The sequence below is a fragment of the Rosa chinensis genome, chromosome 2 (assembly GCF_002994745.2).
Source record: "Rosa chinensis cultivar Old Blush chromosome 2, RchiOBHm-V2, whole genome shotgun sequence".
NCBI lineage: Eukaryota > Viridiplantae > Streptophyta > Magnoliopsida > Rosales > Rosaceae > Rosa > Rosa chinensis.
Window position 1 is genome coordinate 4,439,503 of NC_037089.1, and position 144,179 is coordinate 4,583,681.

Genomic DNA, 144,179 nt, shown 5'->3' on the forward strand with positions numbered 1-144,179 from the left:
GAAGGACAAATCGGATACCAAAACTGGATCCCCGAGACCCCACAATCCCGTCCAGCAACACCTGCCACTCGTCGATGAGGCTGGAACCTATGATCGACGCTGGGGTGCCGCCGGACAGCTAGCAACTGCTTCTGTGCTTTCTCCAAAACCTAGTTTCTTCCTTCTATTCTCAGAGCTCTGCTTATTTCTCAAACTCGGTGAACTTTTTTTTTTCTTTTCTTTGTATCCGCTTGTCTTTTAGCTCTGTGCACAAAATGGTTTTGTTAAGTGTAGTCTAAAGGTGTAATGCCCCGTACCTATTAATTACTTTTTACCGTGGTTGACCGAGGAGTGACTTTTTCTTTAGTCCGGTAAATTAGGAAATTTATTTGAGATTGTCGTAGAATACGCAAAATCGAGTTCGTGGACACGTAGTTTGTTTAAATTGGATTTATATCGGAAAAGTTATGACCAAAAATAGAAATTTCTATTTTTGGCATGACTTTTGTTTGTGAGTTTCTTTTAGTAGAAAGCAAGAAATAAAACAGATGGAAGAGAGAGAAAGGGAAAGAATCAGAAAAAAAATTAAAAGGAAAGAGAGAGAGCACGGGTAGAACCCGAGTCACCCCCTCCCATTTTCTTTTTTCTTCTTCCGTCGCTGCTCTTCCCTTCTCCGGCGAATTCGTCGCCGTCCGGCCACCCCAAGACGCATCGTTGGGCACGGCGTGATCCTCTCTTCCTTCTCCTTCTAGCTATGTAAGTTTTTCACCATGGGTATCATTAGTTTTTGAGTTTTGAAGAGAATTTGCAGAAAAGGGGAAAACCGGAGTTTAGCTCCCATCTCGGTTTTCCGGCGATTTCCGGTCGAATTTCTTTGGGTTTTGGTTGTTGGTGAGTTGCTGAATGAGTTCCTAACCTTGTTGCAGCTTGTTTTGGGCTGTGGAGGAAGAATTGAAGGTGTTTGGGGACGTGAACAGTAGCGTGAACAGTTCCATCCGAGTTCTTGAGTTTGGGTTTGGAATTTCCAGCTTTTTCTGCTTGTTTTGGATGTGATTGCAGGTATAGAATTGTTGGGGGTGTTGTGGAGATAATTTTGAGCTAAATAGGTTGACTGGAATTGGATTCCACCTTTGATGTTTTGTGTTAAACTTGAGGATTGTTTGGTTTGAGTTTTTTTTTGGAATTTTGGTGTAGTTATTGTTATTTTGGATAGTATGGATTATAAATTTTATGGGTGAATCTCTTGATAATTTACTATCAATGTTATTGTGAAATTGTTCTATTTTGTGGAGGAGTTTGGAATGGAGATTGTGTTTTGGAAAAGAAAATTTAGAGAGGAGTTAAATTTTAGAGATGGAATTGTGAGTGGAAATGGGGAAAATTAAGATTGAATGTGGAAATGTTTGGAAAGGATTTTTATGGTAATTGGTGGTATTTTTGTGATGAAGGAAGTGAGATTAAATTGATTTAGTTATCGAACGGTCCTTGTGAAGGTTTAGATTAAGTGAAGTCATTGAATGGTTAAGGAATCGATTGAGTGGTTATGAGTTAGAGGGCATTGAGATTGTAAGGAATTATAGAATTTAATTCCGAATAGAAGTGTGGAATTTTATAATAATTTGTGATTAATAGACGCTTATTCCGAGGGGAATGGGTTGTTTTGAGAGTATTTCATTGTATGGTCAATTATATCCTATTCTATTGTGACAGGACGTACTGAGCCCTCGAGCGAGGAGGACACAGACAGGCAGCAGGGTTAGCTGCGGGATTACTTGTGAGTGGACCTTTATTTTTATTTAAATAATTCATGCAGCATGGTATTAAATTTTGAAATGTGATTTTATGGAAAGAAAAGGATTAAAAAGGAAACAGTTGACAAGGAGGCCAGTTCGGCGCATGCGTATCTTACCTAGTTGGCAGTCCCTTCTAGGTAATAGTCTGGTCGGCAGTCCCGTCCAGACTACAGCTCGGTTGGCAGTCCCATCCGATGCGTCATCTGGTTGGCAGTCCCTTCCAGATGACTTGATGTAGTTAGTCGGCAGTCCCGTCTACTACCTGTGGCTAGTTGGCAGTCCCAACTAATCACCGCCTCCTACTCCGGTTGGCAGTCCCTTCCGATGCGTCATCAGGTGGCAGTCCCTCCCCGATGGCATGAGATGCCTAGGAAGCAGTCCTTCCTAGTCATCAAATGAGTTTCATGGAAAAGGATTTGAGTTGGAACTTCATAGGATTTGGCTGCATGATGGTTTTGTTAAAAAGAGAAATGGGGAAGCATACCATAAATTGTTTTGACTCTCAATTCAGTTTTGTCCACTCACTCTAATGGATTTTATATGTTTTCCCCTGGGCCCTTCGTTTTCAAATGCCCAGATTTCAGATTTGCAGAGATTGCGTCCAGGCTCAAGAACTTGGGAATCAGCGCTTCCGTTTTTGTCCGTAGGTTATTACTTAACCTACCTTGTATGATATCGGCTTAGTTTAGTGTTGCTCTGATAAACCTTTTCTTTGAAGTTTGATGGATGTTGTTGTATGGGTTGTTGTTGCTTACGGAGGATTATGTTGGAATTTGAGCTTTTCGGATGTAATATATGTGCATGGATTGTTAATTTGATATAGTAGGTTGAGTAGAAGTTGTAGTTAAAATTATGTCCAGGTTTGTGAAATTTTGGGTAGCCCATTTTTAGGGGAGGTTCTGCCGAATTTTTCGGTAGGATTTCGCTTAAAGTGGGCCCCGCAGGCTCGTATCCAGGTAATAGGGGTGATTCCTGGGTCGGGTCCTGTCAGTTGGTATCAGAGCACTAGGTTATTAGATTCTGTGGCCGATATCTTCTTATAGTTGTCTTACATGCTTGATAGTATTCAGTACCTCCCGAGTGATGGCCCGACTGCAGCGGTTCCCCATCATATACTCTTCGGTGCTGACGTACCAATCAAGTATGTAAGATAGTTGTTGTTGGTATAAATATCTTGGTGTAACTCAGTTATGGGAATTTCAGGTGGAATGAGACCCGGACGCAGATCTCGTGCTGGCAGGAACCATTCACCCGCTAGTGAGGGTGATGATGAGCATGTTCCTCGTGGGTTGTTACGGACCGTGGAGCGGTTGTTTGAGCGTTTTGCAGCGGCACTCCCCAATCCTAGGACTGACTATACTGTGGAGCGTGCCAGACGCCATGGGGCGTATACTTTCTCTAGTGCTCCTACGGAGTCCGTAGCAGGAGACTGGATTACCCGCATGGAGAGAGTATTTGAGTCCTTGGGCTGTCCAGCTGCTAGGAGGGTTCCTTTGGCTATTGACCTCCTAGACGGGGATGCATGGCTTTGGTGGCAGGGTACCAGGAATATGGGTTATGACCCAACTACCATGACTTGGGAAGAGTTCAAAACGGAGTTCTCAAATCGGTACTATAATCAGGCATCCCAGCACCGTCTCCGATTTGAGTTCATGCAGTTGAAGCAGACTGAGGAGATGACTGTGTTACAGTATGAGGAGCGTTTCATTGCTTTGTCTCGGTTTGCCCCTGAGTTGGTGGCGACAGAAAAGTTGAAGGTTGATCAGTTTATCAATGGCCTTCTACCTGTATATCGGGATTGGTTGGCGCCTCATGATTATCCGACTTTTAAGTTAGCTGTGGAGGCTGCTATGAGGTGTGAGGCTAGATATCTGGACGGTTCCCGACCTTTGGAGATTGGCGGTCCCAGTCAGGGGCCATCTAAGAGAATTGCCTCTAGTTCGGGTTCTGCATCGTCATCAGGCAGTAGACCGAGCAGTTCAGATTCTAGCTCTCGTCAGCGTTTCAGGGGACGCTTCAGGAGGCCTGGGCAGACCGGTAGGAGACAGTCCAGGGGTGGCACTGCTAGTTCCAGTGGAGGCTTTGGTAGACAGGCGATTCCGAGAGACTATCCCCAGTGTGCTACTTGTGGTAGACACCATGCAGGCCCGTGTCAGGCAGGTGTGGGGACTTGTTACCAGTGTGGCCAGTGGGGTCACTACAGGAGGGAATGCCCTCAGTTGACCCAGGGAGTCTTCACTACTACTAGTCAGAGTATGGGTCAGACCTCTGTGGGTGCTACTAGTTCAGGCTCTCATGGCAGTTTATCAGGCAGGAGCAGCACTCAGTCGGGTCGTGGACAGAGAGGGCGTCCAGTGACCCAGGCCCGTCTTCATGCTATGACCCAGCAGGAGGGTCGCACTGCACCGAACGTCATTATGGGTATGTTAGTTGTTTTTGGTCAACCAGCTTTCATTTTAATTGATCCTGGAGCCTCTCACTCCTTTATGTCTAAGAGGTTTTCTTTCTTTGCTAATGTGCCCCCATCTCTCCTACTCGGAGAGTGGCATGTTGTTCTACCATCGGGGGAAAGACATAGAATTGAGTGGGTACCTCGTTTTTGTGGTGTGTTTGTAGAAGGAGTTTGTTTAGAGGCGGACTTGATTCCATTTGAGTTAGTGGAGTTTGATGTAATCCTCGGGATGGATTTCCTACGGATGCATCATGCCTTGGTGGATTGCTTTTGTAGTACTGTATTATTTCGGAGTCCGGGTAAGCCAGTTGTCACCTTTTATGGTGAACGGGAGGTTCTCCCATCTTGCATAATCTCAGCTTTAACTGCTAAGAAGATGTTGAGTAAGGGTTGCCAAGCTTATTTGGCACATGTGGTGAATTCAAATGCCGAAGTTATGGATCTTAGCCAAATTCCTGTTGTTGGTGACTATCCAGATGTATTTCCAGAAGAATTGCCTGGATTGCCCCCGGTGCGAGAGATAGACTTTACCATTGATTTACTTCCAGGTACAACACCCATCTCTCAAGCACCTTATAGAATGGCACCGGCGGAATTGAAAGAGTTGTATGTACAGTTGCAGGAGTTAACGGATAAGGGATTTATACGACCTAGTGTATCTCCCTGGGGTGCACCTGTGTTGTTTGTGAAGAAGAAAGACGGTACTTTGAGGCTTTGTATTGATTACCGGAAACTAAACAGGGTGACTATAAGGGATAAATATCCCTTGCCCCGCATTGATGATTTGTTTGACCAGTTGAGGGGTGCTAAAGTTTTCTCAAAGATTGATTTGAGGTCTGGTTATCATCAGTTACGGATTAAAGAGGAGGATGTAGCCAAAACTGCTTTTCGATCACGTTATGGTCATTATGAGTTCCTTGTTATGCCTTTTGGGTTGACTAATGCACCCGCTGCTTTCATGGATCTCATGAACAGGGTGTTTCGCCCGTATCTTGACCGCTTTGTGATTGTGTTCATTGACGACATATTGGTTTATTCTAAGAGTGAGGAGTTACATGTTAAGCACTTGAATATTGTGTTGGAGACTCTACGGCTACACCAATTGTATGCTAAATTCAGTAAGTGTGAGTTTTGGCTTGACCAAGTGACATTCTTGGGTCACGTCATTACAGCTGGTGGTGTTAGTGTGGATCCCCAAAAAGTAGAAGCCGTGTTGAATTGGGAAAGACCTACCAATGTGACGGAAATTCGTAGTTTCTTGGGTCTTGCTGGTTACTATCGACGTTTTGTGCAAAATTTTTCTAGAATTGCCGCTCCTCTTACTAAGTTAACGAGAAAGGGTGTCAGATTTGTTTGGTCTGAAAATTGTGAGCGGAGCTTCCAAGAACTTAAGAGTCGGCTGACTAGTGCTCCAATTCTATCCTTGCCTGATGATAGTGGGGAGTATGTAATTTACAGCGATGCCTCTAGACAAGGCTTGGGTTGTGTTTTAATGCAGCATGGTAATGTGATTGCTTATGCTTCTAGACAGTTGAAGCCACATGAGTTGAATTATCCCACACATGACTTAGAATTGGCAGCTATTGTACTTGCTCTTAAGCTATGGAGGCATTATCTGTATGGAGCCAGATGTCAGATTTTCACTGACCATAAGAGCCTCAAGTATGTGTTTACACAACCGAATCTAAATTTAAGACAACGAAGATGGATGGAATTGATTGAAGATTATGATTGTACCATTGAGTATCACCCCGGTAAAGCGAATGTGGTGGCGGATGCACTTAGTAGGAATCCATCCGTGACCTTGTCATATTTAAGGGCCACTCGAGTACCCCTATTGTCAGAGTTGAGGTCTACGGGGGTTGAGTTATCGGTTGATGAGGTTGGTACTCTGGTGGCTAGTTTTCATGTCAGACCAGCATTTATTGATAAAATACGGGAAGCCCAGCCTCTTGATCCAAGAATTGAAGGGATTAAAGAAGGTGTTCGTGGTGGTTGGCAACTTGAGTTTTCTATTCGAAGAGATGGGACATTGATGTTTGGGAAGAGACTTTGTGTTCCTAACGTTGAAGCACTTAAACGAGAAATACTTGATGAAGCTCATAACTCCGCGTATGCCCTGCATCCTGGTGGTACAAAAATGTATCGGACTCTCAAGGAGTACTATTGGTGGCCAAACATGAAAAGAGAAATTGCAGCTTTTGTGAGCAAATGCCTTGTGTGCCAGCAAGTGAAAGCGGAAAGGCAAAAACCGTCGGGGTTGTTGCAACCTTTGCCAATCCCAGAATGGAAATGGGAACATCTCACCATGGATTTTATTTACAAGTTACCTCGTACGCAGGATGGTAATGATGGTATTTGGGTGATTGTAGATCGACTCACCAAATCAGCTCATTTTCTGGCGGTTAAGGAAACCTTTAGTTTGGATAAACTGGCAAAGTTGTATGTGGACGAAATTGTAAAGCTTCATGGTGTCCCTGAGTCCATTGTTTCTGATCGTGATGCTCGATTCACATCAAAGTTTTGGAGGAAAGTTCACAAATTTATGGGAACAAAATTACAATTTAGCACTGCTTTCCATCCTCAAACTGATGGACAATCTGAGCGGACTATACAAACTTTGGAAGACATGTTGAGGGCTTGTTCTCTACAATTTAAAGGAAGTTGGGATAAGCACTTGGCTTTGATGGAGTTTGCATATAACAACAGTTACCATTCGAGTACTGGTATGGCTCCCTACGAAGCTTTGTATGGGAAACAGTGTAGGACCCCCTTGTGTTGGGATGAAGTGGGAGAAAGACAACTTATTGGTCCAGAGATCGTTGAAATCACAACAAATAAAGTCAAAGTGATCAGAGAGAAACTCAAGACGGCTCAAAGCAGACAGAAGAGCTACGCAGATAAACACAGGAAGCATCTTGAATTTCAAGTTGGTGATTGGGTATTTCTGAAGTTATCTCCTTGGAAGGGTGTGGTAAGGTTTGGTAAACGAGGAAAACTAAGTCCAAGGTATATTGGTCCCTATGAGATTGTGGAACGAATTGGTCTGGTTGCTTACCGCTTGGCTTTACCTCCACAACTATCTCAAGTACATGATGTATTCCACGTCTCCATGCTTCGCAAGTACATCACTGATCCTTCACATGTGTTACCAGCTCAACCCATTACACTTACAGAAGATCTAACATATGAAGAAGAACCAGTACAGATCCTTGATCGTCGTGAGCAAGTACTCCGAAGTAAGATTATACCTTTGGTTAAGGTATTATGGAGGAATCACCTGTTTGAAGAAGCTACTTGGGAACCAGAGGATCAAATGAGGCAACAGTATCCACATCTTTTTTCTTGACAGGTATAATTTCGAGGACGAAATTTTATAAGGAGGGGAGATTGTAATGCCCCGTACCTATTAATTACTTTTTACCGTGGTTGACCGAGGAGTGACTTTTTCTTTAGTCCGGTAAATTAGGAAATTTATTTGAGATTGTCGTAGAATACGCAAAATCGAGTTCGTGGACACGTAGTTTGTTTAAATTGGATTTATATCGGAAAAGTTATGACCAAAAATAGAAATTTCTATTTTTGGCATGACTTTTGTTTGTGAGTTTCTTTTAGTAGAAAGCAAGAAATAAAACAGATGGAAGAGAGAGAAAGGGAAAGAATCAGAAAAAAAATTAAAAGGAAAGAGAGAGAGCACGGGTAGAACCCGAGTCACCCCCTCCCATTTTCTTTTTTCTTCTTCCGTCGCTGCTCTTCCCTTCTCCGGCGAATTCGTCGCCGTCCGGCCACCCCAAGACGCATCGTTGGGCACGGCGTGATCCTCTCTTCCTTCTCCTTCTAGCTATGTAAGTTTTTCACCATGGGTATCATTAGTTTTTGAGTTTTGAAGAGAATTTGCAGAAAAGGGGAAAACCGGAGTTTAGCTCCCATCTCGGTTTTCCGGCGATTTCCGGTCGAATTTCTTTGGGTTTTGGTTGTTGGTGAGTTGCTGAATGAGTTCCTAACCTTGTTGCAGCTTGTTTTGGGCTGTGGAGGAAGAATTGAAGGTGTTTGGGGACGTGAACAGTAGCGTGAACAGTTCCATCCGAGTTCTTGAGTTTGGGTTTGGAATTTCCAGCTTTTTCTGCTTGTTTTGGATGTGATTGCAGGTATAGAATTGTTGGGGGTGTTGTGGAGATAATTTTGAGCTAAATAGGTTGACTGGAATTGGATTCCACCTTTGATGTTTTGTGTTAAACTTGAGGATTGTTTGGTTTGAGTTTTTTTTGGAATTTTGGTGTAGTTATTGTTATTTTGGATAGTATGGATTATAAATTTTATGGGTGAATCTCTTGATAATTTACTATCAATGTTATTGTGAAATTGTTCTATTTTGTGGAGGAGTTTGGAATGGAGATTGTGTTTTGGAAAAGAAAATTTAGAGAGGAGTTAAATTTTAGAGATGGAATTGTGAGTGGAAATGGGGAAAATTAAGATTGAATGTGGAAATGTTTGGAAAGGATTTTTATGGTAATTGGTGGTATTTTTGTGATGAAGGAAGTGAGATTAAATTGATTTAGTTATCGAACGGTCCTTGTGAAGGTTTAGATTAAGTGAAGTCATTGAATGGTTAAGGAATCGATTGAGTGGTTATGAGTTAGAGGGCATTGAGATTGTAAGGAATTATAGAATTTAATTCCGAATAGAAGTGTGGAATTTTATAATAATTTGTGATTAATAGACGCTTATTCCGAGGGGAATGGGTTGTTTTGAGAGTATTTCATTGTATGGTCAATTATATCCTATTCTATTGTGACAGGACGTACTGAGCCCTCGAGCGAGGAGGACACAGACAGGCAGCAGGGTTAGCTGCGGGATTACTTGTGAGTGGACCTTTATTTTTATTTAAATAATTCATGCAGCATGGTATTAAATTTTGAAATGTGATTTTATGGAAAGAAAAGGATTAAAAAGGAAACAGTTGACAAGGAGGCCAGTTCGGCGCATGCGTATCTTACCTAGTTGGCAGTCCCTTCTAGGTAATAGTCTGGTCGGCAGTCCCGTCCAGACTACAGCTCGGTTGGCAGTCCCATCCGATGCGTCATCTGGTTGGCAGTCCCTTCCAGATGACTTGATGTAGTTAGTCGGCAGTCCCGTCTACTACCTGTGGCTAGTTGGCAGTCCCAACTAATCACCGCCTCCTACTCCGGTTGGCAGTCCCTTCCGATGCGTCATCAGGTGGCAGTCCCTCCCCGATGGCATGAGATGCCTAGGAAGCAGTCCTTCCTAGTCATCAAATGAGTTTCATGGAAAAGGATTTGAGTTGGAACTTCATAGGATTTGGCTGCATGATGGTTTTGTTAAAAAGAGAAATGGGGAAGCATACCATAAATTGTTTTGACTCTCAATTCAGTTTTGTCCACTCACTCTAATGGATTTTATATGTTTTCCCCTGGGCCCTTCGTTTTCAAATGCCCAGATTTCAGATTTGCAGAGATTGCGTCCAGGCTCAAGAACTTGGGAATCAGCGCTTCCGTTTTTGTCCGTAGGTTATTACTTAACCTACCTTGTATGATATCGGCTTAGTTTAGTGTTGCTCTGATAAACCTTTTCTTTGAAGTTTGATGGATGTTGTTGTATGGGTTGTTGTTGCTTACGGAGGATTATGTTGGAATTTGAGCTTTTCGGATGTAATATATGTGCATGGATTGTTAATTTGATATAGTAGGTTGAGTAGAAGTTGTAGTTAAAATTATGTCCAGGTTTGTGAAATTTTGGGTAGCCCATTTTTAGGGGAGGTTCTGCCGAATTTTTCGGTAGGATTTCGCTTAAAGTGGGCCCCGCAGGCTCGTATCCAGGTAATAGGGGTGATTCCTGGGTCGGGTCCTGTCAAAAGGTGTACTCTACCTTCACAATGACATCCCACTCTCAACCAATTTTGTGATGTCACTCATTTTCGAATCGGTGATTATTCGACAATAGTCCACCGAGTCATTATAATCATTTATGAGAATTCAATAACCTCTAGTTTAATGTTGCATTGTTTTTTATTTTCTTAAACTCAAATTAATATTTAGTAGTTGTTCACTAAACTATTGCATGATTTTTTGACGAATTTTTTAAAATATTCCAGTACTATTTCAATGAGGAAAATACAAGTAAATTCAAATCTTTTCTCCCCTCTTTGCATTGCCGATCTCCCTCTCATTCTTCCTCTTTGATGGACGATGATTTCTAAAAAGATTTAACACCTAACAAGGCTTGAGCACAAAGCTTGGTGAAAATTTTGAGAAAGATCACGAGAATCAGATACTAAACTAAAATGATCTGACAATCCAAGGCTCTAAGCAGCTTTGAAGACAGGCTAGACTATCAGGAATCGTCGAAAAAATAATCGTAGAAAAGTAGGTGAAATTTCTCATTAAAAAAAATAATAATAAAAAATAAACCGGTGTTTCGACGCCTATAAATTCTATTCGCAACGAAACGACAGCGTTTCCCCCCAACGTGACTACAAATTTCACATTCCACCAGAGGCTGGAATATTTGCACTCAGAGACTGATCTTCTTCTTCTTCTTCCTCGTCCGGAATAGGATTTAGGGTTTTCTTCAATTTTGATACTCCAAAACGCCGTCGTTTTGGAACCACCGAGCAATGGGGACCGAACTGGTGGTCGCGACGGACCGAGTCCAGAAGTTCTTCGACGACCTAGAGGCCCAAAAGGCCATCCTCTCCACCTCCACCAAGCTCTACGCGACCCTCTCCGATCACTTCAACGCCCTCCACAAATCGCTCGCCGAGAAATCCCAATCCCTCGACGCCAAAATCGAATCCCTAGAATCGCGTTCCCGCCAAACCCTAGAGTCCCTCGACCTCCGGGAGATCTCGCTCCCGGAGCGCAAGGCCTCCGCCGCGGCCCGCGTTTCGGAGCAGAAAGGCGCCGCCTTGGCCGAGTTCGAGCGAAACGTTTCGGGGAGTTTGGACATCGCCGAAACGCTGAAGTCGTTGTGTAGAAAAATGGACTCGGAGGGGTTGCTGAAGTTCATAGTTTCGAAGCGGAAGGAGTCGGTGTCGCTGAGGGCGGAGATTGTTCAGGCCATGGCGGAGGCAGTGGACGCGCCGAGGCTGGTGTTGGATGCGTTGGAGGGGTTTCTGGAGACCAAGGCCAAGAAAGTTGGGGTCACTGATAAGCGGTGGGCCTGTGGGCTTTTGGTTCAGGCTTTGTTTCCGGATGTGAGGTCGAATTCGGGCCCGAAAGGGCCGGCATTTGCCCGGAGTGTGGTGGAGAGAGCGGCGGGGGTTGCGGACACGTGGAAGGGGCAGATGGATGAGCTGAACAGGAGCGGTGGAGGGACGTTGGGGGCGGCGGAGGCGGTGATGTTTGTGCAGATGGTGATTGGGTTTCAGTTGAGAGAGAAGTACAATGAGGAGTTTTATAAGAAGTTGGTGATGGAACATGCTGCTAGGAGAGATATGGCAAGGCTTGCAGGGGCTTTACAATTCGGAGATATCGGAGGTATGTGACAAATTTTAGCAACATGTTCTTTCCGATTATTGCTGCTTAAATGTGTGCATGTTAGAATATAATGTAAGCTGTTTGTGTGCAAGAAGCTATGCTGTCATTGGTGAGAAGCTTGTTTCTTGAACTTGGTCTCTGTTTGGGTAATATTCTGCATACAAAATTGAACTTAGTTAGGTGAACCTTAACTTAGTTGTTTTGGCATGAGTTTGATTTGAATGGTTCCCAAAGTGGTTCAAGATCAGTGCATACTCAGATTGTTTTCGAATCTTGCCAAGCGCAGGGAAGGTGGAGGTTGGTTTAAATTTATAATGTGAACTATTATTAAGGTAGTTGGATAGATGTCAGCTTACTGTTGTAGGATTTAAATGAAGTCTAAGGTGCTGAGTGTTGCTAATGTGAAGTCGTGATGTAGATTATCAACTTTTTGAAGTATGCTAATTTCTTTGAAGCTTATTAATGAACTTTAGCATTTGTTTATAGTGGTGAACTTTACCTCTTATAGGCATTTTTTTGCTTAATACTTAAGAGCTGAAGCCTGGATGTTTTCTTGATGGAGCATGGTGGCTTGACACAATCCAAATTCTGATCTTGAAGTTTTTGAATCTGGAAGAGACTTAAAAGTGTAGTAACATTTAACATAAAGTAAAAAATCTATCATTTAATCTTTGATCAACTCGTGTAATCCTTGTATTGAGGGATTTTGGCGGGGCATAAACTTTGTTAATTAGGTTGAGTAGGTTAAGTTTCACAATCATATTTGCTAACCTTATCTTTGTTTGCATACTTTTTCTTAAGTTAGTAATGTACACCTTAGTATTGTGTCTCTCCCTCTGTTCCTGAAAAATAGAAATAGATCATAAACTTATCTTATCCAAATGCCAGGGAAGGTGTGTGTGTGTGTCCTTCCTTCTACTCTTAGAAGGAAGATGTTTGTGCCAGTTACATCTTGGTCAGTCACCAATTTTTATGAATGGGACAAGCATAGCTTGATGATTCACTGTTTACATCTTTCCATCTTATTGTGTTCAAAGCCATTGTTTGCTTGCCCAGATTTTCACATAGATAGTCATCTAAGTTGTGTATGTTTTGATTGAAATACTTTGTGACTTCTACAGATGTTATTGATGAGTTAGTGAAGAATGGCAAGGAGATAGAGGCAATATATTTTGCTTTTGAGTCTGGTTTGACAGAGAGGTTTCCTCCGATTTCCCTTCTCAAGTCCTATTTGAAGAACTCCAAGAAGAATGCTTCAACCATAATGAAGAATGGAAACAATAGTGTGGCTGCATCTGTATGTGTAACTCCATCCTATATCTCTGTGACCAAATTAGATGAATTTACTTTTCAATTTGATGTTTTTTTTAAGACTCTTTTTGAGATTTCCTAATTGAGGTCCATCTTACAGGAGGAGTCGAGCACTTTGGAGTTGAATTCCATCAAAGCAATGATCAAATGTGTAGAGGACCACAAGCTTGAATCAGAGTTTTCACTCGAACCCCTAAGGAAGCGAGCCACTGCTCTAGAGAAAGCCAAAGCAGATAGAAAGAAGAATTCAGCAGCAGCTTCCGGTAAGTCTAATAACAAGCGTTCCTATGGCGGCGGCGGTGGCGGCGGCCGTGGCGGCGGCCGTGGAGGGGTTGGATCGTCTTCTTTCCGGCCAGCCAAAGCAGCCAAATATTCCAATGCATACCCGTCATCCTTTAACCGGAGGATCCCAAATCCTCCTCCACAGCACAGCCCTGTAACAAGATATCCTGGGCCGTACAATTACCCAAGCCCAACCCCAACCGTGTATGACGGCCCAACATCAGTCTCTTACGGAACCTCATATGGAGTAGCCCGTCCTCAAAGCCCTGTTGCTCTTCCACAACAACATATCTACTCCCTCTCTGGGGACAACAGCATGGCTGCTAGTTCTGTATTCCGAAGTGGTGGTTCATATGGCGGCCAGACCAGCTATGGAGGGCCATACGATTATGCAAATGGGACGCCGCCATCTTACCAACCTCTTCCTTATGCAAAATAATTTTGGAGACATAGCTATGTGGTTCCTGATCTTCAGTTGGTGACTTGGGTCCCTTATCAGATAATGCTTTTTTGTCCGTGTGCTTCTTAGATAGTCCATGTCACTGCTTCTCTCACTTTGATTTTAACCTTCCAAATCAAAGGTTAGAAAAGTAAGAACAATCACTCCCCCGGTTATTATATTCATTTAATATGGAGCACAAAACTTTTGGCCGTAGGTGAATGGCCCTTCCACTATGAGTTTCAGTCATCTACGACTGGAAATTGCCCGTGTGTGCCCGGTGGTTGGGTGTGAAACCCAGTTTTCTTAGGTTCAACGCCGTCTCGTGTATTAGGTTCATTCCGGTACCAAAATCTTTCCAACGAAGAATGGGTAAAGCAAAAGCAAATACTACACGTATGGAACTAATGTTCCAGAATTTTCAACCGTGTGCCATTTCAAACTCAATCCTGGGTGTAAGGATATTCTACATGAACATTCGTCCACCATCGCCCTTGATCTTTTTGTCTCCTTGACTTCATTGACATTAATCTCTTTTGCTTCGTTCTGAGTGCGATGGCTCCATTGGTTTTGTTTTCAAATGAAATAAATTACTCCTTGGACCAACCAGCTCTATATGTGAGATATATAAAAGAAGAAAACATGGTTTTCTTTTTGTTCTACAGGCCAAACTGGACCATTTCCTTTGTTGATATGTAGTATGCAACGAGTCATGATCCAATTGTGTTTATATGCGATTCTTATGTTTTCTATTGACTTGTTCTTGTTGAAACTTGAAAGCACCACCAAATAGAAAACAACGCTGTCAAATGAAGAATAGAGCACCCTAATTGTCTAATGCTGTACAAAGGAAGTGACAATTTGACAATGAACTCTTTTTTGTTTTGGTGCAAATTTAGAAGATTTCTAGGTTTCCATAGGACCCAAAATCAACTCGGAGATCACATGCAAAAGAGGTGAAAGCGGTTGTTGCTTCAACTTGTGTAGTGCTTTTAACACGGGGGGTCTCTTTGCGTGATAACAAAATTGGAAGGAAGACAATGGTTATTGGTCTATATTCTGTGAAAAAAGAGAAAATATACCTACTTTTTCTGAATTTGGAAAGAAAATTCGTTTACAATTCTTATATCAAATTTTTGTATTTTCCATCTCTTAGAACTTTCACATTTTTATTTTATTATTTCGTGCAAGTCATCTCTACCTACTTTTTCTAAATTTGGAAAGAAACAATTCATTTACAATTCTTATATCAAATTTTCGTATTTTACATCTCTTAGAACTTCCACATTTTTATTTTATTATTTCGTGTAAGTCATCTCTACCAACTTTTTATTGATTTCGCCTATAATTATTCATTGAATAATTGTATGATTTTCGGTTAATGTCATTTGGATAACAACACTTTCACAGTGGAGTTTGGACAATGCAAACTAATACTTGAAAAATGCCGATTATTTTCACATTTTTCCGTAATGACTAATGGAACCAAAATTGAGCACAGTCCATAAATCTTATTTCCTCCTTTGAAAAACCAGTCGAACATAGTCGAGCGATCCCATTTGAAAACCACCAACTTATTTGGTTGTTGTCAATGTGGCACACACACTGACACACAGCCCACCCCGCAACCCTAAATCTCCCGGAGGAAGGCCATCGCCGCAGCAGCTGTGGATGGTGGTGTTGGAGGTGTGAAAGTAGCAAATTTCTATTTAGGAATTGAAGAGGAGTAGGTGGATTTTATAGTTACTCTTATAATATATACTACATAGTTGAGACCCAAAAAGATAAAAACCAATAGTACCATATTCTATTTTACTCACATGACCTAAAGGAAATCATGGACCATCGATCCTGAGATGGCTCACTGATGGCATACGTTATGATATGTCTCACATGAGCCCACGTCCTAACCCTTACATTTGCCTTTTGCCTCCTCTTATTATATAAATACTGCAAATCTGCTTTATTCTAAACGAAACAAATCAACAAACAAGCGCGAGTGAGAGAGAAGAAAGAAACACAGAGAAACAGAGAAGATGGCTGGTGATAGTAATGGCAGCTCTGCAGCCTCCGAGTCCTTCGTGAAGATGCCAACCATAAAGTTCACCAAGCTCTTCATCAATGGAGAATTCGTCGACTCCATCTCAGGTACTCAACTCCTCACGAACATCTCAAACACATACCTTTGCTACCATTTCGTCGTCTTTTAATATCGTTCGGACTTTGTCGTACGTTGTTTCGGGCAACGTTACCCAACACATTTATGATGGATATTCGTTTTTCTTTGTAAGGTAAAACATTCGAGACCATAGATCCAAGAACCGGGGAGGTGATAACCAGAGTTGCAGAGGGAGATAAGGAAGACGTGGACCTGGCGGTGAAAGCTGCACGCGCCGCCTTCGACCATGGCCCTTGGCCTCGTTTGCCCGGCGCTGTACGTAATCCGGCAACTCTTTTCTTCGCTTTTACCGCCTCCATAGCTAAGCTAATTCGTTCTAGTCCTTCTGTCCCATCCCCATTTTTCTTATCTTTGTTCGATCGGCATTTTTTTTTGTTTTCTTCCAGATAGCATTGTTTGAAAATTATTGTTAATAAATTCCATGAGGACAAAACCAATATTTTTCAAATAGAATTATTGAGGCCTGCTCCAGCTTCTTCTTCTCGGCCTTAATAATTGCTTCCGTCTGAGGAGATTGTCTTCTGGTCCCTGAGATTTCCTTTAGTCAACTAATTAAGATTACAGAGATATTATCAGAGATAGTGGCAAGATAAGATACATATCATATTTTTAAGAACACTAATAAGACTCAAATCACTAGATTATTAGAGAGAGATAACGTGATTGGCATTGAGATTACGCAACATAAAATATGAGGGGATCATGTGATTAGCATTATGATTAGTATAAGAGAGTATGTAGATGTAGTTAACACACTCGATGTCAATCTATACTTATTTAATACATCTTATAAGGGTGTATAATAATATAAATTTCGAGTCTCGATTTACTATATTAAGGGTGTAATAACAACTTCGTATATGTGTAACTATAGTGAGCATACATTGATCGCGTGACCAAGATGCACGAGTTGAATTGTCAATGTGTGACCATGATACACGAGTTGAATTGTCAAAATATCAACATTTTCTTAATGCAGCAATCTTGTATTTAAGCCATTTTTTTAGTCTGAATCTCTAGTTAAATATTCAAAATTAATAGTAAGTCCGGGAATGTAAGCTGCAAATTTTTCAAAAATAAAGTCAAGTTCATATTTCCCCTTCATAATGTGGAAACTCCCAAGAAACTTGTCAATTTTATTTGTTGGCAAGAAAACCTTTCAATTATTTATATTCTTTTACTGACCTACGTACTCGTCTCTGTTTCTTTTCTTAGGGACAATTTATTTGTATTTTTTCATAATTGTACTACTGACAAGTCCATTGACTTGGCTTCTCAAGTCCTTTTTTTGGACCACACGTTAATAAAGTAAAGAAAATAGAGAATGAAAAATAAAGCTACTTAACTTATGAGTGAAGAGAATATGGCTATGAACTATATATGCAGCAAAATTATTATGTACTTAACTTAGCTTTGATGTTTAGAATTAGTTCTAATTAATTTACTTTAGTGTGAATAAGTAAGTAAGAGTCTGATATTGATGTAATGCCTTGACTATTGTTCAGGAGAGAGGAGCGATTATGTTGAAGTTTGCAGACTTGATTGATGAACATACAGAAGAACTGGCCAAGTTGGATACAGTTGATGCTGGGAAGTTGTTCGGTTTTGGCAAAGCTGTAGACATACCTCAGGTAGCACACATGGTACGTTACTATGCCGGTGCAGCTGATAAAATTCATGGGGAGGTGCTGAAAATGTCGCGTGAGCTCCAAGGTTATACGTTGCTCGAACCCATTGGTGTTGTCGGACACATTATTCCCTGGAATTTCCCCAGCAGCCTGCTGTTTGCTAAGGTTGCCCCTACCTTAGCTGCTGGTTGCACTATGGTCGTCAAACCTGCTGAGCAAACACCTCTTTCGGCGCTCTATTATGCCCATCTGGCTAAGTTGGTAAGCTTGGAAAAACCTTCTCATAGTATATTTGCACTGTCAGCCACGTGACTTGTTATGCTGCCTAAAAAGTTTCACATGTTATGTTATCAAATCGTCAATTTAGATCATTGATTTATTGGTTATGTCAAATTAGTGAAATTATGCATGTGTTTGGTTGATCCAGATTCATTGTCTAACAACCTAACACGTGGAAAATTTAAGAAGGGAAATGAACTTGAATGTATATGCATGTATAAACATTTTGCCCGTGGGCTTAGTTTTAGTGGTGACTTTGGCTTGTGACTTTAAATGAAGGCTGGTGTTCCTGATGGAGTACTCAATGTCATAACTGGATTTGGAAAGACTGCTGGTGCTGCCGTCACCCATCATATGGACATTGACAAAGTAAAATTTTAGCTCCTTTCCTTCAACCTTCATGTCGTTTATGTGATTACCTTTACAAACTTCCGTTATATATAGTTTAATGGCTTACAGTGATATTGATACTTTTGTTAACTTCTTGATATTACAGGTCAGTTTTACTGGTTCCACGGACGTAGGTCGTGAGGTGATGCAGGCTGCAGCAAAGAGCAATTTAAAAGCAGTTTCACTTGAACTAGGGGGCAAGTCACCCCTTTTAATTTTTGATGATGCTGATGTCGACAAGGCTGCTGACCTTGCTCTCTTGGGAATCCTCTACAACAAGGTCAGGTTTATAACTTTGTTTCATCATTTTTCATAACCAGAATTTCATTTATAACTTGGCTGGAATAGTAGCAGTACTCACTCTTTTGTTATTTATATTTCCAGGGAGAAATTTGTGTGGCCAGTTCTCGAGTCTTTGTTCAAGAAGGAATTTATGATGAACTTGTGAAGAAGTTGCAGTTGAAGGCGAAGGATTGGGTTGTTGGGGATCCTTTTGATCCTAATGTTCGTCAAGGACCCCAGGTAACCCAGGCGAAAAACTGAAGATAGTATATGATCTTAATTAGTGTCTTCTAGTATTATAATCATCAATAACTGCAGTTTTATGATTGATGTATATGCAGGACTAAGCTTGTGAATTCCTAAAGTTATACAAAACATTACCTATGTAAGAGTTCACATTCATGTCATTAACTTAAAATTTCAGGTTGATAAAAAACAGTTTGAGAAAATCTTGACCTACATTGAGCATGGGAAAAGAGAAGGAGCAACTTTGCTAACAGGAGGAAAACCTGTGGGGAAGAAGGGCTATTACATCGAGCCAACAGTATTCACTGATGTCAAGGTACACTTTCGAGTTCAATATAAATTCTGATATACTGAAATATCGATTCTGCTTCTGTCTTGTTCATCTCATTATTGTTATAACAACTTGCACAGGATGACATGCTTATAGCCAAGGATGAAATATTCGGACCTGTAATGTCACTGATGAAGTTCAAGTAAGCACAAACCTAATTCCTGTTGTTCCATTTAGCCTTTCTGATAAGCTAAAAATGGACACAAGTTTTGCTTATAACTCTGAGCAATTTTGCAGGACCATTGAGGAGGGAATAGCAAGAGCCAACAACACCAAGTATGGCCTAGCTGCAGGCATTGTAACCAAGAACATCGATGTGGCTAACACCGTCTCAAGATCAATCCGCGCAGGCATTATATGGATCAACTGCTACTTTGCCTTCGACCGCGATTGCCCTTATGGAGGATACAAGATGAGTGGCTTTGGAAGAGACTTTGGTATGCAGGGCCTCCACAAGTACCTGCATACTAAATCTGTGGTCACTCCCATTTATAACTCTCCCTGGCTCTGAATCCAATACCAAAAGAATGTTAGCAGCTTGCAATTGCAGTGCAGAATAAATTATTGAGTTGAAGTTCCTTATTTATGTGGGAAATGTCAAAAAGATTGTATATCAGCTACTTGCATGTGTTTCCTCTGTTGTTGTTGCAATATACAAGTCTCTGTTTGATTGAAAATCTGCAAATGATCATTGTTAGATATGGGGCCTTCTTAACATAATCTTTCAGCAATATCTATCCGTAGGTGTCTGCAAGAAGAGCAATTCAGTTGGGACATTAATTTATAGGCTTCTTGCAGTGTCATTTCATCAAACATGTAATGGACAAAAACACATGTTGCTGGATGAAATCAGAATCAAACAATTACCAACAAAAAAAACCGGAAAACTTCATGCCAGCAATAATAGGAATGTCCATCAACTTCATAAAATTCATTTGAAATTTGTCTTTACATCCAAATAAATTGTTAAAAATAAAGACAAAACTTATTCTAAACTGAAAAATTACGTTACATATTAGATGCAATCTGTACAAACAATTAAATGACTCATTTGCCACAAATGAATGAATGATTACTTTCAATTTCTAACTTTTGACAGTGTATAGCATAGAAATGATATACTTTGTCATCATATTCTATTGGATAACCTCTAAATTTAATTTCAAATTTTTTTTTTACTTTTTAATTTTTTTAAAATTTTTTTTTTTTTTTATATAGAAAAGTGCTAGCGATCAATCCCAAATTATCCAATATTTGTCACATCGTTGCTTTTAATTCATGGAGTTCAAAATTCAAACATGTTTAGAATAATACAAGTGACAGTGATTAAAACTATTATTTAGGAAAAAGAATAGGAAAACAAGTTGAGTTAATTAGCCTAAAAGAATTCAAATGTTCATCTGGGTACGTAATCACACTGGGTTGCACGAAGTCTACCACTTTGATCGATCTTAACATCTCTTTCTTTATGACCTCAATACCGGTTCACATGCATACACGACCATCTCGGACTTAAATTTTGGAAACTCAATTATTTTAATTGTTTCTTAAACGAATAAGTGTATGACTTGCCGAAAATTAATTGAAAATGAGTTAATTAAATTTCTATATTTTTCGTACGAGTGTTTTTCCACCAGAAGTTACCTATTTCATTCAATATTAGACAATTACGTTTAGCTTTTGCCTTTTGCCTCGTCTATATAAACAGCGTCATGCTATACGAAACCAAGCAAGAACAAGTCTCTAGACAAAGAAACAGAGATAATGGGTGGCCAAAGTAATGGAAGCTCTGCATGCTCCGAAGAGTCATTTGTGAAGATGCCAACGATAAAGTTCACCAAGCTCTTCATCAATGGAGAATTCGTCGATTCCGTTTCAGGTACGTACGTTCTTACTCGATCATTAACATGTCTCACAAATCACAAGCTACTGCTAGCTACTTTGTTGGTGATGTTTAGTTTCTATATTGTTCAAAGATCCAAACTTTCTCAAACACATATTGTATCTCCCATTTCTCGATTTATGCGTGTCATTCTTTCATGTGTCAACTAAGGTTTCCGAAAGGACAACACACACTTCACCTGCACATTCTCATTTTTATTGATGTTTTGCTTTTGCAAGGAAAAACATTTGAGACGATAGACCCAAGAACAGGGGAGTTGATAACCAGAGTGGCAGAAGGAGATAAGGAAGACGTGGATTTGGCCGTGAAAGCTGCACGCGCGGCCTTTGACCACGGCCCCTGGCCTCGCTTGCCCGGCGCTGTACGTAATATCTTACTCCACTCTGTTCTTCGCTTTTACTGCCACCTATAGCTAGCTAGCTAAGCTAATTCGGTTCAGTCCTTAATTTGTCACGGTCCGATGACTCCGATCCTCATTTTCCGTATCTATGTTTGATCAGTCATTTTTGTGTTCTACCATGTTTTCTTGAATCTTGACTATCCTGTTTGCATGTATTAGTTTTATTTCGAAGACAAAACGAATCACTCTATAAAGAGATTACTGAGCTAGGTGTTCTAGCTTCTTCGTCTTCATCTTCATCTTCATCTATCTTATTAATTTCGTCTCTTGGAGGAGATTGTCTTCTGGTCCCAATTATTTCGATTAGTCAACTAATAATATGACAGTGATATGATCATAGGTAGTCGGCTATTTAAGTTGGCAAACCGCCAACCGATCACTAGCTTTTGTTAATTCAAAAAACGTACGAGTCTTGTGGCGGCCAGTTTTAGAGGGAGACCATGTGGCTAGCATTATGATCCGTAAACTGTAAACATGGTATATATTAAGCACATAGCAGCCTCGATTAGTTATGATGTAAGCTACAGCTGAAGTTGACTATCAAGTTTGCTTCCATTTTTTTCTTCTACGTATCTACAGTGTTCCAATAATAAACGACGTCCCAAACAAAAAAGTAATAGATGAGCTCATAGTGGGAAAATTTCAAAGTAAGACTTTCTATTTTTAATTAGTTGCGTGAGTCATACGTAATATGTACAACTACATACGTTCATTAGTTTAGAAAAGAAAAACGTTCATTTTCAAGCCATCTTATATTCGTATATTTACAGACCAATTAAAACCTTATCTCGTTTGTTTTATAATTTGGTACAGATCATTGTTCTTTTCATTTTACCATTTGACGACTCCTTGATAATTTCTCTAGTCCTTTTCGGGATCACAACTAAATTAGTGAATGAAAATCATGGCTATAGTGACCAAGTACCATATCGAAAAATGGAAAATTCTACGGTACCTATATGTATGTAATAAACTCATTTACAAAATTGACAATAAATTTGTTGTCATTGTGGTAAATAGAGTTATTTTTTGGGTAATTTTAATTCTATTAGAGGTAATACTCTACTTACAACATTTTTACAAGTTTATGAACAAATTATTGTTGAAGTGGTAACTTGATTCAATTATCTGTAAATGTGTAAAACAAATGTGGTAAGTTTGTTATCAATGTAGTAAATTTACTTCAACTAAATTGCAATCTTGGTTCAATTAGATGAAAAATGAGTGTATGATAAACGTCCAAGTACCATAGACAACCCCATCGAAAAATTGTCATCTAATTAAGTTTAGCCTTTACATTTAGTAAAACTTTGAATTAATTACTTTACTTTAGTGTGAATAATTAAGAGTCTGAAATTGATGTAATATATGCCTTGAATACTGTTCAGGAGAGGGGAGCAATTATGTTGAAGTTTGCAGACTTGATTGATGAACACACAGAAGAACTGGCCAAGTTGGATACAGTTGATGCCGGGAAGTTGTTCAGTTTTGGCAAAGCCGTAGACATACCTCAGGTAGCACAAACTCTACGTTACTATGCTGGTGCAGCTGATAAAATTCATGGAGAGGTGCTCAAAATGTCGCGCGAGCTTCAAGCTTATACATTACTCGAACCCATTGGTGTTGTCGGACACATCATTCCATGGAATTTTCCCAGTACCCTGTTATTCGCTAAGGTTGCTCCTTCCTTGGCAGCTGGTTGCACAATGGTTGTCAAGCCTGCCGAGCAATCACCTCTTTCAGCTCTTTATTATGCACATCTCGCAAAGTTGGTAAGCTTGGAAAAATATTCTCATAGTATTTTTACACAGTTGTCGGACATGTTATGTTGCCTAGAAATTAAGTTGGTATGTTATGTTATCTAGCCTATGGACATGTTGTGTTGTCGTGCTGACAATTTTGATTATTGATTATGTAAAATCTTCGTTTGAATGTAAAGGTAATCAAAATTGTATTGCTAGTGGTGGACTTTGGCTAATTGTGAGTTATTTATGAAGGCTGGTGTTCCTGATGGAGTACTCAATGTCATCACTGGATATGGAGAGACAGCTGGTGCTGCCATCACCCATCATATGGACGTTGACAAAGTACATTCTAGCTAGCTCTTTTCCTTGGAATATTTGGTCATTAATTAAACTTTCAGGATAGTTTATATAGCTTACTGTAATACATACTGATACTTGCTTAATTTCGTAATATTTTAGGTCAGTTTTACTGGTTCCTCAGAGGTCGGCCGTGAAGTAATGCAGGCAGCAGCAAAGAGCAATTTAAAAGCAGTTTCACTTGAACTTGGGGGCAAGTCACCCCTATTGATTTTTGATGATGCTGATGTAGACATGGCTGCTGACCTTGCTCTCTTGGGGATTCTCTTCAACAAAGTCAGATTTTAGGATTCTAGTTTTCATAATTTTTAAACTCAGGATTTTCATTGATAGCTCTATATGTAGCAGGGCTAACTTTAGGTCATCACGTTTTTAGGGAGAAATTTGCGTGGCAAGTTCTCGTGTTTTTGTTCAAGAAGGGGTTTATGATCAACTTGTCAAGAAGTTGACAGAGAAGGCAAAAGATTGGGTTGTTGGAGATCCTTTTGATCCTAATGTTCGTCAAGGACCCCAGGTAACACAGGCGCAATTGAAACTAGTAAATGATGATGATCATACTGCCTTGTATGTATATATACACACACACACAAACACACCGCAAAATTAAAAAAATTGCGAACGTCCATCCTAGGCATCGTTGGCAGCGCTGCGGTTGTCGGTGCAGAACCAGGCTTCGATGTCGAGCCTCTACTTGCTGCTGGACTCGTCGATGAAGAGTTTGAAGTCGACCTTGATCAGGCTTGAGGTTTCAGGTGAGGTCGCTGCCCATAACCTTCGACCTCAATAAATTGAGCCTTCGCTTTGATGGTGACGCCGTTCGGGATGCCCATGGTCTCCGTCCAGCAACAGCAGCGCCACCATTGACCCCTGAGGATGGACATCAGCACTTTTACATTTGTGCGGACGTCTGCTTCTGATCCGACCTATATATATATATAGTCATCGACAAGCCAGATTTTGATTTATCTACTCTATGTAGAGTCATAGCGAATTCCTAGAGTTATACAGATGATATAATATAATCTATAATTTCGGATCCATTACATTCAATTACAATTACAATTACAGGTAGATAAAACGCAGTATGAGAAAATCTTGACCTACATTGAACATGGCAAAAGAGAAGGAGCAACTTTGTTAACAGGGGGCAAGCCTGTGGGGAAGAAGGGTTATTACATTGAGCCAACAGTATTCACTGATGTCAAGGTATACTTTCATGTTTCGTCTTCAGATAAAAAAATGTGATATGGTTAATGTCAATTTTATTGAATCTTCCATGTTCATCTCATTAATGTTATAAGAACTTCCTCAGGATGACATGCTTATAGCCACGGATGAAATATTCGGACCTGTCATGTCGCTAATGAAGTTCAAGTAAGCAAAACCCTGATTCCTCTTCTTCCATTTAGCTCTTCTGATAAGCACAAAATAGATATAAGTTTGCTTACAACTACGAGCAATTTTGCAGGACAATTGAGGAGGGAATAGAGAGAGCAAACAAAACTAAATATGGCCTAGCAGCCGGCATTGTAACCAAGAACATCGATGTGGCCAACACTGTCTCAAGATCTATCCGCGCGGGCACTATATGGATTAACTGCTACTTTGCCTTCGACAACGATGTCCCTTTTGGAGGATACAAGATGAGTGGCTTTGGAAGAGACTTTGGTATGCAGGGCCTCCACAAGTATCTGCATACTAAATCTGTGGTCACTCCCATTTATAACTCTCCCTGGCTCTGAATCCAATACCAAAAGAATGTTAGCAGCTTGCAATTGCAGTGCAGAATAAATTATTGAGTTGAAGTTCTTTATTTATGTGGGAAATGTCAAAAACATTGTATATGTATATCATCTGTTTGCATGTGTTTCCTCTGTTGTTGTTGCAATTAATATACAAGTCTCTGTTTGATTGAAAATCTGCAAATGATCATTGTTAGATATGGGGCCTTCTTGACATATTCCTTCAGCAATATCTATCCTTAGGTGTCTGCAAGAAGAGCAATTCAGTTGGGAGATTAATTTATAGCCTTCTTGGAGTGTCATTTCATCAAACATGTAAAGGACAAAAACACATGTTGCTGGATGAAATCCTATACCAAAAGAATGTTAGCAACTTGCAGTTCCAGTGTACGATAAATTATTTAGATGAAGTCGTATTATTTTTGTGGGAAATGTCAAGAAAGATTGTATGTGTGTATAGTGTATACTATGTATTTGATTTTCCACTGTTTTAATTGGGAGCTTGGAAATGATCATTTGGGCCTTCTTAACATATTGCTGTAAGTAGTATTTATCGAGTTATAAGAAAACTGTTGGAGTCACTATAAAGATTTAAATTAAAATTTTCTATTTTTTTATCATTGTTTTTCTTGTGATCTAGTTTTGAATGATCACCTTTATTACACAATCATGAGTATATATACACAAGAACCAAAGGCATGCTAGTTAGATTTTATATTGACAGAAGATAAGACACTTACCTGATATGGAGTACAAATCAAACGTCATTGCATGTCTAGAGAATGCAGGGACCTCGTCTTAGAGCAAGTTCACCCGTTGGTCACCAGGGCAGGAAACTATTCACTGCCGCTGGATCTTTGCTTCCACCCGTTGGGTCAGGGTCACCAGTCAGTTACTGTTCATCAAATATATATATATATATATATATATATATTTTTTTTTTTTTTTTTTTGAAAAATGAGAAATGTATGATGTAAATAAATAGTATTGATGAACAATTTGGCTATGCAACCAAATAAAATTTTATGGGTAGAAAAATTATATGTCCACCGACTTTTTTTTTATTTTTATAAATCACCGTAGCAAATGATGTAAATATCTCCTTAATTATATACCATAGGATCCCTCCTATAATTAGAACCAACGATCCAGATCTGTGGACCATTGCATTTAAATTGCAAAGCACCCAACAGCTAATTGCCACGTCACATCTCCACTTGCCACTAGCCGACAGCTTCTGGGCTTCCACGCGTGAGCAGCCTCCTATCCGCTACACGACAAGAAACTGCGGCTCACCTCCATTGCCAGGCGCGTCTATCCTCAGTCACCACGGTGGAGGCCTGGGTCATCAACTCAGTCACCATGCTGCCCAAGCTCTTGACTTGGGACACCCACTGCTCTCTTGCCCCAGCCCCGGTGGAAGGAACAACAGTGGAATTTTGGTGACTTGGGTCACAGTTTGACGTGGTGGCCGGGCACCAGGGCCTCCGCTGAACTTGCTCTAAATATAGAGGTTGATATTAGGATTCTTCCCATAAGTTCTCATACGTACTAAAGCAATTACTCCTCTATTTTATGTATAAATATACATTACTCTATTTTCAAGTATGTTAAGTTTCCTTAAATCCTATGTGAAGCCCTGCTATGCTTTAAGCATAAATTTAATAATAGAACTGAAAATTCATAAAAGATTCTGAACTACCTAGAAGCCGGAAGCATATGTATGGCAGAAACTTGTCTTCGATAGAAGAATTTATTCGAAATAATTCTTACCCCAAATAGGGCTTTTGAGCAAGGTCACAATATGATTTAATTCATAAGCATATGCAAAGATCAAATTCTCATCTCCCCCTTTAAGAACCAAAGAAAAGAGGACAAAAGACAAAATCTCTTTCCCTCTTTAGAAACTTTTAATTTTTTTTTTCTCCCTTTCAAAAACCAAAGAAAAGAGGCATTTATTTATATTTTTTCCTTTTTAAGAACCAAAGAAAAGAGAACAAAATCTTCTTCCCCGGCCCATCCACTCTTTAGAAAAGAGCGTAAACCTGACAGATAACTGATGTGAAGTCTTCCCCCCTTTCAAGAAATAAAGAAAACTGGACAATTTTTATTTTTTTAATTTTTTTAAGAAAACGAGATGACACAATACTACATACTTATCTCACCTATATATGAATTGGTGAGCCTTAATTTTATGGAAGATAATTTTTCGGTTCATAAGCTGAAGGGCGTAGAGTTCAAGAATGAAGAAACTATCTTCTCCCCTTCAAAATATCATCAAATAGCTCAAGTCCGATCTTGCTAAGAAAAGACATTAGCGGAAGCAAAGATGTATATACGTAACCATCATATTGAAACAGTTTGATCCCATCACAAACCAATTTGATCAATAGGTTCCCAAGATCAAAAACCTAATCACGAACTTTAAAACTCATAACAGTGAATAAGAATTAACCGTTGTGTGAGCAATAATTAAATTTAGGTTTAATAGTTTTAGTTAAACAAATAAGTATAGGGCTTAGACCCGGAATGTTTGCGAATCGGGTCAGAAACTAGGGCTGGGCATAAACCGAGCCGAAGGTGCAAAACAGGGCCGGCCCTGAGGGCTGCTGCCTGAGGCAGACGCCTCAAGCCACCGGCTCCCAGGGGCCTCCGGAGTTTATGTATATATGTTATAGATAATATATATATTATTGTTTGCTTAAATAAACCAGAAGTTGTGCGTTGCTCCAGCGTAGGCCTGGCAACGTGCGGGTATAGTGCGGGTACGGTGCGGATTCTTAATGGGCCGGGTTTTTAACGGGCTGACCCGGTAAGAACCCGTTAGCTTAACGGGTTTCGCGGGCCAAACCCGGCGGGTTTGCGGGTTTTCCGTTGGAACCCGTTAAAACCCGCAAACATTTTTTTTAATTTTTTTTTAACTTTTTATCAAAGCAATTAAAACTAATTAAGACTTATATATATATATATATGTTGTAAATATTATTATTTATATGGTTGTCCACGTAAATACTCATTAGTTATGTACTTTGATGCAAACTCTACCTCTATATAAAGGAGGCTAATGAGACTGAATGAGAACACTTCTACTTCCTCCCAACTATTCTTTCTCTATTTTCTCCCTACTTTATAACACGTTATCAGCACGCTCTGCTATTATTTTTTGAAAACTCTATGATGATCTACGAGTTTATGGTGCAACGTTGTTGCTATTAACTATAACTTATGATCTATGAGTTTATTCATGATCTATGTCATTTATGCATATCAGTTTATTTCTTAAGGTGCCATCGATTCCTGCTTTATTTCATAGATCTCATTGTATAATCTCCCCGTCTCATAGATCTCATTGTATAGTAAGAAAGCCGATTGACATGGCTATACCATGAAATGCAACCAGAAGTGGATCATGGCAAGAGAAAAATCAGGAGTCAATGTAAATATTGTCCTAACATCCACATATGTGAGGAAATTGTAAATTGGGTGTGTGTCGCCTATGGTACACTATATGGTGGATGATTATCAAGCCACTTTCGAAAGGGCACTGGTCAAATTAAATTGCATTGACTAGTAAGAACATTGAGATTCATCTCACATGCCTGATGTCTTTTGCTTACAATAAGCAAAGTTGCAAGCACTATTGTGTTATTCCTCAGATTTATTGTAACCTCTAAGTCCCCATTGAAACTAAATGTTTCTTAATCCGATTATCTAGGAACCTGATGTTCCTTAAGAGGTTGTTATAAATTGAAAAAAAATTGAAACTTGAAGTTTCTTGGATCTCCAATATTATATGAGGGCTTGAAGTCCCTCCTCTTTATGACTACACAAATATATACGTGACAGTGAACTTGAGGTTCTCCACGTAATAAAGTTACTCTTTTATTATGGATTGTAGTCTTTAACTCGAAATTTTCGAGTATATCATTTTGGCCAGTAGTTCAAAATAAAGTTGGTCCATTCCAATTATCAGTATTTCACAATTAATGTTTACTGAAGCTAAGGTAACAACCATATCATGAGTTGTAGATCTTGATCTATGGCTTTAAATGAGCTACTATCATGTTACCGAATTTGAAATATTGTTGCATTATTTGCTTACTATGTGGTTGGAGAAGACTTTATGCCATCGGATATATACTGTATCGAATTTTCTGCAGTAAATTAAGGCATATGATGTCATGAACTTGAAGTTCCTTGAACCAAATATACTATTTTGGCATGACCAGTTACTTCATCTTTTGTCTACCATGTTGCATGGAATCACTTACAAGTTTGATGATTGCTAATCTTACTCACAAACAAATTGTTTATTTACATATTTGCGAGTTGTCACTTTAATGAGACAATCCTCCTGCAATGAGGGGGAGAAATATTGTTCCTGAAGAACGATATGAATTGGTGTGAGATATTTATTCACCGTCTCATTTTGACTTTGAGAAATATCAAAACTAGTGAATTGATAAAAGAAAGTGACAAAATTATATGCTAAATGCAAAGGCATCTGCTTGGGTTAAAGTCCTTGAGACCAACCATATTAATACAAACAATGTAGACTCCATTTGATTTGTAGGATGCAAATGTATCTAATTGACATGGTTCTCCTGAAGAGAATGTCATTAAACAATATCACAGCTCCTAATATGGCTACACATACAGAGGGTGTAAGTACGCCATTCGGAAATGATGTCTTAGTGATACAACAATAAATCAATATGGTTGATGCTAATGGACAAAACATTTTTGACCTAAAACTTGGTTTGGGTTCGCCACCAGCCAATGAACACCTTCACTCCAAAGAAAGTGATAGATTTTTGAATGCATCTTTTGAGCATGGTCATAATAAGACAGTCTTCCCGCCGTTAGAGGGAGGAAAGACTACTGTCATTTAAATAACGGCGTGAATTTGTGTGGATTGTATCCACCAGGTCTAAAGTTTTAAATTCCCAAAACAGGGAAGATTATACAAGCCCTATAATGCTCTATATGAGATTATAAGTAAAAAGATCCACATTCGCTACATAATTCATCTATGAGAGATGATTGTCCTAGAAGCGACAATGTATGCCCCAGAAGCGACAATGTATGCCCCAGAAGTGGCATGGGTACCCAATATCAATAAGCTTATTATAGCTAATGCATGCATATAAGAATGTGTGAGATCTATGATTGTTGATCATCGATGATAATTTACATTTGGTAGCTACCAAAAATCTTTAAGGGCTGTATGGACGCTATACCACGTTTCACCATAAATGTCGACAAAGTATATTATTGGTCAAATTGGAAAGAGGCAATTCCAATGAAATTCAATATTTGAAACGTGATGAAATACTTGGACCTCTAACCCTACAAGTTACAAAAGGGTATTTATCAAAAGTGAAGATAAATGACTATGACACAATGTCTATTTATAGAGACATGAGATTATGAATATCTTCCCTTATATGAATGACAATTTTCTATAAGTACAGTGTTACATATAGCTGTTATATTGACGAGAGATTTATAGCACTTTGTCATCGTATATTGTGAAGACACATTGCTAAAAGCAAAATCTCAAAAGCAAAGTGTCATAATAAGTGTATTTCTTATCAAATCCTCAAGGGATTCAAATACATGAATGATTCAAATGCAAGTCCATGAAAGGTTGAAAGAGCCTGAAGCTCACTCATGGAATCAAAGAGTCTAAAGCTAGCTCATATGTACTCATTTCGTTCTAGTCAACGAGATCTAAATTGCCTTAATGAGTACTATGACGGGACTACTATCAAATTCGAATTATGATTATAATGTTGCAACATATTCTAACTTTCGCAAAGTTATGAATTATTTAGAGCTGTTGAAGAGCTTATATGAGACATATCAATACACAAAGTTATTGATGTGTATGGCTAGGCATGCCATAATGATTTTCAATGTTTTAAGCTATACAAAGTTAAATGTGTCAATTTCTTTATATTGTTTAGCTATTACTTAGTGAATGAATTTGAGCATATGAGATTGTTTCTAACCTTATTATATGAGGTAAGCCTTATTGAAAATCGTCTAGCTTTGTTGGTATTGCTTAAACTTTGCAGGTATGAAAATTTGTTATGAGCCCCTATATGCAAAGCACACATGGTCTCACTTCAGTGATAGACACATCAAACCACTATACATGGTACATGTAGCTTATCGCATACATAATTAAGGCTTGCAGCAATCAGGGGAAGATTCCCATCAGGGGGAGCATCCAGAAGCATGCTACCTAGGACATATGCGCGTTGTGCTCTTTTTGTCCTTCGACCAGGGTTATTTTTTGTCCCACTGGGTTTTTGTTACCTGGCAAGATTTTTAACGAGGCAACAATAAGCGCGTCCAATATCATCATTCATTAGTGGACATCCAAGGGGGAGTGTTGTAAATTATTATTTATATGGTTGTCCACATAAATACTCATTAGTTATGTACTTTGATGCAAACTCTACCTCTATATAAAGGAGGCTAATGAGACTGAATGAGAACACTTCTACTTCCTCCCAACTATTCTTTCTCTATTTTCTCCCTACTTTATAACAATATATATATATATATAACCCCTCATTTGCCATTTTCTCTATATGAACTTTTTTGGTTTTCTATTTTGAAATTTTTTATTTTCTATCTTTTAAGATTTTTTTTCCTTTCCTTTTTTGACAAAAAATAATTCACAAATCACAATTATACGATGATCCAACGGTTGGACCCTCACAGATCACCAAGAGGATCATCTTTACCGATTTATACGATGATCCAAAGGTCGGATCCTCACGGATCGCCCTTAGTTCATCCTCTCAAAATTATACGAAGATCCAACGGTCGAATCACCTAGAGGATCATCTTTACCAATTTATACGATGATCCAACGGTTAGATCCTCACGGATCGCCCTTAGTTTCATCCTCTCAAAATTATATGACGATCCAACGGTCAGATCCTCACGGATAACCTAGATGATCATCTTTACTGATTTATACGATGATCCAATGGTCAGATCCTCACGAATCGCCCTTAGGTTCATCCTCTCAAAATTATACGACGATCCAACGGTCAGATCCTCACGGATCACCTAGATGATCATCTTTATCGATTTATATGATGATCCAACGGTCAGATCCTCACGGATCGCCCTTAGATTCATCCTCTCAAAATTGTACGAAGATCCAACGATTGGATCGTCCCGGATCGCCCTTAGAATCATCCTCACAAAATTATATAACGATCCAACGATCAGATCCTCATGGATCGCCTTTTGAATCATCTTTGCACAATTATACGAAGATCGAACGGTTGGATCGTCCCAGATCGCCTTTAGAATCAACCTCACAAAATTATATGACGATCCAAAGGTCGAATCCACACGGATCTCCTTTTGAATCGTCTTTTCACAATTATACGAAGATCCAACTGTCGGATTCTCATGGGGAATAAGAAAAATTATAAAAATGCCTTGGTTGAAAAAAAAAAAAAAAAAGGGGAACCGTATGTGTAATGGGAAATGGGTTTTTGGGAAGGATTTTTAGTTAACGGGTTCCAATGAGTTTAGCCCGCAAAACCAGTTAATTTGCGGGTTTTTTGAGTGCGGGCTTTTTTTAGCCCTGATTAATAAACGGGAGGGTTTGTGCGGGTTTTTAGCGTGCGGGTTACGGGTTTAAATGCCAGGCCTACTCCAGCGGAAGGGAAGACAGGTTGCACCTTTCTTCACCAAGGTTCGAATCACGCTTGACTCACTTCTTTAAATTTTTTCAATCAATAAGCCATTAAGGGACTTAAGTGGGGCCCAATTGCTTCCCTTTCAGTTTTTTAACCTTTTTTCTTTTTTAAATCACATAAGACAATTTTTCTTGGACCCATGGCCGAGCCCCCCCTTTGTTTTTTTTTTTTTTTCTTTTTCCATATAAACTTTTCCTTTCCTTTTTTCATATGAATAACTATTCATTTTCTTTCTCCATATGGAAAACTAATCCAAATTAAACCCTATATATTGATTGTGTATGCATAGAAAATTTCTCACATCAAACAAGATCAATTCTTTATTTTTAAAAATGCGAGAAGAGCAAGGTTTCAGTGATGCTTTGTAAATTTAAAGGCGTGATGGCCTAACCTCCCACTGGGTTCCAGCCATCAAAAAAAAAGTTTATGTTTAACTAGTTTTGTAATTCAGAATTTTATGTAAGGAATAAATATTCATATACTTTTGTATTGTTATTAATTTCATATTTACTTTTATTCAAAAACATGATTTTATACTGTTATTTGGCACAAAAAAAAAAATATATATACACATATATATATGTCACACCCCTGATTTTACACACATGAAAATCGATATATATATAATCCCATAATTATACATGCGTAAACGTTCAGTCATCAATACAAAATACCTGAAATCTTTTTCCCTTTAACTTACACAGATATTGATGCCCTGAACCCTCAAAGTTAATATACACTCGCTCCATAAAGTTATATATTACACAAGCTTACGAATTAAATTGCCAACAACAAAATAAAATGTAAAAGCTGCTCAGAGTAACTATACAACGGAAGTCCTTATCAAAGGTAAAGTCACAAAGATGGCTTCCTACCATAAAGCTGCTAACTCGTTGCCTCAACCTCGATTATCCTAACCTGCAGGATTAACCCCTACACCGTTGGAATGGTGCACCGGGTTGCCACACAACAAACCCGGTAAGCTTTTGCAAGCCTGTATGAGTAACTCAAAACACACATGCACAACTCACGCCAGAAACGAGGAAAACCTTTCAACTCGCGAATAAAGAAAACATACCATGCTTCCAAAAACAATACTCTTTTCCCAAAAGGAACAACGAAAGTCACACCGTGACCAAATCATATAAATCGTTAACCTAACAATTCAAATATGATAAATCGATCCAACCTGGATAAAACAATAATTAGGTCCAACCTGGACAAAACAGCAAATAGGTCCAACCTGGACAAAGCATCAATACAAATAAATCATACCTATTGTTAACCTAACAAGTAGAATATGATAAATCGATCCAACCTGGATAAAACAATAATTAGGTCCAACCTGGACAAAATATGTACCCAGGAGTCTTAAGTAACCTACTTAGATCCCTGATGTACGATGGCAGACAGACTAGAGCTCTAACTGAATCGTAACCTGTCACCCGGCCAAGGTTCAATCTTACGATATAATATTGCCATGAGGATGCAACCTGCAACCCCGGATCCTTAGGCCAACCTGACCCTCAGATCAAAACGTTAAATCAACCCAAAAGGAGAAATCACAACCTGTGACTCTCAAATCCTCAGACCACCAGTCGTCAGATCAAAACGTTAAATCGAATTAAAAGGAGAAATCACAACCTGTGACTCTCAAATCCTCAGACCACCGGTCGTCAGATCAAAACGTTAAAAATCGAATCAAAAGGAGAAATCACAACCTGTGACTCTCAAATCCTCAAACACTTTTCAAAACAATAGAAATACCATTTCCCACCAATTGTTTTCCAAAAGCCACAACCCAAAACAATAAAAAGCATCATTTCATGCATATTGTTTCACAAATCCACAAACCACCAAAACATATATATTTTATTAAACATATATCTACTAATACATGAATACGTATGTATGTATATACATCCCATAATATATATATACACACATAGTCATCTACTCAGAAATGCCACTAATACCATCTATAGTTTGCAGTTAACTAATTAACTCTCAAAACGATAAGGGTATTCCCGTTCGTGAATGAACTTCGTGAGATTACTCACCTCAGAATCCCGCTGCGTCTTCAATACAGAACCGAACTAACACTATCACCAACAACTCGTCCAATTCACCTTTAGAAGCACCTAATCACCAATGATCTCAAATTAGTAACGATTCACAAATGATTTAAGTCCGAAACCCTTGTTTTGAACTAAAATCCCCAAAGTGGTGCCAATCGAGGCGAAACCACATCCGGGACCTCCCAAAGTCTCCGGAATATGTCCACGATCGATGTGACCAAACCACAAGTCGATCGGACGCTCAAATCCTCACGGATAGCATAAATCGATCGGTATGAAACTGCAAAAATCATAACAATTCCAAACGAACTCCAAAACTTGCATATTACATATCGAAACGTTCGTATCAACGAGTAGAACATATATAATAACAAAAACAGTTCCTTAAGTGGCCGGAACGCCACCACAGACGGTGGCGCACCGCCGCCGGCCAAAACTCAATATTTCACAAAACTCCCAACATCAAAGTTCTTCATCTAAGCATGCTTGTGAACTTTCATAACTGGCTCGAAGTCAGAAAACAAGCTTAAGGGATCGAAAACTACCTCACAAGCCGTGAACAGTAACCCCAACTGAGTTGAACCGATTTCCACGTAAACCGATCAAAACAACCACCATAGATCGATCAGGAAGCCTATTCTGAACTCAACCAAGGAAGCACGAAGCCACGAAGTCGCCGGAGTTGTGTTTTCCGGCCAGGTCTGAAAACACCAACCTGCACCACCTTCTACCGCCACTACCACCGAGAATCGGCACTAGAGGACACCACAGGGAGGAGCGCACGGAGGAGTAGAGCTGATCTGGAAAGTCTCGTCGCCGGAGATGGTCGGAGCTCGCCGGAAAAGCCGGGTCGGATCACCGGGTTCGGGTCGGGTCAGTCGGATTATTTCGATACTGAAGGTAGCAGCCGAGAGAGAAGAGAGAGGAAATGAAATGGTTTTCCGGAAAAGGAAACTTATGAAAATAGTAAGTTTCTCCTTCGGGAAACTTCTATTTATACCAAAATGGAAATTCCTTCCAATGGCCATAACTTTCTCATACGAACTCCGATTCTCACGTTCCACATGTCCACGAACTCGTATCGATGCGCTCTACAACTTTCATGAAGGAAGTTTTCAGAGAATCCCAACGAATAAAAATTCAACCTTTGGCAACCCCCTAAAACCATATTCTTCAATTAATTATTCGCCCGAAACACTTCCGCTCCATCCACGAGCCACGAAACCGTCCAATAGTTATAAAATTAATTCCGGAAAATCCTCGGAAAATAAATACGAATTTCTGGGGCATCACATTATAGGAGGCCACATTTTAATTCTTTGCCTTAGGCCGTTAGAATCTCAGGACCGGCCCTGGTGCAAAACTGGCTTAACCGGCCCGAAAAACCGGCTCGGGGACCTAACAGGACGACCTAAGGCATAAATAGTCATTTTTCCGAACCGGACCAGATTTGTCCTATTCGGGATCGAGTTTAGTCGCTGAACCAACCAGAATAAAACCGAACTAGCTGAATAATTAAATATTTAATTTTTATTTAAATTTATATTACTTTTATCTAAATTAATAATATTTTTAATGGTTGTCGAATTTTCATTGGTTGATATCAGGTTACAGATAGAACCTGATGCACCTGATTCGTCTCAATAGAAGAAAACCCTAAGACTTTGAGGCCATCATCTCTCAAATTCTCATCTCTCTCTCTCAAACTCTCTCATCTCTCTCGTCTCTCATCAGACTCTCATCTCTCTCATTAGACTCTCTCACATCTCTCAACGACCCTCTCGTCTCGACCCTTTCGACCCTCTCATCTCATCTCTCTAATATTGAGGACAACGGTGACGACGAACGCCGACGATCAACGACTACCGATCAACCGAAACCGAACCAGGCCAACTTGAAATTCGGGTCACCCGAATTTTTCAGCAGGGCCTATTAACATTCAGTTTTAAGCCTACCAAATAATGCGGGTCAGATGCGGTTTTGGCCCATAACCGACCTGCGCCCACCTTATCAGAAACTACAGGCTTGCTAGTTCAATTTTGTTTCTTTTCTTCTTTTGTTTAGGTTATGAAAACGTTTTCAATTTGTACAAAAATTCTAGCATGCATAATTTTCCAAAGTGATTTATACACTTGTGAAAGTGGCTTTGATACTACATGTGATCTAATTCTGAATTATCACCTTTATCGTACAATCACAAGTATATAAACACAAGAACCAAAGGCATGCTAGTTAAATTTTATATTAACAGAAAGTAAGATACCTTCTTGAAATGGAGTACAAATTGAACGTCATTAGTGCAAGTCTTAGTTTTTTGCATGTCTCTAAGTTCAAGTAATCTCTCAAATGAGCGAGTGACTGTAGAATTCATTGTCTAGAGAATACAAGGACCTCGACTTACATAGAGATTGATATTAAGATTCTCTCCATAAAAGTAATCTTAATCCTAAAGCAATTACTCCCCTATATTATGTATCAATAATACAATATACATTACTTGATATTCAAGTATGTCTGTATATTAAGTTGAAGTTCCCACCAAAAGTATTCTACCTGAAATTACTAATATTCTATTAATAAGGAATGAGAACCCAGTCAGCTGTCAGCACATCTAATACTCTTGCCGCCTCTATATAGTATACACAAGCAAACACATGCTTCCCCTGTCGCTCTCTCTCTCTCTCTCAAGATTATTTTGTTGTCAACAATCGAATGAGAAGGTTGTAGAACAATCGGGAAAAAAAGAAAAAAAAAAAGGAGGGCATTCGAAGGTTGTAGAACAATAGGGGAAAAAAAAAGGAGGGCAAAAACGTATGAGAAGCTCGTAGAACGACAGCAGAAAAATGGAGAGTAAAACCGTCACTCCACTGTCCTATGAACAGTGATGAACAGGGATGAATAGGGCGACCACATTTAGTATACGTAGAATTTCTTATGTAGACACTCAAAGCTTTATCATATACGAAATAAGCACAAAGCAAGAACAACAAAGAAACAGGGAGAAACAGAGACAGAGATGGGTGACGATAGTAATGGAAGCTCCGCCGGCTCTGAGGAGTCCTTTGTGAAGTTGCCAACTATAAAGTTCACCAAGCTCTTCATCAATGGAGAATTCGTCGATTCCATTTCAGGTACTTAATTCCTCATGAACTTCTCTCAAACACGTGTTAGCCATCATTTATTTTAGGTTCATACTAATCTTCTCTATTTCGTTCCGATTTCGTCACACGTTCCGAAGAGGCAGCATTAGCTAACAAGAATTTGTGATCGTTTGTTTAAGGTAAAACATTTGAGACGATAGATCCAAGAACAGGGGAGGTGACAACCAGAGTTGCAGAGGGAGATAAGGAAGACGTGGATTTGGCCGTGAAAGCTGCACGAGCCGCCTTTGACGGTGGCCCCTGGCCTCGCTTGCCCGGCGTTGTACGTATTACTTTACTCTTATTTAATTTGTCATTTTGCTCCTTTTCTTCTGTGGCTCCCACTGTTGTTTTATCTAATTGCTACCATGTATGCATGCTTGACCTTTCTGATAGCAATAATAGAGGATTAGTGTTAAATATAATATGATTTATAAACAACATGATTACATGATCAATCTTTTAAATAAAAATATTGAGGTTGCTTATCTTATCTGTGTCACTAAGAGGATGATCTGGTCTCTAATATATTCCTAAACAATGCCAATTATTAGTTCAGAGTGATAGAAAAGAAAGCATTATGATTAGTAAAACATGATATTGCAGAAGGTTCAAGTTTAAGAAGATCAAAGTGAAGTCTTTTTCTGGACTAAAACAGTAGTACAGTAGAAGCAAGCATGACTAAGAGGAATGGAAAGGATGGCCATGTTTACAAAATTGTTTTGATTGTTTACTTTTGAATCTTCCAAATGCAAGTCATGTATTGTTGCTGCTTAAACGTCACTAACGATTGTGGGTCTGTAATTGATGCAATGCCTTCAACAATGTTCAGGAGAGGAGAAAGATAATGATGAAGTTTGCGGACTTGATCGATGAACACACAGAAGAACTAGCCAAGTTGGATACAGTTGATGCTGGGAAGTTATTCAGTTTTGGCAAAGCCAGGGACATACCTCAGGTATCACAAACTATACGTTACTATGCGGGTGCAGCTGATAAAATTCATGGAGAGGTGCTCAAAATGTCGCGCGAGCTTCAAGCTTATACTTTACTCGAACCAATTGGTGTTGTGGGACACATCATTCCATGGAATTTTCCGAGCGGCATGTTCTCTGTTAAAGTTGCTCCTTCCTTAGCTGCTGGTTGCACCATGGTCATCAAACCTGCTGAGCAGACACCTCTTTCAGCTCTCTATTACGCTCATCTGGCCAAGTTGGTAAGCTTGCAAAAACGTTCTCACAGTATTAATCCGGCATAGTTGCTTGACATGCTATGTGGCGAGACTGTGACAGGTTATGTGGTCTATCCAATTGACATGTTATGTAGTCAAATGATCAATTAGTGACATGCTGCTATGTCACAAGTTTATGTGAAATCTCTCTTCTATATGCGGTCACCTCCTGACAACATGTATTTAAGAAGTTATTCGACTTGTATGTATATGTATGCTTGTATTGCCAATGTAGCTTAGTTCTAGTGACGTTGTTTATGAAGGCTGGCGTTCCTGATGGAGTGATTAATGTCATAACTGGATATGGAGAGACTGCTGGTGCGGCTATCACTCATCATATGGACATTGACAAAGTAAATTCTAGCTTTTCCTTCCAATTTGTCATTACTAAGGGCTCGCTGTAATACTTACTGATACAATTGGTTTGATTTCTTGATATTTCAGGTCAGTTTTACTGGTTCCACAGACGTAGGCCGCAAAGTGATGCAAGCTGCAGCAAAGAGCAACTTAAAAGCAGTTTCCCTTGAACTAGGGGGCAAGTCACCCCTTTTAATTTTTGATGATGCTGACCTAGATAAGGCTGCTGACCTTGCTCTCTTAGGAATCCTCTCCAACAAGGTCAGGTTCATAAATTTTCTTTCATCCATTTTCAAACCTGAAGTTCATTTATAACTTGAGAGGAATTTGAAACAGTGACCGCTGACTTCGTGTCATTCATGTTTTCAGGGAGAAACTTGTGCGGCAAGTTCTCGTGTTTTTGTTCAAGAAGGGATCTATGATGAACTTGTGAAGAAATTAGAAGTAAAGGCAAAATCTTGGGCTGTTGGGGATCCTTTTGATCCTAATGTTCGTCAAGGACCCCAGGTAACACAAGCGAATACTGAAAATAGTAAATGATCTTTGTTCATTCACTCTTTTCGACCAATATTTATAGCTATCAACAAGGCTGATCGAATTCCTTATAAAATGTGGTACCTAGATTCTAACGTTTGGTGAGTCGTGACAATAATCGCAGGTTGATAAGCAGCAGTTTGAGAAAGTCTTAACCTACATTGAGCATGGAAAAAGAGAAGGAGCCACTTTGTTAACAGGGGGCAAGCCTTTGGGGAACAAGGGATATTACATCGAGCCAACAGTGTTCACTGATGTCAAGGTACACTTTCAGCTAATTCAGATCGATATAGCGAACGTTATGCAGTTTCTTCTCTGTTCATCTGATTATTATTCCAACAACTTGCTCAGGATGACATGCTCATAGCCAAGGATGAGATATTTGGACCTGTAATGTCATTGATGAAGTTCAAGTAAGTAACCCTCTTCCATTTAGCTCTTCACATCAGCTCGAAAAGGGACATAACTGTGAGCCCTTTGTTACAGGACCTTAGAGGAGGCAATACAGAGAGCCAATAACACCAAATATGGCCTAGCAGCAGGCATTGTAACCAAGAACATCGACGTTGCTAACACCGTCTCAAGATCAATCCGCGCTGGTAGTATATGGATCAACTGCTACTTCGGCATCGACAACGATTGCCCTTTTGGAGGATACAAGATGAGTGGTTTTGGAAAAGACTGGGGTATGCAGGGCATCCACAAGTATATGCATACTAAATCTGTGGTCACTCCCATCTATAACTCTCCATGGCTCTAAATCACCATTACCCAAGCATTGTGTACATTAAGTTTTTAAGTTGCAGTTCTTCACTTTTTGGGAATTGTCAGAGTTTGTATCATCATGTATGAGCCTTTTTCTGGTGTTGTTGCAAAATAAAATAAAGTCTCCGTTTCACATACGGGTCTTTTTTAGACTTCATAGGCATTTCATAAGAATGTAATAGGCAAAAATGGTGTTCATAAGAAAATTTGAGCAAAATTGATCAGATGCAAAACAGAAACAAAAATCAGAAATTCATTTCAACAACATCAAATTTCATTTATTTCATGTAACCCATCAGAAATTAGCCTTTACATCCTTCCTTCTTACTTTTTTTACAGCCTAAACAGACAGACGATTCACAAAATCAACATTAGGCTCATCACAGAAACCAAATTGAGCATAAACAATCAACAATAGCAACAATGCATGTGATGATGAACTGATGAAGTTCAAGTGTCCATTTTCCATTTAGCAATTTAGCGTGCAATAAGCTCGAAAATGGACAAAATTGTGAGCCTTCATTTGCAGGACCATTGAGGAGGCAATACAGAGAGCCAACTGCACCAAGTTTATGGATCAATGGCTACTTCGCCATCGACAACGATTGCCCTTTTGAAGGTTACAAGATAAGTGGCTTTGGAAAAGACGGGAGTATGCAGGGCATCCACAAGTACATGCATACCAAATCTGTGGCCACTCCCATCTATAACTCTCCATTGCTCTAAATCACCATAACCCAATCACTGTGCTGCTGTGCACATTATAATAATTTACAGTTCTTCACTTTGTGGGAATTATAAAAGATTGTAATATCATCTATGTGGCTTTTTTCCTGGCGTTGATGCTAAAATAGAATAAAGTCTCTGTTTTCAGTTATGGGTCTTTTTTAGACTTTCATCAAACATGTAATAGGCAAAAATGGTGTTCATAAGAAAATTTGGGCAAAATTGATCAGAAACAAAACAGTAACAAAAACCAGAAATTCAATTCAACAACAACATCAAAGTTCATTGATTTCATGTAACCCATCAGAAATTAGCCTATACATCCTTCCTTCTTACTTTTTTTACAGCCTAAACGTCATTCTCAGATTATGTTCATCACAGAAACCCTAACCCCAAACACAGATCTTATTTGCCGACTTTGCCCCTGAGCTTGACCTCCAGAGCCCTCTCCATCTTCGCCAGGACCGCCTGGTTCGGCACGGCCTTCCCGTTCTCGTACTCCTGAACCACCTTAGGAAGCTCGTTGATCCGCTTGGCTAGGTCGGCCTGGCTCATCTTCTTCTCCAGCCGCGCCTTCTGAATCGCATGCCTCACATCCGCCGAGACCCGGTCCAGCGCCGCCGGCTCGGCCGCCTCGTCCAGCTTCTTCACGCTCACGGCCGGAGCCGCCTTCTTGTTATGGCCGGCGTCGGACTTCTTGATCGTCTGGACCGGCGCGCCGGTCCGGAGGGCCTGGTTCACCACCTTGGGCTTGCGGAGGTCTTGCGGCTTTGGCTTGGCCTTGTGGATCACCACCGGCTCCCAGTCCTGAGTCAGAGCTCCGGCGAATCGGTTCGGCATGATAGGAAAACTTTGATCGGAAAACTTGAAAAAGACTAAAAGAGAGGAAGGCTTTGGATTCTGTGGATTTAGGAGAGGTGGTTGTTGCCGAGAGAAATTAATGGTGGCAATGAAGGGTACAACAAACGCTTTATATAGGGAAGAGGGTGAGAGAGCATCTCGAAAGTTCTCAAACGTTCTTTTCTAGATGTAGCTGACAGCGTGGCTGTGTAAAAATATCTATGGGCTCCGTATGCAACGTGGCGGGGCATCAGGTTCTGGAAGCTTATGCGACGTCGTTTGGTGTAGTGGAAAGGTAAAGGTGATTGCTTGGGCCAAATCAAATCACAGCGGCAGAATAACAGCGTGGCAGCCACGAGGGTTACCCAGAGGGCAAGAAGGTAGATTCGGTGGTGGGGGTTCGAGCTCTAAATATTCACAAGTCCCTCGTTTGTGGGATTCCACGTGATGTTCACGGTCCTGAGAATCTAGGTTCTAGTTCATTACGAGACCCAAAAGTTAAATACATGCAAGCTTTTAAGGTGGAAAACGTTGGGTCTGCGACTCTTACGTGATAGGGATATTTTCCATTTGCCCGAGTACTAGCGAAAGTTGTCCAATTACACAACTCTTTGCTGTGAAAAGACATTGATGTCCTTTTCTTTTTTAGGAGTTCCTTGCTTGTCCCATGCTGAATGTTATTTTGACTTTTTCTTGCCTCTTGCCTCTTGGATCACTGCTTCGTTTCTTCTTGCCAGTTGCTGAGAATACTATGTTGAGCTGTTCATCTTGATCTTCTTGGTTGAGAAATGAACTTCTTGAAAAGTGTGAAATAGATCTCCATGCTTGAGTCTTATCTTCTATGTTGATGTAGTGAGATGATCGTCAAGCCTCCATCATGTTTTCAATGTTATGGAGTTCTTCATCATCGAGATTATTCCAGTAATCAGCATCACTTTCTCTCACTTGTCGTCTCTCATGCTCTTCTTTATACAATAAATCATATACTTCTTTAGTGGTTGTGCTCATATCAACAGTGTATAGCTCTCCTGGTCGTGGTACACCATGCAGGTGTTATCTGGTGTAGAGATTTAAAGCATTGGCTTGGTAGATTAATTGCAGATGAGTATCATCAAAGAAATCATCTACTACAAGCTGGGCTGCACGAAATTTATGAATATCTTCCAGTGTTGGTGCCACACCAATTGTTGATAATGGAGGTGGTTCTATATAATTACGAAGTGATATGATGATTAGGTGTCTGGCTTTATCATGATATAGACTGGTTCTACGAGGATATGAAGGAATGCTGATTATTTCTAATCGGATAGTACTATAACCTAATCCTATACTTCCCCATTGCTTAAGATAATGAGTTATAGCATACTTAAGGTGATAGGAGAATGACTCTATATGATGTTCATTTTGGACATAAAGACTTTTTAACACTCCATGTTCCATTAGAAAACCTGGAGTAACTCTAACTCTACGATTATCATGCTCAATGTACATTTCACCAAAGTCTCTCATATTAATAGTAGCTAATAGAATATGAAATCGTGCTTTTTCTTCAGGGTGAGAAAATGTATCATGACAAATGACTCCTATACCAGGTTGAGGATGAGATATAAGATTAAAGAGAAAATTCTGGATAGCTACTTGAAGGGAAAGATGCTTATCATGCTGTAACTTGAAGATTTTATCTTTACAATCATGAGGTAAATACGAAAACCTTTCTTTTGCTAGGGCTTGTAAAAAGTAGGGATTTTTTGTTTCTTTTTCTAACAGAGATGCAGGCCAACTACTTTCATGCTGAATAAACTCAACTATTTTTTGATAATTTATATTTAGTGTACGAAAATGAGTAACTACTGTATCATGCTCGTTTTGCAAATTATGATACAATGTATTCAGATTATCATGCTGTGCTTTAAGGTAATTATATTGTGGCTGGAGTCTAGCATGCTGTGCTCTTAACTTAGGATATTCTTCTTGATATCTAGCGAGATCACAGTTATTGGCCGAAAACTCTTGCTCAAGTGCTCTAATTAACTTTTCTTGACCCCTTCTCATCTCTATGGTATTTATTCTAATATTCCAAAAATTATCTAATAAAACTTGTTGTCTAGGCGATAATGATGCTGTACTTTTATATCTAAAGAGTGGATTTCTAATTTCTTGCACAGTGTAGCCATTAAAGTTATAACTAATATTTGCTGATCTTGCTGTCATGCTTAGTGGATTACCACTTTGAGGTGGTACACCACTTTATGCTCTTTGAGTACTAGAAGATGAAGGCCTGAAAAAGTCCATACCTGTCAAAGAAGAAGCCGAGATAAGATATCTACAAGTGTATTATCAGCTCCTTTTATATGCTCAAATTGTGGCCTAAATCCATTTCCTGTAATACAATCTATAAAATTGACCCATCTTCTGGCTGCTTGTTTATTAGTAGTGATTTTATTATAATGAGAAACAATATTTTGACAATAAGTTCTAATTGTAAATATTTCATTATGTAAGAATAAAGAAAATGCTTCTAAAGAATTAATTATGCCTAATATTTCTAAATCTGTGGCTGGTAATCGAGATTGTATATCACTAAATTTACCTGATGCATATCTACAAATTTGCTCATCAGACTTTGGTAATTCTTTAAACTTTTTCTGATATAAAATTCATGCCCAACCTAATGCTGATGCATATGTTTCTACTATTTTGTAACTACTGTCTAATGGTAGTGCTAAAGGTTTAAGTTGTGTAATTTCTTGTTTAATTTGCTGAACTAACTTAATATCTTCTGTATTAAAGTATTTCTGACCTGTTTTGCTAGTCTTACTATGTAAAACTGCTATTTTTCTTCCTAAATCTGGGATGAAACTTCTAGCATAATTTAATAATCCTAAAAATGCTTGTAACTGCTTTTTATCCTCTAATCGATCTGGAAATTCTATAACCTTCTTAGTTATATGTTCCTGCAATTGAATAGTTCCTGACTTAATATATATTCCTAAAAACTCTATATCTTGTTTTTCTAAGTCTATTTTATTTTTACTAATAATGATACCATTATCTATAAACTCTTGCAAGATTATTTCTAAGTGTTTTCTATGTTCATTTCTATTTTTGCTTTGTATAAGTATATCATCTACATATACACTACAAAAACTATCATACTTCTTCAAAAGTTGATCCATTTTTCTTTGAAAAATAGAAGGTGCATTTTTCAATCCAAATGGCATGACTAACCATTCAAAGTGTCCTTCTGGACAAGTGAAGGCTGTCCATTCTATTGATTCTTCAGCTAATCTAATTTGCCAAAAACCTGATTTACAATCAAATTTACTAAAGTATTTACTCTCTTGAATCTTATTTATTAACTCATCTTTATTAGGTAATTTATAACTATCTTCATACGTATTGTCATTTAGTCTCCTATAATTATAAACTATTCTAGCTTTACCTCTTTTTAGTTCAGAATGCTTTCGAACTACAAAGGCTGCTGACCTATGTCTAGATTTAGAAGGTCTAATTACTTTAAGGTTTAATAACTCTTTTATTTGCTGCTCAAATTCTTGTTTATCCAATAAATTACAAGGCATATCTGCTGTTTTAATAGTTAAATCTGGGTTAATTATATCTAATTTTGCTAAAATCTTATTTTTATTCCAATGTAGTTGGGGATCTTCTCCTATGATTCGAGTTTGTTCTGCTAATTGTAATAATTCTTCTAATGTTTTAGGTCTACCTATTTGTTTTAGTTCTACTAGAGCTATTTCTCCTATGTTTGGATACTCAAGTTCAAAGATTGATTCATCATATTCTATACTATTCTGCTCATCGACATTGTTATCTAGATTTTCTTCTTCTCTAAAGTTATTTTCTCTTGACTCTTCTATGCTAATGCTATTATAAGCTTCTATCAAATTACTTTGATTAGTTGTAGTTATACCTTTCTTAAAGAAAGTTATATCCGGAGGTATATACAAAATTCCTTGTAAGCTTTTAAGAAAGTTTAATCCTAAGATAAATTGATAAGATCCTACGGGTGATATAAATGTTAAAGGTAAAGTAAATAATTGTCTTTCTATCTTTATAGGTATATTAGTCATACAATGTGTTAAGTATACAGTTCTAGTATCGAATTGTGATACTCTAACTGGTTTAACTAGTTTTTGCCTAAATTGTGTTGGGACTAACTCTTCCTTTATGACACTCTTAGTGCTACCTGTATCTATCATACCTACTGTTTGAATCTTATGTTCTTTAGATAATTCTAACTCACAATTAATAGTTATTAAAGAACTAGTTTTCTGATTTTCTCCAATGTTTTGCATATTAATTTCTTCATCCTCTATTGAATTTAGCTCTAATGTTTCATTAGTATAACAAGGTTTACAAAATATTATCTTGCTTGTATAATATTTCTCAGCTACTACTTTCTTACATTTACTACATTCTTGAGGCCAACCTAAATTAACATATTGAAATTCTTCTTGTTCTTCCTCAAACATACATATATTTTCATCTAGTTCACTATCTGAATTACTAGAGTAATCTGACTCTAATTCTGATTCGGATAACATATCTATGCTATTTATGCTATAAATGCTTTCACTATCACTTAAGTTGTCTAAGCTATATATTGACTCTAAGTCTTCATCTTCTTCTAATTTAAATTGCTCAATTAATTGTACTTTTTCTCTAGGTTGTTTTCCTAACTTAGGACATTTAGGTCTAATGTGTCCTACTTCACCACAAAAATAACATTTACAAGTACTTTTATCTTTTGGTGCTTTGTATTTTCTAATCCAAGGTTTATTGGTTGTTTTCCTAAAGTGCTTAGGAATGTATTTTCTCTTCCTAAAGGTTCTTGAAGGTTGTATGTCAAAGGTCTTATGTTGCTTATATGATCTATACTTCTTCCTATAGCTCTTTCTATATGGTCTAATTTTCTTATTATACTTATCTTTCCTATGACAACCATATTGCTTAGGTGAATCTATGTTCTTACAACTCATGTAAAATTGTTTTCTAATTTGTCTCTTTGCTTTTAGTTGTGTACATTCTTCTCTTAATATATCATATACATGTTGTGTTCTAGGTCCTATTGCTATATCATCTTTTCTAGGGTGTTTTTGCCATTCTCTCCATATTTTTTCTCCTATTGGTCCTTTAATTTTAGTCATATATGTATTTAATAAATTTATGTCATTAATCCTACCTGTTCTTCCTAAATATTTAAAGAAATCTGTAGTATATTCTCCTATGTATTGCAAATCACAAATTTGTAATTGCTCTAAATTTCTTATTGCTCTAATTTGTTCTTGTTCGTTTCTACCATCTAACCTATTATGATCTAAAAACTCATACTTAATAAGTTTAACAAAAGTATCTATATTAAAAGTTTCTTTTGCTGCTTGATGTTGTTGTGGATTTTTTACTTTCCATGCTTGAAAGAAATCAAATACCATTCCATCTAAAGTATGTTCAAAATAATCTAACATATCAGTTGTATTACTAAATTCTAACATGATTGCCGCATGTACACATTCTTTCTCCCATCTTTCTATTGTTTTTTCCCAATCTTGTGGGTCTACATGATCTATGTTTAATATATTTCCTGCTAAGTTTACATGTTCTATTCCTGAATAAGGTATTCTATTTCTTCTAGGTCTAGTTTCTTCATAATCATAAGTTCTACTATTTTCTGCATAATGTTCTCTAGTTGGTCTTATATTTTGTTGATCGGTTCTACCTACTCTTGGTTCAGTATGGATTCCTGAAGTTCCTGTTGAACTAGTTTCTTCTACAGGCATACATTCTACTTCTATTAACATATTGTTATATTCTTTTTCTCCTAAAATATGTTCTAATCCTATTTTTAATATTAATTGCTTCAGTTCCTCATCATTTAGTCTATGTAATCCTAATTCATAAGTTTTATATTTTTCTAAGTATTGTTCTTCACTCAAATTATCTATGTCTTCTATTAATTTATCTACTATGTTATCAAAATTATGTTCAATCATATTGATTTCTAAATTATCAAAAGCCATATTAATTTCTGCTTCACTTTCTAAGTCGTCTACATTTTCTATTTGTCTATAATTGCTAAACCTTACTGATGCTTCTCCTAAGTGATTTTCAAAAATTTGTGCTTTATCAGGTTGTTTATTTTTTGATCCATGTAAATTAGGTAATAACCATTGAGTTCCTTCTAAAAAACTATTATCTACTGGTTTTGCTTCAATCATATTAACATGTTTACTTCCAAAAGTTTGTACTAAGTTTTGGAATTCAACATTAAACTTATAGTTAAATTTGTCTGACACTTTTCCTACATACATTAAACTAACACTTAAGTTTTTAAAATCGCCTTTTATATTATAATTTTTTGTTCTAATGCTTACCTTAATATATTTACTAAATTCTTTAATATTCATTACATAATTTGGAATGCAACCTATAATTGCTAAGTTTGTGCTAAGGTCTACTTCAGCTGTTGCTATGGCTGCTTGTTGGTGATTATCCCATCTATCATCATATATGTATACTAATGCTTTAGTTCCTACTTGTGCTCTAGTTAATCCTGCTATTCCGATTAATATAGTTCCTATATGAATTTGTGAATAGTTTGATTTTCTAAGTTGTTCTATTGCCGAATTACTAAGTAAATTTAGTATAACTTCTTTATCTATGCAACTTATTTCATATTGACTTATGCTACTTACTATGCTATTTCTATTTTCAAATCTTCCTAATTGATATAAATTATGTCTATTTCTTTGTGATCTTAAAAATCCATTTCTAAGAAAGTCTTGTGCCTCCTCTTCACTAGGATATATATCTTCCGTTCTTACTATTTCTTTTCCTTTTCTTCTAAAGAGTTCCATTTGCTATTATCAAAAGGGTCTATTTTTCTTTTTCTTATATTGCTTGTGCCTAATGTTAAATTTTCTAATTTAGTAACTAATGATGGTAGTAATGATGCTGATGTGCTATTTAAAAGTTGATTAATTTCTGCTATTTGTTCTTCTATGTGATCTATTTTTTCTGCTAAATTTATTATCAATTGGATAATAATATTATTTTGCCTTATGGGAATATTATTACTAGGAACACTTGTTGTAAAGTCTGAAAATCCTATTGGTTCTTCTTCTAACTCACTAACTTTTTTTAATGCTTTGATGTAATTATTATTATTTCTAGAATCATTCATTAAATTAATAATCTATCTATTTTACTATGCAATTTTTCTATTTGCTCTGTTAATTCTTTTTGTACTAATTTAATTTTCTGTACTTCTATTTTCAGCTGTTCTACAATTTCTAAGGACTGCAATTCTACTTGCTTCGGCTTATTGTCAATGATGTCTACAAGCTCTTTTATTTCTTTTCTACTAGGAAACCTTTGTATATTTCTATTATTATCTTCTAGTTGTGATTGTATAAAACTTAAATTTTGTCTAATTATTTGTAGGGAATTTTTCTGAAAATAATCTAATACTTGCTGTAATTTCTGATTATACTGACTATGTTCTAATTTTATACTTTCTGCTTGGCTAATTATAAGGTCTATGACACTATTAATTAGTGGATGTTCTTCACTATGCAAAATATGCTTATTATTCTTATGTGGAAAATAACAAACTAAAGTATTCTGATCTAGAGTGATCTTACGTTTTTGATGCTCTGTAATCTCTAAATTAAGATAATCTATCATAAAACAACAACAGATTTAAATATATGTAACAAACAGTTTAGATTTCAAGATAACGGAATCGTCTATTGGCCTCCAATAGTCGTCTATTGCCCCCCAATACAGGGTCGGATTGTACTGACTCTTAATTACAGGTTCAAATTTTTCTTGTTTTCTTACTAGGTGTGTTTATGACTTCTGTCCTCAAGGTACTTTACTGATATAACTATACTATTATAATGCTAAACTAGGCTCTGATACAAGATTTAAGGAGGTCTGTCCTAACTACACATATGCCAAAACATCTATTAAAGATTGAGTCTTGAACATGGACAAGAGCTTAAAACTGCATACAAAGCCAACCTATTGGGCCAAACAAGAGCAGAAACAGAGGTTCTTAGACTCAGAGGTTCCCTGACTAATTTTATTAGTTATCTTGGCATGCAAGTTAATTAAAACAGGAATCCTTAAAGATAATATGATCGTCCGTTTAGCAATATAATAGCATAATTATCTCAGTGTTTCCCTATTTTGGACTAGAAGTCTACTAAGAAAACCGGAAAATAAAAAGTAAGATGAACCTACTTGAACGTGCTAGTACAAACTGTACAGTCTTCTATGGAGTTGTAACAGAAAACACTGGTTGAATGCTAGTTTGCTTCACACGAACATGAATAAAGTGTCACCACAGCTACTGCTAATCATGAACAGCTACTGCTCCATATTACAGCTACAAATTATTGTTGTGGGTTATGTATGGATGATTGTGGTGTTAATAAGTAGAAAGTATATGAACAGATGATATTATGAACAAAGGGCTTTATTGATACTGAAAGTGTTTACAAAGGAAAGCAATGGGTACTGAGATTTTTTCTTCTCTAACGTACTCCATCTGCTATCTATTTTACATCTTATACTAGTCTTCAGCTAGCTTTGTACAAACTCCACCGTAAGGTGGTGATTCCAGAGAACAAGTGGAAGAAGCATGCAAGTATGGACGACTTGTCATGCATAACTAGACAAAGAAACATGCAAAAAAGAACAAAATTTTTCTACAACTCTTTACACAAGGAGCTACCCAACAACTGTACATGCAGAAGTCTACAAAAACAAAAGTTGCAACAGACTTTGAGAATATAAAACAAAGACACTCATGTGATGGGTATAGACAAGAAAGGTTACAGCTATGATGTCCATTTCCGGCATTTTGAAAATAGTTTGGGTGAGTGGGAATGACCCCCCTTGGTAAATGGGTGAACGGGCATTTCCCCTACGTGATAATTGACGCTGGATTCAGATGTTAATTCAGTTCTTACGGGCCACAGATGGTTCATAACGTTCCCGGATCGGTGGGCTATCTCTCTCATCACGAGACCCGACCGTCTAATACATGTAAGCTTTCAAGGTTGGAAAACCTTGGACCATTCCGCATTGCTCTCACATGGTAATTAGTTCTGGACTCAGATGTTAGTTGAGTTGTTACGGGCCTATGAATGGTTCATAATGTTTCCAGACCGGTGGGCCGTCTCTGTCCATCCAAATGCCATTGTTTAACCAAAAAAAAAGAAAAGTCTCTATCTATTGACTGTATGCAACGTGCAGTGGCGGATCTAGGATACAAAAGTCGTCTAGGCTAATTAGAAGTACACTATTGCAGACTTAAAAAATAAAAGTGCAGAGTAAAGGAAACTTGACATCAACAGCATGACTTGAAAGTTGGAACCATCCTAAGCTAAGCTAGACACGTACGTTAATAGTAGTACTCTACAGAATAATACTCTGCAAACTTGTTTTACTCTCATTTTAGCCACTAGAGGTTTATATTTCCTATATAGACGAGGGCAAAGTGTCATATTTGAACAAACAAACAGCGGGTATCGGAAAAGAGAAGGAGAAATCAATCATAGACAGATTGATAGGATATGGATCTTAACGGTGCTGTTAATCCTCATAATCAACCAGAGTAAGTAGCTCGGTGTTTTTGTCTTTGCCGTTTATCTTCTTTCTCGCTAGTTTCTGCTTGTTTAGCAGAAGGTCAAGGCAGTCATTGGGGAGTCCATCGATCAAAGATGACCAGATCATCGAGCTCGTCTCCAACTGGTGCCGCACTGCCGTCAAGGAGATGAGGACACGAGGGCTTGAGTTAGTTGAGTAGCTGCATATAATTTTTTTTTTTTAGGGGCTAGTATGGATTGAAGGGAAGTATACATATACTTGAGAGTTTTTGGACCAAAATTCTGTCTAGGCTGCAGCCCAGACAACCTTCCATGTGGTTCCGCCACTGGCAACGTGGCGATGCATCACTGGCCTAACGGTCTGAAAGCCTTATGCGGCGTCGTTTGTGCTAGTGGAAAGGTAAAGGTCTTTACTTAGGTCAAATCAAAATCACCGCCGGGAAAATATTCCCAAAAGGCGGCAATATTTTGGCGCCAAATTCATCATCTGCTTTAATAAAACTAAGCCGATTCGGCGGCTTTCGTCTTATGCATTTCTCTCCGAATCGGAAAAATGCAGCGCCAGAAATCGATCCTCTCCTTCTTCCGGAAACCCGCGCCTGACAAAAGCACCTCCACCGCCGGAGACGACGGCCTTGGAGTTAATCAGTTCGCGGCGAAGGAGCAGGAGCAGGAGCAGAAGCCCGTCGGATCCAATCAGCCTCCGGATCTCGAAGTTCGAGGAACCGACACTCCGCCTGAGAAGGTGCCACGTCAGATTCAGCCGGCGAATTCTGCGAGCCTGAAAGACTCTTCGCCTTTCTCTAGTATTATGCATAAGTTTATGAAGGTCGATGACACAAATAAGGCTTCTCAGAGCCACCGGTACTATTCATCATCTTCTCCAGTTAGATTAACAGTGATTTTTACTTATTTATCTGGTGAATCGTATATAAATACTTAGGGTTTGACGAATTGTTCAAGCTCATTACTGACACTGAAGCCTTGGGTATAGTAGTTGATAGCTGCATTTGGCTCTCTGATGTTAGATTTAGCTTTCTTTTGGATTTCTGCGAACAAATTTTCAATTCTGTTTTGTGATTTTTTGTGTAGGAATGAACCAAATGGTGGTTCCTCTAATGATTGTACGGTATCTGGTAAACTCAATGATACCAATTCCAGTAAGAAAATTAATCGAGGTGCTGTGATGCATATCGAAAGTGATGAGGACATTGCTGGACCAGAAACACCGGGGACACAACGTCTAGTTCCACGTATGAAGCGAATTCAAGAGGAGATTCCTAAGTCTGGGGATAAATTTGGGAGTTCTTTGCCAGATTCTAGCAAAAGATTGAAAGTTCTTGGGGAGCCAACAGTCTTAGACAAGAGCCATGGGGAAGCATCTGATATGGCTAGCAAGTTTGAGTGGCTTGACCCATCCCGAATCAGAGATGCAAATCGCAGAAGGCCTGGTGATCCTCTCTATGACAAAACATCACTTTTTATACCGCCTGATGCTCTGAAGAAAATGTCGGCATCACAAAGACAATACTGGGATGTCAAGTGTCAGTATATGGATGTTGTGATTTTCTTTAAAGTGGTAAGTTAGAACTGGTTGAACATTTATTCTTGAAGTGCATTATGTTTCTACTGGGAACCTCTGTAGCTTGATGAAATGCTGTGGCACCACATATTTAGTTTGACAATTGACAAAAGCAATCCATTTGTAGAATGAACAAATAAAGATTTTTTTTTTCTCCCAAAAGACTAAGTAGATAACATTTTGCTGGCTAGAGGTTCATACTTTGTTCTTTGTCATGGGTTTTGGGATGATTTATTTTCTGCTCGAGATCTTTTAAAGAGAATATGGTGTAGAACAAAGTTGGTTTCTATTTGCAGAATTTATAGGCTCAATCTTGCTGTTTGCGCTATATCACTGTGACCTAATATGACGACGTGTGATCAAACACAGGGAAAGTTTTATGAGCTTTATGAACTAGATGCTGAAATTGGCCACAAGGAGCTTGATTGGAAAATGACCTTGAGTGGTGTTGGGAAATGTCGTCAGGTGACTTGAATCACTGATTGTTTTTATTTGTATACTTGTTCTGTCAACAAAGTATATGTTTATCTGTTGATCAGAATAATTTGCATATATTGATTTTCTCTGTGGTCAGGTTGGCATCTCTGAAAGTGGGATTGACGATGCTGTTCAAAAGTTGGTTGTCCGTGGGTATGTGATTGACTGGCCTTATTAACTTGATCATCATCTGCATCCTTTGTCGCAGGATGAGTTTCACTTCCTAGATTAATATATTAATACATCATAACTGACTTGTTCTTTGTTACATCTGCTGTCAAGGTATAAAGTTGGACGGATAGAGCAGCTGGAAACTTCTGATCAAGTAAAAGCCAGAGGTGCCAAAGCTGTAAGTTGACAATGCCAACTTATATAAATTATTTTATTTTTTTGGTTCTGTAAAAAGTAGAGTAATCTTATTAAATCTTCTTTCATTTATACACTTCAATGATTATTTAGGAATCTACGCGTCGCATGGTCTGAATTTTAAACCTCCGTTTACAGGTAATTCCAAGAAAATTGGTTCAGGTAGTCACACCATCAACCACAACTGATGGAAATATTGGGCCTGATGCTGTTCATCTTCTTGCAATAAAAGAGGTTTGTGTCTTTATGATGTACTGAATTTTTCAACTTGCTCAAGTGTAGTTGCAAACTGAGATTTTTGCCACTTGCTATTTCATTTACTGTTCTTTTATGTCCTGATTGTGTTATTAGTAAGCTCAGTCTCATGTCATTGATACTACAGTTGAAATATGTTTACCTTGTATGTGTCCTTGTCCTAAAGCCACCAAACACAATAGTTATGCAACTCAGAGATGTTAAGAGAAAGCACCATAGCAGGCTCTTATTCTGTTAAAAACATGTCTTTCTTTACTGTTTCTCAATAGTTATATTATTCATCTTCAGAGTATCTTCATATGCTTTCTCTCATTAGTTTGTCATGCTTGAAGGATTTGCATTTCTTCTGTACATACCTATCTTCTGGCTACCAGAAACATGTTCTCAGAATTACTGTATTTATAATTCCCTTCATTTTTTATATTTAGGGGAACTCTGGGGTCGACAATGGTTCAGTTGTATACGGGTTTGCTTTTGTTGATTGTTCTGCTTTAAAGTTCTGGATTGGTGCTATCAGTGATGATGCTTCGTGTGCTGCTTTGGGGGCTTTATTGATGCAAGTATGCTCTTTCTTCTTCTTCTTCGTCTTACCTTGTGATTCTTGAATGAGTATTTTTGAAGGCTTGAGAACTTGTATTCTAATTGTCTTGATGTGATGTTAGGTGTCACCCAAAGAAGTTGTATATGAAAACAGAGGTACACCATTTTTTTTTTTGCATGTCCTCTTGTTTTGCCGAAAATAGAAGTTTCATGAAATATTTCATATCTTGAAACTTTAATATGCAAATCCTTGCAGGGCTCTCAAAAGAAGCTCAAAAAGCACTGAAAAAGTACTCAACAGGTTTGAATATATCTTTTCTTTCCTAATTGAAAATTCAGAGAGAGAGAGAGGTGACTCTGACTGTTTTTGTTTCTCTTGCAGGTTCTGCACTGCAATTGACTCCAGTGCAGCCAGTCAATGATTTTATGGATGCTTCTGAAGTTAGTAAATTGATTCAATTGAAAGGATACTTCAAAGGGTCTTCGAATTCATGGAATCATGGACCTGATGGTGTGGTACACCATGATATAACTTTACCTGCTCTGGGTACACTTATTGACCACCTATCCAGGTTGATGGTAAGCTCACTTGCATGTCTTTCATAAAATGAATACTAATCGAGAGCATCTATGTATGGCCACATGTTTATAATTGACACATTCCATTTCCCATACAGTTAGATGACGTTTTACGCAATGGAGATATATTACCTTACCAAGTTTATAAGGGTTGCCTCAAAATGGATGGACAGACGCTGATAAATCTTGAGATTTTCAGTAATACTGCTGATGGTGGTCCATCAGGCAAGTGTTCCCTTTTTTTGGCTTTGACCAGAATGTTCAAGTTTTTCAGGTTTATTGAACTAATTTCTGTCTTGGTTTCAGGTACGCTGTATGCATATCTCGATAACTGTGTGACTGCATCTGGTAAGCGGCTTTTGAGGAAGTGGATCTGCCATCCCTTGAAGTCTGTTGAAGCTATTAATAACAGGCTTAATGTGGTTGAAGATCTACTGGCACATCCAGAAATGGTGCCACTTATTGCTCAGTATCTCCGCAAGCTGCCAGACTTAGAGAGGTTGTTTGGACGGGTTAGAGCAACTGTTCAGTCGTCAGCTTCCCTCCTATTGCCATTATTTGGCAAGAAATTACTAAAACAGAGAGTAAGTCTTCTCTACTTTAATATGGATTTTTTTACTGAAACTTGATGGAACCTGGCAAATGTTTATCATTCGTTCAGAATTCTCTTGATTGCATTGCTGAGTTAAATCTCTTTGCTTTCATTTTTCTATGCATACAAGGGAAAGTGTTTAGGGTCTAGGCTCATAGAAGATATGTTACAACAATAGGAGAATATATTAACACCCCTAGTTGACATGAATTAGCAGCAATATCTAAGAGTATTGATGTGAAACAATTATAATACTTTTAGTGTGATACAGGTGAAAGTGTTCGGGACTCTTGTGAAAGGCCTCAGATTTGGACTGGATTTGTTAACGGTATTACAAAATGCAGGGCATATAATTGAGCTGTTATTAAAACTATTTAAAGTTCCACGTCTAAGTGGCAGTGATGGGCTTGATCAATATCTTAAGCAATTTGAAGCAGCTGTAGATAGTGACTTCCCAAATTACCAGGTATGTATTCTTTTCCTTTCAGTACTCGTATGTTCAAAAGAAGTTTCCATTTCTCTTCTTTGGTGTTATAGTTGATTGCAGAATCCCCTTTTAGTAACTTGAACACATTGCTATGGCTTGTCATGTTTTGTACTGTATTTTCTGTCTCAAGATCTCATTTTCTCACCTGATATTCCTATCCTTGGATTTTAAAAGAGCTTAAGAGTAGAGACTTCAGACTTTTCTTTATGATATTTTCTTGCAAAAAACCATGGGTATGAGCCGTAGGAATGACGAATGAAGCTCGACTGTTTGTTTGCACAGGACCCTTTCTAGCTCTAGCTCACCCATACTTTAGACAAGATAGTTGATTCAGTATTTTCATCCGAATTTGCACTGCATGTTACACAAAATTATGATTTATTTTCAAGAGTTGACCTAAATGCAGACAACTGACATTGAATTTGGTGCCAGAATCATGATGCAACCGATTCAGATGCTGAAATACTCTCGATTCTAGTCGAGCTATTCATGGAGAAAGCAACTGAGTGGACTGATGTCATACATGCCATCAACTGTATTGATGTGCTAAGATCTTTTGTAGTTACCGCAAGCTTCCCAAGTGGAGCTATGTCCAGACCTGTTCTTTTGCCTCAATCTCAAAATACAACCTTGAATGGAGAAAATGGAAGTCCTACACTTAATATTAAAGGACTATGGCATCCATTTGCTCTTGGTGAAAATGGTGGACAGCCTGTGCCAAATGACGTAGTTCTAGGTGAAAATACTGATGGCTATCATCCACGCACTTTACTATTAACTGGACCAAATATGGGTGGGAAATCAACTCTTCTTCGTTCCACATGTCTGGCTGTTATACTTGCCCAGGTACTTCTTTTCGTGAGTAATTTCCTTTTTAGAACCCAGACACCGAGTTGGTGAAGAGTTTAGTTTGAAGCATTAGATGCTTTGACATCTTGTCATTTAATTCGTTGATGGCTTGCAGCTGGGCTGTTACGTGCCTTGTGAGATATGTGTTCTCTCACTTGTGGACATCATCTTTACACGGCTTGGTGCCACTGATCGTATCATGACTGGCGAGAGTAAGTCCTAGCAAACTAATATTCTCATGTCCTTTATTTTCTGTTCTTTCTGATCTCAGTCACCTGAAACCCAAAAAAAAAAAAAAAAAAAAAAGGAGAGAGAGATGATGGGTTCTCTTACGTCTTTTTGTCAGTGCAACTGTTGACAAGCTCTAATTTGAACTGAAACCAAAGCAAGTAGGAACAGAGTATGCATTGTTGAATTTGGGAACAAGCGTGGTGAGGGTTGATGATGCACACTAATGGCAGTTCTGGGAATCTTGATAACTGAGGCTTGTAGTTAGGTTTCAGGACCTGGTGGTGGTGCTAGGCTTCCTACTCTTCCCAAATTAAATTCTTTTGGCGGTCTTTTTCACTAATTTTCTTCAAAAAATTGCTGGGTAGCTTATAGTGCATCCATCGCTACTTCATAGACTGATTTTGCTTTGGTGCTCTACACTGCATAGGAGTTGCTGAGCCCCGAGTGTGTTTAGTAACTCACAGTAGTAAATTAACATTCAAATGCAGGATTTGGTGGTTATATCTGTTTGAGTTTTTCTGCTTAGCATTATAGATAAACTTGTAATATTTTCAGTCACAAGATTTGATCATTAGTGTTAATTTTTTTTTTCAGGTACCTTCTTAGTGGAATGCACGGAAACGGCATCAGTTCTTCAACATGCCACTCCAGATTCTTTGGTTATTCTTGATGAATTGGGTCGTGGAACGAGCACGTTTGATGGTTATGCCATTGCATATGCTGTGAGACCTCCTACTACTCATCATACATTCAATATCAAATTTGCAATTTTATATCATGTTCATCCTTCGTTCAGTTATACATCTTTTACCGTTTCTAAATTTTCTGCTTGGGAAGGACGTCATTCATACATAAAATACTTGCATTCACGCGCCTCCAATGTACCCCATGCATAGATTCAAACTGAGGAATTTGTAGAATCTAAGAAAGTACAGTTAGGAATATTAGTTCATTTTGTAATCAATTGTAGCAGCGGCTGAAAAATAAGTATGCTACAGATACCACCATCCACACATGAGGAAAGCAACTTCTGAGGCTACGAAGTAACTAGATAGACTTAAAAATCCTGGAGTTCCTTCCATTTTTCTGTAGGATTTGTGGACTACTGATAACCTTGCGCTGGTTATGCATCAATTTCTACTGGTCTGTTTGGAGAACAGATTTATCCATTATTCATATTAATATGCTAATGTTATATTATTGTCCATGTTTAATAGATTCATCTATTTATACTTGTTCAGGTATTTCGTCATCTTGTCGAAAAGATCAACTGCAGACTGTTATTCGCCACACACTATCACCCGCTTACGAGAGAATTTGCTTCTCATCCACATGTTTCATTGCAACACATGGCATGTGCTTTTAGGTCGAAATCTAAATCCCCTTCAAAAAGTGACCAAGAGCTGGTATTTCTCTATCGCCTTACCTCAGGGGCATGCCCAGAGAGTTATGGATTGCAAGTAGCAATGATGGCTGGGATCCCTGAGAATGTGGTTGAAGCTGCTTCTAAGGCTGGTCAAGTAATGAAGAAATCTGTTGGAGAAAGCTTCAGGTCCAGTGAACAGAGATCGGAATTCTCAACTCTCCATGAGGAGTGGCTGAAGACACTGTTAACAGTTTCACAAACCGGTAATTATAACGACGAAGATTCATTGGACGTATTGTTTTGCTTGCAGCAGGAACTAAAGTGCTCATATAGATTGGCCAACTGACAAAAGGAGCGAGACTCGATCACTCGATAGATAGCTGTGTAAGAATCTCTTGTTTTGATGACTTGGCATGTAAGTTAGAGTAGTAAAGCGGGTTGTGAACTTGTGACTCAATGTACCATATGTAGAGAAACGCTTTAGATCCTGTTCTTCATCTTCGGTTCATGATTTTGTGTGAGATATGTTGCGATTTCGCAGGGTATGACTTGAATTGGTGCTAAATTGCACTAAATGAGGAGAAAATAGAGGTAGAACCAATCAAACCTCTATTCTTAACCGTACAAATTAACCAGTAATATCTAATCAGAAATGTTTGCTAGACCAGAACTATAACCGTTTTTTGAACTTTTAACGGTTTTCTTTATTCTTCTTCCTATGGAGAATCATGACAAAAAACAAGCGATCAAGCTCAAAAGGAAAGAACTGGGACTCTCTTGCATGCTCAATACCGAAGTCGGCACTGTTCTTGCCGTGATCCGCCGCCCCAGTGAAACCGTCTTCGGCGCCGCCCCGGACGACAGCATTGACCCTTCTCTTCTCCAATCCCTCAAGTCACTTCGAGCCTTGATCTTCAACCCCCAACAAGAATGGCGCACCATAGACCCTTCCATTTACCTCTCCCCATTCCTCGACGTCATCCAAAGCGACTTCGTCCAGGCCTCCGCCACCAGAGTCGCCCTCTCCGCCACCTTGAAGATTCTCAAGCTCGGAGTCTTCGACGAGAAGACCCCCGGAGCCAAGGACGCCATCAACACCGTCGTCAATGCCATCACCACGTGTAGGCTTGAGAAGACTGATCCGGTGTCGGAGGGCGCCGTGATGATGAACATTCTGCAGCTTCTGACCGGAGTTATGAACCACAGGGCTTCAATGTTGTTGTCAGACCAAGCTGTGTGCACCATTGTCAACACTTGCTTTCAAGTGGTTCAACAATCCACGAACCGAGGCGACTTGCTTCAGAGAAATGCTAGGTACACCATGCATGAGTTGATCCACATCATTTTTTCGCGGTTGCCTGAGGTTGAGATGAGTCACGAAGATGAGGAGACTGACAATGAAGACGTTGATGATGGTGGTTTGGATTTCGGATATGGAATGAGGTGTGCGGTTGATATATTTCATTTCTTGTGTTCTTTGCTCAATGTGGTTGAGGTTGTGGAGACAGAGGGGTCTACAGTTCAAACTGCTGATGAAGATGTGCAGCTTTTTGCTTTGGTTTTGATCAACACCGCGATCGAGTTGAGTGGAGATGGAATTGGGACGCATTCCAAGCTTTTGAGGATGATGAAAGATGATCTGTTTCACCATTTGGTACACTATGGAACTTGTTCAAGCCCGGTTGTGTTCTCCATGATTTGCAGTACGGTTTTGAACATGTATCACTTTCTTCGCAGGTTAATTTTTTAGGTGTTGACATGCAGATGCTTAAGTTTAATTTTGTTATCACACTATAACTTGAATCATGATAACCTTTTGCTTTATTCTTTACAGGTACATTCGACTCCAATTAGAATCCTTCTTTGCATTTGTGCTGTTTAGAGTCGCAGGAGCTCCAGGAGCAACAACCCAACTTCAAGAAGTTGCACTGGAAGGAATTATAAACTTCTGCAGGCAACCGACATTTATAGTCGAAGTTTATGTGAACTATGACTGTGATCCCTTTTGCCATAATGTATTCGAGGAGATTGGGAAGTTGCTTTGCAAGCAGTCATTTCCGGTGGGTGGCCCTTTGTCAAGTTTACAGATACAAGCGTTTGAAGGGTTAGTAGTCATGATCCACAACATTGCTGATAGTATTGATAAAGAAAATGATACAAGCCCTTCAGGGCCATATCCCGTTGAAATTACTGAATATACGCCATTTTGGGAAGATGAGGCCAAAGAGGATTCGGAAATTTGGGTGGGGTTTGTAAGACTCCGAAAAGCACAGAAGAAGAAAATATTGATTGCTGGACACCATTATAATCGAGATGAAAAGAAGGGAATGGAATACTTAAAACTTACCAAATTAGTCTCTGATCCTCCGGATCCAAAGGCTCTGGCTTTCTTCTTCCGGTACACTCCTGGTCTAGACAAGATGCTGATAGGGGATTATCTTGGTGATCCTGACGAGTTTCATATTGAAGTTCTAAGAGAATATACCGAAACCTTTGGATTTGCAGGCATGAATCTTGACAGTGGTTTACGGACTTTTCTTGAGACTTTCCGTTTACCAGGAGAGTCCCAGAAGATTGAGCGGATTCTCGAAGTATTTTCAGAGAATTTTTATGAACAACAACCTACAGATATTTTTGCAAACAAGGATACGGTGCTCATTCTTTGCTACTCTCTCATTATGCTCAATACTGATCAACACAATCCACAAGTGAAGAAGAAAATGACAGAAGACGAGTTCATCAGGAACAATAGAGCAATCAATGGAGGAAAGGATCTTCCTAGAGAGTATCTATCTGAGCTTTTCCATTCCATCTCACACAATGCATTCACCACGTTTGGTTTGCAAGTAGAAATGAACCCAAGCAAATGGATTGAGTTGATGAACAGAACAAAAACTGTGCAACCTTACTTTCTATGTGAATTTGATCGCCGTCTAGGAAGAGATATGTTTGCTTGCATTGCTGGTCCATCAGTGGCGGCTCTTTCTGCAGTATTTGAGCATGCTGAAGAAGAGGAATTGCTCCATGAATGCATTGAAGGGATGTTCTCGGTGGCCAGGGTAGCTCAGTATGGACTAGAAGACACTCTTGATGAACTTCTTGCCACACTCTCCAAATTCACTACATTGTTGAATCCTTATGCCTCTGCAGAAGAAACCCTGTTTGCTTTTAGCAAAGATTTGAAGCCAAGAATGGCTACACTTGCTGTTTTCACCATTGCAAACAATTTTGGAGAGTCAATTAGAGGGGCTGGAGGAACATTGTTGAATGCTTGTTGAAACTTAAGAGGCTAAAGCTGCTTCCACAGTCTGCCATTGAATTTGATGCTGCTTCCACCTCATCGGAGAACTTAAAATCTGAATCCGGTATAATCTTCCCAGCTCATGATCCCAGGTTTGGAGGCCGCCCTGCTGGCATGATTAATCGGTTCTCACATTTTATGTCACTAGAGAGTGCAGAAGATGCTGTATCCCTTGGCATTAGTGAATTTGAACAAAATCTCAAGGTTATCAAACAATGCCGAATTGGGAATATCTTCAGCAATACTTCAAACTTTCCTGAAGTTGCTTTGCTCAATCTTGGGCGTTCTTTGATATATGCAGCTGCTGGGAAAGGGCAAAAGTTTAGTACAGCAATTGAAGAAGAAGAAACTGTTGGTTTCTCCTGGGATTTAATAGTTGCAATCACTTTGGCCAACAATCATAGGTTCCAGACATTTTGGCCTCATTTTCATGATTATCTGATTGTAGTTGCTCAGTTTCCCATGTTCTCCCCTATTCCATTTGCTGAAAAGGCCATTGTAGGGCTCTTCAAGATATGTCTCACGATCCTTGAGACTCACCGAGCTGACAAAATCCCCGAGGAACTCATTTTCAAGTCAATAAATCTAATGTGGAAGCTGGAAAAAGAGATTCTAGACACTTGCTGTCACTTCATAACTCAATCACTAAACAGGATTCTGATTGAGTACCCTGCCAATTTGCAGACCCAACTCGGTTGGAAGTCAGTTCTCCACTTATTATCAGTCTCTGGGAGACACCCCGAATGCTATGAACTAGGAGTTGAGACACTTATCTCGTTGATGTCTGATGGAACTCATGTTTCGCGGACAAATTATGCTTACTGCATTGATTGTGCCTTTGGTTTTATTGCCCTTAAGAACAGTCCATTGGAAAAGAACATAAAGATACTGGACCTGTTAGCAGAGTCTGTAAACTTCTTGATCCAGTGGTATAGAAACCACTACTCAGATCCTGGGAACAGCTACAGCAACTCCTCTTTAGAGGATGCAAAAGGTTTTGGCTCTTCCTGCAGCTTTGCCATGAATTTGTTTGTCAAACTAGGAGAGGCATTTAGAAAGTCCAGCTTAGCTCGGCGAGAAGAGATGAGAAACCATGCAATTCTATGTCTTCAAAAGAGTTTCAAACTTGCTGAGGAATTGGACTTCACTCCAATCAATTGCATCAACTGTTTCAACCTTGTTGTTTTCGCAATGGTTGATGATCTACATGAAAAAATGTTGGAGTACTCGCGTAGGGAAAACGCGGAGAAGGAGATGAGAGGCATGGAAGGGACCTTAAAGGTTGCATTGAAGCTCTTGACAGAAGTGTACCTGCAATTCTTGAAACAGATATCACAGAGTCCCGGGTTTCGAACATTTTGGTTAGGAGTGTTGAGAAGAATGGACACTTGTATGAAGGCTGATTTAGGTGGATATGGTGAATCAACAACACTGCAAGAACTAGTCCCGGATTTGTTGAGACAGATGATTACAGTGATGAAGGAAAAAGAGATGCTAGTGCAAAAGGAAGATGATGACCTTTGGGAGATAACACATATTCAGATACAGTGGATAGCTCCTGCAATCAAGGAGGAGCTTTTTCCAGAAGAAAACTTATGAAGCCTTCCTTCATGAGTAGCACATCTATAGCTCTAGAAATGAAACTAGGAGATAACCTTGATCTTGTTGCTTTTTCATTTTCTTGTGTTTTCTACACATACAATTTTGGTTTGCCATTAGAATATCTTGTATCTTATTCTGTAAGGTAAAGCATGACTATGAATTGCAGAGAAACAATTCATTAATTGGATTTTCGTGGTATGCTGTTCGATTTCTTGCTCCTAGCTCAATAATCAATATGGAACAGGCTACTGGCTACATATCAGACTCCAGAAAAAAGGACTTTTGCCGACTATATATTCACTACCAATAGAAAACAACTTTTACTGAAAACAATTTCAACGGTATAGATCTTCCGAATTTTTGTTTTAACTACATCGAAAAACAACCTTTGCCGATGACTTGCTCAACGGTCTTTCTTAAGCCGACAAATGCCGACAAAATATAGGCTCTGTTCTAGTCAAATTTCAGATTGAAAGGACTGAGGGGCTGTTAGGAATCGCTCTGAAGCCTATTAACAACATTAATAATTTTGCATATAATAGGGGAAAAAAAATTAAAGATGAATATGTTGCATGTTAATCACCAGCTTCCATCCTTATCGAATTACATGTATCAGAGCAGACAAAACTTGCAACGAATTGTATTGTATGCTCGCAGATTCTTTCTCTTGAATACAGAGCAGATGGTTCCACTCTGAAACAGTTGAAATTATATATGGTTTCACTCGGATGGTCAAATGCCAGTCCTGAGACAAGAAACGAGGAGAATTCGCAATGTATGCTCGCAAATCCTTTCTTCAACACAGAGCAGCTGGTTCCACTCCGAAACAGTTGAAAATTTTCCACGGATAGTTCCACTCAGATGCCAGTCCTGAGACAAGAAATTAGGACAGAAATAGCTCATTACAAACAATAATAAAGCTGCCTCTTAAAATAAATATTACAAAAATATCTAACCATGAAGAGTATATAACAACTTTCCAAATAACTGATACAAAAGAAGTTAAAATCATTCCACAAATAAGATGCAGTGAAAAAGTGCAGCACAGCAAATAGTACTAGCGAGAAAAAAAAATCAGGACCCAATGGATGAGGTTTCTTGCTATGGCAGACAAGCTTGAGCCCTCGAGCTCAATTGTTTCTCCTCTGGCGGGGATGTAGACAACATTTATAATGATGATCACCAAATTCAAGGATGGTTAGAGTCAAGACTTTGCAAGTTGTTGAACAACAGAACCGGATCTTCTCTAATTATCTAAATCATAAGGTTAGTAAGTTTTATTGTTAAGAGCCTAATGCCTTATCAGATAAGGCTTATCTCTACAGATGACCTTAGTCAACCAAGTTGTATGTTGTACTTGTATTCAACTCTGTTCTGCATTTTAGTATTCAAATGGTAGTGGCCTCTGCAAATTTGAAGTTCTACTCACATATTATACCATAAACTTATATTCACCTAAGTTAACAAATGAAAGTCAGTGTTCTTAGCAATGGACAAACAAATGCAATAATCTGTTCTTAGCAGCATTTCAACACTATGCAATTAACAGAAACTTAAATTCAAAAGAAAAACAAAACTCAAAGTTCATGCAAATGGGGAAAGCAACTCAACATGCTGTCCGAGTTCAAGCAAAGACATACTTTACAAATCCCACCTCCATCATTCGCTCAGATCTTCAGCAGAAGCATCCGAGTCGTCATCATCATCATCATCATCATCATCATCATCATCATCATCATCATCATCATCATCATCATCCGCTTCCTGAATCTTCGCAATCTCCGCCTGTGCCCTCTCAAGAATCTGCTTCTTCTGCAACTCCATTTCCTTATTAAAATCCCTCCTCATCTTCTCCAACTCCATCATCTGCTGCCTCCTACTACTCTCAATATTCTCATATATCTCCCCAAACTTCTGAATAGAATCCGCCAACACTCGGAAAGAAGACCCTTCCAACCCCCCTCCCCCTCCCTGCCTCGGAGGAATCCCAAACCCGAACCCATTCTGCTCACTCTCATTCTCCTCCTCATCCGTCTCTGACTCCCCTGGACTATCCCTCATCTCATCAAACCCATTCGACTTCTCCAAATACACCCTCGTATTCATAAACACATACTCCCCATTATCCACCCCACAAGCCAACCCACATTCCTGCCTCATATTCGAGGCCATCAGCATTTCCATCTTCTTGAAATACCCCCACTTGCTCGAACCCCCTGTTTCTTCGACTTTCGCCTTCTCCTTCTTATACTTCCTCTTCAGCATATCCAGCATTTTCCTACATTGCTTATCACTCCTCTCCAACTTGCTCCCCTCCGATACCTTCACCGCCACGTCACTCCAGTCTTCCGACCTCAAGCTCTTCCTCCCCAGCTCAAGAAACCTGTCACCCCAAACCTCCAGCAGCACAAACACCGCGTGCTCCGTCCACTCCTCCGAGCTCGACCCGACCCGACCCGGAAACTTGACCCGAGGCGCGAACTCGTAACCCGAATCCAAATTCTTCAGCTTCCTCTTCTTCGGGTGCCACTCGAAGCCGTTCTCAGCGGGGGCGTCGAAGCTCCGATTCAGGTCGTGCGGGTGGTGCTGGTACTGCTCTTCCACGACGACGTCGTCTTGGCCGTAATTCTCCTCGTCCAGATCGTCGTCGATTGCGTCGTCGTCGTCTTCCGGCTCGTATCGATTGGGAGGTGGCCGGGAATACGGGTTGTTCCGGGTGTGGATCTTTCGCCGATTCGAGGAGCTGTGATGGTTGTAGGGTTTCGGGTGGTACCTTTCATCGTCTTCCATGTCGTCCATTTCAGCCAAAGGTCGTAACTTTCAGAACCTACTTTGGAAATTTGGGTAATCGGGTTGTGATTCCGGAGAATTCAAACTCGGAATTTGAGATTGGAAGGGAATGAGATTCCGAAACGAGAGCTGAAGCTGAAGGAAACCCTAATTTTGGTTATTTAGAAAAAGTGACCCCATTTTGGGATTTTGAATTGAATTTTAGCCCGCACTAGTTATAGACTATTGTAATTCGACCCTTGTGTCCGAAAAATTTGAGATGAGATAGTAAGTTATTTCGGTTACGTGAGCAAATGTATCCAGTCAATATGGATTGAGATTGAGATCCAAAGTCAGACTAATGACCGCCGCAGGTGCACCAACCTAAAGATCTCTCAACCTTGTTGGCCACAATTGTAACGTCCCGAACATAAATTTACCAGTTTACGAGTCTTTCGATCGGTAAACCACATTTACATTTACTTTTTAGCTCTGTTTTGACCTTTTAGGGGGCCCTAAAAATTGACTTTTTGTTCGGGTCAAAATTTGAGAAAATATTCTTGAAAAAGGTAGAGGACGTTAAACCGAGCGCGTGCATATGTGGTACATAAAAATCAGAGTTCGTATGAAAAAGTTATAAGCGAAAAATGGAAGTTACTATTCATGATCGTTAGTATAAATTTCAATTTCTACAGCATCCGGGTAACTTTTTCTTTCTCTCTCTCCTTCCCCGCGTTCTCTCTCTCCCCCCCCCTTCTGCGTCACTCTCTCTCTTCGGCCTCACCTCTGCAACTTCCTCCTCTGGCCGCCTGAGAACCTGAGGCGGGCACCGTTGGACTCCTCTGCCCGTACCCAACCTCCCCATGATGGTAGATCACGGCGTCTTGGCCGGAAAATGAAGACCTAAGGCCGAGAACACCACGATGCCGATTTCGGTCAACGCTTCAGTCTTTAGTTTCCGGCCACCAAAACCAGCCAAACTTGGCCGATCAGAAGCGGCTTGAGACACAGACCATCCTCCTCAAAGCTTTTGCCGAGAATAGAAACGTGGAGAAAGAACTGACGGCTGGAAGCTACGGGTCACTATTCACGATTAGAGTTCAAACTTTTCCTTAATTGTTGAGGTACTTCTAGTCATTTTCTGGATTTGTTGTAGTTGAGAAAGTTGTTCATATGGTTAAGATGAAGCTACTGCCAAAATTTGATGGCCATTGGAGCTGGTAGTGGCGGCGGCGCGTAAGGCAGCTTTTTAATTTCAATTTTTAACCTATTAAATCCTATAAATGTTGAAGAGCTTATATATGAAGTTTGGTGAAGATTGGGAAAGTTTTGAATCGATTATAAATTTCTAGAAATTTAGAATTTCGATTATGGATTTACAAGAATCCAACCGTCGGATTTCTCTCAATTCTGCCATAGAAACTTTGTATTAAAGAATTGGTGTTAATGATGAAGTTTTGGTTAAATTGGATAAAAAATGGAAAGGTTGATTTATGAGGATGTGTGTGGAAATCGTATTTAATTTCCAGATTGTTATTCACGAATTGTAATTGTGTACAGGGCGACGTGCCGAGTTACTGCTCGACATAGGAGACCGGTAGCGTGGTCGCCTAAATAGTACTGTGAGTGGACATTTGTTTTTAAATTAATTATGCATGCAGTATTATTATTATTATCCAATTGAGATTTAAATTATGATTTGAATTATTGAGTTTTATGTTTTTATGAGCTTTGATTTATTGAGATTTATTTATGAATTACGAGATTAGTATTGAAATTCCTTCCCAAGGAATTTTAGTAGATTTTCAAGATATTTATTTATGGATTATTGAGTTGGGAAACTATTTTTGGGAAGTGATTGATTAAGAAAACATTATGAGAATTATTGATTTCGAATATCGGTTTATATGATGATACACGAGTATGAAGGATTTAGCAAATATTTGAGCATGATTGAATTATCGAGATTTCTTAAGTTTTGAGCTCCGCACTTATCAGCCTTGAAGTTAGATTGAGATTTCTTTCCGAAAACATTTATTGATTTACCGAGTATTTGATTTATGCTTTCGAGGATTTATTGAGATATTTGCCTTGAGTTATCGAGATATTCTTAAGTTATGCTTTCGGTAATTATTGATGATTTATTGAATTAATATCGGGTTCCTTTTCGAAAGCAATTATTTTGAAGAGATTGAGGGTGTGTTTGGTACGGCTGTGCTTTTCAAAAAAACTGGCTTCTGCTTATTTATGAGAAAAAGTAGCTGAAAAGCAAAGCAGCTGAGTGTTTGGTAAACTAGCTTTTTTTAAGTGCTGTCAGTGGCAAAGTGTTTGGTAAACTCAAACTGGCTTGTGTTTTTTGTTTGTGGAATGACCAAATTGGACATGAGAGATTATTTTGCCTTGATTGTTTGGTATCACAATGTTGATCAAATGCTTTTGTGTTAAAGTAAAATGACAAATGGAATTGGTCTACTCATTTCATTTCATAACCCCTTCATATAGGGAGAGAATTACAATGGAAAGAACAATTACAATGATGACATTAACTACTGATTGGTTCGTAATCTATGCTGATTGATGTTAATCGGTAATTGCTTGATTCCCTCTCCGTCAATCACTTTGACGAAGGCACACAATATGTTTTTCCTTTAACACTCCCCCTTGTGCCAAGTCAAAGACGAAATGGTGCATGAGTTGTTGCCTCACTAAAAACCTTGCCAAGTAACAATAAAAACCCTGTGGGACAAAAATACACCTTGGTCGAAGGAAAAGAGCACAACGCACCTTTTACATTTGAGTATGACATGTGTGTGTTAGACTCCCACTGACGTCTACACCTCCCCCTGATACTTACATTAATCTAGGGAGCTTGGAAAGTCTTTGCATTCCTATGTTTTTCACATGTTTCTCAAATGTGTCCTCAGGCAATGATTTGGTGAACAAATCTGCCACATTCTCCTCAGACCTTACTTGATTCATTTGAATATTGAGGAGAGCCTGTTGTTGCTGATTGTAGGACAACTTTGGCGATATGTGTTTTGTGTTATCACCCTTAATATAACCTAGCTTCATCTGTTCGATGCAAGCTGCATTGTGTTCGCAAATGCAAGTAGGCTCTTCGCATTCCTATGCTTTTCACATGTTTCTCAAATGTGTCCTCAGGCAATGATTTGGTGAACAAATTTGCCACATTCTCCTCAGACCTTACTTGATTCATTTGAATATTGAGGAGAGTCTGTTGTTGCTGATTGTAGGACAACTTTGGCGATATGTGTTTTGTGTTATCACCCTTAATATAACCTAGCTTCATCTGTTCGATGCAAGCTGCATTGTGTTCGTAAATGCAAGTAGGCTCTTCAGTGGTAGAACTCAAACCACTAGTCCCTCGAATATGTGCAATGATAGTTCTTAACCATACACACTCAAGAACCGCCTCATGTAGAACAATGATCTCTGAGTGGTTCGAGGAGGTAGCCACAAAGGTTTGCTTGGTTGATCTCCAAGATATCGCCGTGTTCCCATTGGTAAATACATAACCAGTTTGGGAACGATCTTTATGTGGGTCAGAGAGATACCCAACATCAGCAAAACCAACCAAAACATCATTTGGTGTTTCGGTGCAGTGAGTGGCACTTTCGCCATCAATATTTTCTTCAGGGATTGCAGTTCCATCTGCGGTCCCTCTTGTCTCTCTGTAGGGAAAGAACAATCTCAAGTCAATGGTTCCTTTTAGGTATCGAAGATGTTCTTGATACCATTCCAGTGACGCTGCGTTGGCGCTGAGCTAAATCTAGCTAACAAGTTCACTGAGAATGCAATGTCTGGTCGAGTAAATTGGGCTAAGTACAATAATGCACCTATTGCACTTAGATAGGGAATTTCAGCTCCCAACACTTGTTCGTCATCTTCCTTTGGACGAAATGGATCTTTCCTTGCATCCAAACTTCGACCGATCATGGGAGTGCTAGCAGGATGTGCTTTGTCCATGTTATATCGCCTGATTTTTGGACATATGCAGATTGGTGGATTAATATTCCACAAACTCGGTGTTCTAGTTCAAGGCCTAGATAGAATCGAGTTTTCCCAAGATCCTTCATCTCAAATATGGATTTCAAGTAGCTCGCGGTTTCTCTTATTTCATCAAGAGTACCAGTTATGTTCATATCATCGACATATACTACTACAATTGCAAATCCGGAACTTGTTTTCTTTATGAATACGCAGGGGCATAATTCATCGTTCTTATATTCCATCCCAATCAAGTAGTCACTTAGACGGGTATACCACATCCGCTTGGATTGTTTTAATCTGTAAAGTGAGCGTTTCAACCTAGTTGCAAACGCACTCCATGGTTTAGAGTCACTTGGCTTGGGTAATGTAAGGCCATCAGACACTTTCTTATATATCTCTGAATCTAGATCCCCATGGAGATATGCAATAACCACATCTATGAGCTGCATTTCCAGTCCTTTGGAAATTACTAAGCTAACTAAGTAGCGGAACGTTATAACGTCCATTTTTGGGAGAGAATGTCTCCTCGTAGTCAATTCCAGGGCGTTGTGAGAAACCTTGCGCCACAAGGCGAGCCTTGTACCTTAGGACTTCATTCTTCTCATTACGCTTTCTGACAAAGGTCCATTTATGTCCTACAGGCTTTACACTTGGTGGGGTTAGCACTACCGGACCAAATACCTGTCTCTTTGTCAGAGAATCTAATTCTACCTGGATTGATTCATTCCATTTAGGCCAATCTGCTCTTTGTTGACATTTTTCAACAGAGCGTGGTTCGATATCATCATGCTCTATGATTCCTTGAGCAACAGTATATATCATCAATGTGTATGGAAGATCTTTCTATCAACTCATACGCACTCTCGTAATCCTTTGAGATTTCTTTGTTCTCTTGAATCATTTCAAACATCGGAGCGTCCTCCAGTATTGATTCATGGACATAACTATAATAAGAGATAATCTCATGAGAGGGATTCTATACATTGATGATTGGTTTGTGCCTTACTCACCCTCTTCTTCCTTGGGTGAGTGTCAATCGAACCAAGTGACCTCCCCCTCTTCCTTGGGGAGCCACGGCCTCAACCACACCTCTACTAAGTGCGGTTGCAGTTACCACCAATAAAGATGCATCGTATTCTGTTGGGGACTTCTAACCTTGCAGGCACATTTGCAGCTGGTATATGTGATCTCGTCACTTTTACGATATCAGTAAACGTATCAGGCATCGAATCTGCTACGTTCTTAAGATCGATTATTCTTTTCACTTCACTTTCACATTGTGAAGTGCGGGGATCAAAATGAGACAGAGTGGGGACAAACCACGACAATTCCTGTCGTTCCCTTGGAAAATCCTTTTTCCTATCTCCCCCTAACGACGGGAAGACTGTCTCATCAAAGTGACAATCCGCAAATCTAGCGGTAGAGAGATCGCCTGTCAAGGGTTCTAAATAACGGACAATTGTTGGAGATTCGTATCCAACATAAATACTTAATCGTCTCTGAGGACCCATTTTGGTGCGTTGTGGGGGCGCAATAGGCACATATACGGCTCAACCAAATATGCGTAAGTGTGAAGTGTCAGGCTCATATCCAGTTACCAACTGGTACGCAGAAAATGGTTGGCTAGCTGTGGGTCTTAAACGAATAAGTAAAGCTGCGTGCAATATTGCATAACCCCATGCAGATATAGGCAGATTGGTGCGCATAACCAATGCCCTAGCCACCATCTGTAGCCTTTTGATGGTGGCTTCTGCGAGACCATTTTGTGTATGCACATGGGGTACAGGATGCTCTACATTGATCCAAATAGATATGCAATAATCATCAAATGCTTTTGATGTAAACTCTCCAGCATTATCAAGCCTTATAGACTTGATAGGGTGATCAGGGTGGTGAGCCCTTAAACGTATAATCTGTGCTAGGAGTGTTGCAGCATTTCTTGTGGACAATAAAACAACATGTGACCAGATTGTCGAAGCATCCATCAGAACCATAAAGTACTTGAATGGTCCGCATTCTGGATGGATAGGTCCACAAACATTTCTTTGTATCCTTTGTAAGAATGGAATGTTTTGTTTTGTATCTTTAGCATAGGAAGGTCTCGATCCTGTTTTTGCTAAAGAGCAGGCTTTACAAAACGAGTGATGTGCCTTTGAAATAGTCAATGAGGCATAATGGGAGGGAGGTAGTGCTTCTGGTACTTCAGAAGTCAATGATTGCATTTGAGCAATACTAGAACCGACACCTTGCAGTGTGGCGGATTTTTCTCCCATTTTTCACTCGAAAGAAGGGATGTCTGTGTGAGTTCTTGAAAAATACGGATCATCATGTCACGACCTCAGTGCCATAGGCGGTCATGCAAAAAAGCCTGTATGAGTCAGTGTCCCACATTTCATTGTTGGTGACAGTATATGATTCAATGATCCGAATCGTAGTGAGGTACAGTCCACTAAATTGACTCATAAGTTTCGCTAAGATGTGTTTCCTTCCACAGTCATTAGATGTAATATCAAGGTATTCAGTTCCATTCTCACGGTGTGTTTTTACATGATAACCGTTGGCACAAATTGCTTTGAAACATTAACAAGGTTCGATTAGCTCTAGGTGCATATAGAGCGTCTGTGACTTGAAATGTTGCGCCATTAGGCAGCAAAAATTTGGCAGTTCCTCGCCATTTTATTAGTTGTGATAATCCAATCATCGTAGTCACAGAGGAATTATAGGCTATTAGTTCAATGAATAATTACCTATTCTTAATATTGTGTGGGTAGTCCCACTATCATCTAAGCACTCAAGTTCTCCTCCATTCATTCCTATAAATAAATGGGAGGTATTTAGAAAATATAACTCATATTCTTTAGAGTATTTCTATTTGCGTAGAATGGTATTCTTTTCATTCTAATAATTTTTTTCTCTAGATGTATTGCTTTACATCTTCATAGTGCTATGTTGAACCATGTAAATATGTGTATAGTAAATAAATTTGAATAAATTCAGTGCTTCAGAATAAAATTCAAAATTTATTATTAAGCCAACGATAATCAAATCAAGGTCTTGTTCAGAAATCTTATTCATCAATCCATGATTGAAAATAAACTTTAAGACTAAACAATAGTCTAATTAAAAATGAGGCATTATGCCTTCACAACTGTCTTTGGAAAATAAAATGAATAAAACAGATCAGTCAAGATTGAGAGCATCCATTGACTTAGCAAGTTCCTCTTTGCCATTGGAGTCTGCAACTGTAAGGTTGACGTCTAGGTCATGACCTCCTTCTTCCATATAGTGAGCCACTTGTTCTTTAGACTCTCTATACCTCTTGTAATTGGCTGCTACTCTGTTGTTTGCTTGGCAGTTCTTGTACCAATGCCCAATGAATCCACACCTATAGCATGGTTCATTGTCAACTCTTTCCGTTGGCATCTTGTTTCCATGATCCCCATGTCCCTTTCCACGTGGTGCATTGTTGCCACGTGGGTAGGGATCAGCACGTCTATACCCCCTTGCATTGGAGTTATTTCCACCTTTCATTTTTCCATAATTAGCCTCGGGAATTTTCTTTGTCCCAGTGGGCCTGGCATTGTTATTCAAGAGAATCTTATTTTGTCTCTCAGCCACTTGCAGTAGGCTTATTAACTTATTGAAGGTTGTGATTCTTTTGTTGTCATAATCCAACTGATACTGGTTCGCTAGTATAAAAGCTGAATTAGGAAAGGTGGTAAGAGTCTTGTAGATCATATCATCTTCTGTGATTTCCCTTCCACAGAAATTGAGACGTGCCTTTAAGCGCAACATGTCCTTGTTGAAGTCATTGACATTTTTATAGTCAAGCAAGCGGATTCCATTCCACTGAACAGCCAGTCCTGGGAGCAAAGTATCGTGAATGTTCCCAAAACGTCCTTTAAGGGCATCCCACAGTGCTTTGGGTGTCTTCAACTGAAGGTACTCCCAGCGTAGGCTAGGATCCATATGTCGCCTCAGAAAAATTAAGGCATCTGCTTTCACCTTATTAGATAGTTCATCATCTTTGGGATCAGTAATCGTGACAGTGTAGTCTTTTGCCACAAAGGCAGTTTCCATATCGGAAACCCAACGATGGTACTCAAGTCCTTCTGAGTCCAAGATGTCAAACTCAGGTCGAGTTGGATCAGCCATCTACATAAAACAAGAGAGAAGATATAAATTACGCAGTCATAAAGACATCCACGTAAATTATTTTCCAAATATATGAATTAGATTTCAAGACCAAGATTCGTAATGGTCACATTTTTTTTTTTTCGATGCTATGTGAAAATATTTTATCACAGTAAGTGTGTGTATGATGCGCATGAATTTTCATTATCATGGCCAAACGGTATTGATATGTTGTATTACAAAAATAACTATAACACATTTAATAATAAATAAAACATAGCATATATAAAAATAAACTACATGACATGCTCAAATTGCACAAATAAACAACAAAATATATGCTACATATAATAATAGCAATAATATATCATGCGTAAAATAAAATATAAACAATAGCATAATATAAAGACATGCTTAGGAATAATTATATAAGAGTAACTAAAATTCACAAAACATGCTCACAATTGCATAATAAAAACATAAGCAATAAACTATAAAGCATGCTTAAACATAATTATAAATCATGCTTAAATATAATGATATAAAACATAAATAATAAGGCATGCTTAATCAAAATGACCTAATTAAACATGCTTAATAACAAAATAAAATAAAATTCACATGCTTTAAAATCATAAAATAAAATAAAAACATACTTGATTTCGAGAAAATAAAACAATCCTAGCGCACGCGCGTGTTGATGCAGGCGTGCGTAGCGATGTTTTTTTTTTTTTTTTTTTTCGGGTTCTAATGGGCCTGCTGATTTGTTTGAGTTGCAGGGCCTGTTTGTTTTTTTTTGTTTTTTTTTCGTTTCTGGGCTGTAGGCCTTTTTTTTTTCTTGTCTGGGCCGCAAGGCCTGTTTCTGTTTTTTTTTTGTCTTAGGCTGCAAGGCCTGTTTCCCTTTTTTTTTTTCTTTTGTGGGCCGGTTCTTTGGGCCAGGTTTTTTTTTCTTTTGTTTTTTTTTCTCTCTCTCTCTCTCTTTTTTTTCGCCAAGTCACCTTCTTTGTTTTTTTTCTCTTCCTTTTTTTTTCTCTGTTTTTTTTTTTTCGCGTCTTCTTCCTTTGCGTCTCCTTCTGGTTTGCAGGTGACTATGTGACTGGGATCTGCTGTAGGCGGTTGCTGCTACAGGCGGGTTTGGTCGGTGCTGCGATGCAGGGTGGAGGCTGAAGGCTGCAGCGCGAGCTGCTGGGTTGGGCTAGAAGCGAGACGCAAGGCAGAGGGGAGGCAGCGCCGGCGATCAGGACGAGGTCTGGGGCCTGGTGATGGAGGCCGGATTTGTTGCGCTGAGATCGGATTCGACAGGGACATCTGCTGCTACAAGGTGGTGATGTAGGCTGCTGTTGCTGCTGCAGGTGTGTCCTGTGGGCTGGAGGCCGGTGAAGGGTGATTTAGGCCGGTCTATGTGATGTGCAGGCGGAGGTGCAGGCGGAGGTGAAGCGCTGCAAGGGAGATGGAGGCCGGACGAGGCCGGTCTGGACTGCAGAGGGGAGGAGGCCGGTCTATGTTGGGAGGATTTTTTTTTTATTTTTTTTTTTAGTTGTTGGTGGCGGCAGAAACATAAGAAAAATATTGTTTTCTTCTAGGGTTTGTTTCTTTTCGTTTAGAAAGAAAAAAAATAGAAAATGAAGATTTTTTTTCTATTGGCTATTTTCTCTGAGCGTGCTGATAACGTGTTAATGTAAAATGACAAATGGAATTGGTCTACTCATTTCATTTCATAACCCCTTTATATAGGGAGAGAATTACAATGGAAAGAACAATTACAATGATGACATTAACTACTGATTGGTTCGTAATCCATGCTGATTGATGTTAATCGGTAATTGCTTGATTCCCTCTCCGTCAATCACTTTGACGAAGGCACACAATATGTTTTTCCTTTAACATTTTGTTATTATTTTTATCTTTATTATGTCCTTATTCATTTTTGTCAATTTTCAATTTTTATAAATTATGGTGAGCATATGAGAGGGAAAGGGATTTAGAGTCTGGTCTATGGAAAGGGATTTAGAGTCTGGTCTATGATACATAAAAGTATCTGCAAAAATGAAAAGAAATTTAGACTAATATCAGGTGATGAATCAACAGATTTTAAATTGCTTGCAAGAAACTTGGTGGAATCTCTCAAGACAGAATCAAATCTTCGGTAAAGTTATAGAGAAGCCAACAAACATATTCACCTTTCATAAACTACTTTACACACTACTAGGATAAAGTTCATAGACATCAGTTCACAACTGATGTTAAAAAAAAAAAATCCGATGTCTTAGTGGGTGATGTTAAAGATCGCCAAAACTAAGACATCGGTTCACAACTGATGTCTATTTTGCAACGAGACATCGGTTTAAGGTTCAGAACCGATGTAAAAACGTTAATGTGATCACCATTTTTGTGTGTTTAGCTATTATCAAACCTTCATATTTTTGCATTAGATGCTTAATGAAATATAGGTCTAACAACACAATTATCCATTTTAACATCGTTTCTGATTTAGAAACGATGTCTGATAATATTTTACACATCGGTTCTCATAAATTTTTGCTTGTGGTTCATAAGCTTTTTGTGTGTTTGGTACATAATATTTCACTAGACATTCAATCTACATTATGTAGTATAGTTTGAACTGATGTCCATATTTATGCTAGACATCGGTTTTGTTTATATATCGATGTCCATAGTTATTCTAGACATCAGTTTTTCTTTATATATCGATGTCCATATTTATTCTACACATCGGTTTTTGTTTATATCTCGATGTCCATATTTATCCTAGACATTGTTTTTGTTTATATCTCGATGTCCATATTTATCCTAGACATCGGTTTTGTTTATATATCGATGTCCATAGTTATACTAGACATCGGTTTTTGTTTATATATCGATGTCCATAGTAATCTAGACATCGGTTTTTGTTTATATTTCGATGTCCATATTTATACTAGACATCGTTTTTGTTTATATATCGATGTTCATAGTAATGCTAGACATCGGTTTTTGTTTGGTAACTGATATATTTTCTCATTCTTGACATCGATTTTTGTTTCCAAACTGATGTATTTTCTCTTTTCTGACATCGGTTTTTGTTCTTTTTGGTTCAATTTCTAGTTTAAAAGTGGTTTGCTCTCTGTGCATAAAGTGGATTCTTTGCTAGAAAAATATCACAATAAAAATAAAAGTGTAACCAAAAGAAAATTCTCATTAATATTATTTTTGATAAAATGAGTACCAAGGAGTAGGGAGAAGGGGAAATATGGCCTAAACTTCTCCATATACAATAACAATTGAAGTCTCCTAAAGAAATTAAAATACTTGTAACTTAAGGTTCCAGTCCTTAGTGCATCGCCAATGGACCTAGCAAAAACATGTGCCAAAGAGTTGAGAACTAGTATCATAGAGAAAAGACATTACTTTCTGTAATTTTCTATTTAAGAGAAAAAAAGAGGAAATTTATGTGTACCTGGAGTTGCTACCCTTGAACTGGTGAACATGAGCACTAATCTTTTTGAAGTCTGCACTTGGCTACTCTCTGTGCAATGAAAAGAAAAAAATGGAAAAGCTTATGAACAACAAAACCGAAGTATTCAAAAGCAAAGCATGAGCACAAACCAAGCAAACCAAGAGCTCAAAAATGACCAAACAAAATCAAGAACAAAACAAAAAAAAGGCAAAACCAACCAAAATACAACAAAATCAAAACACATTCATCTGAAAATTATTCATAAATCTCAACATTTTCTGTTCCTTACCTCCAGAAACAAGGACTTTGTGTAGCTAAAAGAAAGAGTTGACATTCTTAGTTTAAAATGGGAGAAAAATTGGCTAAGCAAGAGAGTAAAATGGAAATTCAAAACACCTATCAGAGGAGAGAAAGCAAAGGGAGATATAACATTTGCAAAGGAGCATATGCCTGAAATGCACCCTTGAGCCTTTCCCAGAAAATAAAGAGTTACAGATAGCAAAGAAAACTTAAGAGCCCAAAAGGGTAAGTTATATGCTGCATACCAATACTTTCTTATGCAGAACACTTCATCTGCAAAGGATCAGCTTAAATGAAATCAATAAAATTGATAACAAGCTTATAAACCAGCATTAACCAGGAAATTTGGCAAACTGGTTCTTGTATCTAGCAACAAGCATAAATGTAAAACTACGCCCACTTCTTGAATTAATTTGAACCTACAGAGTATTCCTTAAGCCTAGTAAGGATCAGGGCACAAACCAAGACCCATAAGACAAACATTACAATACCACCATCACAAGCAAAAGCACAACTACTGTCCAAACTAACAGCTATTATCTAAAGCCCCAAGTAACGCAACATTTAAGTAAAACCCCACCACAAGCAAAAGCAATCTCAAGTAAGCATCAGAACAACACCGACTTCAACATCTACAAACCAAACAAACCCAAATATCATTTCCAGCTTCTCTGCACAAACGAGATGCAGAAGAATATAATTTAGCAATTTGCTGTACTTTGACCACCTGACTTAAGCATACATTCTACTTTGCAATTGCCCACAATCAAATTTACATCCAAAGATGTAAAGTCACAAGCAACACTAGGTAAATGCGGTAAATTAAAACATATAATTTTAATTTCACAATGAATATACACTTGAGATTGCCAAAGAAGTTGCAAGTAGGTATCCAGAAGGACCACGCAAGCTTCATCCAAAAACATCTGCAATCAGTAAGCAGATGATTAGATAAGAGATTACTGTGCATGTCAAGATTCTTACAAACAAGATCGAACCTTTGTGGCTTGTCTAGAACTAAATAATTGCAGCCAGATGCTTACAGGTCAGCAATCACAGATAACAAAACCTACACATGTTAAACCCAAATACCCATAATTTTAAACTCAAAAACCCAGTTAAAAGATTCAAACTTTATCATGAAAAACATAAACTCAAACCATTATCAAATCCCAGAACACTTCACCCTCAAAACCCACATAAAAAACCAAACTTTCTTCAATTAGAAAGCAGAGATAAAGTTTCTTTAGCTAACCTTCCACATGGGCGTCTCCATGTTCGAACTCTCCCACAACTAATTTCTTATCTAACACAATGAAAGCCAAATTCAATTCTTTAAAACCAAAACCAAGATGACCCTCCAATCTGATTCTTTGACGTCCCTGAGGCTGGGAATTACAAAGGTAAACAGAAGGCTCTATCCAATCTGATTCTGTCCCAAATGAAGATACTCGCTGCACCGAACCAGAAGCACTCAAAATCAGATAAGCTACATCCTTGTCCAAGTACTCGGAACCAAATTTATAACAGATAAACTGGGGGTGATGAGTTGGACTGAACACCCTATTAATGTAAAATCATATCAATTTAACACCATCTCATGAATGATGACAGTTATGGCATGAAATGCAATGTCAATATAAACCAAACTATGCATAATTCAAAAACCAACGATCATAACCAAGTCACAAAAAGCACATAAGACCAACTAACTAATTTATATAGGGTATGTAGCAAATCATATATATATATTTCAAAACATATGCTATTCAATTAGCCAACTTTTTTGATCATAGTATCATGCATACAACATTTTTGTTCATATAAATGAATATAAAGAAAGAGAGAAAGAGTGGTTATACTGTTGAAGAGCAGAACTAGCGTTGTGAACTTCATCTCCAGAAGGAACAGGTCCAAGAACAACGTCATCAAGAAACCCATGAGCTTTCTCAACATCTTCACTCCCGTCCACAGAAACCCAATCGAAATCATCAAACTGAGGTGAAGTGGGCCAGTTGGACCCACCGGAACTAACAGAAACAGGCACCAAGATTCACAATCAAACACAAAGTTTCAAAATTGACGAACGCGAACCCAAACCTAATTTCCCAAAAGATGAAACAAACAGTCCCAAAGACAAGAATTTACCTACTGCAGAAGTAAAATCGGTGTCACACAGGCCCTTCTTCCTCCTGAAGCGATGCAAAAACGACTCAGCCAACCGACTCTTCTTCTAGGTATTGTTGAACCCGCCCAAATCCTCGATATCGGGTTAGGAGAAACCCGAAAGCCTCCTCTTGGAAACGAGGGTGTTGGAGTGAGTTGACTTGATGTTGGAAGGAAACGCTCTCACTGTGGAAGGGATTAAAGAGCGAGCGGAGAGCAAGGCGGCTTCGAGCAGAGAAACAAGCAGAGATGGAGGAGAGAGAAAGTGGATCTGGAAGACTCTTTCCTCCGTCATCGATCTCCGACCACCAAGGTGGACTCACCGCAGTCACCACTTTCTTCGCCTTCCTTCGACGAGTCAACGACAGACTGCACGTCCTCCGGCGACGACTAGAAGCAAGGTCACATAGTTCCGTTCAGTCCACCTTCGAGATTAGCCACAAAGAAAATGGGTCAGCGGGTGAGGTAGAGAGAGAGAGAGAGAGAGAGAGAGATATATATATATATATATATATATATATATATATATATATATATATATATATATAGTATCGGGGGAAGAGAGACAGAGAGATAGGGTGAAGAGCAGAAAAAATGGGTGAGGTAGAGTGGGAAACTGACTGTTCAATTTTGTTCCCCGCCTACGCGAATTTTTTTAACTTAGTCTCTCCGCCATTTTAAAAATTTATGATTCAAAGTATAGACATCAGTGAACAGTAACAACTGATGTTAAATATATAAATAGAAATCGGTTTTTTAGAAACTGATGTTAGAAAAACTTTTTACATCGGGTGAAATCTTAACCGATTTAAATGACGTGATGTCTATTAGCATTATTCTAGTAGTGACATAAGCATCAAAGTTTACATTGCATCATTAACAAAGATGACACTTTTACAACTTATATAACATAATCCTTCAAACACAAAAGCAGCACCATATTTTACATTGCATCATCAACTAAGATGATGCATCATCAGTTTATGACACACCACATTTTTCACAAACACCATATTTTACATTTTTCACAAACACCATATTTTACATTGCATCATCAACAAAGACAGTGCTAATACGACTTCATAACGGTTTCCATCTAAAACCGACACCGTCAAACTACCTTCGTGATAACTTCAACTTGACAAGTCTTTGAACCCCATTCAAGCACTGAAAGTTCCTTGTCTAACTTCTTCTCTGCCCCTCTAGAAATGGGAGAAGCTTCTTGGTTGATCAGCAAAATGGAACTGTCTTCGCAATCAAAAGTAGCCCAAGCTTTAGTACCTATGGAAGAAAAATAAATGCAAACATATCATGAAACTGGTAAACTATGGGAATATGGAATATGTTGACACTTGTTTGCTGTGACAAACTGAATGCAGAAGATTGAACAAGAAGCCCCCGGTTAACACATTACCAAGGAAACCAGACTATATCTCAGGGCAACATTTTATTGAAGAATCTTATCTTCCATCTTGCAACTTCCTATAGTAACTGTTGAAATTTATTACCTGGTGTATCTGTGTCCCAAGAAAGCAGAACACAGATACAATTTACGATACCATGCAGTTTCAACAAATTCCAAGGCTGAGTATTTCTATATATCTTAAAATTCCAACTTCCAGCAAAACCCAATTATTCTAAAGAAGCATAACTCTAGAGGGGGTCTATGTAACCCCATCATGTTTATGTACATCTGAAACTCATGTTTCAAAAAGAAGAACTCTCACCAACATGTTTGTGAATGAGAGAATCTGATGTTCTGCTAAGATTTCATTCAGCAAGTGTTTTACTCAATTGAATCAGTCTTTTTAAAATAATATTCAAACCATTGTATTGGAGAAAACAGGAATTTGGTTTCCATTACATTGACAAGGCATGATGTCTTGCAAAGTTTATTAGGCCAATGTGCAAAAATTATCAAGACCAAATGTGAAGCAGTCAATTTATAGACTCTGCCCTCTTGACTATATATCAACAATACTAATTTGGAGTTGTCTATCATATATAACCTAATGGCAGAACTTACTAGCTAAGACTCAAGGACTCTTTAACACATAGATACACAACATATTACAAGGCAATGTCGTAGGCACAAATTTAGTATCTGTTCTAAAGGCTAATGCTTTGGTCATTTAGAACCCTGAACAACCTATGTTCAACCAATTCGCTTAGTCCATCCATCAATCAAGAAAGAAATATATCCGTAAAAACACAACATTCCATAAAATTTCTTTATAACTGCAAACAAATTTCACAAATTTCTTTGTGTACTACAACTTACACAAACCTGATACAAGCTCACAAACTTCTTCAGGTGAAATCAGCTGATAAAGAATTGATAGTGAAAACAAACGTCAAAAAAATGCATCCACAAGTTGTTGTTCTTGTGACGTCCTGAACCTGAATTCACCGGTTTACTAGTCATTTGGACGGTAAACAACTTTTACTGTCGTTTCAATGCTTTTAGGGGGCCCTAAAAGTTGACTTTTTGTTCGGGTCAAAATTTGAGAAAATTTCCTTCATGAAAGTTGTAGAGAACGTTAAACCGAGCGCGTGCATATATGGTACGTAAAAATCGGAGTTGTAACGAAGAAGTTATAAGGGTTTTAAGTTAGTGGCAGTTTTGTAATTTCGTGGAATTCATGTCTATAAATAGAAATCTGGACTTTCCATTTCGGGAAAGCCCCGAAAATTTCCAGTTTTCTTCCTCTCGCCGACGTAACTTTCCGGCGTCGCTGCCGCCTCGTCCGGCCACCTACGGCCATGAAATTGGTGTCCATCTCTTCGTCTTGAAACAATGTTTCTATCTATATATGCCTTGCACCCTATCATTCACCATAGACGACGAATTGAAGCCAACAAGTTCACTGTAGCAGCTCAGGTTTTCTGGAAAATTTTCCAGATTCCGGCCATCTCTGGCGGCATTTTTGAGCTTGATCGATGCGCCTCGAGACGTGGATGATATCCCTCCAAGCTTTTTTCCACAAATTGAAGTGAAATTGACAAATCAAAGGTTTGAATTTCTGGGTACTATTTGGAAAATCGGGTTTTACTGTTTGAGCTTAGTTTCGGGTATTTTCATGTGTTTTCTGACTTTGTGGTAGTTGTGAAAGATGTTTGGATGGTTGAGACGAAGCTGCTGCCAAAATTTGGTGGCCGGAGGCGGAGGTTGCCGGTGTGTGAACAGTGCGGTGAACAGTGATTGCGGTGCGTGAACAGTGACTTAATGTTTGTTTTTAGCTAGATTAATTTCTTAAATGTTGTAGAGCTTGTATGTGAAGTTTGGTGAATTTTGGAGAAATTTGGAATTGTTTGTGATTTTCCGAAGTTTGGACTTTTGTGATTGAATTGTGGGAAATCCGGCCGTCGGATTTCCCTCGTTTTCGTTGTGGAATATATAAATCGAGGAATTGGTGTTAATGGTGAAGTTTGGATTTAATTGGAGAAGAAATGAAAATGTTGATTTTTGAGAATAGGGCATTGGAATCGTATTTAAATTCCGGATTGTTATTCACGAATTACAATTGTATACAAGGCGATGTGCCGAGCTACTGCTCGACATAGGAAACTGGTAGCGTGGTCGCCAAAACAGTACTGTGAGTGGACATTTATTTTAAATTAATTGTGCATGCAGTATATTAGCATTTTCCGATTGAGATTTAATTTATAATTTGAATTATTGAGTTTTATGAGATTTAGTTTATCGAGATTTATTTATGAATTACAAGATTAGTATTGAAATTCCTTCCCGAGGGCTTTTAGTAGATTTTTGAGATAGTCATTCATGAGTTATTGAGTTGAGGAATGATTTTCGGGAAGTGACTGATTCAGAAAATATTATGAGAATTATGGATTTCGAATATCGGTTTTTATGAGGATTCACGAGTACGAATGTTTCATCAAATTTTTGAGCATGATTGAATTATCGAGATTTATTGAGCTTTGAGCTCCGTACTTATCAGCCTTGAAGTTAGATTGAGTTTTTTTTCCGAAAGCATTTATTGATTTACAGAGTATTTGATTTTATGCTTTCGAGGATTTATTGAGATTTTGAGGTTATTTTCAGTTTCTTGAGGAGGCTATTCAGTTTATTAAGGAGGCCAGTTTTGGCGCATGCGTATCTTACCGAGTTGGCAGTCCCTTCTAGGTAATAGTCTGGTCCCTTCCAGACTACAGCCCGGTTGGCAGCCCCATCCGATGCGTCACCTGGTTGGCAGTCCCTTCCAGATGACATGAGGTAGTTAGTCGGCAGTCCCGTCTACTACCTGTGGTTAGTCTGCAGTCCCGTCTACTACCTGTGGCTAGTTGGCAGTCCTTTCTATCCACCGCCTCCTATTCCGGTTGGCAGTTCCTTCCGATGCGTCATCTGGGTGGCAGTCCCTTCTAGATGGCATGAGATGACTAGACAGCAGTCCTTTCTAGCCATCAAACGAGCCTCATGAAAAGGATGTTTTTATAAGGATTGAGGATGGGATTTTAAGAGGTTTCAAGATGTTCTTGTTACGTGATTGAGATTTCAGTAAAGAGGATGATTAAGAGTGTTTTCAAGATTGTTACTGCATGCGAGATTTTAGAGAATAACTTGGGAAAGCATTAAGTTTTACTTATACATTTGAAAGTACTTATTTTTCGTCCACTCACTCTAACGGATTTTAAATGTTTTCCCCTGGGCCCTTCGGTTTTAAATGCCCAGTTTGCAGGCCAGTTTAGCTTGAGGTCGAGCGTACTTGGGGTTGAGGCATAGCTGTCATAGCTTCCGCATTATAAAAGTATCGGTCATTTATCTTGTTTTCTATTCTCTTGTACGCCTGTACATTAGATTGCTCTGATAACCTATGAGATTAATATTCTTAGTTTCATAATTATTTGTGAAATGGGAGATGTTGTGACATAAGGAGCAGGGTGGCTCCAGAAGAATAAGGATGGATTATTTTAGAAGTGTAAATGTCTTTCTACAGGTTTTTGGGTAGTTCACTTTTAAAGGGAGTTCCGCCAAATTTTTGGTAGAATTTCTTCAAAGGTGGGCCCTGCAGGGCCACTTTGGATTTTAAGGTGGAATCCGAGGCAGGTCCTGTCAGTTCTCATGCACAGATGAAAACTATTAGGCTATAATGACAGCAAGGTCAACTAGTTTTTCATCCAATGCTCTTGTGAAAGATTTCGAACTCAACTCCAGTGCGTATAACAACTTGTACTAAATCTTGTACTAAATGTGCCTCAACAAATCCATATATAGTATTTGCAAAGACCTAGAAAAGGAGGTCAAAAACATCGGAAACATAATGTGCTCACAGATGTGTACTCACTGAATATGATAGAGAGAAGTCTAAAAGCAGATTCAAATTCATCGCTATTGCATCACGAGTTCACGACCAACATAAACAAAGTTGCAAATGAATTTCAATACACAAGCAATGAAAATTAATTTCCAAGACTCTGATATAGTAAAGACTTCGATTTTAGAACAGATGCTCAAAACGTTAAAAACCGGAACAAATTGACCATCTTATCAAACAAATGAAGATGTCAAATTTCCAGTAAGAAGTTCAGTTACCTAATATTTCAGGAAAATCTTTCTGAAAACAAACTGAGAAATCAAAATTTTTCAGGAAAGCTTTCGATTTTCAGAGCCTGGTACGAAAATCCGGGGATTGGATTGAGGCTTTGAACAAGAATGAGAGGAGCAGTCAGCGAGAGGTCTTGTGCCTATTCACTGCGCAGCGCTGGAGGCTTCCACTTTTGAACACGGAAGAGAAGGGTTTGATGGCATTGTGGTGTAATTGCTGAAAGGAAGAGAGGACACATCCCAGTATTTCAAAAATTTCATTAAACTACAGTAACTCCCGCTACAGTGAAAAAGCCCTTGCCTGCTTCTAAAAGCAAGGGGTTGCTGGCTTCGGATTTTCGACCAAAAGAAGCAGTGGCTTCTGGCAGAAGTGGGGCAAAAACTGGTTTACCAAATGCACACAGGTCAAGTGCTTATAAGCAGGGGAGCAAAAAAGCCCCCCCAAACGCACCCTGATTCCAGTTCATTGAGGAGGTAAATAAGTCAATGCATGCATGCATTACCTGGTCGACAGTCCCCTCCGGGTAATAGTCTGGTCGGCAATCCCCTCCAGACAATATTCTAGTCGGCAGTCCCCTCCGATGCTTCATCTGGTCGGTAGTCCCCTCCAGATGACATGAGGTAGTTAGTCGGCAGTCCCCTCTAATTACCTATGGTTAGTTGTCAGTCCCCTCTAACCATCACCTCCTCGTTCGGTCGGCAGTCCCCTCCAGGTGGCATAAGATGACTAATCGGCAGTTCCCTTTAGTTATCGTCCATTTTGAGAGATGATTTGAGATATGAATAATTTAACAAGATGTTTGAAATATGATTACATATATGAGAGATTAGAGATTTAAAAAGATTGCGAGATGTTCTATTTTACGTGATTAAGATTGCAGTAAAGATGATGATTAAGAGTGTTTTCAAGATTGTTACTGCATGCGAGGTTTTAGAGAATAACTTGGGGAAGAATTAAGTTTCACTTGTTCAGTTGAAATTATTTATTTTTGGTCCACTCACTCTAACGGATTTCAAATGCTTTTCCCCTGGACCCTTCGGTTTCAAATGCCCAATTTGCAGGCCAGGTTAGCTTGAGGTCGAGCATGCAGGAGGTTGAGGCATAGCTGTCATAGCTTCCGCATTATAAAAAGTATCGGTCATTTATCTTGTATTCTATTCTCTTGTACACCTGGTGCATTAGATTGCTCCGAATTGTTTTGTGAAATGGGAGATGTTGTGATTTAGGGAGCAGGGTAGCTCCAGAAGAATAGGGTTGGATTGTTTGGAAGTGTTTTGTCTTTCTATAGGTTTTGGGTAGTCCACTTTTAGAGGAAGTTCTACCAAATTTTTGGTAGAATTTCTTCTAAGGTGAGCCCCGCAGGGCCACTTCGGATTTCAAGGTGAAATCTGGGGCAGGTCCTGTCAACAATGACCAACAATCAATAACATAACTCATGTTTTCTCTCCCTTGTGTATATCTCATTTCAGAGGACAAAACACCATGAGAGTATTTACCAGAATTAGAGACATGGTTTGGCCTTCTACAACGTCTTGAATGTGTGAGCCCCTGAAAAATTTTAGTTAATTTCCGAAAGTGATTTTACGCCCATAAGATTTTTCGCAAGGTGATTTAAGTGAAGGAATTAACTTTGGAGATTAATGTGGTGTCGAGACCACCTATTGGGCCGACAATTTAGGTTTGGGCCAAAGTTCTTCCATTTGGGCCTAAGACGGATTCGAGAAATAACCTGGGAGGTTTCCGACGAAAAACGAACAAAAGAAAAGTTATGAGCCCAAAATCTGAAAGAAATCAGTAAGGAGATTTCCGTAATTCATCGCAAGGGCAAGATGGGTATTTCGCTCACATTAGTATAAATAGGAATTGGGAACACAGAAATCTAAACTCTCTCCTTCCTCCCTCAGCCGAACTCTCTCTCTTTCTCCACGACCTCCCGCTCTCTTCTCTCTCTTCCGCTCTCCTTCTCTCTGCCATCACCGGGAAACCCAACTTCCGGCTACCACCTCATGTCACCGCCACCATCCTTCGAACCAGCACCCGAATCTGATCAAAGCCCAGCCATTCCGCCACCGATCGAAAACTCCTAACCACCACATGCATGCCCAGAAAGCTCCACCGCCACTGCCCTCCTCGTTCATCGATTTCCGACCATCACCTCACCAAATCGATACCACCGTTAGACTCAGCAAGCCCTAGAGAGCAAAAACCCAAACTGTGGCCTCAAACTCCGACGCCGGAAAACACTGTGCGAGCTCGCCGGAAACCATAGCTCTGCATGTCGTCGTTTTTCAAATCCTAGCCATGTCTGAGTTACACGATCACCACGGATGTAGGAAGTGCCTCAATGTCTAGAATAGTCCCTCACCTAGACCTCCGATTTCGACCGGAGCCACCCAGCATCGCCGTGAGAGCCACCAGTTTACCTTTTTGGTCTGGTTTGTGGAATCGGGAAAAATTGCAGCTTTGGAGAAGAAATGAGCTACTGGGTCAGTTTCGATTGAAATCGAAATAAGGAATTCAGATTGTTAGTGGTTGAGGATTTTTGCGTTTTTGGATAATTGGAGAAGAGAGAAACTGTTGTTTCAATCCGAATGATTTTGGAATTGGTTGAGGATTTGGAGTGAGTGTTGGTGGAGGAGAGCAGCTATGGCCGGTGAAGCGGGTCTCTGTTTGGAAAAGAAGAAATGGACTCGAGCGTGTGCACGTGAAATTGGACGAAGTATTGTAAGTCGAAAACGAAGCTAAGTTTGGGCGAGCACTCCATATCCAGGTAGGGTGAGCTGTCCCTTCCTTGTTAGAGGCTTTTCAGTATATGTAGAATGCTATACTAAGATAGTATGTTGCCTGCAAGAACGTTTTTGGTTGTTCATTAGTCGATGCCTCGTGATACATGTGTTTTCAGAACTGATAATTGCTAATTGCGAAAACCGAGGCTAGACTTGCATGTTGAGATACTGTACCCTTGTATGTTTATACTTGTGACCTGAAAGTGAATGGGACCTAGACGCTTAGATTCCTAGGGATCCCACGGTGTCGATAACCCTGAACCTCCGGAGGGGGCTGTGCTCCTATGTTTGTCGAGGAAAGGTAAGTACAGACAGTGAACCAGTCATAGGAGACTCAGAGCCAGGAAATGGACACTTTCGCTACTTGTAGTCACACGGACTACAGAGTAGTTGGCCGGTTCTCGAAGGATGATGAACCGAGTCGGTCACCGTTGTGTTTGAGTTTAGCCGGCAGGTAAGTATCTCGGAGCTCCAAATTATGTGAAGCATACTGCATATGCTTTATAAAAGAAATAAATGTTTGTGGTTGCCTATTTTTAAAGTATTTTCGATAAACGTGCACAATATTATGTAGTAAATATTTTCAAGTATATTGTTTTCAAACCTAGCATGGTTGGGTCGGCCCCTATTAGGCATGCGAGGACGAAAGCTCACCCCTACTATAGTGTGCAGGTTTCGAGCACGTGGTCGGGAAGCGTACAGGGGAGGCACATGGCCTGGCTTGGCGCATTTCTCTTTAGTTTTATCAAAAGGAAGGTTTTGGTCCCTTATCGGATTTTGAAGTAACTTGGTTATTTATTTCCTCACTAATTTATTTGTTTTCTATTCGCTCATTCACAAAATTTCGAGAGACCCGTAACCCTGGGGCGCGTCTCTCATACTTGTTTTCACTTCGTGATTTGTTATTTTCCAAATTGGACTCCGATTGTAAGCCCAAATCTTTTAGCTCACTTTAAAATTCCGCTTGCGAAAATATGTTGTTCGGTTGCTAGAATGTTTTGTGACTTTTGTCCAAGAAAGTGTTTTGTAAACCAACAACCTAGACTCAAAAGGCCTTGCGGTTTCGGGTTGATGAGCTATTGAGATGTCATTCGTGACATGTCGATTCCTCATTGGCTCGGAGTCGTGGCGCTGTGGGACCCCCCTCTTGGATCACCACAGAATGAGCCCCTTGAAAGGTTTATGCAAACAAATGGGGTTTTGTTCTAAATTTTCAAGCTTTATACACCCTTGTTGAAGGGGCAACTGTTTTCTTGGATAGTTGGATACTAACGTATAAATATTCAATGATGACCTAACTAGACCTAGCAAAGCAGTGTGTCGTGTCGTATTAAGATGATTTCGTATATTTATCATGGAACACGATAATAAACCGTTAAGCCAACATGTGGAGTATGCTAAAACCACAAAGTGTCATGTTAATCGTAAAAATCTATTAAGACCCGCTAAGAAAATAACTAAATCTTTACTTATAAAAATCTTATAAACTTTGAGTAACATAAGAATCACACGTAAATCGATTTTATACAGTTGAGGTACATTTTTCTTGTTGAAAGTAGAGAATTGAGGTTGTTGTCATGAAAATTGAGAAATGAACTACGATAAATTACTTAGATGCATTAGGATTTTTAATTTACATTAGACTAGAAAACCTCAAATTTACAAGAATACCTAAGGTCCCGTTTGGATATAGGGATTTGTAGTTGAGGATTTGGATTTGAGTCTCTAAAATCCAAATCATCCCGTTTGGCTATCTTATTTAGTGGGTAATTGGATTTCTCTAAAATCAACCAGGGATTTCAGATAGCAAAAGTTGATGATTTCAAATAACTAGGGGACCCTAGTTATTTGAAATCTTTAGGTCTTCAACTAGAGGAAAAAAAAAAACAGATCGCAGCCTCTCTCTCTCTAAGATTCGGCTCAGCTCTGTAACTTCTTCTACATCGCCGACGAGTCCTTGACTCCGGCCAAGGTGGACTAGCTTCTGCCGCCGACTTCATCCCGTCTGAGTGAGGTTGCAGAATTGATGGTCGACTTTGGCTAAGTTGGATGCTGTGATCTAATATTGCAAAATCTAAATCTTCACATATCCTTTTTCAATCCAAACAATAAAATTTCAATTACAAGTATTTCAATTCTACATATTTCAAATGCATCAGATTTGAAATTCAAATCCAAATCCAAATCTTGTTTCCAAACAGGGCCTTATGTTAATTATTCTTATCGTGTTAACGGATTAACTAAATCAAACCATTAAAATTTGTATTCTTCGCGTTGTGACCTACATGGAACCAAACCTATAAACCTCAAATCAAATCCTTATAATTTCACTCGTGTTCGTGTTGTGTGCAATTTTGCCCAAGTCTAGACCTAACTGGTCTTTATTGATCGAGAACAACAAACTTGGCATAGAGTTTCTACTTCTCAGGGGGTTACTTGAAGAAAGGACTAAATCCTTTCTCCAGTCAATATTTGAACTTCAATCCCGACTATCTGCCAATTGTTTTGAAACGGGGACTGTTACAAAGCTGTATTGCTTTGGCTGTAAGAACCGCTGAACCGTTAATTTTTTTCCGATCTTTTTCCTTGGATTCTGCTATGTACTTTGATGAATTTTAGTAGCTGATAGTTTCAACCTAACTTAGTTTTGCTCCTATGAAGGAGAAGCTTTTGGTAGGAACTTTGACATCACTACCACAAATCTGGTCTAATGATATTATTCTTTTACCCACTTTTGCAGTAATTGTGGCAGCACCCCACAATTATTTTCAAGACTTATTTTTGTTAACATTAACTAGGTCCAAGACTCGCATATGATTTTTTGTTGGTGTGCTTTGGAAATCACCATTAGTCTGAGAGGTGGATTTAATTGTTTATTGTTCTTTTTTTTTTTTCTCACACTTTTGTTAAGTAACAACTAGAAACTGCTCACACCCTCTGGGTGTGGAAAAGTGGGTGGTTATCAGTTTAAAAATGGGTAGTTAATATATATTTTTATTGTTTTAGTGTTTTGACGATTATGTCCTGTAGAATGAAAATTGTGCTTTGTTTTTTAATATTTTAAGGGTATTTTAGTACATTTTTTTAGTTTTGGCTAACAAAGCCTGTTCTATTAATATTAGTATAGATATCGTGTAATTAAATACCGTTACAAAATTGCATCTTCTTCTTACCACCAGCTAGCGGGATCTTCCCGCATTTTATACATGTTTTGTCCTCCTCGATCAATTGACTCGATCATTTGGAAGAGATAGATTTTTTTTTTGTCTGAATTTGGAAGAGATAGATTGAACAACCCAAAATCGCCTCTTCAATTTGTTCACGATTCAAAAGGTACGTACAGTCTTATTAACTTTCTTTCATATTGCTGTCTGTATCGTGGGCATATGATCAACATTGAAGGATTCAATATTCTGAAAATTTCTTCCCAATTACATGGTAGTTAAAAGATAGGAAGTGCTAACTACAATTTATTTATACAACGGATAGTACTTGATCAATTATCTCCCCCTAATTGATTATACCATTCCCTCTCTTAATCTTCTCTTTATCTCTCTGTTCCATTTGGACTTCTATCTTCATTTACTGATTTTAGTTGGATTTTCTTTTTTTTTAGTTACAACAGATAATATCTGGATAAAGTTGAATAGGTGTAGCACTGAATACCTTATTGGTATGTATAGTTTTATTCAACACTCATTGCGCATTGCCAAAAGAGATGGGTTTATAGGCCGCAGCCTCCTACAACAGCACTAGCCACTATGTTCTTAATTCTCAAAAGTTGGTTAGAATTTTTCAAGTTTATGCATTTCTCTTTTATGTTTTGTTGGTGATGATATGACTTGTTGAATTGGAAGGTATTGATGATGCTGAACTAAAAGAGAAATGTGTTTAAGAAATAGAGAATTCAAGAGAGATTGATGAGAGAATTGTGTTTCATTATTGAGAATAGGAGCCCTATATTACAAAGTGCATATTCTAATGTTACAAGAAAAACTAATCCGAGTAGGACTAGGAATTCTAGAACCTTCTCTCCTATTACAACCATGAAACTAATCCTAGTTTGAATAGGCACACAAAACTGATTTTCCTTCAACACTCCCCCTTGTGCCGCTCAAACTTGGTGGTAATGCTTCGTCCGTTGCCTCGTTAAAGACCTTGCTCGAAGAGGAGAAAAGAGTACAACACGTCCTTCACTTCTTCAAGATCGAACATGTAGACATCATAACTCCCCCTAATGTCGATATCTCCCCCTGATTGATATAATCATGGGAGTTCAGATAACTTTCTCAATCCGATGCTCTTCACATGTTTCTCGAAGGTGGATTTAGGTAACGACTTAGTGAATAAGTCCGCTATATTATCCTCTGATCAGATTTGATTCACTTCAATCTTTAGAAGTGATTGTTGTTGCTGATTATAAAAGAACTTAGGCGATATATGCTTGGTGTTTTTGCCCTTGATAAAACATAATTTCATTTGCTCAATACAAGCTGCATTATCCTCATAAATGCATGTAGGTTCATCCATGGTAGACTTCAAACCACAACTTCCTTGAATATGTCTAATTACAGACCTTAGCCATAAACATTCACGCACAGTTTCATGTAGAGCAATAATCTCTGCATGATTTGAGGAAGTAGTAACAAGGGTCTGTTTTGTAGACCTCCAAGATATCGCAGTGCTTTCCATGGTAAAGACATAACCCATTTGAGAGTGACATTTGTGAGGGTCAGAGAGGTATCCTGCATCAGCAAAACCCATCAAAACATCGTTGTCGTTTTGACGGAGGGGAGTAGGGATACGCCAGCCACCATGGACGACGGCGACGACCAACCCTTGGACGGTGGCATTTTGCCTCTTGGGGTCTGATCCCAAATTTCTGTCATTCCTTTTCTCTCTGTAGGGAGAGAATATGCCTATATTAATCGTACCTCTAAGGTATCGAACGATTGTCTTTACACCAATCCAATGGCGGCGTGTTGACGGAAAGCTATGTCGAGCTAACAAGTTCACTGCGAAGGAGATGTCTGGTCTTGTGCATTGAGATAAGTACAATAATGCGCCTATTGCACTTAAATAGGGCACTTCGGCCTCTAATGATTCTTCGTCCTCATTCTTTGGACGAAACGGATTTTTCCGGGCTCAAGACTACGACCAATCATGGGAGTACTCATAGACTTTGCTTTATCTTCATTAAAGCGTCTTAGAATTTTCTAATTATATGCAAACTGATGGATCAAAATTCCATCACTACTGTGCTCGAGTTCTAAACTGAGACAAAACTGTGTTTTCCCAAGATCTTTCATCTCAAATTCGGATTTCAAATATTTAGCAGTTTCCTTGAACTCATCGATCTAGAGTTCCAATTAGGTTCATGTTATCGACATAAACTGCTACGATTGCAAATCTGGAACTTGTTCTTTTAATGAACACGCATGAGATATTTCATTATTAATATATCTCTTCCTAATCAAGTAGTCACTTAGATGGTTATATCACATTCGTTCGGATTGTTTTAATCCATATAGTGAGCGTTTTAATCTTATTGAAAACGTGCTCCGTGGTTTAGAGCCACTTGATTTGGGTAATTGAAGTCCATTTGGAACCTTCATGTATATCTCTAAATCTAGATCCCCGTAGAGATATGCTGTAACCACATCCATAAGCTGCATGTCAAGTTTTTGGGAAACTACCAAACTGACAAGGTAGCGGAACGTTATAACGTCCATTACGGGAAAATACGTCTCCTCGTAGTCGATTCCAGGACGTTGTGAGAAACATTGCACCACGAGGTTGGCTTTATATCTAACCACTTCATTTTTGTCATTACGCTTTCTAACAAAGACCCATTAATGGCCAACAGGTTTTACATCTGGGGGTGTCTGCGTTATAGGCCCAAATACCTGTCTCTTTGCTAGTGAATCCAATTCAACCTGGATCACATCTTTCCACTTAGGCCAATCCACTCTTCGTTGACATTCTTCGACAGAGAAATGTTCGATATCATCATATTCTATAATTCCTTTTGCAACATGATATGCAAATGCATCATCAATAGCCATAGAATTTATATCCATCATCTCATCTATACTAGTGTAATTCATGGAGATCTCTCTATTCTCTGGAGTTGGTTCTGACATTGGAGCGTCCCCCAATGATGTCTCTTGGACATAACTATAATCCGGAATATCCTCATGAGATTGATTATTTACATTGATGATTAATGGATTATTTTGTGCCAAACTCGCTTTCTTTCTTGGGCGAGAATCCATCAAACCTATAGGCCTCCCGCTCTTCCTGGCAGGAGCCGTGGGCCTACCCACAACATCACCATCACTATGAGAGGGGACGTTGGCGCCATGCTCAAGTGCCCTTGAGATGGCATTATGTCCTCTAATTTTAGGGACATCAATCCTTGTAGGCATATTTGCAGCAGATATGTATGACCTCGTCACTTTAGCGATATCAAAAAACTCATCAGGCATCAATTCTGCTACGTTCTGAAGATCGAGAATTCTCCACACTTCAATTTCGGACTGTGCGGTTCGGGGATCAAGATGAGACAGAGTGGAACACCACGACAATTCCTGTCATTCCAGTTGAACATTTATGTTCTTATTTCCCCCTAACGACGGGAAGACTGTCTCATCAAAGTAACAATCCGCAAATCTAGTGGTGAAGAGATCGTCTGTCAAGGGTTCTAAGTAGCGGACAATTATTGGAGAATCAGATCCAACATTGTTAGCATTAAAGCCACCCTCAAGTGCAAGAGGTACAAGTTATAGAATAGGGGATTAAGTAAGGATGTCGAACCCAAGAGGATTGGTAAATCCTTTCCTAGCTAGGGAAAACCTAAGGAAAAACTAGAAGAATATGCAAATGTACAATCACAAACAAAGGCTCACAAGTGAACCAAAGTTCATGGTGAGTATGTGCAAAATGGTGTGTAGAGATTTGATTATGATTTTGAAATTGGTTTCTATTCAAATTGAAACAATGAAAGCAAGTAATATAAACTAAGCTAAACAAAACAAGTTGTTATCAAATGGATGGGAGTTAGGGCATCGGGTTTCACCTTTTGCCTCCCTTGCAAGCATTAAAGCAATTGAATATGAATGATGCAAAGCTAATTGTCCAACTACCCTCTTAGCATCCGGATTGGACTACTAAGGCTTAAACTCCTTTCATTTTATTAACTCTAACCGGATAAGTCTAGAGCTAACTACCTAGAGACAAATTCAATTACCGAATAGGTCTCAATCCTTTGCCCCTAAATGCATAAAGCTTAGAGTTTAGGTAACCAAGCAAGCAAACCAATCCTATCTCTAGGTGATTTTAGCTCACTACCCTCACATGCACAAATGGTGTGCTTTCATGCTCCCTTTTTGCCTAAAGGTAATCAATCTCTATGAAAAACTTCATGTCATGGCAAACACATAACTCAAATTGATTAGGTCTAAGTAATGCATTCAACTATTGACTTAGCATGTGAGAATGACAACATGAATTTGCATCAATTTATAAACAAAAACATCAATACAAGCAAGTTTGGCTAGGGCTTCCAACCCTAGCCCCAACTAGTTCACTAGTCACACATAGCTAGATACACAAGCTTCAACATTCTATTAAACATCAAATACATAAAGAGATAGAGAGTAAAGGGTGACTATTGATGATGCCGGAAGAGGTGGTGGAGATGAGTCTCCAAGAACATGATGTGGTGGTGGTCATCTCCTTCTCCTTGCTCCAAGCTCTTGATATTGGTAAGAATAGTGAAATTTGGGATCTCTAAGATGAGTTGTGGTGTTGAGTGGTGGAGGAAATGGAGGATGTAGTGGTGGAAATGGGGGTTTTAGAGGTGGAGATGGTGGTTTTAGTGGTGGAAATGGTGATGTCTTCTTTAGAGAGAAAATGGATCTTGGATAGGATGAAGATGATTGAATGGAGTCAAGAATTTTGAATAATTGGTCTTTGGCCTTTTTTTGATCAGCTAGGTGTGTCATCTTTGGTCCCCAAGTGTGCAAGAGATGCTCTTACACCATTATTCCCCAAATGGTTCCAAATTGACAAGGTGATAAAAGGACAAGGTATAGGGAGATATTTGAATTTCAAGTAATGAGAGATTCTCACCACCATGGTCCTCCTTTGCTGGAGAAAAGACCCTTCATGAGTGGCTGCACGCCGGAAAAGTCGCCAGAAAAGTCGATTTGCAATTTTCTTCCAATCTCCATGATCACTACTAAAAAGAATTGCTTTTGCGACGCCTATTTTGCGACGGCAAATTGGGCTTTTGCGACGGAAAAAACTTTTCGCGACGGAAAATTGAGCCTTTTGCGACGGAAATGTTGGCGTTGCAATAGGTGGCGTCACAAAATCCATTTTGCGACGGTAAAATGCCGTTGCAAAAAGTATTTGCGACGGAAAACTATTGCCGTCGCAATGGCTAAACTATTTGCAACGGGTAATTTGCCGTCGCAAATAGATATTTCGTTTAAAAAAAAAAAAAAAAAAAAAAAAAAAAAAAAAAAAAAAAAGGGTGAATTCCACACCCAAAAAAAAAAAAAAAATTGCACACCAAAGCAAGTGCCATGTTCCACAAATATTATAAATTGACAAATATCAAAATACAATATCTATCATTCTTACACCAACCAAAAATCACAAATCCAAAAAAAAAAAAAAGACTAGTCAAGGCAACCCCAACACTGTAACGCCTTCATTTGCTAGCTTCCTCAACAGTTTCAGGTCAAAGATTGCAAGGAACACAACACTGCAGGACCTTCATTAGCTAGCATCCTCAACAGTTTCAGGTCAGAAATTGGAAAGAACATAAATCTGCATAACAAAGAACAATCTATGAGACTCTTACAGGAATGGTAAGAGATCATTTACTTCAAGCAACAGTGAAGAAAATGAGCTTGCAAACCATTACAGAAAACATGATTAAGCACAACACAAAAAACACAAGAAACCTAATGTTAATATAGGAAGTTGGAACCATGCCTTCTTCGCTTTCGGTTTTAGTTTCGATATCAACCTTGTCTGCACTAAAATCATAGACCTTAGGCTTTATATTTAATTTACCATAGAATAACAGATGCAAGCAATTGTGACGAATAGTAAAAGCCTACCTACATCCATCATAATCACTTGTACACAGTAGAGAGATAACAATATGAATATTACTAGAGTAGAGCTCTAGCCGTATAGATAACTTTCAGACCACAAATAGATGGCAATCAGCTGTAAGTGATTTTCCAAAATTAAAGAACAACATTCTAGAAAAAATGCAAGAACCTGTAGAAGAGTTTCTTTATAGGTATCCTCAGAGATATACTTGCCATCAACAATCCCCATTCAGTATTGATTCCAACACTCGTTACCTGTGTACAGATAGACAGAAGGTTTAATAGGGTAATATTAGATTATATATAGAAAATAAAGGTATCAACGGTTGACAACACTTTATCCTGTCATTTATGAGAGAATTTGAAGTTCAATCTGGCGACATTTCATTCAAAATTTCATACATTCATATAGACCAACTTTACCTTTAAGAAGGGAAAAATACATGAAACAGTTTCTTCTACCCTTTACTGTTTGTGCACAAAATATATTTATTATGAAGCTGCCTTTCCATGCAAGCTCTGCACATACATTGTCAATTACTATTGTTAACAGAAGATGTCATCCTATAACCGGACTCTAAGAGACCCTTTTAACTGTTAACAACAGAGAACAATTCCTGAGTTAGCATTGAATTTGTGAAACCCACCGATCAAACAACAACGATAGTTATAGAGTGACCTTAACAATATGCTATATGATTTTAAGCCAAGCTAGCCTTTTTTTTTTTTTTTACGCACATCACCATAAAAACAAAAAAAAAATGGCGACCACAATCATAATACTTATGATTGTCAAAGCTTTAGTCATATATTACCTATATAGTTTGCATGTCATAGACAAGAAAACAATTACAGAAATTAAGATTGTCTGCATTATGTGTCATGTTCATGACATTCAAACTATAACTAAAGATAAACTTGTTTGATTTACCCCCTAGCCATAAGCACAGGCAATTACAGAGTAGAACATACAGGTTTTTATCCAAAACACAGAAGTTTGCAGTTATAATCTACCATGGTAAAACGGATGACCAACAACCTAAAGGTGCTAAAGTTCAACGAGCTAATGAAAGAGGATGTTATGGAAGGGTGTTTTCTAGATCTTATCCTAGAAAGCTTGATGCCATAGAGCCATAGACACTTAAAGATAAGTATCAAAAGTCTAAATCTCTCAGACCAAGTTAGTTATCTCCCATTCCATTGACAATGAGGGTAAGTATATATACCCTGGACACATGAATCAATTCAAGAGAATCAAGAATCTTTCACAAAAAGATGCTTAGAAAACCTGAAAACACTCAGCTAGATGGCCATGGAAGTAGAAACATCATCACTTGCTGGAAGCTTGAGGCCTCGACCTCAAATATTGAGTCATGGTTCGTGACGAAGGAAAGGGAACCACTCTGCACATTCCATCAGACAGGAAAAAGTTCTAAGATTAGCAGTCTGGTTGCCAACCAGCCACTGTTAGTGATTATTGGATGTCATGCGTAGTATAAATAGTGTGAAACTATGATGTAGTAGGTTAGCATGTATGAAGGTCGTTCAAAACAATTCAATCCAGAAAAGTAACTTCTTAAGACTAAAACTGAAAGATGATAATTGAAATTTACATAAACCAACATCAAGAATCTGGCGCCACTCTCTTCCCAAAAGCTGCAGAGCAGAAAAGATGAACAAAATGCGTCAGATAACCACCTATATTTATTAGGTGCAGAGCAGAAAACATAAATGCATTATGTGCATTATATTTTGTGCACAAACAGTAAAGGGTAGAGAAACTGTTTCTTCATGCAATACTTGTTTATATGAATGTATATGAATGGACTGTACCCTTTACTGTTTGTACACAAATTTCATACATTCATACTTGTTTTCCAAGAAGGCACACATATAAATGGACTGTACCTTTCTCTATCCAAGCAATGAAATTTCTACTCGTGCAGGAAATGAAAAGTAGAAATTAGCAAGAAACATAAGAATACAAAAACGTGTGTTAGGAGAGAGGACTGAGTGAAACAAAAGAAAGCTCCTACAAAACCATCACTGGAAAAAGTAACAAACAGAAAGAATTACTATACCTACGCATCTATATTCGCAGTTGAAACAACTGTGTAACATGTCAAGATCTTAATTTTTAGCCTTAAAAGATGCTTCTAAGTTTTAAAAAGAAACTTCAGAACCATGACCTGTGGTGTATTAAAATGTAACCCAATTGATAAAGAAGCAAGTGCAAAATGAACCGGAGCGAAAGAGGAGTTGAGGGAGGGGGAAAGATCTCATCGACCTTTGGCTAGAAAACCCAGAAAGAAAACCGAATCAAAATTAGATCTTGAGCCCTAAACAGACCCAAACGAAATCTACCCAAATCAAATCAAATTCGCACAATACCAAACTAAATGAAAGATCAACACAATCGATCAGCATATGAGAGACAACTAGCGATAAAAAATCGCATAATCGGTCAGGTACAACAGAACTTCAGATTAAAAGAAATCTAGGGGTTTTAGAGTTTCAAAAAAATCACCTTATTCTCTCTGACGATTCTTTCGGACCTCGACTATGTCTTGTTCAAGGCGCTGCGGAGCTTGGGCAAGAGAGATAGAGACAGAGAGAGCGCTTGGCATGGGCGAGCTTGGGTGAGAAGAGAGACAGAGAGAGAGTTTGGGCGTGAAAGAGATAGAGAGCGAGAGCGCTTGGCATGGGCGAGCTTGGGCGAGAAGAGAGACAGAGAGAATTTGGGCGTGATAGAGACAGAGCGTTGGGTGAGAGAGATTATTTAGGGCTGCAGATCGGGATGTTAGTGAGGGAAATAGAAACAAGTTTTGCGACGGCAAGAGGAAAAAGCGTAGCAATTCATTATAAAGTTACTACGGCAAAAATTTTCAGTCGCAAATGATAAGACTTAATCGCGACGGAACATTTTCCGTAGCAATAAGGTCTCAATTGCGACGGCAACCGTTGCCGAAGTAAAAAAGCGAAGCAATTGCAATTTTTTTTAGTAGTGATGTCTTCTTCCCCTAGCTTCAAATCTCCACATTTCAAGCCTCAAGTAGTTATTTTATTCTCAATGCAAGGTTTCCTACAAATAAAAGGAAATGGATTAAAAAGGGAAAAATAGCATGGAAGACAAATCAATTTTCATAATTATGGGGCACAATTGCATAAGTAATTTGTGACTCAACAAACATAAATGCCTAATCGTCTTTGAGGACCCATTTTGGTGCGCTATGGCAGCGCAATTGACACATAAACTCCACACCCAAATATGCGTAAGTGTGAGACATCAGGCTCATACCCAGTCACCACCTAGGACGCAGAAAATGGTTGAGTGGCAGTAGGCCTCAGACGAATAAGCACAACTGCATGCAATATTGCATAGCCCCTAGCAGAAATAGGGAGATTGGTACGCATTACCAATGCTCTAGCGACCATTTGTAGTTGTTTAATGGCGGCTTCTGCGAGACCATTTTGGGTGTGAACATGAGGAACAAGATGTTCAACTTCAATCCCAATGGACATGCAATAATCATCAAAAGTTATTGATGTAAAATCCCCAGCATTGTCTAATCTTATAGACTTAATAGGATGATCAAGGTGGTGAGCCCTTAACTTAATAATTTGGGCTAAGAGTTTAGCAAATGCAGCGTTCCTTGTGGACAATAGCATGACATGTGACCAGCGTGTCGATGCATCAACCAACACCATAAAATATCTAAATGGTTCGCATGGTTGTTGAATAGGTCCACAAATATCACCTTGAATTCTCTGCAAGAATGGTATATTTTCTTTAATGTCCTTTGCATAGGATGGTCTCAATCCTAATTTTGCTAAAGAGCAGGTTTTGCAGAATGAATGATGGGCTTGAGAAACAACCAATGAGGATTTTGGTTGAGCCATGAAGTCACAATTGAATTTAGAAGTAGAAGGAGGAGTCGAACAATGGTCCATGGCGTTAAAGCCATGTTGTTGCCGTAGGGGGTAGACGGCGCCGGCCCTAAGTGGTCAGTCTTGCACAATCTTGGCGCCGTGAGGCACATGTGCATCTCCTCGAACCAATTTTTGGTTTTTACTTCTCTTCGTTCTGAAGAATGGATGTCTGTGTGAAGTCTTGAATATACAGATCATCATATCACGACCTGAGTGTCCCAAACGGTCATGTCAAAGCCTATATGTGTTGGAATCCCATAACTCATCTCTCATAACATGACTGGATTCAATTATTCAAATAGTGGTTGCATACAACCCACTAGAACAACACATAAGTTTCTCTAAGACTCTTTTATATCCGTAGTCATTAGAGGTGATGCAAAGGAACTCTTGTCCATTCTCACAATGTGTTTCCACATGAAAACCATTGGCTCTTATATATTTGAAGCTCAAAAGGGTTCTTTCAGCCCTAGAAGCGTAGAGAGCTTCAGTGACATTAATGATTGTGCCATGTGGCAATTGAGCTGGTCCTCGACCATGAATTAATTTAGACGACCCTGCCATCGTAGTCACTGAAGATTGAGTAGGCGTCATCTCAAGAAATAACTGTCTATTTCGAAGTATGGTGTGCATAGTAGCACTATCCACGAGGCATTCTTGCTCTCTCCGGGAAACATACTTGAATGGATAAAGTTCGAATCAAAATCGACACTTTATTTCAATGAAATCCAATGATTACGTTAAAGTTTCTAAATTTAATCCAAAAGGATAATCAAGCTTAGACAAGTAGTAGTTACTCAATCCATTTGGTAATTCCAATTTGGTTGTGACCAGGTAAGGTAAGGCGAGATTTTGGTGGAGCGTTGCTCACTTTTAAAACCGTTCTCTTAGTTCAAACCTTTCCTAGACATCACAATTAATCTTGAGTACGCATAGTGAGAAAGAGTTATAACCACTGTCTTTGTTGATAGTTTCCAAATTTTTTGGATTTGGATTGAAACCAATGACGTTTATATGGTCAAATTTTTATGCTTACGAACGCTCTTAGTCTGTAGCCTACGAACGCTCTTAGTTCGTAAAAATCGATGCTCATGGACACTCTTAGTCCGAAGATTACGAACGCTCTTAGTTCGTATGTAGCGTGAATCCCCACAATTCCGCTTTTAGCAAATCGAACCCACGTTACAGAAAGGTGGGATGTAGAAGAAGGGATTTTGTAAGTCCCTGAAGAAAAGTAAATTTAAATTTCCAAAACGGGAACAACTTACTAGAGAAAACTTACTCATGAATTTCGGAACTTGAAATTCTCGATACACGCGCGTGTTGATGCAGGCGTGTAGGATTGCAACGTCGGTTTGAAAACTTGTTTCTAGAGAAAAGGTGGCCGGAAATTGCTAGGCTCGGCCGGAGGTGCTGCTTGCTTTGTTGGAAGAGTGAAGTTCTCAAAAAAACTCCGATAAGACTGAAATTCGGAGGTCAGATAGAAGAGACAAAGACGAACAATTTTGATGAAGGAAGGATTTTGATCTGAGGTCCCGATCAAGATGTTTCAGGACATGCAAGCAGGCTGATCTACACAGGAACGAGCGTCCTGCTGTGCTGCAGTGGCAGCAAGAGTGTGGCAATGCTGCAGAGGCAGTAGGCGGCACACTAGTGAGTAAGGGCTGCAGGGGCAACGTACAACACAAGGATGCGCCGGTGGGCAGCAGCGGCTAGTCTAGCACTGGCTAGGTGCAACGGTGAGAAGGTGATGTTGAAGAATTTTCTGGTTTTGGATTTTTGATCTCAAGGTTAGGGCTTATGCTGATAACGTGTTTAAGAAAGAGAGAATTCGAGAGAGATTGATGAGAGAATTGTATTTCATTATTGAGAAGAGGAGCCCTATATATAGGGATTACAAAGTGCATGTTCTAATGTTACAAGGAAAACTAATCCGAGTAGGACTATGAATTCTAGAACCTTCTCTCCTATTACAACCATGAAACTAATCCTAGTTTGAATAGGCACACAAAACTGATTTTCCTTCAACAAAATGCATATATTTTGTGAAGGAATTGCGATCAAGTTCATTTTGTTCTACTTAAGATCACCATAGCAAGGTTTTATTTTGGTATGGATGCTCTGTAATTGATGTATATATATAAGCTGTATACTTGGGTTGCTAAATATCTATGACTTTCTTGTAATACTTTAAGTTTTTCATTTAGATGTGTGAATGTCCTATTATTGGTTATTGGAATATATTAATTATCCTACTATGATATTGCAAGATATGCAATATTTGTTTAGGATTTCAAAAGAAAGGAATCTTATATAATTAAGCAAATTCTCGAGGGAATGGTTAAATTTTTGAACTACCATATATGCCTTCTCATTATTGTTAATTATGGTGATATGTTATAGTTGACTACTGAACCATTGATGGAGAGACATATCACAAGTTCACAACATTGGTGTGTTGAAACAAATCACAAATGAAATAACAGTACCAACAATCTAAGGCACCAAAAAAGTTATCGTGAGTCCATGGGTAATTGTCACACTAGCTGTACCAACCAATACAGCAATAGTAGTTGGGCCGTTGCTATTGCTTTTACTCAGCATTAATTGGTGTCCAATAACCCAACTCAAACCATTGTAAATGGTGTTTGAAGTCCTGAGGTAGTGCTTAATGGAAAATGAACAAGTTGATGGAAAGAAGGAAATTGTAGCTTTTGGCCTCATGAACATTGTCTGTCTGATTTTTCACTTCATGCTACTTGACTATTGGTACGTCGAGAAACAAATTTTTTGATATAAACTAAAATCGATCCATCTCCGATTATTGATCCCCTAATTATTATCTAAAATACGTAGTCCTTAGTTTCATCTAATTGTGCAGGACCATTTTCGAAAATCGCGGTGAGTTATCATGCAGGAGGAAAAAGACAATGTCAAATGTAGTGATGGCAATCTTCATGGCCCTTATACTCTTTGTTTTTAGCTCCTATCTTTAGTTACACCCCTCTTGTCACTCTTTCTTACATTATCATTTCTGCATTGGACTCATCGATTATCAAGAGGCAATTATGCTCTTCAAGGTTGACAAATTCGATTTCAGCATTTGCAGATTGCCTTTATTGGTGTTGCCTTCATAAGCATGGATCATAGTTTCATACTCTCTGTAAGCTCAAGCATACAATTACATTTAACTAATTATATTAGTACCTATATGTAAGTACCTCTTGATTAGTTTGAATTATTAATCTTGGCACTAATATGATCCCCTAGTTTTTGCTATTTATTCAAAAAATGAATTTGATTTTTAGTCTTTTATTATATTAGTTGGGACGTGGCACTACTACAATAAGTTAATCAGACGACGGGTATTTGTAGTTGTGTGATGACCAGCCTCACTGTGGTCTAAACGAGTGTTGTGTGATTGAAAAATCACACAACGGTGATTTCACCGTTGTTCAATATTCATTTCCTCAACAGATATTTAGTTCTGTTGTGCGAATTTTGCGCAGGCATGTGCCTGGCATAGCATGCGAGGGGTTGCCTCGGCATTGACATGGCCATTCAGACAACAGAAAATGAAATGTAGCTATTGTCTGAAATTCATAACACACAACAACTATATTGTTTATTTGTTGTCTGAGATTCAGAATACACAACAGATAGAATTTTTTCTTTGTAGTCTGAGATAAGTAACAGACAACTCAATGAAATGATATCTGTTGTCTGTTGATTGATTCAGACAACAGGGATAATTTTATTTCTGTTGTGTGTTATGAATCTCACACAACAGAATTTTGTTATTTTTTGTTGTTGGTTGTTTGTTCACACAACAGCTATATTGTCTTAACTGTGGTGTTAATATTGTAATCGAATTGGTTAACATCTAGTAACTGTTGTACGAGAGCCTTAATTTTGAATCCTTTTACAGTCAGACAACATATTATTCTACATTGTGTTGTATGACTGAACCTTGGACAACTGAGATTGCCTTATCGAATTGTGTGAGGAGAACTCAGACAACATATTCTTTTTATCAACCATTGTGTGAGCATTATAAACCAGTTGTGTGATTATTTTAGGGTCTGTTGTATGAGCTTGGTTCTCACAACTTGGTTGTGAAATGTTGTTTGTTCAATCATGACCTAACTAGCTGCAACAATTTTCCAGAAACAATGCTGCATGTATATTACCACAAAAACAGTACATTACCAAATGAACAATACATAAAAAGCCGCATTGATCCATATCATTAGTGTAACTATATAAGTTCAATTTGTCGAGTACAACTAAACATCCAAAGTAGATAATTAAACTACCAAACAAACAAAGAAAGCATTCCTAGTCTAGCTAGACCAATGCATGCATGAATCAAAAGCTGATAATTGTTTCATGTGATCGATATCTATCAGCACAAGCAAAAGTTCATCATGTTTTCCAAAAACATATGCGATGGCTTCTACACATATCTATTAACCACAAACCTAGCCCACTCATTCCTCATCTCATCAATATCCACTTGGGTATAAATATGGTTGCTTCTCCTCTCCCACTGAAAAAAATTCAAGTAACCCAAGTCAAAATTATCATAAAAAGCTTGTTGGAACACAAACAGAATAAAGAAGCTTTAATTGTACCTTGTTAACAAATGAAAAGTCCTTATCCTCAATGATGTCTCTCATGTATCGCATGATAAAGTAGCCACACTCCTTGCTGCTAGGTTGAGGAGAAATACCCTAAAAGCAGCAAATCCAGAATAGCAAAAAAAAAGAATCCAAATTAATAATCATGGGAACCTAATCCAAATTTGCTTCCACAATACTTATAAGCAAATTTTAGAATCCAACATAGTGAATTTCTAAACAATCCAGAATCTAACATAGCGAAAATGTACATACCGACAAATTTTTCCATAGAGGCGAACTTCGGCCTTTCCTGCCCTTGTGTGCATTATACATGGATATTGCACTAAAACAGAACACATGCACACACAATCAGGTTTTAAGAAATAGCCATGCTACCCCAACATGCATTATTCAAACTTGTATATTCCTGATCACTTACCTATCAACAATGGAAACCCATTCTCCAGTGGGTAATTGCCGCTTCATAGGGTCCATAAAATAGACAATTTCTTGTTCGTAATCGACAATAGTCAGCACCCAATGTTTACTATATAACAATATAATCAAATTTTCATCAACGGCCCATATGTATCACTACAAGCAAAGTATTACATATATAACAATAGCTAGTACTAAGTTGCCGATACTTACTCTGAGTTATATGGCAGCATGAAAATCTGTCCAGGTTTTGCAGATATCAGCCTCTCCTTTATATGTTGGGATCTTTCCTGGCCTTTCCCATACCCAATTGCACCAATCATCGCAGGGTCAATAAAAGCAACCATATCCAACATTTTATACTGACTCAGGACATCATAGAGGTACCTAATTACAAGCATATACACCAATTTGAATCCAGCAACAGATTATTCACATTGATACACCAATCAGATAACTTTTGGTACTTAATAGAAATAGATTCATGAAATTTACCTCTGGTATATGACTATGCAGTTACCAGTCAATTCTCTCATGGTTGCAATTCTGCGCACGTCTTGTCCTAGTATAAATGTTTTCCGTGCACGCCCAAACACTTCAGCCTCAATTTGAATGGTGATAGCCTTCCCATCTTTGAATCCAACCTCACCCCACATGCACAACATCCTCAATGAATTTGGTAATGAAGCTGCCAATGATTGTAGGCTAAACTCATCCTCAGAGAGATCGTCTTCTTGTACCACTTTCTTTTTTCTCCTCTTCTCAGGTTTCTACACATACATAATTAATATAAGATTTTCTAATCTTATATGCTGCAAGCTTAATTAAGCAAATAGAATATCAACAGATCAATGTTTGGATATATATATTACAATTATTACGAGAACTTACGTACCTTCACAGGTGACATTATGACAAGCTCTTTCAGCCATGCTACCCAACTCCTTATGGACTGCCTAACAGTTCGTATTTCATCACCCACAGGAAATGGAACTAAGGCATTCTCCTCAATTGCAACAGAGACTGAAACACGCAAATTACTATCCCCTAGCGGATAACCATGACAAACTTGGGAGGGGTCACTGTGTTCCAGAACAGTGCCAAGAGCTACAATATGATCAACTGAACCTAATGCGAACTTGGCCTCAATCTCAGTTCCTTGTACCTAAAACACCCAAAAAAGCTGGAATTTTAAAATCAAACATAGATATATATACATTGTGTGTATGCATAGTCCACAATCAATAAAAACTATACTACTTTGCAATAAATATAGACAACTGTTTAAATAACTAACCAACTTCTCTTCAACTAATTGTCCCTGAACTCCATGATCAGCCACCTGTTTCTTTTCTTGGTCACTCAACTTGCTTAGCTCATCCTCTTTTTTGGAGTTGGAAACAGATTTTCCATCACACTCCTTCCTCTTTGAAACTTTGTTTTTACATCCCAATACCCTTTCCTCAATTACATCAATAGCTTTACGAATTGATTTTCCATCCACAAGATTCAATACTTCGTCTCCCACTTGACCACATCGAGCTTCATCAAATGTTGGACATGCGGTCTGTGAACAACTACCTTGCGCAGATCCATGTGGAATGTGTTTCTCTAGTGCTGCTGGAGAACTAGCTGCTTTCCCAACCTCCCTTGCATCTATCTTTGCTTCTATCTGTGCTAACTTACGAACCCAAAATTCTCTCTCTTCTTTTATTGCCTGCTGCTTCGCCTCTTCAATGATCTTATCTCTTTCCTCTTCTAATATTTTTTGTACACTTAACCGAACCGTCTCTTGGAAGCTCTCCCTTTTACGTTTATGGAAGGGAAAGTAAGATGAGGGATTCACATAGCCTCCCACCCCTCGCACTCTACCACCATGCTCAGGAGTGCCCAAAGCCAAGGTTAACACATCATCACTTCCACTAGTGCTTAGTTCTCCACTAGCAATCTTTTCCTTCAAGTTCCTCTGCTCACATTTACAAAATATTAAATAAGCATAATAGTTAACAAAAGGGCAGCTGTACACATTGAACTTCACAAAATTATACTCACAATTTTGTCAGCGCATTGCTTCGTCCCTTCATCCTTGAAGGTTCCCTGCTTGGTTTGTCGTGCAGCAATCCATAGTGTTGCTCTATCAACTTCCTCCTCATCCATTGTTGTAGACTAGCAAAAATATGAGTTACTAAACTTGTGGTGATAAATTAACAGCTAAGTTAACAAATTACCTATTCAATTATGTTAACTTACCAGCTCTTCCTCCAATCCAACATATCCCTTACGGGACATTCTGTGGGGATACTTATTCTTCTCACGCCGCGCTTGTGCAATCCTACGCAATTCCTGAAAAATATATGCACTCAATCCACCATATACCACATTAATATATATATATATATATATATATATATATATATATATAACAACTTAACACAACAACCTTAATGTAAAACTTACAAGAAATTTTGGGTTTGTCCGTTCAGCCACAAATTGGGTCCAATGATCTTTGTTGATGAATCTATAATCATCTGGAGGAAACTTTAAGGATTCAGGGTCATCCAAGTAAGGCATAATGTAATGCCTTGTAAGCCGGGACTTGAACTCCCTCCATTTTGATGAAGCTGATTCCAGTACAATTTTCCTCTTTTCAGGACCAATCTCAAATGCCCTGTACACAAACACAGTTCTGACTAAGTGATAGGAAGATAAACAAAAAGGTCAAATTCACCCATGATTAATAATATATAGGCAGAAACTCAAGGTCAGAACTCAAAAGGTAGATTTCATAGGAATAAGTTCCATTAATAATTTAATAGTAGAATAATGTATACCTGCACACGTAAGCAGATTTTATCTTTCTCCTCAGCCATGACACATCCAGGTATGCTTTTGCTGGTCCTCCAAGTTGTCCTTATGATTGGTATTTTTCTACGAGCTAAGACACCAATATATTATTGCATTTCCTTTGCTACCTTCCCACATGGAGTCCCTTTTACGTTGAAGAGAACCACTCTCTTCTGCCTTAAGCTCTTGCGCTTTGAAATATGAGACATTGTCACACAATGCCGCTTAAGTAGTTTCAGACCTCCGGTTTCTTCATCCTTTCTGTGAGATGAACCATTCTTATCAGAAATGGATGCATCAGTTGATGTGGAACGTGACTTTTTTGATGACTTAGTTTTCTTCAGTTTCAGTCCCTTATCTTTTGACATCTTCGGTGTTAAGGCAGATTTAGATCGCGCCATTATGTACAAAAAATACATGAGACATTAATTAGTAACTTGTACACCAGAATATACACTTTTGTTTCAGTAATCAATATAAGCACGATATAATGCACACAATAAAAATAGTGATAATATGGCAAGCAACAAAAAACTTCCTTCATTTTCAGTAATCACATGAAATATATGAACCACAATCAGTTTCATTCAACAACAATAAAGAAACTACAATCTTACATAGAAGGCATTGATGTAGGATAACAACTTAAACTCATAGAAAATAAACTGCCTATATTATCCATCAACAATTATATCCTCCTCCTCTTCCCGCATGTAACCCACTTCTTCCTCGTTCGCTAAGTTACCATGTAACTCAATAGATGGCATCATAGTGGTGATAGGATGATGAGCAATAACAGTGTCCCCAAGCTCATCTTCAACCTCAAAGTCACTGTAATCCCTAGTAGGCATTCTTAGAACTACTGACCACATTGGATCTACAAGGTCTTGAACAAAAAATATCTGTTGAACACAGTTTCCCAACACAAAAGTGTCATTTAAATGACCTTTCTTATTCAAATTAACCAACGTGAACCCAAGCTCATCTACCTTCACACCTCTACTATTCTCTACCCAATCACACTTAAAGATTGGGATCCTAAACTTTTCATAATCGAGCTCCCATATTTCAGTAATCACACCATAGAAACTCATATCATCAATAATTGGCCTTTTATCCCTAGCAGTAGCTACTTGCGGTGTCTTAGCAAGCAAGTAGACACCACTGTTTTGCGTCGATCTAACATCATCGCGCTTCCTTGTGTTATACCGGACTCCCGCAATTCTGTAACCACTGAACTTCGATACTTCATTGCTCGGTTTATCTGAAAGCCACCTGACAATCTCAGGGATGTTAGCATCTGGTTCACTAAGTTGAACAGCAACCTGCGAAAAACTATAAAAATAAGTTTTTTGAATCAACAACTCAAAATAAGTCACCTGGAATATGATCAGTGCATATTCCCAACATCGTTACTATTGGGACTTACCCTCTCCTTCAACCAATCTGCAAACGTCTTGTTTTGCTTGTCCGTAAGCCACTTGTCATTCTTTTTGTATTTAGGAAATTCCCTCTTCAAATATTCCAAGTGTTCACTACAATTACCAATAAGACAGCAACACAATGAGGGAAGATTAGTGTTTACTTTACATGAAATATTAACATAAATCACAATATTAGAAAGAGAGATATTACTCACTCAAAATAGTTTCTGAATTCATCCGTGTTTTGAAGCACGCAGAGATGAGCTTCGTCAAATACTTTGCCATAAACACTAACAATTGTAGCACCTGAGGTAGGCTTGTCTACTGTGCGAGGGCCAGCTGGGATCTCAATAGTTTTGTCGTCGACGAACATTTCCGCTAAAAACTCAACCGCCTCCTCAACAATATAACACTCGGCAATGCAACCTTCTGGCCGATTTCTATTTCGAACATATCCTTTGCAGATCTTCATGTACCTCTCGAAGGGATACATCCATCAAAAACAAACCGGTCCACATAACTCCACCTCTCTAACTAGGTGAACTGTTAGCTGAACCATTATGTCAAAAAAGGATGGGAGGAAGTACTTTTCCAGCTCACACAATGTTTCAACAAGTTCATTTTGGATTTTTGGCAGCCTTGAACCATCGATAGTCTTGCTGCAGATTTCGTTAAAAAACATACATAACCTTATCACAGCAATTCTGACCGGCTTTTCAAGTACACCACGGATGGCAACAGGGAAGAGTTGTTGCATTAAGGCATGACAATCATGGGATTTAAGTCCATTAAGCCTTAAATCATCCATGGAAACCAGGTTTGATATGTTAGAAGAATATCCTTTAGGAACCTTCATACCAAAAAAAGACCCACACATGCATCTTTTTTCATTTGTCTTTAAGTTCCAGCTTGCCAATGGCAAGCGCTCCTTCTTGGGACCTTCGAGATCAGGCTTCAATCCTAATCTAATACCCATTTCGACTAGATCCAACCGAGTTTTCACCCCATCCTTTGTTTTTCCAGGAATATTCAGCAAGGTCCCTATAAGACTATCACATACATTTTTCTCTATATGCATCACATCAAGGCAGTGCCTAACAGGGAGAAACTTCCAGTATTCAAGTTCGAAAAATATAGACTTTTTCTTCCAGCAAGGCCGGGTTTCATCGTCCCCACCCTTATAAGGAGGAGGGGGATTTTTTTTTCCCAAAAGGCCACTTTGGAAGTTCCTGCTCCACTCTTTGCAATACTTCTTCACCACTCAAAGGAACAGGAGGGGGAGAATGTTCTGGAAGGTTGTTGAAAGCAGCCTTTTGCCTTCGATAAGGATGGTTTCTTCCTAAAAACCTCCTATGCACGATGTAGGCCATTTTCCCTCCATTCACTAGTCTTTTTGGTTTTGTTTTTTCAAGGCAAATAGGGCATGCATTATACCCCTTAACTATACTCCCAGAAAGATTACCATAAGCTGGAAAATCGTTGATTATCCAGAATAATAAACCCCTAAAAGTAAAGTATTCACTTTGTCTTGCGTCGTAGACTCCACTAACTCCTTCCCATAACAGTTTTAAGTCATCTATCAAAGGTTCCAAGTAGACATCGATATCATTTCCTGGTTGTTTAGGCCCAGAAATCAATAAAGTCAACAACATGTGTTTCCTTTTCATATGAGCCATGGAGGCAGATTATATGCAACTAGAATAACAGGCCAACAACTGTACTTGCTGCTTAATGAACTGTGAGGATTGAACCCATTTGATGACAATGCAAGTCTCAGGTTTCTAGGGTCAGAACCAAATTCCGGCCATTTATCATCTACTAACTTCCACGAAGCTGCATCGGCAGGATGACGCATCAAGCCATCGCGTTTTCTGTCAGTAGCATGCCAAGTCAGACTCTTACATGTATCCTTTGAACCTAGAAATAGGGGGAAAAGTACCAAAGTACCTTTGCAGGTACACCTTCCCTCTCTTTGGAGTTTTTGCCTATTTTCCATCTTGAAATACCATATCTAGGGCACTCAGTTGCATCAACATACTCTTTTCTATACATAATACAATCATTCGGGCATGCATGAATTTTAGTGTAATCCATTCCTAGAGAACTCAGGGTCTTCTTTGCCTCATAGACAGAGGCAGGTATCTCATTGCCTACTAGAAGAAACTCCGCAAAGGCAACCAACCACTCAGAGAAAGCAATATCACTCATACCGTGCTTCGCTTTTAACTTATAAAGTCTTACTAGAACATTCAACCTTGTGTGACTATCACAACCGGGATATAACGGTTTATTGGCGTCATCGACAAACTGTCTAAACTCATTACACTCATCACTTTCCATCTCTGCGTCACTACCCAACCCTGCTTCATATTCAGGTATCTCATTGCCATTCACAGAGTAAGAACTGTGTGAATCTGAACCTGCTTCTGCGTCATCAGTATATTCCTCTATTCCTAAGTCTAATAAGGCCTCCCCATGCTCATTCCATCTATCATAACTTGCATCAATTCCATTCACAAATAGATGGTCCCTTATTACAGCAGCGGAAAAGTAGTCAACATTTCCACAAGTTGTACAAGGACAGGGAATATGGTTAGGGTCTCTAGCATTTTCCAAGGCAAATTTACAGAACTGTGTCACCCCTAATTTATATTGACAAGATCTCCTATCTGCAACCATCCATGTTCTATCCATTTATACTACGCAAAAACAGAAAAGCAAATAAGAAGACAAACTTAATTGCAAATATATCAACAGAAACACACATTTAAATTTGTTGGTTTATTTTAAACTGAAAGGTACTGGAACAGGGAATCTCAGTGTGCAATGGGCTGAAACAGCTACCAATCCAAGATTATGTTTTATCCAATATACCTTCAGCATACAGACTATACAAATGCACCCAAACAGGAAGACAAATATTAATCCAGTTTTTCTCATTATTACAAAGTGGATAATGTTTGAAATATGGCTAATGAAAAAGCAATAATTGCTAGTTGTCTTTCATGCTTTACAATGCTTCTAAAATTAACAGAGGCAAATACATAATATATCAAAAGCAACATGTTGTCAAAAACAAACAAGCAAAATAACATGATCTGCAAGTAGTACAAATATATCAGAAGCAAGCAACCAAAAATAACATGATCTTCATGTATCATGTTATCATCATAGAGTAATCCCCAAACGGTAAACACAGCAATTCAATAACAGACACAAGTTCTTGGATTTAGAATAGATTGACTGGGTAAAAGACAACTATTATCTAACAATTCCAGAAATCACTACATCCACAGGGTTCAAGAAAACAAGATAAGGAAATAGTGATAATACTTTAACTATGACATAAATATTATAACTGGTTTTGCCAAAGAAATGGAATCGTACCTGAATCACAACCAAAATTCAGTGCCAAAGCTTCGAATTCGTTGGTAGTGTCCAAAGTTCTCAGATTATCAAAATCTAGACCAGTAGATTGTGCTTGGGTTCACACACGAAGCTTCCTGAAATTCCAGAAATTAGAAAGGAACTGAAAATCATAGAGTATAGGAGGAAGAAATTAGCGATGACCCAGAAAAAAAAAGAAAATTGAACCTTTTCTTTGTTGCTTCTCTTCCAATAGGAGAAATAAGGTCGACGCAACTCGGACAATTGAGAGGTGACTGAAACATTGAAACCCACAATAATTTGAGTTAGATTCTCACTATTTCCGACTAAAGGAAGCTCAGCCTGTCCAACCCAAAATGAAGAAATTAACTTCACAGCAGAATCAGAATCCATTAACAATTATATTTAAGTTTCCTACAACGTCTAATATTAAACTTAGAACAAAAACAAAAGTAACATAGCAGAAACCCAGTCTTTCATTTAAGATGAAATAATTGAAATAAAAACATAGAAGAAGATCAGAACATTGAAGGAAAAAATTCACACAAAGATAATTCAATTTCAGATGTATCTTCAACAGTATAATCTTCTTTATGCTTAGTCAATCATCCACTAATACAAAGCCATCAAGTGGCCATACCTAATCCAAAGCCAAGTTATTCACACATTTGATTGGATAAAGCTAGTTAATAGCAAAAAATCTTGGAAAGCTTAAAGTTAATCACATACTTGAAAGCTTAAAGTACTTTCGAAATATACATGAAAGCTAAAAATACTTGAAAGCTTAAAGTACTTTCGAAACGTACATGAAAGCTCAAAATACTTGAAAGCTTAAAGTACTTACAACACAACAGGCACGACAGTTAGAAAGTTTCTGTTTCAAGTGAGCTGGTCATCAGCAAATGGTGTTCCTTTTTCCAGTGAAAGAAATGGTACATAATCTGAAAGGAAGACGTAAAGACGATCAGAACAAATAAGTAGGTATAATATCAACAGGAAGATTGCTGTATGTCATCAACTTATTGTAAACATAATGCCGTGGATAAACACTATTATACAATTGAGTAATCTCGAGCAATACATCAATTTTTTGGTTTTCACAAAGAAACGCATAACATATACTTCTGTACCAAATCTGCAGCAACTATTCAATAGCTTAAAGCTTTAATACCAACACAAACTTAAGGGTAATTATGAGAAAAATATGAAGCCTATATTAATCACTATTAAATTTGCTATTCCAAATATGCAATAACGTCAGAAAGCAATGTCGAACCATAAATATGGATGATTTGAGCATACACAATGTTCATAAAGCCTATGCACATCCAGAATTTGACTAATTTTCCCAGCAGCATATCACAAACTACACATTTCAAACTATATGATTACTCTTCAGAACATAATCAATATATAAGACATTTATTTCATTCTCCTTTATCCTGCTTAGAAACCCATTGACCAATGCCATATCTAAAGTTTCAAACTTCAACAACCAACTACAGCTAATTGAATTATATTTTAGTAATTAGGGAAACATAAGGTGAGGCTGAACCAGAAACTTCCCATTGCTCACAGCATTACCATAATTCTGGTAAAGACTTAACTAAAAGAATAAGCTTAAACTTTTTCCTATAAACCCAGAGAAACAAAACTGCAATTACCCACAATTTGTACTTCAAATTACACAGAGAAACAAAAAGAATTCTGGTAAAGACTTAACTAAAAGAATAAGCTTAAACTTTTTCCTATAAACCCAGAGAAACAAAACTGCAATTACCCACAATTTGTACTTCAAATTACACAGAGAAACAAGAAAATTGAAGAACAATACATAAAGTTTCAACCTTTAGCACTATACCCACTAAACCCAGGAATCATTTGAACAAAGATAAAGTCTTTTTTGTAAACAAACCTTTTGTCAGAGTGAGAGAGATCCAAATCCCAAATCTGCCGCGAGAGAGTATGATAGAGGACTGAGAGAGGATAACAACCTCTTAAACTTTTTCCTGTAAACCCAGAGAAACCCAGTTGAAAGAAGAACAAACCCAAGAACGTTCTTGCAAAAAAAAGCCCAAATTTCACCAGAGAAGTAAAGCAGACCTGGAATCAGCTCTTGATAACGTCGACCGATGAAGTAACAGTCCGACAAAGAGAGATAATGGTGGTTGATGGTCAAGACAGACTGAAATCTGCACAAATCCACTTACATTATCCAAAGCAGAAACCAGAAAGAAGAAGAAGAAGAAACCAGAAAGAAGAACAAACCTTCTTGGGGAAAGAAATTCCAAAGCAACAACGAGTAAACCTCAGTCCACCATTAGAACCGAACCCTGAAACAAACCCTCAATCCGTTGTAATCACTAACTCTTTCATTCAAAAAACATAGAAAACTGAAACAGACCTTAGATCTACGAACTTGAAGAACATTGTATTGAAGCCCTAATTTTCCAAATCGATATCCAAATTGTAGTAGGGATCTTAGTAGAGAAATGGGTTTGATTCATGGGGTTTGATTTCAAGGGTTTAATTCTTCCCTTTGGTTGCGGGCTATTTTGGATTCGGTTTCGAGTAAGAGTACATGCATGGGTTGCTGTGTTGAATTGGAAGGAGCTAAGTAAGAGCACGCAATTGTGGGTTTGGTGGGAGTAATTGGGGGAAAGTAAAGGAATAAGAGTGGTTGTCGGGCTTCAATTAAGTTGTTTGGTGGGAGAGTCCAATTTATCTTAAGTTTCTCCAACAATAGATGAAAATGACCGTTGTGTGACAATATAATGACAAAGCAGGCTAGGAGGGAAATTTGCCGCTTGTGCCTACATAGGTTTCATCAAATTGAAACTTTGCCGTGCTGTGCAATTTTCTTCCATGCTCAGACAACAGAACAATGACAATCTGTTGTATAAATTTGTGCATCTTGCACTAGGTGTGCCTAGTGGGATTTTTCAAAATTCATACAACAGTTCGTTGTACAACAGATAACAAAAAACTGTTGTGTGTATAATTCAAATTGCATTTTGTTGAGCTCATTCTCGGAGGGAATCATATGCTCATTTCCCTCCATTCTAGGCCTCACACTTACACAACATAAAATCCTTAACTCAGTTGTGCAATGTCTTCCTAAAAAAAGAGTTTTCAATTTCCTTGCATTCATATAACAGAAACAGATTTGTTCCGTTGTATGATAGAGTTAGTGTTAACACACAATAGCAGATTTTGGTTCTGTTGTGTGATGAGTGTTGTGTGTTTCGATTTTTGTAGTAGTGTGGACTCGTCCGGTCACTCCTTTATGTAGCTAGGCCGGGCGAATGTGAGCTTGAAAAATGACCATACTCAATTTCGTAGCGCGACATGGAGCAGTATCATGAAGCAACAAATTAAAGAGTTCAAGGATTCTAGTGCTAAAAATTTGTTCCCCAATTTACTCTGCAAATGGGAACTATGTGAGAGAGAGGTACGTATATATATATACATAAGTCAGGGCTGACCCTGAAGGCTGCCGCCTGAGGCAGCTGTCCGGGGGCCTCGAAAAATTTAGTTCTATATGTATGTTATATAGGTATATATTTTGTTTTTACTTCCATGTGCATGCACAAGCGTGTTGCTTTAGTGGAAGCACTATTATTCCACTCCCTCCCTAACCGAAGTTCAAACCCTACTTCTTCCCCTTTCCATTTATTTGCTTTTTCAGTTAGTTAATTCAATTTTTGTTGGTCCCATTTCAAACCTTGCTTCCTCTTTCACTTTTTTTTTTTGGCCAATCACTTATGAATTCTATAGCTATTTTTATTCAAAACATATTATTTTGTACTATTCTTTGGTGTAAGTTCGAACCTGCTTCCTCTTTCACCTTTTTTTTTTTTTGGCAAACACTTTTTTGAATCAAGGAACTAACTTTATAGATAGAAACTCAATAGAGTTGGGTTACAAACATATCATAACACATCCAGATAGCATTCATGGAGTATTATCAAATTTCTAGAAATTTGTTTTAGCCTAAGGCCAGAGTGACCATTATATACCCTTCTGCTGCCAAACATAACAAGAAGATGTGATAGTACCCATGGTGGTACATAGAGATAGATCCACTCATTTGATGTTTCATGCTCCGCCATTATAGAATAGCTTGAATGCTCCTTTAGTACTACTCCAGAAGATCCAATAGTATCACTGATGCCAAACATACTCGGATTTTATTTGAGTAAACCTCCAGGATCCCAAATACGATACCCTAAAGAGTTAGAGTCCATCAATTGGGCCCATGAGATAGCCCGAGTCCAACATAGAGCCCATAGCTGAGTCCACTTCCAAGCCCATCTCCAATTAGGCCCCAAAACTGTGTTATGTTTGGGCACCCATATTGGTTTGGGCCTGAACAAAGACTTGGGCCCCAAAACTGATTTGGGCACCCAATTTGCAGCCTCACCGTCGCTACCTCTGCTGTCCGCACACCTCACCGTCGTTGCCACCAACACTGTACCGACAGACTCGTGGGTCGGCTCAACTCTCCACTCCATGATCTGCCTCACAACCTCAGGCAATAGATTCATCGCAAGACCGGCCTGCCATTCCATTGTCGATGTCGTCAATCTCCTCACTGACGTTGCATATCGCCTGGCTCCGCCTTTCTCTCAATCGACGCATAATGACGCGCCGCCTCAACCATCAAGCTATCCCATACGAATCTGACCAGATCTCTATGCCCGGACTGCTGAGACTTGAAGACTCCGTTGTGATCGATTGGAGATTTGAGTCGCCCTCTCCTCGGCCTGATTCGCACACCCGGATCCCAAGTGCTTCAACTTCCGATCTCGATCAGATCTGCCTGAGAATTCCCCTTATTCTCATCGAGTTCCCATGATTGAGGAGTTGGGCATGGTTGAGCGATCGCTGGAAAAAAGCGGCACTAGAGTGCAGGTACTAGACCGCAGAGCGTGGAGAACCAGTTGCCACTTAGGGCGGAGACCAGAGGCGATCGCCATAATGGAGAACCATAGCCCTAGCAGCTAGGTTTTGGAGAGAGCCACAGTCTCATTTTTATATCTCAATTATCACTTATGAATTTTATATCTATTTTTATTCAAAACATATTATTTTATACTATTATTTGGTGCAAGTTCGAACCTTGCTTCCTCTTTCACTTTTTTTTTTTTTGGCAATCACTTATGAATTCTATATCTATTTTTATTCAAAACAAATTATTTTGTACTATTATTTGGTGCAAATATGTGTATGTACATGTGTGTCTGTGTAGAGGCCACATTTTAATCTTTTGTCTCAGGCCGTTAAAATCTCAGGACCGGCCCTGACATAAGTGTACACCATATTCAATTGGACATCAGAGATAAAGGGATCTAAATAATTAGTAGTATTTCAAAATGTTGGCGTACGTTTAATACGAGCATATATGTATGTCTTAAGATATGTGTTTATGCATGTGCTTATGATATGATCTTGGATTGTAGAAATTTGCATCATTGTTTTACACGTATACCTAGCTAGAAGAAGTATTGCAGTCAAATTTTCATGCTTAGTCTTCATCAAAATTGAGTCGAAGTTATATTTCTCAAAGAATCATTCTTCTGCACGTACCAAATCTTCGAGAGTATTGCATTCAAATTCATTTCCATTCTTTGTCCTCATCAAAATTGGACTTTTTTTTAATGCCAAAATATAGCAAGGCGCATACAATTAAACAGTTAGATGTGTTTGACAGCATAAATTTAAAACAAAATGGGAGAAAAAGAAACATTTGAATAGTACTTTCAACACAGGAATAAGAAATATTCTACTTTAAATTAAAACAAAAAGAACGAAATCAGCTCCTCACAGAAGATCGGCCACGTTGGAAGGCAGCTCCTCAATCACCACATTATAAATCCTCCGAATGTCATATAGCATTCATCGTCATCCCTAGTCACAAAATATATTGATGGCAACACCTTTTCTTCCAAATCGCCCACGTTGTCCAATACGATGAAGGTAGTTTTCTGGTTGAGTCGGCAGATCTGCACATCAATACCACGTGCCTACAAATCAGTTGTGATGAGGACACCGGAGCAACCAGATCGGACTTGTATTGGATTCATCAAAATTGAACTTATATTTATCAAAGAATCAGTCTTAGACGTCTAGGACTTGACTCATCGCCCAAGTCTGTGCATCATCCTATATAAATTGAGACAACTGAACTCTTTCTACGTGAAGATAAACCTTAAATAATAGACCAACAAGTATCATAATTCAGTTAGGTTCACAGCCTCACAAACTATTAACATTGGCATAAATTGAAAAAAGAACTTGAGGAAAATCGCCATTGCAGAGACAACTTCTTAGCTGGCACGACTTCTGATAACACCAAGATCCATCTCAGTTGGGTCAGTGGCCTGCAGCTCTATTTTGATACCATGCAATTCTCTCTTGATCGAACCTGTCCTTGGAGCTTGCATAAATCATCTTGTTGCTCACCTTCGATGTATATGATTAAGAACATAAGCAAAAATTGAAAAGAGATATGGACGCTTTGAAAGTCGGATGGTTATAGCTTGTAGAATTACCATGCAATGAAGTAAATCCTGCTTTTCTGACAGTTTTTAGCGATCACAAAGTCAAAATCATAGACAGCATAGGCGTAGCTACACACGGGCTCCGTTGGACTACAGCCCACCCTAAATTTTGAAAAAAAAACATAAATTTATAGCTTAATTATATGGTTTAAAATATTAAATATTAAAAATTAGCCCACCTCAAATTTCTAAACTTAGCCTGATATGTTATTAAACTTAGCCCATATGTTATTTCTTTTCTTATTTTAGTCATACATATGTTATTTCTTTGCTTGAAGTATTTGATTTTATTTTAGGGTGGTTCTAGTCAGTAGTTGGACCTCCAAATTTGATATTTGGACCTCTATTTTTTTTTTCAATTATCAATAAATTTTGTCAACTCATATGAAAAGACAACTAGAGACAGAGATCAAAAGGAAAAGAAAAAAAAAGGTACTCTTCTTACCAACATGAGAAGTTTTAAATACACACCCCTAACCTGGAACCCCAACTCCATCCCGTGGCCAGCAGATTTGAGGGACCTGGGTTAGTTAAAACACCCAATGGTTCGTGCGTCTGCGGTGCAGTGATTAGTCTGGCTATGCTGGGATACACTGCATGGGTGTGTGTGTTGGTTCTATTGTCGTCTTCCACTCAAAAAAAAAAATACACACCCCTAATTACTTAATACACACTCCATACTTAATACACCACCCATTTAATTTCTCAGTCTAACAATTTACTAAATACACAACCCAAAGTACCTAAAATACCCTTAATCTCAAAAATCATGAAATATCCTACTTTTTGACTATATTAAGGTTACTATTTAATATGATTAGTATATTCTAGTAGATTGACATTTATTACTTGTGTTAGTTATTGAGAAATCCAGAAAGATTTATTATTGTTCCCTTTAAATAGATGCAAATAAATAGACTTTGTGTTATTTGAGCTCTCATCCACCAAACACCATGTTAATCAAGTATAAAATTATGAGTTGAACATTCAACCAAAACTATACCGGTAGTTTCTCCATAGTGGCGGAACTAAATAGTTGTCATTAGAGGGGCCAAACAAATTAACAATTACAAAGTTTTTTCACCTGTGATGTTTTATATTAGAAAATAAATTGATGATATACGCATTTATATGCGTATAATTATATCTAAAACACTATAAATAAGCAAATCCCCATGTCAATTAATATGTAATTAATTTATTTTTATTTATTTTGTAGAAAATAAGCAGAATTGCAGAAACAAGACAAAATGAGGTAAAATTGAAGCAAATTAGAGTTTCCGACAAAAAGACGAAAAGTCAACGCTAAGTCAATCATCATCGGTGACATCAAGGGAGCGGAATCCGATTGTCTCTGAGTTTATGCAGATGTGTGCTTTGAGGTGGGAAAGAAAGAAAAATAGAAGAGAAGAACGAGAAGAAAAATGAGAAAAGAAAAAGAAATGGTGTTAGTTAATCATTGGTTTGATTAATTGATCAAACCATTTGCTTGATTAAGTACAGCCACAGCCCACAGCCATCACGTTCAACAATTAAACAATGATTGTTTAATTAGCTTGAGCAAATTAAAATCTGACACGTGGCCAGAAAAGAAAGATATTTTCTTCTATCCTTTCCCTCCCAGCCACCACGTGCCATCCTATTCCATTTCTCTTCTTTCTTGCACAACAGACCACATCCATCACCATTAATTCCCTCATTTTCTCTCAACGAACGGACCTGATGCATTCCCATTTCCTCTTTCTTTGACCACAGGCCACGACTTCATATATATTGAACTAACCCTTGAGAACGAGGAGATTCCTACCTTCTGCAGCGCCGCGCATGTTAGCATTAAAGCCACCCTCAAGTGCAAGAGATACAAGTTATAGAATAGGGGATTAAGTAAGGATGTCGAACCCACGAGGATTGGTAAATCATTTCCTAGCTAGGGAAAACCTAAGGAAAAACTAGAAGAATATGCAAATATACAATCACAAACAAAGGCTCACAAGTGAACCAAAGTTCATGGTGAGTATGTGCAAGATGGTGTGTAGAGATTTGATTTTGATTTTGAGATTGGTTTCTATTCAAATTGAAACAATGAAAGCAAGTAATATAAACTAAGCTAAACAAAACAAGTTGTTATCAAATGGATGGGAGTTAGGGCATCGGGTTTCACCTTTTGCCTCCCTTGCAAGCATTAAAGCAATTGAATATGAATGATGCAAAGCTAATTGTCCAACTACCCTCTTAGCATCCGGATAGGACTATTAAGGCTTAAACCCCTTTCATTTTATTAACTCTAACCGGATAAGTCTAGAGCTAACTACCTAGAGACAAATTCAATTACCGGATAGGTCTCAATCCTTTGCCCCTAAATGCATAAAGCTTAGAGTTTAGGTAACCAAGCAAGCAAACCAATCCTATCTCTAGGTGATTTTAGCTCACTACCCTCACATGCACACATGGTGTGCTTTCATGCTCCCTTTTTGCCTAAAGGTAATCAATCTCTAGGAAAAACTTCATGTCATGGCAAACACATAACTCAAATTGATTAGGTCTAAGTAATGCATTCAACTATTGACTTAGCATGTGAGAATGACAACATGAATTTGCATCAATTTATAAACAAAAGCATCAATCCAAACAAGTTTGGCTAGGGCTTTCAACCCTAGCCCCAACTAGTTCACTACTCACACATAGCTAGATACACAAGCTTCAACATTCTATTAAACATCAAATACATAAAGAGATAGAGAGCAAAGGGTGACTATTGATGATTCCGGAAGAGGTGGTGGAGATGGGTCTCCAAGAACATGATGTGGTGGTAGTCACCTCCTTCTCCTTGCTCCAAGCTCTTGATATTGGTAAGAATAGTGAAATTTGGGATCTCTAAGATGAGTTGTGGTGTTGAATGGTGGAGGAAATGAAGGTTGTAGTGGTGGAAATGGAGGTTTTAGAGGTGGAGATGGTGGTTTTAGTGGTGGAAATGGTGGTGTCTTCTCTAGAGAGAAAAGTGGATCTTGGATAGGATGAAGATGATTGAATGGAGTCAAGAATTCTGAATTAATTCCCCTTTGGCCTCTCCTTGATCAGCTATGTGTGTCCTCCTTGGTCCCAAAGTGTGCAAGAGATGCTCTTACACCTTGTCCCCCAAATGGTCCCAAATAGACAAGGTGACAAAAGGACAAGGTGTAGGGAGATATTTGAATTTCAAGTGATGGGATATTTTCACAACCATGGTCCTCCTTTGTTGGAGAAAAGACCCTCCATGAGTGGCGGCTCGCCGGAAAAGTTTGCCGGAAAAGTCGCCGGAAAAGTCGATTTGCAATTTTCTTCCAATCTCCGTGTCTTCTTCTCCTAGCTTCAAATCTCCACATTTCAACCCTCAAATGGTCATTTTATTCTCAATGCAAGGTTTCCTACAAATAAAAGGAAATTGATTAAAAAGGGTAAAATGGAGTGGAAGACAAATCAATTTTCATAATTATGGGGCACAATTGCATAAGTAATTTGTGACTCAACAGCGCACCACACACAAAACAGAGGCAGCCCTTTGGGCTGCTCTCTTCCCCATCCTTCCTCCATTTTTTCATTTTTTCTCTTTTCTTTAGTTTTATTTTAGGGATTTCAAGGATTTACTCACCCAAAACTTCAAGAATCTATGAAATGGCTCAACCTCTACAAGATTCAATATTTGGGTATTTTGTGGGAGTTGTAATTCAAGACTAGTCATGCTAGCTTTTTAGCTATTTATGATTTTTCTTGTTTTCTCCTACACTTCTCTACTCTTTTCTATTTGAATTTTGTAGTTTTGATGTCTATAATTATGGGTTGTGAGTAATTTTCTTGTTGGGTTTTAGGGTTGTGTCCTTAACCCAAATTTTGTGTAAAAGATGTTTAATTTAATGTAATGATGCAATTTTCATATGATGGATGTTTATATCTATTTTTGTTGGGTTAAAATGCATGTCTAGGAGCCTAGTCAACTCTAGGGTGTGTATTTTGAGAATGTCTAGGACGGAGTTAGAGGCTTGACCCCCACTAATTCCTAAGCTAGAAACCTTCAATTTCGTATGCGAGGGGTTATAAGCATGGTGATTTACACCCGTTGCGTAATTGCGCGGGCGGGTCGCTTAGTAGTCTAATTCCTCGATCTCTACGCCTCTTGATGTGAATTAGTGACCCTTGAACCGGCTCTAATTCATGCCAAGTGAGTCCCTACGGCCCTTGAACCGGAGTAGGAATACCATGAAAGGGAATTTCGGTCCTTGAGCCTTGAACCGCCTTGGATACGACTACCGCCAAAATAAGAAATATGCATCTACATTAGATTAGCTTCCGACACATGAGATTTGGTGAAGGAACCTCCCTAACACCCGACATTCCCATTTATTTGGTTACACTTTTATTAATTTATTTTCATTTTTATTAATTGCTTTACATTTCATTACATTTTGTTAATCTAAAATCATCTCTCAAAATATTGAACTCCAACTCATTGTAAATATTCATCACTAGGCTCTTAGTTTTGATTAGGCTTTGATGAAAATCAAGCCGAGCATTGCTAAGGCTTGGTGCCTTAAATTAACATTTTTATTTATTTTCTTTTTCATTTTGTTGTTTGCTAAGTGTCTTTATTTCCTATTACCCAAGGATTGTGGGTTAGCCACTAATTCCCGTGGTACGATAAACTTTGGGCATAATATTTCCCTATCTTGACAATGATACGTACGCTTGCGTAAATGTGTATTCAAGTCAATTGATTAATCATAACTCTTAGAACAAAAAAGGAAATTAACTAAAAAATGGGAGTAAAGCGATATGTTTTAAAAATATTTAATGCTATTGATTTTGAAATTCTAAATATTATGGTCTCTAACCTCATCTAATTACAATTTATTTAAGGAAAAATTAAATTAGATAGTTTCTAACTTTATTCTTGTATTAAATTGGGAGGCCATGTATAGAAATTTGTTGTGTTTATCTAACTATTTATACATAAATAGAATAATATAAGGAAACTATGACTATTTTTTTTCTTCTTCTAATGCATAGATGTCTGTTTTGGTCATTTAACCTACCTACAAAATCTAATTTAAAATATAAAATAATAGGGATGTGTATTAAGCGATTAGGGGTGTGTATTTAAAATTTCTCTCTACCAACATTCAACAAAATAAATTATTTTTTCTCCTTCAGAATTTCCTTATATTACCTATATAATTTTATAATTTACCTAAAACAATTAAGTAGAAATAATAATTTCTATACATGGCCTTATCATTTAAAACAAAAGTATATTCAAAACAATTTGATTTGAAATTTCCTTAAAATTTAGAATATTTTGGTGTAGATAGTACTAACTAAGATTCAAGATCAACTCATTTTAATTAGATTTAATCGACATATGTTATTTATTTGAGAACCAAAGTCTTTTCTAGAATCATTCATATTGCAAAACAAACAAAAAATCTATGATCTAGAATAGCAAGAAATCTTTGTAATTGTCTACTTCTTCAGCATCTCCAAGAATCACATTCTAGTTCCACTAATGAAAGTACATTAAAAATGTAGGCAGCTCCCTCATAAAATTCTTTGTGGATGAATTGATAGAGATAAAAAAAAAAAAAAAAAAAACAAATTGTTGAAAATACAATTTTAATTGTTCAAGGATATTTTGGTAAAATTAAAGAGGTGTAATTAGCTTTTTTAAGTAATAAAACAAGTGAATTTGAGGTTTAATAAGTAGGCAAAGTCCAAATATCAAATTTAGAGGTCCAACTAGAACCATCATTTATTTTATTTTCTATTATGCTTTAAGAGACATAGTCGCATAAAAAGTTTTTTTTTTTTTTTTTGTGTGTGTGTAAATTAGGTCTGAAAAAGAGTCGGTTGAGAATTATAATACATACTCAATAATTAAAGATTTTTGCTTTTATTCAAGGGCGCGGGGTACAATTTGAGTAGGTGTGTTATTTTGTCTTAAACTTTTGTTATCGAAATTCTATTACACGTTATAATATTGATTTTTTAAATTAGTTAGCTATTTGATTATTTAATATATATAATGTGGTTTAATTTAAGAAAAGAATAAAACATATTACTTGTAAAACTTAAGAAAAAAAAAATTTTAAAGCATTAGTAAAATCTAATTTTTTTTTATTTTTTTAGCCTATCCTATTTTTAAATCCTATCTCCGCCATTGAGCATATCTGCTTACCTACTACAGCATATCTGCTTCATATATGCTGATGAGGGTATAATTCACTCCCACTGTAAGCCTTATACACAGAAATCAAAAAAAAAATTCATATGTCATATTTTTCTATTTCTTTATTATTTCTTCTCATTGTTCCTATTTTGCCAAACAATTTCAAACACATTGAGTTTTAATTCCATTTGTGTTCTTTATTATTTTTAGTTCCTAATCTTTATTTTCTCTAATTTTGTACATACATTTTTTTATAATAAATATTACAACATTACAAAGATCTCAATGCGATCTTTCATTTGAACCTAATATTATTATTATTTTTTGATCAAATAATAAACAACTAAAATGTTATAACTATTCTTTCGTGAGTCGAACTCACAACCTCCCACTTACGAAGGAGAGACTATGTCATTAGACCAAATGATACTGGGCAATATTAAATATTTTTTAGAGAAATTTAATTTAGTACATAATTATGAAAATGGTGCGTCTATTTCAACCCTACTAAATACTTTGTTCACCCTATAACCAAATGTTTTCTTTAAAATCCCAAAATTGTCCTTAACAACAATTATTAACAGAAAAATAATAAAAATAAGAAATCAATTTTGTTTTAATTAAAACTTTATCCAACAAAAATCACAATTATCATATCAACTTTCTATATAAAAAAAAATTATCATCTTAGCTTCTTTATCGCTAGCCAATCAAATAATTAAATGAAATTTTCAAGCTATAGGGTTAGTACTATTTTGTTTTACTTCATGTGACTCGTGTTTTATTCTATATTATAATAGTTGATGAAGGGAGAAGATAGAGAATTGAAGAGGGAAAAAAATGAAAGAGTAAAAAGAAACTAGAAGGCATGGGGTTGATGGTGTGCTAATTTTCTTTTTCTTTTTTCTTTTTAAGTTTCACATTTTTAATGGTAATATCTTCTCTCTGTTTTTTTTTTCAATTATTTGAGGATGAAATCGGAGTTTTAGGAAAAAAAATTAATTGTAGAGTGAACAAAGTATTTGGTGGGGTGGAAATAGGCTCACCCTTATGTAAATTTTGTAGGAGATTTGAAAATTAGTTTTTATATAACTAAATTCATATGAGTCTTTTTTTTAGCTACTGGTGGGCAAAAGATTTATAATTAATCTTGTAGTCGTTTAGCGGCCAAAACAATTTGGGTTTAGAAAATGGCATATGAAATAGCTTATGGTGGGAAACCATGAAATGATGAATCAGAATATGTCTGAGAGAATACACTTTTGGAAAACCATATTCAATAAGGATTTACCCATGGTAGATGCTTACGTACCAAATATTTTCCAATATCCTCCTGATGTAGGCTCTTCTGTTTGCAGTGTCAAGCTGTCAGCCAATATCTTCCAATATTTTCTGGTGTAGGCTTATCCGTTTGCATGTCACATGATGTAACATTGCAAACGATACCATACTGTCATTTTTCTTTTTACCTCATGCAAAAAAAAAATATTGTCGTTTTTTCTACGTCCTTATGACAATTACTATACAGCACTTAATTTCTTCTTATAGCGTGAGATCAGAAAATAAATAAAAATGAGAAAGCAAGAAGATTGTAGTAAAGTTAAGTTTTTGATATTAATTATTGAATACAAAAACAATCTTGTAATTTTCATTCTTAGTCTTCATCAAAATTAAACTTATATTTCTCAAAGAATCGTACCAACTACCAACTCTTATAGCATCTAGAGCAGAGAGGTAAATGATATTCAATTCTTCTCAAAAGCAATATTAATTGCGTAAATCTAGATCAAGAGAAACCCTCAGAAGACATTCAAATTAAATAACAGAGATGATGGTTATATGAATTATTTTCAAGGAGGGTAGCAAGGGCATAAAGAGCATACGTGTGACCACTCAGAGCATGCAATGATACAGTCAGCTTCCGCATATCAAACAGACCCACAGTAGTGCCTGAAGATGCTATAGGAAAAATCCACTCATTACACGGATGGAAAGACAGATGATTTACCTGAGATCACCAAACAAATAAAAGACAGGAAGCTTGTTCAGTAACATGATGCTTCTATATGAGAGAGATGACAATAGAAAATGATGGGGAGAGGGTTATGGACAACATCATTGAAGCATACTTTAATAAGGAGCAAAACCAGCAGTCTCCAGTTTCTTCAAATGTTCAGTTTGGACATCCTAAGACATTGCAAATAATAGTAATTTTGTAATATATAACCAGTTAGCCTCTAAACCAATCATGAACTAACTCTATCTTACTTATGAACTTAATTGTCTACTTTCAATATTTATAGAATGGCCGGCAGTTGAGAAGCATACAAATCCGGAGAGAAACCACCAATAATACTTGTGAAGAAACAACATATAAACTAAATACCAACAATATAAACTAGTATGAATGGTACGTAGCATCAACGTTAACTGAATGTACATTGAATATTCTCAAGCACATGTGAGATTTGAAAGGGCGTGTGACTAACCAGTTTGAAATCCTAGGAATGTTAATCATATAAATGATATTGTTAAAATTAAGTTGCTTCACCTCTTTCTCATGAATTCGACTGCAGGGTCCTGGGGCTTGATTTGTTCTCAAGTCCCATGAATCATCGATTGACGATCGTCCCCAACAGATCCAAACAGATTCTCGTTCTTAGAATGCCATGATACATCTCCACCATACTTTCATGACGCTGCAAACACGCATTAATTGGCATAGTCAAACCATCATATACCTCATAACCAAAACATGTATACGACTAATTTCAGAATTTCCAACAATTGCCCAGTTATTCGACTACGCATTAAGAAATGGAAAGCGTATAGATTTCTGGAAACTTAGAAGATTAAAGGTCACACTTTGACATGATGAATTGGAGTTAAGTACATTACTGTAGTATCCAATTGCTACATTGATATACAACTTTCTTGATCAACTGCGGTCAGTCCCATTTGAATTGAATTATTGTTGGATAAGTAGAGGAAGAAGCGAAGCGAACGGCTATAGTAGCCAAGTCAGATGACAACCCGCTCGATGATGACTGACAACGACCAACAAGACTTCAAAGTCTTCGAACCTTATCCCCACGTGCCTTATTTCCTTCTTCTCCCACAAAATGCCTTGTCGCCTTGTGGTAACAAATCCATGTGGGTCGGCTCACGTCTAACAGACAGGCGTCTATCGGTGCGTTATCTTTGGTGGTTTGCAGACAAGGCCGGTATATATAACATCACCAAGCTTAACAGTATCGTTGATGATGATATAGCTCGCTGAAATGGAAATACTGGTGAGCGCGAATTGAAAGTATTCTCTCTCCTCTCTATACTAAATCCTATATATTGAGAGTTCTGTTAATTGTGTTCCATGTAACAATACGGGGAATACAGGATCTTGACCCAGAGAAATTGTAGCAGAAAAATAAGAGATATGGACTTCAATCCTATCCAGGTTCAATCAAGTTAATCTAGCCCATATGTAATGCCAGCATCACTGTCCACTCACTGCCATTCTTCCTATATAACCTACCTTCGTGAGTTGAATACTCCATTTCCTAACTAACATCTTTATCAGTATATTTCTGATCATGTCTACGGATATGAGCACGTCAAGCCACCGGCCACAAGGTGAACTTCGCTGCTCCGAGAGGCTTCTGCACCACCTTCAAAGCTGATCTAAAGGAATCACTCATCACTCTTTCCCGACGATCCCTTCTGCACCATAATTAATTAATATCCTTAATTTTGAAACAACGTACGTACTTTGATTATTATCCTTTAGATCAGCTTTGAAGGTGGTGCAGAAGCCTCTCGGAGCAGCGAAGTTCACCTTGTGGCCGGTGGCTTGACGTACTCAAATCCGTAGATATGATCCGGAATATACTGATAAAGATGTTAGTTAGGAAATGGAGTATTCAACTCACCAAGGTAGGTTATATAGGAAGAATGGCAGTGAGTGGACAGTGATGCTGGCATTACATATGGCCTAGATTAACTTGATTGAACCTGGATAGATTAACTTGTTCGTTCCTCTTCATGCAGGTGCCCTCACTGGCGGACGTAGGCAAGATCCAATGAGGACACCTGCACCCAGTGGATTTTTTATTTCTGTTATTTCACAGCCTTTGTATTTCGATACTGCTTTGGAGTTCCAATCATATCATTGCCCCCACTCTACAGCAATAGTGAAGACCTCTGTATACAAAAGTCTGTAGGATCAATTAAAAGAGATGCTTTATGGCTCATATATATTAAACAAAGAAATAGAATCTTTCTTTCTTCATAGATAACAATTAGAGAATTCTTGGGTACCTTGGTGTTTGTCATATCCTCATTTTATTAAATATTTTAGACCATTGGATTAGTAATATATCCAATGGTTTAAAATATTTAACAAATTGCTAACTTGTTTAACCCTTAGCCTTTCTAATTATGCTACTCATTTCCAATAAGCAAAATGTTAACACAAACTACTAATTGAATTGAAAACAATAAAGCCAATTAATATTTGATTATCAATTGACAATTCACAATTATGATTTTTCCTTTTCCAAAAAAAATTAAAAGAACCTTCCATCCTAAGTTCACCGAATTACTATTAGTTAAATAGTCTATATTACTCGTTTCAAAAAAAATAGTCTATATTACTAATTAATTTTATTATTAGTGAATTAATGTTTGTTATTAATGGACAATTACACAATTGAAAATTATGTTTTTTCCTTATTAAAAACAAAACCTTCTAACCTAAGTTTACAAAATTAGTATTAGTTAAGTAGTCTTTATTACCAATTAATTATATCATTAGTAGTTTCCTTAACCAAATATAATTCTTTTTACATGCATTTTATGACAACCACAACAATTAGTGTAAAAATAAATAATATGTGTTTAAAATGTAGTCAAATGAGAACCTACTTTAGGACTTATTTACTCAAAGAGATTCTACTTTACTCTAATGAGAACCTATTACAATTACCACTTTTAGGACTTAATTACTCAAATAAGAACATACTTTACTCCAACGAAGACCTTATTTACTTTAATGAGGATTTTTTTTTTCTAATTACCACATGTGTCCTCAAAGTAGTTACATGAGTCCTCAGAGTGGTAAATATTATATAAAATAGAACATGTATGAGAAATGTTAATGTCCATAGTTTTACCCGTCCTCATTTGTGTAATAAAGTTCTCCATTGCGTAATGAAAGTAATATATTGGTAATGTCCATCGTCGAATTAGTAATTACTCTTAATCGACGTAATTTACCACAAATTCCAACAATTGACGAAAAAACGAAAAGTTTTGTTCTAATTATAGTAATTACTCCACCTAAAACTAATGTACTAATTTATGGGCAATTTAACAAGTATGACAACAAATTTATTGTCAGAGTGGTAAATCTTTATGTTTTTATCATTAATGAAATGATTACTACAATGGCTACACATTTTACTACAATCACAACAATTGATGTAAAAGCGGTAACTTTTGTTCTATTTATTTTTTTTTTAATCAAGCCCACGGGGTAAAATAATATATTCATCACAAGTCATAATAGGTCATTACATACCATGCCGCTGTCATTTAAGGACATAGACAAACAAGAAGGTAGTGGTAGTACCCACAATGGTACGTAGAAATAGACCCACTCATCAGAGACGGAGCCACATAGGGGCCTAGTGGGTCCCGTGCCCCACTGAGATTGATATATATACAACTCAGATTACAAAGATTACTAATTACCAATTTAGCAGAGTGGCCGGACAATATTTGTTGTGAACACCAGGTCCCTGGTTCAACTCTTATAGTATACTCTACTTTTTCTTTTTTTTTTGGGTATATAAAAGGGACAATATACAAATACATACTATAGGCTTCTTCTAGCTCTCTTTTCTATACTTTTCATGTGGTTTTCACACCAATGAAATCTCATCGAAGAAAATTACGTAGTGTTGTAATATATATATATTACATATATAGCTTTTTTTTTTTTTTTTAATGTTTTGCTATGATTAATATTTTTTTTTTTGTGCCCCAGCAAACTAAAATTTCTAGCTCCGCCACTGCCACTCATTATACATTTCAGATCGTAGAAATAGCGGATATCCTCTTTCGGTACTACTCCAGAGACGCTAAAGAGAGACATAGAGTGCACATCGATGCCTAGTTTCCTAATACAAGGAATTATTGTAATTTAGATCAAACTAAAAAACATAGGGTTGGGCCAAAGGCAAAGCCCTAGCCCAAATTAAAGCCCAATGGGCGGCTCAAAAGAAGAAAGCCCAAAACTGCAAGGCTCAACAAGATTTGGAGCAAGGCCCAAAACACCATCAGTCTCACATCCGCCCTCGCTGCACCACTCTCCACCACCAGTCTGCCATATCTGTGCCGCACAGACCAACACCATCTTGCCGGCCCAGCATACGCCGTACAACCCCACTTGGCCAACTTCGCGCGCACCTCTCCAGAAAACACAAGCAACAGCCTGGAGCATCCAGATAGTCACCGCCGCAAAGCTCCTCCGAGCCCCGTCGTCGCTCCCCATCAGAACCCAGCCGCTACCCAGATAGCTTTCCATCCCTACACAACGCAAACAGAACCAGCGATGTTGTCTGGACCTCACCACCTCCACCCATCCAAGCCTCAAGATTCAAAGCCCCTCTCACGACCTCCCTGAGTGAATAGTAATTCCCGTCCGGCAGCGAGGCAAAAAACTCTCCGATCCCAAGCGCCTCCGGACGAGCAAATTCTCAAAAACGGAGACCTAGGGTAATCCCGTTTTTTTGGAGCTCCCCGACGCAATGTGTAAGACACTTTATACTTTTGTCCTATTTATAGTAATTACTCAACCTAAACTAATGTACTAATTTATGGACAATTTAACAAGTGCAACAACAAATTTGTTGTCAAAGTGGTAAATCGTTATATTTTTATCATTAATGGAATAATTACTCAATGACTACATATTTTATCATAACTCGCAACTATTGGTGTAAAAGCGGTAACTTTTGTTCTGATTGTAGTAATTACTTCAAAACTATACCATTTACAAGATTACCAACCATTTTACAATTCCAACAACATTTGTGTTGTGAACATGGTAAAATTAAAATTAGACCAAAAGATATGTAACAACTCAGTATTGTAAGGAGCTTCTCCACTTGATAATCAAGGTTCTAAATTTGATAAAAGTTGTCCAAATATGATATTTACATCTTTGACCACTCAATTACAAGAACCACAATAACTATTGTCATAAGTCATAATTGTAGTTCAACTATGTGTAATTTACTATTTTGACAATACTTGTTACATGATTTTTAACAATGTTACATATCAAGAAAAAGTGTGTTGTTAATATGGTAAATTTTATTTTTAAAAATGACACATGTCGATATTTAATTGGATAACCTGTTGACCAATTCAGTAGGTTTCCACTATATTAATTTACTAAAAGTAAAAAAAAAAAAAAAAAGGGTATGGCATACATCAAGGTACTCAAGACGACCCCGATAATAATTACCTAATCTTTGAAGATTAATTTTCTTCTTTTTCATCGCAGTTGCAAGTTAATTGATTGGCTATATTAAAGATGATTTGATTCATAATTTTTATTTTTTGCTTGAAAATTTTATTTATTTTGCTTTATGAGTGTATGAATATTGGTTTATGGCAAAAAAGTATTCATACGAAATGTTATTGATATATGCACATTCATTGAAAGTTCGTTATGTATTGAATTTTTTTTTTTGGCCCCCTCACCATGTATAATCCTGCGTCCGCCACTGGCTGCGGGTACGTATTAGAACAAAAGGAATGACTACTGTAATCAACTCTTTGGTTAATAATCGTTAATTAACTTAGCAAGAAGTGAAAGATCCCATTATGTTCATGATTCCATAAGCTATCATTTCCTTATTCCCGTCAACTTGTTCATTCCTCTTCATGCCAAAGCTCCTTCCAATGGCTATTGCTTCTTGGGTCGCTATTAGTCAAAATTAAGGATACTAATTAATATAATTATGGTTGAAATTAATCAAAATCTTACAGCCAGGCAATAACGCCAGTAATACACCCAGCCTTCAAACCAGCTGGAAAATATCTCATGTCAAAGGTCAAATACTGAATGGAAAGAGGATTGATTCCTCTAAATACGTTGTCTTTAATTTCATCTACTTGTGAAGTACCATTTTCGAAAACCGCGGTAGAGTTACCACGCAGGAGGAAAAAGGCAATGTCAAATGTAGTGATGGAAATCTTCAAGGCCCTTGTACTCTTGTTTTTAATTGGTTCCTATTAGGGCTGGGCATTTAAGCCCAAAAAACCCGCAAACCCGGACCGGCCTGTCAAAACTCGACTCGTACGGTCCAGGCCCTATTTTTTTTTTCAACAAAATGGTTCAAGCCGGGCCTTGACTTTCAGATAAGGAAAAACCCACCAGGCCCGTTGTAGATAAAAAAGAGACAAGTTTCCTTATATTACTGGTTATAAGACAAGGCCGAACCTTCTTATTGTACAAACAAACTCACGACAATAGAGTCTCCGGCCTCCAAAGGGGCAACCCTAATTAGTCTTCACTCATTTCGTCTTCACTCACTTCAGACTACCAAAGGGGCCGTCTCCCTCTCCTTCAGTCCTCACTCCTCACCGAGTTCACTTCACACACCAGTCAACACGATCAGCTGAACAAACCAATCGGAGACGCGCATACGACCTGATCTGATTCTCCTTCTTGATGTAAATCCCCTGTCAACACTTTCTCGTTTGTCAGCCGAACAAACCGATCGGAGAAACCGAGATCTGATTCTCCTTCAGTCCTCTCCAGATCTGATTCTCCTTCTTTCTCCGCAAATCCCCGAGATGCCGACAAGCGACAGATGCGATTGTTTCGGTCTTGTAGCCTGGTTACCAGCTGCTATTGTTCTAGTTATCAAGGTTTCTCAATCAAGTTATCAAGGTTTCTCTCTCTCTCTCTCTCTCTCTCACCATATGTGATTTGATTTCCTCTGCGTAGTCTTTTGAAAGTATGATTACTAAATGTGACTTTTTGATTCATGGATTTCATACTCGCTGTCGCTGATACTGATTCCTAAATGCGATTTTTGAATTTCCAAAACTGCAGTGCACTTCGATTAACACAGAGTGCTTGTGAAGATCAACCACAGCCCAGACAAAGCTGAGACAGGGCTTCGAACCACAGGCTCCAGCTCGGACAAAGCCTCAAGGAGGAGAAGTTGTTACCATCAGAGAGGGCAAAACCTTCAAGCTTCCAGTCTTCCAATTCTTAATCAAGGTCTCTCTCTCTCTCACTCACTCTCTCTCTCTCTCTCTCTCTCTCTCTCTCTCTCGCGGTTAATCATAGATTCTGTGTATGATATTTGAGTGCAATGGTGCAGATTAATCTAATTTTTCTCCCTGTTTTGGTTGTAAAATGGCCACCGATGGGAATGCTATTGTACCATTGCTGAAAGCTCCAGCTGAACCAAACCCGGGAGCTCCTGAGGCTCCACCTACAGCTCCAACGTCTACTAGTCCTCCTAGACCATCAAAAAGCAAGAGAAAGCGGGCTGTAAAGAAGGCAGTGAAGCCACTAAAGGTCACAGCCAGGTCCAATGTCTGGGCACACTTTGAGAAGTTTGATAGGGCAATTATAGAAGTTGTGGATGGAAAGAAGCAGGAGAGCAAAGTGCAGGTACTGTGAAACTGACCTTGCTGGAGATTCTTCTTTTAGTGGCACTAGCACATTAAGAAGGCACATTGAGATTGTATACAAAAAATACTCGGGTAGGGCTGACATAGAGGGGCAGCAGGTTTTAACTAGTGATGGGATGGCTTCCCGTACTCTAGTGTCTAGAACTTGGACTGAAGATGCATGTACTTTAGCTGCATCTAAAATGATAGTAGTTGATGAACTAACATGTAGTCATATAGAGAAACCTGGGTTTATGCATTTTTGTGAAGTAGTTATCCCCCATTGGACAGTCCCATCTAGACATGCCATTGGAAGAAAGTTTTTAGAATTGTATGATGAAAAAAAAGAGGAGCTGAAAAAGGAATTAAGCAAGCATAGGGTCTGTCTCACTACCGATACATGGACATTGGTACAAAATGTGAACTACATGGTGTTGACCGCCCATTTCATAGATAGTGGGTGGAAAATGCACAAAAGAATTTTGAACTTTTGTGTCATTTCCAATCACCAAGGCACAACCATAGGAAAAATGCTTGAAACGTGTTTAGTTCAATGGAAAATTGATAAAGTGTTGACTGTGACTGTTGATAATGCATCGGCAAATAAGGTTGCCATTGATTATTTGAGGAGAAAGATGGCCAATTGGGTTGTACCCCCTGTTTTGGGAAACAAGCATATGCATGTTAGATGTCTTGCACACATTTTAAACTTGATTGTGAAATCTAGTTTGACTATACTAGATAGAGCAATAGCTAGTATAAGGAAGGCGATAAAATATGTTAGGAGCTCTTCCTCTAGATTAGATGTGTTTAAGTTGTGTGTTGAAAGAGAAGTGCCTAAATGCACCAAGGTGTGTATTCTTGATGTTCCAACAAGGTGGAACTCTACATATTTGATGTTAGAGACTGCAATTCAGTTAAAGAAGGCATTTGATAGATTGGCAGAAGAAGATGTGAAATATACAAGCTACTTTGATGAGGATGAGGAACTATTAGAAGAAGAAGCTGCTCTTGAAGAAGCAATGCGCAGAAAACCAATGAAGAGGGTAGGGCCTCCAAAGGACGAAGATTGGGAGAGGGCTGAGTTGTTTGTGGGGTTTCTGAAAGTTTTCTATTCTGTTACACTCTGGATTAGTGCATCTACTAAGCCTACTGCACATAGAGCATTTCACGATATTGTTGCTGTAAATTCAGAGATTAATGCATTATTTAGGACGCCGGAAATGCAAGATGGAAGTGAAGGTGAGAAACTTATGGTTGAGATGGCTGTGAAGATGGGGACAAAGTTCCGGAAGTATTTTGATAGCATAGATGATGTGAATCAGCTGCTGTTAGTAGCCTTGGTTTTGAACCCTTGATACAAACTTAGGAATCTTGAGCATATTTGTGTGAAATACCTACAATTTGACAATGAAAGTGTGAAAAGAAAATCTGCCAAAGTGAAGGAGTTGTTGGTGTCTTTGACAGATTTGTATGAATCATCGGCTGTTGCTCAAAATGGTCAAAAAAATCGAGGAAGAGAGGTTGTGAACAGTAGCAGTGTCACTACCAGTTCTACATCAAAGAATATGACAGGCAAAATGGCAGAAATGCTTGATGATTGGGAGAGGGAGCTTGAAAACAGCTGTGAAGTTGTCGTGGAGAGTGAGGTAGATAGGTATTTGTTGGATTTGGATCCTTTTGAAAAGCCTCAAAGAGCAGCTGAATTTAGCATCTTACTATGGTGGAAGCTTAATGGCTCCAAGTATCCTAATCTCCAGCTAGTAGCAAAGGATGTTCTTATTATTCAAGTGTCAACCGTTGCTTCCGAATCATGTTTTAGCACTGGGAATAGAGTAATTGATCCGCATAGGAGTTCTCTAACTCCTAAATCTGTTGAAGCATTAATATGCTTGCAGAATTGGATCAAATCAGAAAACGTGCAAAATATTGAGTTTTTTCCAACAATTGAGGAGATGGAGTTCTATGAGCTGTGTGAACATGGTGTGTTTAATGCTTACATGTTTAATAAATCGAATATGCTATTGTTTTCACTTTTTGATGGGGCTTAGTATTAATTTAATGTTTTTGAATGAAATGGCAGACTATGCGAAGGAGAAGGCTGCTTAACAATCAACAAAAAAGGCTGCTTGTAGGGCCAACAAATCAAAGATGGCTGCTGGTATTTGATTAATTGCTTGCTGCATTATTTTTTGCTTGCTTGCTGCATTTTGATGCTTTGCTTTTGCCTTGCTGTGTGTAATGCTAGTTGAGTAAAGTTGCAGCTTGAATGGTTTGTTGTCTAAATCGATTTATGATGCCTGTTTTAGGGACAAGTGTGGAAGCCAATTAATGGATGGCTACATTGCTGGTGAACTGCTGGATTGAAGACTGGAAGAATGGCTACTAAGTTGCTGTATTTGAATTAGGACTTTCTATTTCATTGCTGTACTTGAATTTGGACTTCGTATTTAAATTTGGACACTTTGTATTTCAATTGTAGCTTTAATTGTTCTTGATGAGTACTTGAATTTGGATATTATGTATTATGGATATTCGAATTTGCAGCTTGAACTTTGGATTTTGATAGTGTTTTAATTCAAATCTTCACCAGGTTGATATGAATGAAATTTGGATATATAGCAAAGTAGATATAGAAATGGTAAAATACAGGTTTTTGGGCCCGAAAGTCCGCAATCCCGGCCCGAAATGAAACGGGCCGGTCCCTGTTTGTGTCAAAGCGGGCCGGGTCCTGGCCCAATAAAAAATGGGCTGGTCCCGGGCCCAGTGAAATTATTGTTGGACCCGGCCCATGCCTAGCCCTAGTTCCTATCTTTAGTTACACGGTTACGCCCCTCTTATCGCTCTTTCCGCCATTATCATTTCTGCATTGGACTCATCAATTACCAAGAGGCCATTATGCTCTTCATGGTTGACAAACTCAATTTCATGACTGCCTCTATTGGTGTTGCCTTCATAAGCATGGATATCATGGTTTCATACTCTCTGTACTCTTTAGCATACAATTACATTAATTTAAGGATTAAATACTTGTTACTCCTCAAACTTTTCCCTGAAAAACAGTTTAGTCCATCGCCTTTTAAATTAAACTGGATAGTCCTTATTCTCTCTAATTCTCACACAAAAGGTCCACAACAGGTCTAAAATGACTATTATACCCTCACTTCCTCTCTTTTTTATTTTTATTCTTATTCTCTCTCTCTCTCTCTCTCTCTCTACTGCTCGGTCGGCGAGGTCCTTGGCCACAGAAGGGTCGCTGCCGCCACTCAAATCACTACTCCATCACTCAAATCACTATTCCACTTTCTTCCACCACCGAACCAAAATGTTTCCAGACTATCCACTTTCTTCCCTTGTCAATTTTTGAATTTGAAATCCAATTCGATCGCATTCTTTTCATCGCCACTGCCCCTTCGATTTGATGTTCTTGTTTCCTAAATCGAAGCTCCCATCGCCATTCTGGTTTTGATCATCTGTCTCAGTAGAATGTGTGAGTTGATTGAGACGGTGGTGGCGGGCTGGTCGCCGATCTCACCTAACCGGAAGAGTGAACACAAATTGGTAGCTGTAGATAGATTTATAGCCCTTTTCGAACCCCAATTCTTGATCGAGAAAATTGAATACCCATATGGCAATTTTGACTGAAAAGAAGGCAAAGTTGAATACCCAGATGATGAATTTGACTGAAAGAATGCTGGGATTTTGATCAGCTTGTTGCTTGGAGTACAGAGAGAGAGAAAGCTACGAGAGAGAAACAGAAAAATAAGAAATAAAAAGAGAGAGAAAATTAGAAAAAGAGAGAAAATAATTTTTAAAAAATAGAAAAAAGATGAAGTGAGAGGTATAATAGACATTTTGGACTTATCGTGTGAGAATTAAAGAGAATAAGTACTATCCAGTTTACTTTAAAAGGCGAGGGACTAAACTGTTTTTCAGGGAAAAGTTTGAGGTGTAACAAGTATTTAATCCTACATTTAACTATTTGTATTAGAACTCATAGATAAGTACCTCTTGATTAGTTTGAATTATTAATAATCTTCAGTATTTATTCAAAAAATGAATTTGATTTTTAGTCTTTCATTATATTAGTTGGGACTTGGCCTTGTCCAGTCACTCTGTGGTTAGGCCGGGCACATGTAAGCTTGGAAAATTATCATACTCTAGTTGTTTTGTAGCGCGACATGGAGCAGTATCCTAAAGTAACAAATTAAAGAGTCCAGGGATTCTATCCTAAAAATTTGTTCCCCAATTTACTCTGCAAATGGGAACTATGCCAGAGAGAGGTATATATATACATAAGTGTACACTGTATTCAATTGCATATCAAGATAAAGGGATCTAACTAATTAGTAGCATTTCAAAATGTTAGCGTTTTGATCTTGGATTATAGAAATTTGCATCATTGTTTTACTTTTACATGTATAACTAGCTAAATTTTGGTTATTTAGAAGAAGTGACCCCATTTTGGGATTTTGAATTGAATTTTAGCCCGCACTAGTTAGAGACTATTAAAATGTCCAAAAAAATTGAGGTGAGATAGTAAGTTATTTCGGTTACATGAGCAATTTAATACATACCTATCTAGTCAATATGGATCGAGATCCATGTAGTTATTCTAGCAAAGTCAATCTAATCACCGCCGCAAGTGCACAACCCAAAGATCCCTCAAACTTGTTGGCCACAATGACCAGCCATAAGTAACAATTAACAGTGTTCTAAAACTCAGGCGGGCTGGGTGGCGACTCTCCGACTCAATTAATGCCAAATCGACGGGATTGGGCGGCCAATTAGGCGCCTGGGAAGTGAAGGCTTGACGGAGGATGGAGGCGTCGCGAGTGGCTGGGTCGGGGTCCAAAGGAGGAGGGATTTCTTAGTATTTCCACTCAGCTCGAAGGAGAGGCGCTTGGTGAGGTCCTCAGAGCATGATGATGATGGCGGAGGTGTTGCAGCCGAAGCTTGTGAAGGATTTGGGGAGGTGGATGGCATCGTTATTGGGTGAGGTCTGGAGAGAGTCGCCATTGTTATTGGCTTGTTTGCAGATAATGAAAAACCAAAGACAAGATTTGAGTGGTGGAGAATCTAGAGATAAGGAAAAAAGTCAATAAAGTTCATCTCATATCGAGGCACGTGGGATGAATTGTTAATAACTTAAGTTACTTAACATACATCTAGAAGGTCCAGGGCACGTGGGATGAAGTTGTGCACTAACACTTTTTTTTTTTTTTTGAATAGATGGAGACAATAACACATTCCCCATATATTAAGTCTTTACTTTTTTTTTTTTATATGGTTTTAAGTCTTGAAATATTCTTTATTATGTAAATAAATGCTATAAAAAAAAAGAGTAAAATTTAAAAATACAAAACCGCCTGGGCGCTCCTCCCTAGCCCACCGCCCAATTAGCGCCTAGTGATTTTTCGAACCTTGACAATTGATAACACAACTCATGTTTTCTCTTCCCTGTGTATGCGACCAATTATCTATTTCAAAGGACAAAACACCATGAGAGTATTTACAAGAGTTAGAGACATGGTTTGGCCTTCTACAACGTCTTGAATGAGCCCCTTGAAAAGTTGATGCAAACAAATGGGGTTTTGTTCTAAATTTTCGAGCTTTATACCCTTGTTGAAGGGGCAACTGTTTTCTTTTTTTTAGTCAAAGTAAAATACTTCATTAATAAGCCCAAAGGGAAAAACCCAAGGAGGGAGGCCAGAGCCCCGACAAGATTAACTAGAACAAGAAAATTACATCTCTAACCTAACTCCACATGAATCAGGACACAAGAGGGTAACCCTACAAAATAAAGAGAACATATCCTAACTTGATACCACTGCTGCCACCACCCAAGCAATATTGTACAAGCAAAAGCCGCACAATCATCGACGATGATGTTGCCAGAATAGCCAAATTTAAGGAATAAAATCTGTGGCACCGAAGCCAATAGAACCCCATAAAGCAGCTCCAATCATACCCAAAATACACTATGATACAGAGGGAGAACCAACACCTCAGACTAATCTTCTCATCTCTACCAGAACCCAACGATCCAGGAAGGAAACGTAGCCACCAAAAGGGAACAGAAGCCTGCAAAAAAGAAAAATACAATGGTGAATGGGGGGTGAAACACCCACGCGTGAGCACCCACAGACCGCAAGGTAAGTGAATTTCACTTTAAAGAGGCAACCATGAGAACTTCCATGGAAGTCAGTGGTAGAAGAAAGGGAATTGGTATGGGATATTGGGTGGAAGGAAGTGTGG

General features: G+C 38.3%; 8 protein-coding genes and 3 long non-coding RNA genes across 14 annotated transcripts; 7 read left to right on the top strand and 4 right to left on the bottom strand.

Annotated features, from left to right (window-relative positions):
* Positions 1-374: 374 nt before the first annotated feature.
* On the top strand, positions 375-1,750 carry LOC112190784. Its single transcript, XR_002932588.2, has 3 exons — positions 375-735; positions 906-1,038; positions 1,690-1,750. It is a non-coding gene; the product is annotated as an uncharacterized LOC112190784 (long non-coding RNA).
* An 8,979-nt stretch (positions 1,751-10,729) lies between these two features.
* LOC112188688 (FRIGIDA-like protein 4a) lies at positions 10,730-13,983 on the top strand. Its single transcript, XM_024327858.2, has 3 exons — positions 10,730-11,720; positions 12,842-13,017; positions 13,132-13,983. The coding sequence occupies exons 1-3, from the start codon at positions 10,859-10,861 to the stop codon at positions 13,750-13,752; spliced, it is 1,659 nt and encodes a 552-aa protein (XP_024183626.1). The 5' UTR covers positions 10,730-10,858; the 3' UTR covers positions 13,753-13,983.
* Positions 13,984-15,629: 1,646 nt separating this feature from the next.
* Positions 15,630-19,764, top strand: LOC112190148 (aldehyde dehydrogenase family 2 member C4). Its single transcript, XM_024329565.2, has 9 exons — positions 15,630-15,900; positions 16,044-16,186; positions 17,437-17,820; positions 18,118-18,207; positions 18,335-18,508; positions 18,613-18,750; positions 18,935-19,072; positions 19,168-19,229; positions 19,325-19,764. Exons 1-9 carry the CDS (start codon positions 15,789-15,791, stop codon positions 19,596-19,598), a joined length of 1,515 nt encoding a protein of 504 aa, XP_024185333.1. The 5' UTR covers positions 15,630-15,788; the 3' UTR covers positions 19,599-19,764.
* Positions 19,765-20,807: 1,043 nt separating this feature from the next.
* Positions 20,808-25,418, top strand: LOC112190146 (aldehyde dehydrogenase family 2 member C4). The gene is made up of 9 exons (XM_024329563.2): positions 20,808-20,966; positions 21,209-21,351; positions 22,779-23,162; positions 23,388-23,477; positions 23,595-23,768; positions 23,869-24,006; positions 24,561-24,698; positions 24,805-24,866; positions 24,961-25,418. The coding sequence occupies exons 1-9, from the start codon at positions 20,852-20,854 to the stop codon at positions 25,232-25,234; spliced, it is 1,518 nt and encodes a 505-aa protein (XP_024185331.1). The 5' UTR covers positions 20,808-20,851; the 3' UTR covers positions 25,235-25,418.
* Positions 25,419-37,853: 12,435 nt separating this feature from the next.
* LOC112190147 (aldehyde dehydrogenase family 2 member C4) lies at positions 37,854-41,226 on the top strand. Its single transcript, XM_024329564.2, has 9 exons — positions 37,854-38,176; positions 38,326-38,468; positions 39,018-39,401; positions 39,680-39,769; positions 39,861-40,034; positions 40,143-40,280; positions 40,432-40,569; positions 40,659-40,720; positions 40,794-41,226. The coding sequence occupies exons 1-9, from the start codon at positions 38,062-38,064 to the stop codon at positions 41,065-41,067; spliced, it is 1,518 nt and encodes a 505-aa protein (XP_024185332.1). The 5' UTR covers positions 37,854-38,061; the 3' UTR covers positions 41,068-41,226.
* An 805-nt stretch (positions 41,227-42,031) lies between these two features.
* On the bottom strand, positions 42,032-42,748 carry LOC112190150 (multiprotein-bridging factor 1c). The gene has a single exon (XM_024329566.2). It carries the CDS (start codon positions 42,636-42,638, stop codon positions 42,204-42,206), a length of 435 nt encoding a protein of 144 aa, XP_024185334.1. The 5' UTR covers positions 42,639-42,748; the 3' UTR covers positions 42,032-42,203.
* Positions 42,749-52,639: 9,891 nt separating this feature from the next.
* LOC112190849 (DNA mismatch repair protein MSH7) lies at positions 52,640-60,084 on the top strand. Its single transcript, XM_024330349.2, has 17 exons — positions 52,640-53,137; positions 53,366-53,852; positions 54,225-54,320; positions 54,430-54,485; positions 54,615-54,681; positions 54,837-54,932; positions 55,382-55,513; positions 55,616-55,649; positions 55,750-55,794; positions 55,876-56,072; positions 56,171-56,297; positions 56,379-56,656; positions 56,936-57,130; positions 57,584-57,997; positions 58,116-58,212; positions 58,826-58,953; positions 59,473-60,084. The coding sequence occupies exons 1-17, from the start codon at positions 52,827-52,829 to the stop codon at positions 59,941-59,943; spliced, it is 3,231 nt and encodes a 1,076-aa protein (XP_024186117.1). The 5' UTR covers positions 52,640-52,826; the 3' UTR covers positions 59,944-60,084.
* A 126-nt stretch (positions 60,085-60,210) lies between these two features.
* On the top strand, positions 60,211-64,692 carry LOC112190848 (ARF guanine-nucleotide exchange factor GNL2). Its single transcript, XM_024330348.2, is given in 3 exon segments — positions 60,211-61,334; positions 61,432-62,840; positions 62,843-64,692. Coding segments are annotated over 3 exon segments (4,083 nt in total). The 5' UTR covers positions 60,211-60,315; the 3' UTR covers positions 64,498-64,692.
* Positions 64,693-65,011: 319 nt separating this feature from the next.
* Positions 65,012-67,547, bottom strand: LOC112187787 (trihelix transcription factor ASIL1). Of its 2 annotated transcripts, none has more exons than XM_024326717.2 (2): positions 66,155-67,547; positions 65,012-65,370 (listed from the first exon to the last, which is right to left on the bottom strand). In XM_024326717.2, exon 1 carries the CDS (start codon positions 67,297-67,299, stop codon positions 66,160-66,162), a length of 1,140 nt encoding a protein of 379 aa, XP_024182485.1. In that variant the 5' UTR covers positions 67,300-67,547; the 3' UTR covers positions 65,012-65,370; positions 66,155-66,159. The 2 variants fall into 2 exon arrangements, with proteins under 2 accessions (XP_024182485.1, XP_024182484.1); XM_024326716.2 differs by having other exon boundaries at positions 66,141-67,546.
* Positions 67,548-78,586: 11,039 nt separating this feature from the next.
* LOC112189917 lies at positions 78,587-79,907 on the bottom strand. Its single transcript, XR_002932144.2, has 2 exons — positions 78,872-79,907; positions 78,587-78,765 (listed from the first exon to the last, which is right to left on the bottom strand). It is a non-coding gene; the product is annotated as an uncharacterized LOC112189917 (long non-coding RNA).
* An 18,366-nt stretch (positions 79,908-98,273) lies between these two features.
* Positions 98,274-101,781, bottom strand: LOC112189530. 3 transcript variants are annotated; one of them, XR_005807530.1, is made up of 6 exons: positions 101,349-101,772; positions 100,435-100,477; positions 100,110-100,224; positions 99,245-99,340; positions 98,991-99,076; positions 98,274-98,528 (listed from the first exon to the last, which is right to left on the bottom strand). It is a non-coding gene; the product is annotated as an uncharacterized LOC112189530 (long non-coding RNA). The 3 variants fall into 3 exon arrangements; XR_005807529.1 differs by having other exon boundaries at positions 100,110-100,477; positions 101,349-101,771; XR_005807528.1 differs by having other exon boundaries at positions 99,245-100,477; positions 101,349-101,781.
* Positions 101,782-144,179: the final 42,398 nt, after the last annotated feature.

Excerpts from the sequence above, each read along its gene's own strand:
- LOC112190849 (XM_024330349.2), top strand. The coding sequence starts at position 52,827 with ATGCAGCGCCAGAAATCGATCCTCTCCTTCTTCCGGAAACCCGCGCCT. Across the intron at positions 55,795-55,875 it reads ACTGAAAAAGTACTCAACAG|GTTCTGCACTGCAATTGACT; the intron begins GTTTGAATATAT and ends TTTCTCTTGCAG. Across the intron at positions 58,954-59,472 it reads GTTATGCCATTGCATATGCT|GTATTTCGTCATCTTGTCGA; the intron begins GTGAGACCTCCT and ends ATACTTGTTCAG.
- LOC112190146 (XM_024329563.2), top strand. The coding sequence starts at position 20,852 with ATGGGTGGCCAAAGTAATGGAAGCTCTGCATGCTCCGAAGAGTCATTT. Across the intron at positions 23,163-23,387 it reads ATGCACATCTCGCAAAGTTG|GCTGGTGTTCCTGATGGAGT; the intron begins GTAAGCTTGGAA and ends TTATTTATGAAG. Across the intron at positions 24,007-24,560 it reads ATGTTCGTCAAGGACCCCAG|GTAGATAAAACGCAGTATGA; the intron begins GTAACACAGGCG and ends TTACAATTACAG.
- LOC112187787 (XM_024326717.2), bottom strand. The coding sequence starts at position 67,299 with ATGGACGACATGGAAGACGATGAAAGGTACCACCCGAAACCCTACAAC.
- LOC112190147 (XM_024329564.2), top strand. The coding sequence starts at position 38,062 with ATGGGTGACGATAGTAATGGAAGCTCCGCCGGCTCTGAGGAGTCCTTT. Across the intron at positions 39,402-39,679 it reads ACGCTCATCTGGCCAAGTTG|GCTGGCGTTCCTGATGGAGT; the intron begins GTAAGCTTGCAA and ends TTGTTTATGAAG. Across the intron at positions 40,570-40,658 it reads CAGTGTTCACTGATGTCAAG|GATGACATGCTCATAGCCAA; the intron begins GTACACTTTCAG and ends CAACTTGCTCAG.
- LOC112188688 (XM_024327858.2), top strand. The coding sequence starts at position 10,859 with ATGGGGACCGAACTGGTGGTCGCGACGGACCGAGTCCAGAAGTTCTTC. Across the intron at positions 11,721-12,841 it reads ACAATTCGGAGATATCGGAG|ATGTTATTGATGAGTTAGTG; the intron begins GTATGTGACAAA and ends TGACTTCTACAG. Across the intron at positions 13,018-13,131 it reads ACAATAGTGTGGCTGCATCT|GAGGAGTCGAGCACTTTGGA; the intron begins GTATGTGTAACT and ends TCCATCTTACAG.
- LOC112190150 (XM_024329566.2), bottom strand. The coding sequence starts at position 42,638 with ATGCCGAACCGATTCGCCGGAGCTCTGACTCAGGACTGGGAGCCGGTG.
- LOC112190148 (XM_024329565.2), top strand. The coding sequence starts at position 15,789 with ATGGCTGGTGATAGTAATGGCAGCTCTGCAGCCTCCGAGTCCTTCGTG. Across the intron at positions 16,187-17,436 it reads GGCCTCGTTTGCCCGGCGCT|GAGAGAGGAGCGATTATGTT; the intron begins GTACGTAATCCG and ends ACTATTGTTCAG. Across the intron at positions 18,208-18,334 it reads ATCATATGGACATTGACAAA|GTCAGTTTTACTGGTTCCAC; the intron begins GTAAAATTTTAG and ends TTGATATTACAG.